At 44.7% G+C, this 143,431-nt stretch overlaps 2 protein-coding genes and 1 pseudogene across 5 annotated transcripts; 1 reads left to right on the top strand and 2 right to left on the bottom strand.

The window, feature by feature from the left end:
* The first annotated feature begins 26,142 nt into the window (after positions 1 to 26,142).
* Positions 26,143 to 129,563, top strand: Copg2 (COPI coat complex subunit gamma 2). Of its 3 annotated transcripts, none has more exons than XM_060373855.1 (25): positions 26,154 to 26,283; positions 26,696 to 26,878; positions 27,342 to 27,394; positions 27,986 to 28,066; positions 30,830 to 30,901; positions 37,009 to 37,088; positions 55,393 to 55,468; positions 56,304 to 56,396; positions 57,599 to 57,685; positions 58,730 to 58,887; positions 71,817 to 71,950; positions 72,367 to 72,434; positions 73,708 to 73,896; positions 82,175 to 82,270; positions 82,808 to 83,051; positions 85,097 to 85,172; positions 86,053 to 86,156; positions 86,955 to 87,080; positions 87,670 to 87,732; positions 88,168 to 88,307; positions 88,889 to 89,060; positions 126,416 to 126,513; positions 127,067 to 127,205; positions 127,403 to 127,501; positions 127,903 to 129,563. In XM_060373855.1, the coding sequence occupies exons 2-25, from the start codon at positions 26,731 to 26,733 to the stop codon at positions 128,031 to 128,033; spliced, it is 2,727 nt and encodes a 908-aa protein (XP_060229838.1). In that variant the 5' UTR covers positions 26,154 to 26,283; positions 26,696 to 26,730; the 3' UTR covers positions 128,034 to 129,563. The 3 variants fall into 3 exon arrangements, with proteins under 3 accessions (XP_060229839.1, XP_060229838.1, XP_060229840.1); XM_060373857.1 differs by having other exon boundaries at positions 26,155 to 26,283; positions 26,696 to 26,873; XM_060373856.1 differs by lacking the exon at positions 26,696 to 26,878 and having other exon boundaries at positions 26,143 to 26,283.
* Positions 45,297 to 47,917, bottom strand: LOC132649762 (small ribosomal subunit protein uS15-like; annotated as a pseudogene).
* On the bottom strand, positions 129,296 to 139,466 carry Mest (mesoderm specific transcript). 2 transcript variants are annotated; one of them, XM_060373858.1, is made up of 12 exons: positions 139,295 to 139,466; positions 136,533 to 136,687; positions 135,116 to 135,195; positions 134,681 to 134,758; positions 134,446 to 134,582; positions 134,230 to 134,288; positions 133,408 to 133,448; positions 132,892 to 132,962; positions 132,670 to 132,771; positions 131,432 to 131,508; positions 130,587 to 130,650; positions 129,296 to 129,780 (listed from the first exon to the last, which is right to left on the bottom strand). In XM_060373858.1, the coding sequence occupies exons 2-12, from the start codon at positions 136,684 to 136,686 to the stop codon at positions 129,663 to 129,665; spliced, it is 981 nt and encodes a 326-aa protein (XP_060229841.1). In that variant the 5' UTR covers position 136,687; positions 139,295 to 139,466; the 3' UTR covers positions 129,296 to 129,662. The 2 variants fall into 2 exon arrangements, with proteins under 2 accessions (XP_060229841.1, XP_021496970.1); XM_021641295.2 differs by lacking the exon at positions 139,295 to 139,466 and adding an exon at positions 138,882 to 139,071.
* Positions 139,467 to 143,431: the final 3,965 nt, after the last annotated feature.

Genomic DNA, 143,431 nt, shown 5'->3' with positions numbered 1-143,431 from the left:
GTGTGTGTGTGTGTGTGTGTGTGTGTAGCTCTGGCTTCCTGGAACTTGCTTTGAAGACCAGGCTGGCCTTGAACTCACAGAGATCCACCAGTCCCTGCCTCCCTGAGTGCTGGGATTAAAGGTACACACCACCACCCCCTGGTGTGGATTCACTTTTTTAAATATTTTATTGTGTTGTGTTTTATTTGTTTGCTAGAGACTGATGCGCTAAGCAAGGGCCCTAGCACTGGAGCATGCCACAACCCCCAGGCTCACCTTTTAAACCATTGACCAATGACTCTACTTGTCCCAAACAGGCAAATGACCAAAACAGAAATCACCATTTACTCCCCACACTTGCTCATGCCCTATGACTCTTTAGTTTGCTGAATTGCATCCCCACTTCCCCATATTGGACAATAAAACCAAAATGTCTTACTACCTTGTGGCTACGCAGACTTAGAGATTCTACCATCCTGGTGCCTTTTCTTTCTCTCCACATCTATGTGACTTAGTGAAAATATCTATTTAGGCTGTTTTTTTGTGGTGGTTATTGTTATAGGTCATGGGAATGAGTTCTGATTAATTAGGACAAAGATGTTTACTTGGAAGAATATTGGCAAAGCTCAGAGAACTGGAAGGAAAGCTGAATGAGCAGGGAAAGCTGGACCCGCAGTCTTCATCAAACAGCAGTGTTTCAGCCATCTTTTATCTCCGTGTCCCTTTACCAAGCTTTCCGACCCCTGGCAAAGACACGAAGCCATTCAAGGCCAGGACCCAGGGGTAAAGGGCACACATCTGTGACTACGACACACATTTCACTTCGTATTGCTCAGTCCCTCCCCCATGCCACCACATCTTTCCTCCTCCTCCTCCTCCTCCTCCTCCTGCCATTTCCTAGACTTACCTTTCTCTGCTTCTTACTTTACATTCTCTGCTTCTTACTTTTAATGCTACCATTTTCACAGCCTACAGATATTTTCTATTTTGTTCAACTTATTTGTGTGCGTGTGTGCGTGCACGTGTGTGGTGCATGTATGTGTGTGTGTGTGTGTGTGTGTGTGTGTGTGTGTGTGTGTGCATATGTTTTGTTGTCTCTGCTGCTGTTGCTCTTTTGAGACAGGGTCACATGTAGCCATGGCTGGTGTTAAACTATGTAACCAGAGATGACCTTGCATTTCTGATCCTTCTGCCTCCACTTCCCAAGTTTTTGGATCAAAGGGGAAGACTATATCTGCCTTAGTGTTTAATGTATCTTCTCCTTAAGATCTATTGATAACTCTTCAGTGTTCAGAATAATCAAAAGCTTCCCAGCAGCGACTCCCTCCACTCTACAATTTAGATTCTGTCTCATCTCTTGCTTCCTTTCCCCTTTTTTTTTTTTTTTTTTTTTTACAATTTATTCACTTTATATCCCGGCTGTGGCCCCCTCCCTCTTCTCCTCCCAGTCCAACCCTCCCTTCCCCTTTCTCCCATCCCTCTTCCCTAATCCACTGAAGAGGTAGTCCTCCTCCCACACTATGTGACCCTAGTCTATCAGGTCTTATCAGGTCTGCCTAGATCCTCTTCCTCTGTGGGCTGGCAAGGTCACCCAGCCAGAGGGAGGTGATCAAAAGCAGGCAACCGAGTTCATATAATGACAACCTCTCCTCCCCTTACTAGGGAACCCACATGGAGACTGAGCTGCCGTGGGCTACATCTGAGTAGGGGGTCTAGGTCATCTCCATGCATGGTCCTTGGTTGGTGCATCAGTCGCTGCAGGAGACCAATGGACCTAGATTTTTTTGGTGTTGTTGTCTCCTTGTGGAGCTCCTGTCCCCTCCAGGTACTATCCCCTCCCCCTCTTCTTCCATAAGACTCCTTGTGCTCTGCTCAAAGTTTGGCGTTGGTGGTAGGGTGGTGAGCATAGCTGCCTTCCTTTCCCCTGATCTTAAACTGCAGACATTCCAGTTATTTCAGTGCTGCTGAACAAGCCACCCTTTGCTTCCATCTTGTTTTTAGTTGTGCTGTTCCCTCTTTTCCAAAACCCTCCCCATTCCTTTTTAATTCAGTTTCAGTGTTAGTTCTAAGTCTCTAGCAGGCTCTTCTTCTTTTGTAAAATTATTAAGTTATTTATTTACTTTACACCCAGATCACAGCTTCTGCTTCCTCCTCTCCTCCCAGTCCCTCCTTCTCCCTTCCTCTGTTCTCTCCCTTCTCTCTGTCCTCAGAAAAGGGGAGGCTTCCCACAAATATCAACCAGCCTTGGCATTGCAAGTAGCAGTAAGATCAGATGCATCTTCTTTTATTGAGGCCAGACAAGGCAGCCGAGTAGAGAAAAGGGACCCAAAGTCAGGCAACAGAGTCGGAGGCAGCTCTGCTCTCACTTTAGTTGTCTCACGAATGACACGTATGTGCAGAGGGCTGAGGTTCATCCCACGCATGCTCCCTGGTTGGCAGTTCAGTCTCTGTGGTCCCAGGGTGGTGGATTGTGTTGATTAGGTGTTCTTGTGATGTACTTGACCCCTCAGGCTTCTTCAACCCTTCCTCCCCCTTTTCCACAGGATTCCCCAAGCTCCACTTAATGTTTGGCTGTGGGTCTCTGCCTCAGTTTCCATCAGTTGTCAGGTAAAACCTCTCTGAAAACAGATATGCTAGGCATCTGTCTTCAAGTACAGCAGAATGTCATTAACAGTGTCAGGGGTGGGCTCCCTCTCATGCCGTGGGCCTCAAGCTGCATCAGTCGTTGGCTGGCCATTCCTTCAAATTCTGCTCCATCTTTTACCCCTGCACATCTTCTAGGAAAGACAAATTGAGGATCTAAAGTTTTGTGGCTGGTTGGTGTCCCAGCCTCCATATGCCCCACCGCTGGAAGTCTTAGCTAGGGTCACCCTCCTGGAGTTTCCATTGTCCTGGTTTCTCCATGTCCCCCATCGCTGGAAGTCTTAGCTAGGGTCACCCCCCTGGAGTTTCCACTGTCCTGGTTTCTAACCTGTCCCCCAATCACTGGAAGTCTTAGCTAGGGTCACCCCCCTGGAGTTTCCATTGTCCCAGCGACGCCCCTCTCCATCCAGTTGTCTCTCCCAGGACTCTTCCTCTGTCCTCCCCCACCGCATCTCTGTTACCATCCCCACTCACTGCTCCACCCAGTCTCCTCCCTTCACCCACCTCCAATGTCCACTCTATTTTCCTTTCTCTGTGAGAGTCCAGCACCCTTTCCCCTGCCCCGCCCCGGCCCTCCTTGCTACTTACCATCTTTGGGACTGTGGTTTGTAGCGTGGTTATTCTGTACTTCATGACTAATAGACACTTATAAGTGATTACATACCTTGCTCAGAATGATCTTTTCTAGATCGACCTATCTGCCTGCAAATGTCCTGATGTCATTGTCTTTAATAGCTGAGTAACACTCCATTGAGTAAATTTACCACATTTTCTTTATCCATTCTTTGGCTATGTTTCCAGTTTCTGGCAATTATGAATCAATCTGCTATGAACATAGTTGAGCAAGTGTCCTTGTTGTATGGTGGAGCATCTTTTAGGTATGTGCCCTGGAGTGATATAGCTGGGTCTTGAGGTAAATCTATTCCCAATTTTCTGAGAAACTGCCAAACTGATTTCCAAAGTGGTTGTACAAGTTTGCACTTGCTCCAAATCCTGTCACTTGCGGTTTTTTTGTTTTGTTTTGTTTGGTTTGGTTTTTGTTTTTAAATCTTAGTCATTCTGACAGATGTAAGATGGAATCTCAGAGTTGTTTTGATTTGCATTTTCTCTGATGACTAAGGATGTTGAACATTTCTTTAAGAGTTTCTCAGCCACTCGAGATTCCTCTGTACCCCATTTCTTAAATTGGGTTGTTTGGTTTATTGATGTCTAGTTTCTTGAGTTCTTCATATATTTTGGATGTACGGTTAGTGACAATCTTTCCCAGTCGTAGGCTTCTGTTTTGCTCTTGACGGTATCCTTTGCCTGAGAGATGTTTTTCAATTTTGTGAGGTCCTATTTATTAATTGTTGATTTAGTTCCAAAGCTGTCAGTATTCTGTTCAGGAAGTTGTTTCCTGTGCCAATGTGTTCAAAGCTCTTCCCTACTTTTTATTCTATTAGGTTTTGTGTATCTGGTTTTATGTTGAGGTCTTTGATCCACTTGAACTTTAGTTTCCTGCAAGGTGATAAGTATGGATCTATTTGCATTCTTCTACATGCAGCTATCCAGTTAGACCAGCACCATCTGTTGAAGATACTGTCTTTTTTCTATAGTTTTGCCTTCTTTGATAAAAATCAAGTGTCCATAGGTGTGTGGGTTCTTCAATTCAATTCCATTGATCCACTTGTCTGTGTTTATGTCAGTACCATGCAGTTTTTATTATTATTGCTCTGTTGTACAACTTGAAATCAGGGATGGTAATACCTCCAGAAGTTCTTTTATTGTACAGGATTATTTTAGCTATCCTGTTTTTTTTTATTTTTCCTTATGAAGTTGAGTATTGTTCTTCCAAGGTCTGTAAAGAATTATGCTGGAATTTTGTTGCAAATTGCATTGAATCTGTAGATTGCTTTTGGTAAGATGCCCATTTTTATTATGTTAATACTTCCAATCCATGAGCATGGGAGATCTTTTCATCTTCGGATATCTTTTTCAATTTCTTTCTTCAGAGATTTGAAGTTCTTTTCATATAGATCTTTTACTTGCTTGGTTAGCATTAGACTAAGATATTTTATATTATTTGTGGCTGTTGTGAAGGGTGTTATTTCCTGAATTTCTTTATCAGCCTGTTTATCATTTGTATATAGGGAGAACTGCTGATTTTAAATAAAAGTTAATTTTTTTATCCAACCACTTTGCTGAAGGTGTTTATCAGCTATAGGAGTGCCCTGGGAGACTTTTTGGGGTCACTTACGTATACTATCATATTATCTGAGAATAGTGATACTTTGACCTATTCCTTTCCAATCTGTGTTGCTATTAACTTAATGGTAAGGTCTAATAATGTTTATTATTAGCCTATAATTATCACAGTGGTATATCTAACCTGCTCTCACAATCACTGAAAGACACAGACACCTGATAGATTTTAGAAGAGCCTTATTTCATCTGGGTCAGGGCAGAGATTAACCTCTAAACTACCGTCACCTCCCTGCTCCATCCCAGGCCGCCTCCCATCCACAGTTCCGTAAATACTTCTTATTCTTTATCTGGGCTGCTTCCTCCATCCATGCCGGCCATGGTGGCCTCTCCGCCTCCTTTCTGTCCCTCTTTCTGTTTCTCTCTCCTGTGATCCTTCTGTCCCCAAAGCTCTCGAACCTTAGCCTACCTCTTCTGCCCTGCCCAAGTGTAGGCCTTTTAATCAGACAATTAGGGATAATTGAAGACCATTCCTTCTCACCACAAAGGTACAGGAGTTTAACATTAATAACAATGCCCTTGGCTGGGTGGTAACCAAATCTCAAGGCATTGAAATCAGCATTTGAAAACACAGTTGAACCTTCCTCCAATAAATTTATATATTTTTTTAATTTCCTTTAGCTGTCTTCTTGCTCTAGCTAAAACTTCAAGTACTAAGCTGGAGAGATGGCTCAGAGGTTAAGAACACCGGCTGTTCTTCCTAGAAGTACTGAGTTCAATTCCCGGCAGTGGCTCTGAGCCATCGATAAGGAGATCTGGTGCCCTCTTCTGGCCTGCAGACACGTGTGCAGGCAGTATAGCATAGTATATAATACGGTATGTGGGATAGTATAGTAAATCTAAAACATTTTAAAAAGTTTTATTGGAAAAAAGTCAAGTACTATATTGGATAGATACATTTCTTCAGCCCTCTTCCAGTCTGGATTGAATGTTCTTCCTCGTTGTTCCCCTGGCATCTTGAACTTGTCTCTAATGTGGGCCTCACATTTTGTTGTACTTTTCTTTCTAAATTAACTGCTCTCTTCAAGGTCGAGAAACACATTATGTTTGGTTTCAGTGACCTAGGATGGTGACTCATGCATTATCACATATTTTAAAATAAACTGAATCTGAGTGCCTACCATTCAAAACACTGAGTGGCTGAAAATATGTTATAAAAATCACATTTCCCTTTTTTAGGCGCTGACTGCCTTGGAGGGAAACAAGACCAGTATGTAAGCAAAATACAAATAGAACTATAAGATACTTAATGTGCACCAAAAGAATGCCTGAAGGCCTTGACCGGGAAACCAATCTGAGTGTTAGCGTACAGAAAGAAGAATCAAATGGACAGTGTTTGAAGATGGGGTGGGAATGAGGGCGAAGTGCTTCCTGAGTGTACAGCACGCTTGCAGTGTGGAAAGGCGGGTGAAGATGTGGCTCTGGAAGAGGTGGGGAGATGCTGAGCAGGCCAGGGGGAGGGAGAGTGGCAGCTTAGACACATGGAGGCTGGCCGTACAGATTGTTCTTTCTAACGTGCATCTTTGTCCTTCACATTCTGTCTTTAGAACAGAGTTGCTCAGGATTCTAGATTTGCTAATTCATCACAAATTCCCCATTACCTTTAGAATCCTAAAGGGAATCATTTCGTTTAACATGTGAAATTTCCATGTTAAGGAAGTATAACTTCCTTCCTTAAAGGTATTGTAAGCTGGGTTAGTTTCCATTCTCCCTCTTCTTTTCACCTCCTTTCTCTTCTTCCTTTGTCATGGTCTTTCTACATTGCTAGGATGAGCAGCTAGGACAAACATGGATGACCAGGCTATGTACATCTTTCTATCCTGAATGCAGTTTTTGTGTTTGTGTGACTCTTCCCCTCCATCCCAGGAAGCACACAAATAGCACAAGACTAGCAACAGCTTCACATTGACAGTAAATTTTATTTCAGTGTCACTATGTGCTTAAAACTGCACAGACAAATCTAGAAAAGCCAAACACGAGAAAAGACTAAAGATTAAAACGCTAGCCCACTTCCCCAGAGGTTTACCAGTCTTACCGAAGCCTTTAACTTTCAAGTCCCGTACCGGCTGCCTCCCTTTAATTTTTACTACTCAGAACAACCACCACTAACCTTCCAGTTTGGGAGTGTCACCCACCATCTTACAAGACTCTCATTACGCCCCACAGCCTTGACAAAACCTCCTTCCCTCGCCTCACCAGCCTCTCCTTTCTCTGAATGACATGTTCACTCGGCTTGTAGCTCATATTTCTCATGGTGTGTGTTAGGAAGTATAGCAGGAACTGGAGAAACAGCTCAGCGAGTAAGAGCAGTTGCTGCTCTTGCAGCACCTGAATTTTGTTCCCAGCTCTCATGTCAGGCGGCTCACAACCACCGTTACCTCTAGTTCCAGGGGGATCTGACACCTCTGGCCTCTGCGGGCACCTGTATGCACACACACAAATCCCTCATACATAATTAAAGGTAGTGCCACGGACCGGCCCAGTCGGGCTCCCGTCGTCCGCAGGAGAACAAGGCTTTAGACAGGAAGACACGGTTTCGGCGAAGAATTGACAGACAGAGACACCTTGATGGTTTTGACTCTGCTGCAACTTTACTGAAATCAAGCTAGTATTTTTATACAAAAGGCACCTTAAAATTGGCATACTTCCCAGAACATTCAGACTTTTTACCAAGAATACAAAGTTTACATTTTAACTCAAAATGCAGTCAAACATAAAGCAGTACCCACAAGTAATCTTGGCCTAAAAACTTTTTGATCAGAGCAAACAAAGGAAAAGAAACCTCAAATATAGTTTTATTATTGCTAACCAGTGAAGAGAAAAGTCAGGAGCTAAGTCAGATGCCTGCCAAAGTCCCTCTCTATATCAAAATCTAACTACACCTTTGTTAACCCTCCTCCCATATGTTCTGCCCAAGATTTATGATCTTCCTTAGGAACAAGGCACTGAAGGGAGGGGGAAACTCCCGCCAGCTGCACCTCTCATGCTATTATTTCTTAAGAAGGAGCCTATTATTATTTCACTATTCTTAATGCCTATTAATACTAAATCTAATTCATTACTTTTTTTAAACTTATTTTTATTAAAGCCTTTAACAATCTACTAATAATAAATTTCTTTATAAAGTTAGTTGTGCTGTTTCAGGTGTCACAGAGAAAGATCAAAGAATTCATTATTCCAGCCCCAGAGCCACAACTGAAGAAGCGTAGAAATCTCAGAACACGTCTCTTTTCCAAGTGGGATGAGTTTGGTAGGGACCTTCCAGGGGGCATATTTCCAGGGAAATCATATCCCCCGCCCTGTAGCTTATGCTATTATGGCGACACTGGCGTGGGTGTAGCAGGTAGAATGAGTCTTTTTTTTTTTTTTTTAGTATAGCAGCTCCAACACACACACACACACACACACACACACACACACACACACACCACATACTTTTCCCAGCTTCTCAGGCCGTAGCTGTGGATAAGGATGGTTGTAAGCTGGAAGAAAAGGTAAACTGGAAGTTCCTCAGACTTTGTTGTACACATGATTTCATTCTGTGTAGGTTGAATCTACACGGAATGTAGAATCTCGCCACCGTCACCAGATTAGAATGTCACCGTTAAATCATTCGGCTAATGATTTAACTTTACAGATGAAATTGAGACTTCTAGGAGATGAAGTTGTTAATATATCAGCATGTATTTTCCCTTTTTTGTTTCAGATTTAATAATGATTTCCTTCTTTCCTCATTGGCTAAATAAATTTGCTTTCTCACAGGGAGGGTCATCATGCTTTGAACAGCTCCCCGTCATGATATCACCCATTAACTTGTTTTTGTTTTTCACGCAGGATCAAGATTGGATGTGGGTACACAGCTGTGCAAAGGAAAGAATATTTTGTTGATGTGAAGCTTGCAGAACACGAGTCACTTATAGACATGGACTTTAGGCCTCAATGAATACTTGTTGCAAGTTGTTGGTCAAGTTCTCAGTGAAGAGCTATGGGTCCAAAGAAATTTGCCTTGTATGTAATCTTCTTTGCTCAATTAAGCTACAAACACCAATTTCCAATATTTTGTCCCTCGCAGCACTCTGGGTGTTATGAATCACAGAGCAGACCTTTATGAACTATGTTTCAGTTGACTGACTGCAGAAAAACAAAACAAAATATAATTGGATCTGTATTTTGTGTAGCAACAAAAAGAATTTTGCCTTAAAGAAAGTGCCAGGCACCCAAGACTGATACTGCTGAGGTGTGGAAGAGTTTGTGTCATTGTTCAAGGCCTAAAACTGACTTTGGGGAAAAGTCTGAGATCCTGTGCTGTTTTATAAACACCAAAACCCATTTTTTTTAAAGTGTTGCAATAAAAATGATGCAACGGTATTGGTATGTACTCACAGTAAGAGAACACATCAAAAAAGGCACGTACTTTAATATATGTAGACAAAATGAACTTATTTGAATGTATACAGTAGGCCTGGGGATCTTTTAAAGCACTTTGGTCTGAGCTTGGAGGACTAGGGATTAGGTCAGGGGTAGAGGCCTTGTCTGGCCAGTGCGAGTGTCCAGGTTCAGGCACCAGTGTGGGAAAAGAGAGTACAAGATACTTTATAATCACTGATTGCAACTTTCTTCCTCCTTTCCCTGAAGAGAAGGGGTACCTGGTGGAAGACAGAAGAGAACAATAGTTCATTGAACTGTTCACCTGTGATGACTAATTTTACTTTCCCTAGTTCTAAGAAAAGAGACTTTTGGATATGGTTAGAAAATGATTTGACCATTGATCTAAGCAAAGCCAATAGGAATCAGAAATTAGTTGTGAAGTTCCCTAGGTATGTTTTTTTCACGACTGACTAATTGGCCACCTCTGGCAAAGTCAGGGCCATTTCAATATGTGACTGTGGACGTGCAGAAAGATGGGACTCTTAAGCCAGTAATGCAAACAGATCTCTCACCCCTTTTCAGGTTTCAAGACATCAAGTTACCAAAGATTTCGAAAAATGTCACTATTAAATTTGATAAAAAATTAGGTCCTGATGGTGAGGAGGTAAGAAAAACCAGTTGTATCTGTTCCTACGTCATCTTTTCTTGGGATTGCTTAGACTATCATACAAGTGATTCTACAAATTCCTATATAAAAGCAAAGAGGAGCAAACACTTATATACAGAGTAAGATTAATTTATTTCATTTAACAGAGAAGAGCCAGAGATGCTGAGGGGGCAAGAATGGCATCTCAGCACAAATCAGGGCACGAAACCCAAGACCAATGACTTCCCTCAGGAAGGAGGAAGTCCTAACCTACACAGCAACACTATTTTTTTATGTCATTTTTTCCCCAAGACAGGATTTTTCTGTGTAGTCCTGGCTGTCCTGGAACTTACTTTGTAGGCCAGACTGGCCTCCAGCTCAGAGAGATCCCGCCTGCCTCTGCTTCCTGGGTGCTGAGATTAAAGGGGTACACCAGCCCTGCCCAGTGTATGCCACTTTTTAATTGATTTTTTCAAGTTAGTATACAAATGTTTCATTTCAGTTGTTTGTTTGTTTGTTGTTTTGTAGTTCTAGAGACTAAACCCAGGGCCTCATGCATACCAGTCAGTCACTGCCTCTGAGTTTCTCCAGAACCCTCGTCTCAGCTGGGTTTTATTGCTGCTGTGAAATGCCATGACCAAAAAGCAAGTTGGGGAGGAAAGGGTTTACTCAGCTTACACTTGAGATCACAGTTCATCGTTGGAGGAATCAGGACAGAAACTCAAGCAGGCTGGAACCGGAGGCAGGAGCTGCTGCAGTGAACTTGGAGGGGTGCAGCTTACTGGCTCGCTCCCCATGGCTTGCTCAGCCGGCTTTCTTCTAGAACCCAGGACCAGCAGCCGGGGATGGCTCCACTCAGCACTGATCACCAACTGAGAAAATGCCGAGAGCTGCGTCTCGTGGGGACGTCTCCTCAGTGAGGCTCCTTCCCTGATGACTAGCTTGCGTCAAGTTGGCATACAAAACCGGCCAGCACAGCTCTGTTCTTGCTTTTTAATAGTCTCACCAAGTTGCCCAGTACAACCTTGAACTAAAGGTCCTTCTGCTTCTGCCTCTGGAGCAGCCGAAACCACAAGCCCATCCCACTAAGTCTGGCACTGAATATGTCATGGGAATGTGACAGTATAGTTTATTACGATCTGTTCCCCTCCTGCCACTGTTTCTCCGTGTTCTCTCTCCTGCTCTTGCTGACCAATTCCCTCTTTTGTGTTCATTCCGCCCACATTCGATTATCTACTGTCTTGTTAGTTTTAACTGTCACTTGACACTGTCTAGCGTCCTCTGAGAAGGTAGTCTCAATTGAGGAGTCACCCACATCCAGTTGGCCCGTGGGCATGTGTGTAGGGTTAATCTTGATCGTTAATTGATGCAGAAAGGCCTAGTCCACTGTAGGCAGCACCATTCCCAGAGTAAGAAGTCTGCAGTTGGCCCGTGGGCATGTGTGTAGGGTTAATCTTGATCGTTAATTGATGCAGAAAGGCCTAGTCCACTGTAGGCAGCACCGTTCCCAGAGTAAGAAGTCTGGGCTAGAAAGCCCAACAGTTCCCTCCTGGCTTCCTGCTGCAGGTTCCTGCCCTGCCTCCCTCAGTGACCACCTGTGACCTGGAAGTATGAGCCAAACAAATCTTTTCCTTCCCTAAGTTGCTTATGATCAGTGTGTTTTTATCACAGCAACAGAAAGGAAACTAGAACATCTACCATCTTGAGCTCTCTTTCTCCCTTTGATGGTTTCTTTTCTACTTTAATCCCCAACACACACACACACACACACACACACACACAAAACACATACTCACACACATATGCACACCCTTAAATCTAGTTTCTGTATATGAAAGAAAACAAGTGCATTTATCTTTCTGAGAATGGCTTGTTTTACTTAACATAATGGGCCCATCCAGTTTTCTGAAATTGCCATAATTTGATTGTTCTTTAAAGCTAACTAAAATCCACGGTGTATGTGAACCGTGTTTACCCATTCATCTGTTGGACATCCTGGCTGGTTTCTGCCCCAGTGTGATTGTGAATGGTCCAGCACTGATATGCACTGATTTCAGAGAGGTGCAGCCATGGCAGCCCTAATTTTAATTCTGGAGAAACCTTCCCACGGACTTCCATGGTGGTTGCAGTAGTCCACACTCCCACCGGCCCTGCAAAAGGGTCTCAAGGCCACTGCTCACAGCAAAACTCCACTGGAGATGTCGGCTGGTTGCTTCCCAAGATTATCTTATTCAAGTGAATATTTGAAGCCAACTTTTATTTCACAGCAACAATGTAAGTCAACATAACAAAATGAGAAATATATTCCAATGTTTGGGTTTAGTCAGTGCTGGAGGCAAATTTGTAACAAAGATGCAATTCCTCAGAAAAGCCCAGAAGTTACAATGTTTTCCTTAGAGACATCCCAAAAGTTAATTTTTTAAAACTTTAAGGAAAAAAAAAGCCTTCAAACCTTTCCCCCAAACAGTTTTTTTAAGTTTCTATTATTAGTGTGTGTGTGTGTGTGTATGTATATATGTTATATATGTGTGTTTCATACAATATACTTTCTTGTGAATCAGGTTTTTTCATAACCTTCATTTTGAACAAATAGAAATTAGATTTCCAAGATTAAAAACAAAATTATTAGCTCTTTGGATTTGTGGAATATTTCTTCTCACCTTTCCTAACAGAAGTGGCTAAGCCACTTTTCTCCATCTAACCCCAAAGCCACAGCCCTTGGCATTTTTCTCCTGAAGTATAGTGCATTCTTCCCCCCTGTGGCTCTACCCCATTCTTCTGTCTCCTCCCTCTCTACCTGCTTCTGGCCTTACTCACTCTCCAGGGCATGCCTCCTTTCCCAGAACCCTACCTTACTATGCCACTCTTTGGAGGCATGGTATCTTCAGAACTGATGATTCAAACTCGGGGTTATGCTCGGCTCCCTTTATTCTGCTTTCTGAGTATGCTGAGAATGTAATTCATCGTCTCTGTTCTTGCGTTCATCTTTAGAGAGCGTAAGCACATGGGGAGAAGCTCTTTCTTACAGACCTAGTAGCAGCACTGTCACCAATACAATGGTGTTAACTACTAGACACAGGGACACCAAACTTTAACTATTTTTCAGCATCTTTAGACGAATTTTATTTTGCAGAGATATTTAGAAATGCAAAATGTTCTCTCTTCTCTCTTGTTCTGTGACTGCCAGTTCCCAGCTCAGTTAGCAGACTCGTCCCTGGAATCCACCTTTCTCAGGTTGTGGCTCTTTTGTTTGCCTTTTTCCTTAAAGGTTAGTCTCCATGTTGCTGTCACCTGATCTTACTCCTGTAAAGGGAAAAGGAGGAGGAAGGGTGATTCCACCTGTCTACTGCCCTTCTGCTTCATGTGGCATCGTGTGTGTGTGTGTGTGTGTGTGTGCGAGTGTGTATGTGTGTGTTAGTGTGTATATGTGTATGTGAGTGTATGTGTGTGTGTGTGAGTGTGTGTGTGTGTGCGCGTGAGTGTGTGAGTGTATGTGTGTGTATGTGTGTGTGTGTTAGTGTGTATATGTGTATGTGAGTGTGTGTGTGTGTGTGTGAGTGTGTGTGTATGTGTATGTGAGTGTGTGTGTGTGTGTATGTGAGTGTGTATATGTGTATGTGAGTGTATGTGTGTGTATGTGAGTGTGTGTGTGTGTTAGTGTGTATATGTGTATGTGAGTGTATGTGTGTGTATGTGAGTGTGTGTGTGTATGTGAGTGTATGTGTGTGTATGTGAGTGTGTGTGTGTATGTGAGTGTATGTGTGTGTATGTGAGTGTGTGTGTGTGTATGTGAGTGTGTGTGTGTATGTGAGTGTATGTGTGTGTATGTGAGTGTGTGTGTGTATGTGAGTGTGTGTGTGTTAGTGTGTATATGTGTATGTGAGTGTATGTGTGTGTGAGTGTGTGTGTGTGTATGTGAGTGTATGTGTGTGTATGTGAGTGTGTGTGTGTGTATGTGAGTGTATGTGTGTGTATGTGAGTGTGTGTATGTGAGTGTATGTGTGTGTATGTGAGTGTGTATATGTGTATGTGAGTGTATGTGTGTGTATGTGAGTGTGTATATGTGTATGTGAGTGTGTGTGTGTGTGAGTGTGTGTGTGTGTATGTGAGTGTGTGTGTGTGTATGTGAGTGTGTGTGTGTATGTGAGTGTGTGTGTGTATGTGAGTGTGTGTATGTGAGTGTGTGTGAGTGTATGTGAGTGTGTGTGTGTGTATGTGAGTGTGTGTGTGTATGTGAGTGTGTGTGTGTATGTGAGTGTGTGTGTGTGTATGTGAGTGTGTGTGTGTGTATGTGAGTGTGTATATGTGTATGTGTGTGTGTGTATGTATGTGAGTGTGTGTGTGTGTATGTGAGTGTGTATATGTGTATGTGAGTGTGTGTGAGTGTATGTGAGTGTATGTGTGTGTGTGTGAGTGTGTGTGAGTGTATGTGAGTGTGTGTGAGTGTATGTGAGTGTGTGTGTGTGTATATGAGTGTGTGTGTGTATGTGAGTGTATGTGTGTGTATGTGTGTGTATGTGAGTGTGTATATGTGTATGTGTGTGTGTGTGTGTATGTGAGTGTGTGTGTGTATGTGAGTGTGTATATGTGTATGTGAGTGTGTGTGAGTGTATGTGAGTGTGTGTGTGTATGTGAGTGTGTGTGAGTGTATGTGAGTGTGTGTGTGTGTATGTGAGTGTGTGTGTGTGTATGTGAGTGTGTGTGTGTATGTGAGTGTGTGTGTGTGTATGTGAGTGTGTGTGTGTGTATGTGAGTGTATGTGTGTGTGTGTGAGTGTGTGTGTGTGTGAGTGTGTGTGTGTGTGCGTGAGTGTGTGAGTGTGTGTGTGTGTTAGTGTGTATATGTGTATGTGAGTGTATGTGTGTGTATGTGAGTGTGTATATGTGTATGTGTGTGAGTGTGTGTGTGTGTGTGTGTGCGTGAGTGTGTGAGTGTACGTGTGGGTGTCTATGGGGGTTGAGGGCACATGTTCATGTGTATATGGAGACAAGGAGTCATCCTCAGGTTTTGTTCCTTGGGAATTATACGGCTTGTCTTTTCAGAGAGTCTCTCACTGGTGTCTGGCTTCACTGACTAGAGTGAGCTGACTAGCTGAGGAGCACCAGGGCTCTACCTGTATTTGCTCCCAGAGCTGGGACTATAATCATGTTCCATGATGAATGGCTTTTTATGAGGTTTCTGTGGATCTCTTGCTCCGTGGCAAGTTTTTCTGGACTGAGCTACCTTCCTAGCCCTCTTACATGGGATTCCTCTTACATGGGATTCCTCTTACATGGGATTCCTCTTACATGGGATTCCTCTTACATGGGATTCCTCTTACATGGGATTCCACATTCCTACCATCTACAATTCTCCTCCTATTTCAGAATGTTGCTCTCCTGCCTGTAGGCCTTGTTCCAGAAACCCCAGGATACAAGACAGGCAGAATAGGTTCTCCTCACTTAGTGCCCAGAAAAGACCCTTTTTGTAAAAGAGATGATGTCATATGTTAGGTAGGTGTGGGTGGTAGCTCAGTGATACAGCACGAAGGACCTGAGGTCAGTCCTCAGGCCAGGCTTGGGAATGTGGCTCAGTCGGTAGACTGCTTGCCTGACATGTACAGAGCCCTAGGCTACATCCCCAGTATTGGATAAACCAGGCATTATGGCACATGCTGGAATCCTAGTTAGAGATCAGAGGTTAGCTTGGATTACATGAGATCCAGTTAAATTTTTTTTTCAAATGGCAGTGTGGGCCCATAAGTCTAGTAATTTGAAGGGAAGGCGCAGAAGCAGGAGGATCCCTGGGTCAGTAAACTCTGGGTTCAGGGAGAGACACTGTCTCAAGAAATAAGGAAAAGAGAAAGGCATCTAATGTTGGCCTCTGTGTGACACACACACACACACACACACACACACACACACACAGACACAGAGACAGAGATAGGACCACTAAATCTGTTTCTTTTCTTCAGATATATGATACAACTGGGCCATCAAAATTTGTCCTAAAGAACCTCAAGTACTACTCAGTCCATCCAAATATGGTAGGTGGGAAGCACCCCCCAAAGACCTTGACAGGTAAACTTCAGCAATGGTCCAGAGCCCCAACTGCAGAACAGCCCCGGATGGGGAATGGAACAGCTTGGGGATACAATGCTGGGATCTGGTTGTGCAGTAGGAGAGACCTGGGACCCATTTCATTTTAGTCTCCAGCAAGAAACATAATCAGGGAAAATATATGTAACCCGTGCTGCTTCTCTCCCCCGCCCTCCAGTCTTCCTGTTCAGAGGGAATCAAGCTCCGAGGTGACCGTCCCTTTCCCACCCACACCTGCAGTGACTCACTGTGCTTCGTGACTTTCTTTCCCGTTTCACCCCCTCTAGAGCTTGTTGGTAATGCCTGTGCCTACAGAGAGTTGATGGAAACAAGAGAAAAGCTGAGCTTCACTGTGGGCCTGGGGTTTCCCTTCTGCCTCAGGCTGAGCCATGTGCAACTGTTGTCTGTGCCACTAGGCTGGATGCTAGCTTTCTCCTGCTCGACTCAGCTTCCCTCCCCTCCCCTCCCCCCCTCCCCTCCCCTCTCCTTTCCTGTCCTCCTCTCCTTTCCTCCCCTCCCCTCTCCTCTCTTCTCCTGTTCTCTCCTCCCCTCCCTTCCCCTCTCCTCCCTGTCTTCTTCTTTTCTCTTCTCTTCTCCTGTTTTACTTCCTTTTCTTTTCTTTTCTTTTCTTTTCTTTTCTTTTCTTTTCTTTTCTTTCCTTCCTTCCTTCCTTCCTTTTGACAGACTTTAAGTATCTTGGTCTGTTTCCATGGAAACTCCCCAGCTGGATTCCCCAGGCCCCTAGTTTATTTGCAGCTTAAGGGAAGGCCATGACAGAGAGCTTCCAAATGTTTCAAATGGACAAATTCCACGGCAGGTTTGTTCAGGCCCTGCTCAGCCTCTCAGCCTACCCTGTAGAGGGAAAAGAAATTAGGCCAACTGATTCCTTAGTGTTCCTTTGACTTAATCTCTTTGTCTGGAAATGTTTCTCTCTACTCAGGCCAAATACTATGAGCCTTTGAAGCCCAGTAAACTGCAGAGATCCCTGGCTCAAAGGAATGCAATCAACAGCTTCATGGTCCAAGTGACAGAATATGACCAAAATCTGACCTTACTGCTCATGACCAACAACCCACCTCCCTGCTCCGTCAGCCAGCAGGAAAAGGAAGGGGCTCCGAAATACTTTCCCCCGGAGTTTCAGTTCAAGGTAAGGGCACCCAAGAAAGTCCCCTGGCAGCCTTTGTACGGACAGTGGGAGGCAGGGCTCAGAGCAAGCACAGAGAGATGGGAACCAGGGTACTCCCACCTCCTCCTCGGGCCCAGCTACATGCGCCACGAAACCAGAACGCTGTGGTTGGAAGTCAGCATGGGCTACCTAGCAAGACTCTGCTGTCTCAAAATACTACTACTAATTGCTGAACAGCTCCAGGAAGCTAAAAACTAGAACAAGACTCTAAAGACACTTTATAGATCATAGGACAAATTCTATCTTGAAAAATCTTGGAATCTAATAAATCAAAAAGAATATAGATTAAAATAATTCCATTGTACCAGAATATGTGAATAAGACAAGTATTGAAAAAATATAGAAATTACATAGATTAGAGAAGGCTCTCACTGTTGGGGAGAAAGGAACAATCACAGAGGTGACTCACTGCAGAAGAATTAGAGAATGTTCCAATCTGAGGGAGGTGGGAAGGCTGGGGGACCTAAGAAGCCGGCAGCTTCTATGGAGATGTAAAAGAGAAAGCCGCAGGAGGTAAAAGGAGGTAATCAAATTTGTATTTCAGAAAGAGCATTTGCAGATTGAAGGAAGGTGCATTAGTTGTAGAACAGACAAAAGATTAGCTACAATGTTACTTTAATAGTCGAGATGAGCAATGCTGAAAATTTGTGCTAAATTCAAAACAGCAGAGGAAGTGAAGAAAATTGATTTAAGAGATATTTGAAAGTCAGGAGCTGGGAAAGATATTGACAGCCTGGAGAGTAGACCCAATCTAACAGGAAGAAATGAAGTGAAAGTACAGTCAAAAGAGTCTGAGATTAGAGTCTGGGAATGGAATAGTCCAAAGACACGGTCTTATACAAACTGTGACTTGGGAGTTAGGACTTTTTAGGCCTTTCCACCAGCCCCGGGAGAATGCCTGGGAAACTTTGTTTTGTAAACTATGATCCCATCTCTACTCCTAGTACAGACCAGGAGTGGATATCAGATCCAGTGAAGTAAAATTCCTAGGCTGGTAACTGATGGGTAGTGCAGACTGACACCTCTGCAAACCCAAACAAACAAAAGCAAACCGCCCAGCCCACCAACCACCAAATCCCTGAGGAAATCACGGATTTTTGCTTCTAAGCTCCTGAATTAGAATATGAAAAGATTAAGGAAATGGGAATGAAAATTGAAAGGCGACACAGAGTGATGCCATGCAAGAGTTAAGCGCTGGGGTAGAAGGGTGGTGCGAGGCCGGAAGTGCAGTTGGTTGAAGTTACCGGGAAGGGAGGAGTGGGGGAAGCCAGAGGAAGAGGGCAGAAGGGACTCATTTAACCCTGTGTGATGATCAAGACAAGATGGTAACTCTCCACTAGTGCCACCTCGGATTCCAAATAATTTTCAGTTCCTGCTTATCTTACTTGCTTGTAAATCTTAACAAAAAAGAGAAGAAAAGGAAAAAAGGGCTTTATTTTTGTGAGGAGGGGGAGTGGCATGTGGAGGTCAGAGGACAGGCTGCCAGGGTCGGGTCGGTTCTCTCCTGCCACCATTTAGGATTGGGCTGAAATCATCGAGCTTTGGCAGTAGCCTTCACCACTGAGCATCTCATCATCCCTTGTTTTATTTGTTTTGTTCTGAGGTCCAGTCCTGCTAAGGTTTTCTGCGGTTTTTAATGCTAGGGTCATTAGCTGTATCTTAGTTTTTCTTTCTTTTTCTTTTTTTGGTTGTGTTGTTTCATTAAGTCACCTATTAAATAAATTGCACAAAGTCCAGTGTCTTCAGACTAGAGCAACTTAAAGAAAAGGAGTTCAGAATAGATAATTGAGTGGCGACACCAGGTATTTTAAAAAGATTTTAAAATTATGAAAGCTCAATATGTCAATTGATAGCATGGTTGCATGGTCATTGGTTAAACAAACATTTCTGCTTTGTGCAATCAGACCCTCTGCAGGCTAAGAGACTAAAGGTATATTGGTGACTGAAGTCTTCGGTAATTATCTTGCTGTCTATGCAGAGCACAGGCAAAGAAGCAACCACAGCATGAGGTGACAGGTACTGGGAAAAATCAGGAAAAAGAATGGAATGAGAGAGCTTTTCGATCGTTTGCTTCTGGGAGGTTCTCAGCAGAGCTTATGCCTAGTCGATAGATATTTTAAGGAGTCCAGGGGCGGTATCATGCTCCCAGCACACTGGTCTCACGTAATCTCACATTAGGAAAACAGCATTCATAACTTTCTCTAGTGAGATAAACTGGGAGAATAAGGCAACTCAAACTGAGTCAGGTGACAAACAGTTCAAAATACTGGCTTATCTTGGGAGGAATAGAACCTTAAAAGGAACATGGTGGATTTCTTAAAAAATTTTTGAGCCTGCTTTGCAAGAGGCACTGGGTTCATTCTGCTTGAACTATTTTGGAAAAAGTTACAAGAAGATGAATACTTGGTTGATTGAAAATGAAGCTTGCTGTTAGCAGCAGTGTCCTGATTAGTGTGTGTTGCAAGCAGAACAGACATTCGTGCATTAGAAAGTGTGGAAGTCAGAAGACAAGCTTGGGGAGTTAGTTCTGGGGTTGGAACTCAGGTTTCCAGGCCTCGACAGCAAGTGCTGTTACCTGCTGAGCTTGCTCACCAGCCTCTCATGTTAGTTTTGCTTTGTCTTTTAGGTATAGGGCAACTGGATCACCTAACAGGGAAATGATGAATGGAATGTGAGTGACAGATGGACAGTCTGACTGGATGACTTTTAAGAGTCTGAATGCTTTTGATTATGTAACCTTTAGTAATGGCAAAATTATTACCTCATAAGACCTTTCATTCTATGGCTTTTCCACAGCAGAAAAAAAGAATGTAGTAGTAGATAAGGCAGCTATCTCCAAGGAAGGGAGGTAACGTTCCACGGTCTGTTTCCCAGCTCACTCCTCAACATTTGGTCTCCCCAGCAATTCAGTGACTGGGTCTGCTGGAAGTGTGCTACATCAGAGACACAGACAGGCACATCTGCATCTTTACCCAGTGTCAGAATTCACTGAATAACAATAAACTCACAAGCGGCTTTGCTTTTCTTGGTTGGCTGCAATTTGCCAAGCAGCCCTGATTTCCCTTGATAGCTGGCTGCTGGTAAACACAGATCGTTTTATTATAATCTTAACTACTAATAAAAACTCTCCATTTTGCACACATTACATGTCACAAAGTGAATGAATCTGTCCATCCATCTCCAGACAGGAAGGCCTCAGAAGGGCTAGAGAAGGATTATAGAGGCCACAGATTTAAGAACATTAAGGAGCTCTCACTGGAGGCAGAGACAGAGAGCCAGATTCAGAAGTGCATCACACAGGTTGTTAGATACATTAGCAATCTGTTTGGAGGAGGATCCGGCTGCAAAGCTGCTGGGAAGCACAGAGCTGGCAGCAGCACTGTAGGGTCCAGCTGGCCTGTGGAGACATGGAGATGAGGTGCGGCATGGGGTCTGGATGGGTGGATGGGCGGATCGGCAGAAAATCAAGTAAGCCTTGCCAAGTGCTGGAGACAAAGCTGAGCTGAAGTCACAGGGGCCATTGAGAGTTTCCAGCCTGTCAGTCCCGTGGCGCACACACTGGTCATGTGGCCAGCTGTGGGCTTGCTGCATCACAATGACAGGCATCTCCCTCTTTATGGCGTTCAGGAGTGCTGTACCCTTCACTGGCTTGGAGTGTCCAGGAAGGTCTCTGGTTTTCCTGATACAGTCTTACCTTTCAGTGTTAGTTGTAAGTCATTTGTCAGTCTGCCTCAGGGTTGGTGCTGAGCAGAAGATGGTTTCTATCTGCGATACAAAATAAGTCCATAACCCTCCATAAACCCTAACCCCACACCCAGAGGAACTTCTCAGACATTCATTTTCAGGGACCATATCTAAGGAGTTCAGCCAGTTACTCAGGAAACTGATCAAGGTTTGGGAAAGTTATCGGAAGACAAAATGGGTATTTTCTCACTCCTCTCACTGTGGTTTCTGAGTTCCTACTTTCCCTCTGGGTGTTAGCATTTACCATTCCATTGTGATTTAGTCTAGGAACTCAGTTCCATTTTTAAACTTCTAGGGACTCAGCTTCCTTCATTTTTTATTCTTTTTCTCCTCAGGAAAGACTTCGCAAACCCACCAAGAACTTCCGCTTTTCCACGGTGCCTCAGAAAACCATGTTAAGACCAGAGCTGAAACCAGTCTTCCCTATGAAAGGCACAGGTGGTCCTACACCCAAAAAACAGCAATGGTTTAGGTGAAGTGCTAGCCCTCACTGTGCCTGTTTTTATCCTACCTTTCCCTTGTGCATATTGCTATATAACTTAGCAAGCAGAAATGGAAGCCCAGGGAGATTTAGGATAAGGTCCACTGGAAGAGGATGGGATGGAGAAGCTTCCCCGTGTAGTTCTGGTTGTAAAGAAGATGCCAGAACACATAACGTTCCTCGTGTTCCAGGACGTAAGTGTTGTCTTCAGCAACAGGGCCTTACCATCAGCAGGTAGTGGAGACAGCAGGACCAAGTCGCATATGAGCTCCCAGAGACTGTGGCAGTTTCTATAAGATCTGCCCAGGTCAGATAGAAGGTCCCAGCACTGACAGGGACGCTGGGTTCTCAACCAAGAAACTCTTTGCAATTGACACATGCTGATAGCAGCTGGCAACGAGAAAATTAGTTTTCTCCAGTGGAGTCTCACCAGGTATATTAACCACATTTCAGACTGGGCTGCATGCCCGGGAGCACTTGGCCAATACAACAAAGCAAACTCAGTGACATTTTGGGGGAATTTTAATTTAATTTTTTTGCTTTTTTTTTTTTTTTTTTTTTTTTTTGTCTTTTGCTTCTTTGTTTTGATTCTCTCTCTGCTTTTGTTTGTTTGGTTCATTTTGGTTTTTGAGATAGGGTTTCTCTGTGTAGCTCTGGCTATTCTGGAATTTGCTCTGTAGACCAGGCTGGCCTCAAACTCAGAGATCTGCCTCCTGAGTGCCTAGCCTGATTTTCTTTCTTTCTTTCTTTCTTTCTTTCTTTCTTTCTTTCTTTCTTTCTTTCTTTCTTCCTTTCTTTCTTTCTTTTTTTTTTTTTTTTTTGAGAAAGGGCCAGAGAGAAAGTTGGATGAGTAGAATTGGGGAAGGGGAAATCATTACTGATAGCATCACTTCTATGCTATTAAAAGAAACAGCAATGCAAAACTAAAGTTTTCCACCGACAATAATTTCAATAACAAAGGAAAATGTATTCAAAGGTCTGTGTTTTGAGGACACAGAAAAATAAGTTAAGGACTAGAGAGACATGCTGTGAGGGGACAAAGAAAAGGAAGGTGTTTGGAGGCTGCACACACTTGAGGCCCTTCGTTTGATCCCTGGCATCCGCGTTAAAAAGCCAAGGAGTGTGCTGCCAGCCTGTTGTGCCAGCACTGGGAGGCGGAGACAGGATGACGCCTGGAGCTTCCTGGCCAGACAGTCTAGCAAACTCCAGATTCAGCGTGAGACCCTGTCTCAAAAAACAAGATGGGGAATGACTGAGAAGACACCAGCATGGGTTTCTGGCCTCCACACTTGCATGCACACATGGGCACCTGCATGAGGAAATACATGCACACATGTGAGCAGTTTACAAACATAGAAAGGTTTCATTTGTAACTATTCGTAGGCGGAGGTTTTATCTAATACTGAGAAGACAGGAGACCCTGGAACTGGCGGCCAGGTTTGTCGTGTGCTAAGCTTTGAAAGTCCTCCCCTCCATTTTTTTTTTTTTAAACCAGCAACATGAACTTTCTGTGATTGTTCATTCTTTTTCCTTGGGATCTCTGAGAATGTAGCTGACTTCAGTGACTGGTGTCATTAACCCACAGCCCTAGACCAACCAAGCATACTTTTCTTGGTTAAGGTTTTCCACCGACAAAGACTTCAAGACTGAAGGGAAGTATTCCGAAATCCAGGCTTTGAGAAAACAGAAAAAGCTGTATCCTAAGCTCATCTTTGCTCCAACCTGCCAGAGAGAGGCAAGGAAAAGCGGTAAGGTCCCCTCTTCCTGCAGTGCAGTTTTCTGGACTGTAAAGTGGGCTAGCGGGAAATATACACGGGGCTCTATTAGAGAGTTGTCTGAGTTGGCATCTTTTGTGATGAGTCTAAACACTACTTTCCCTAGTAGGAGCAAAGTTAAGATGCTATTTCAATACTCAAATTGTAAGAAGGTTCAAGAAGCTATAGGATTTCTTGTACTTTATCATCTACCACTGTCAAAGCTTTTGCCATGATGATGTATTTTCAAATATTAAAAAAACCCTCTCAAACTAAATAATACTATAATTGATGACAACATGAGTTTGATATTTAGGTACATATAGATTGAAATGTTTATCTGTGCACAACCTAAAGCCACCCAGATGTACGCATTTTATACTTTTTGGAAAATTGCTTTAAGGGGCTAAAGGTTAAGTGTGTACATCTCAAGCTGAATGTGGAGGCTCCTGTTTTTAACCCCAGCACTCGAGAGGCAGAGGCAGGCAGAGCCCATTAGTTTGAAGCCAACCTGATTTACACAGTAGTTTCAGGACAGCCAGACTACATAGTAAGAGCCTGTCTTGAAACAACACCAACAAAGAGTTATGTGTGTCTCAGAGGCCCCTAGGTCTCTTTGAGGTAAGGGCGAGAGGATGCTTGGACAGGATGTACCAAAAAAGACATAGAAGGCTCATGCATTGTCTCTCCTTTAGTAACATTCATGAGGCGCCTCTATTAGACTCTTAACCGACATCCAAGGCAAAGCCAGTGCAGACCAGAAGAGCCTGGTAAATTCTATAAATACGGGCTTCGGTTTTCCCACTATGTAGCTGGGACTCACTAAAGGGTTTCAGAGTGTTAAATACACAACTGTATATAGACACACAATTGATGTGCCTTCAGACCTCACCAGCCATAGCTTTAGGATAACGCAGTCATTTTCTAGATGTAGCTATATTGAAGCACCTTCTCACTGGCCCCGCTAAACTTCCTGGTTCCACCTTCACCAGTTTGCCAGCCCTCCATCCTGACCCTACCTACCTTTCTCCTTGACTCCCTATACACTTAAAGCCAGTCTGTTCTAAGGAAAAACCAACCAACCAACCAGATAACTGGATCAGTGTAGAAAAGAGCTGAAGAGGCGGTTGTGCAGCCTCATGCCACCCTCGGCTCCTCTGCTCTTTTACAGGCATCCCTCACGTCCCTCAGTAAACTGCAAAGTTTCATGACCCTGTCCTACCTAATTTCTAATGACTATGGCCCAAGGGAGTAAAGGAAACACCAAAGCCATTTTATTTTCAGCCCCAGAATATACAAGAGGAAACATCTATTTCTTTCATGAGAAATTCTGCCTGATGGGTATGGGTTGAACTTTATAAGCCAGATGAGATAGCTATAACCATTAGCATAGCATTTACAATTTTAAATTATATTCTTCATTTCATGTTATGTATGAGTGCTCTGCCTCTATGCATGTCCATGAACCACTTACGTGCTTGGTGCCCACAGAGAGCAGAAGAGAGGGCATCAGATGACCTCGAACTAGATTCACTGATAGTTGCGAACTACCGTGTGGGTGCTAGGAATTGAACCCAAGTCCTCTCCCAGAACCATAAGTTGTCTTAAGCACTGAGCCATCTCTCCAGCCCTTAGCATAGTGCTTTTAATTAGGATGGAGTAAAATATTAAGTGAAATTGTTAAGGGTTAGGGGCATTGTTGGCTTAAAATCTGTACATAGTGGGACAATTTTTCTTTTGTTTTGGTCTGTTGAGACAAGGTTTCTCTGTGTAGCCCTGGCTATCCCAAAACTCACTCTGTAGACCAGGACTGGCCTTGAACTCAGAGATCTGCCTGCCTCTGCCTCCTGAGTCCTGGGATTAGGGGCCTGTGCTACCAAGTCTACCTTGAAAGTTTTCTTTAGGATATGTAGTCTAATCTAGGTAACACTTTCTCGAATTTAGCTGGAGCCCTGTCCTTAGCAAGATGAGCTAGACAAACTATCAAGTACAGTGTATTAGTCTGCAGTTGTAGCGAGATTTACGGTGACCGCAGTTTCCCTCTCCAAATGAGTATGAGCGGGTTACTTTTGTACGGAAAACTGACAGTTTTGGTGCATTTCATCAACAATGACCAATCTGCCAGGGCAGGTCACTAGTGGCTGTGTTTCCAGGCTCACATCTCTGTCTCCCAAATGATGCCCACGATCGGTGTGTCTGTGAGAGAGAGACAGACTGACTGGTAAAAATTATGAAGATTGGTTAGGGGGTTGCCCAAGAGGCAAGCCACACCCTGAACGGAGGACTGTAGTTAAGGTCTCAAAACAGGCAACGCCCTAAGAACAGGTGAAGCTGGAATGTCCAGAAAAGTGACGCCATCGATGCCAAAGGTACAAAAAAAGCGCGTTACTCTAACTCTGAGGCGAGGACAAAAATACAAGAAAACATTTGAGGCACGTGAATGTGAGTGTGTCCCTTCAATTACTTTAGTGTTAAGTCAACATGGCTGCAGACGAGGTCACGTGAAAAGAGTGAGAAGCAATCTTAAGAGGTCCGGAATGGCAGTCCCATTCTTGGTAGGCGTTAGAGCGGCTTCCAGAGATCCACACTGAGTGTGCGCTGTGTTTTGTCGTAGTTTCCGATAAGTCACAGGAGGAGACATCAACTTCTCCAGCGCTCTGGGAACCACTGACATTTTCGAAGCTGCTGGAGCAGAATCCCACCAGAGCTGTGCCAGGAGAGAGCGTCTTCCGCTATGGAAGGGCCCCACAGTGGATCGTCAAAAACGCCACTGTCACAAAGTAAAGACAAATCTTCCGAGTCCCTCCTCTCCGAGAACTGAGCGGGACTGGAGCAGTCACCGACCAAATAAAGTTCCACGCTAGCCGCCTCGAAGTCGTGCTGCAGAGGCTGGAAGGCGGGGCAGGGCCCGGCCCCGCCCCCGTGCGGCAGTGGGCGGAGCAGAGGGCGCTCCCGCATCGCTAGAGGGCGAGGCCGGGCGAGGGGGGCGGGCCCTGGCCCCGAGTGACGGCCCGTCGGCCCAATCGGCGTGAGGGCGCGGGGCCGGCCTTCCTGCAGCGTCTTCCGCTCGCCGGCTGCGGCGCCTGGGACGGTTGCGGTGGGTCTGGGCGCTGGGAAGCCGTCCAAGATGATTAAAAAATTCGACAAGAAGGACGAGGAGTCTGGTACGCGCGGCGCTCCGGACGCCCACCCTCAGGCGCAGGGGTCCCCCTTCCCTCGCTCGCAGCCACCTGCTCCCGGGGCGGCCCCCGCGGCGGGGTCTCCCCGAAGCCCCTCCCCCGGCGCCGGGGCCTCCCCTCAGGCCGCGTGCTCGGGGCCGGCCGTCGCCCGGAGCGCTCGGCGGCTCCGCCCCGGCGCGTCCCCGCCCCCCGCGTCCGCCCCCCGGCCGAGCCCCTCAGAGCCAGCCCTGCGTGGGGCCCCGTCGGGGGGCGAGGAGGTGCGCGCGCATGTGTCCGTAGTCGGGTTGCTGGTGGGTTTAGGCCCCAGGGCGAGCACCCCCGTTGTGGGGGCTGGGGTCGACCGGGCCAGGGTTGCGTGTGCGTGGACTCTGAAGGGCCTTGATTCTCCTGTTCCCAGGGGTTAAGACTGCCCGGTGGGACACAGCTCATTGAATGCGCAGGCATCCAGAAGTGACTTGCGTGTTGATACCTGTCTGTGGTGCAGTGCAAGTGGGGAAGATGCCAAGCCTCTTCAAAAAAAAAAATAAAAATCTTCAGCTCTTCAGTGGTAGCTGCTCTCACAAGTGTGGTGGAAGGTTGGGTTAGTGGACCTTCATGGCCTCATCCTGCATGGCCTCTTTACATTTGTGATTCTCTGCGAAACTGTTCCTTTCTGCTTCAGTAAATGTGTGAAACACATGAAACAGGGCTTGCTTCTAGGGAAATCCATGGTGTCCTGTCATCTCATTACTCTTGGTGGTGGTGGGAGCGACACATTTGTTAACATCCATGGGCTGGGGGAGGGGAAGCAGGGAATGAAGGCTCATTTTGGACAGGGTTCCTATATCCAGAGAAGTCCAAGGTCTCTCCGTATGCCGCTGACAGAATTTGTACCAGAATCAGAATTACTTCATCCAACTTATTTGCATATTAGTAATGGTTGTCCTTGTGACTTCCAGGGGATCATTGTGTTTAGGTGAGACTCCCCAAGCATGCAATATCCTTCTGGAGGACAGTCTTTGTAGGACAGCTACTGAAGACCTTCTCTTTCTCTCGTACTATAGGTAGTGGTTCCAATCCTTTCCAGCATTTGGAGAAGAGTGCTGTCTTGCAGGAGGTATGGCTTGGATACATACAGTGCCTTGTCAATTCAGTTTGAGAAAGATGGGCAAAGAGCCTCGGTGATACTAAAGTCAGCATACCCGAAAAAAGAATGGAGAGTGCAGATCAGCCTGACAGTCTGCAAGTCATTCTTTCCCACAGTTGGTAAAGCTAGAAAGAGATTCAGTTTTTATTTATATATTAAAAGTAAAAAAGGAGTGTAGCCAAGTGCAGAGAGGAGAGGAGAGTCTGGAGCTATAGAAATGTGTGGGCATACAGACTGTCTTATGCCAGGGAGTTTTATGAACTATCAGAAGAGGTGGGTTGGGGCTGTTGGAAGGACTTAAGCTCATAGACAGTAAGCTCTCATAGTGTTCACATGGAGACAGATTCCAGGAAAGTCTCAAGTTGAAGTCATCAACCTAGGATAGACAGGAAAGCATACCACATCCAGGAATTTGTTGTACACCATAATAGCTGAGAGCATGGACAACTGACGTTATTTGATAGCGTAGTAACGTGTTGTTAATGTTATAAAAGATGATTTGCTGTCCTCTGTGATAGAAAATACATCATCTATCGCATACTGTTTTGCATATTTCTGTAGGCACGCCTATTCAATGAAACTCCCATCAATCCAAGAAGATGCTTGCATATATTGACAAAGATTCTTTACTTACTCAACCAGGTAAACTTCTGATTTCCTTAGATTTGTGTGTTAGGATAGAAATATGTAGCCTACAGCAAAGTACTTACTGAAAAGTAGGCTTGTTTAAGAAAGGGAAGCATGTAAAAGCCGCAGTGTTTGCTTAGATCGATAATGTGTAAAAGCCCTTTAATACAAGGACTATAACTTCTTAAATCCATGAGATGTTAAACCAGCTAACCATGTACATTCCAATAGATGTACTGATTTGAATTCAACAAATCCTACTTAGAACATACTAATCGCATGTGTTTAGTTTTCTGAGGACTGACTTGTTTATGTGTACGAGTGTTTTACCTGTATGCGTGTGTGTGCCTGGTGTTCATGGAGGTCAGCAGAGGGCATCAGGTTTCCCGAGACGATAGTGACAGAGGGCTGTGAGCTACCTTGTGGGTGCTGGGAATCAAATCTGGGGCCTCTGTAAGAGTACCGAGTGCTCGTAGGTGCTGTGCCAATGCCTCAGATCCATCTACATGTACTTTAGATCCCTTGCAAATAGAACGTCAGACAGATTGCAAGTATTTTGTTTGCTTATTTATTTGGCACAACAGTGATATGTTGAAAATTTTGTCTTATGTTTAAGTTTTATATTAGTATCATTATACTAATAATGTCATATGTTTCTGGAGAAGTAATCTAACCATTATGTGCCTCACTGCGATGCTGTAAATGAGGATTATATACCAATTTTTTAAGCATTATATTTAAATGAAAATAGTGGCCATAAATCATTATAGTGCTAAGCACATAGAAATGCTTGCTTTTTGTAACTCAGCAAATTTTATCTCCTACCTGCTGTGTTTTATGTACTATTCCAGGCACTGGAGTTACAGAAGACAAAGCTAAAAAAAAAACCTATTTTAAATTCTGTGTTCTATTCTTGATACTAATTTTTTTATTTTGCCTCAAACTGTAAATACCATCTCAAAAACATTTAGAATCTTAGAAAATAGGATTTTATTTTGTAGACAATATATATCTCTATAGGTATTTATATACCTACCTATATATACATTACATACCTAAGTTATTTATATATAATGTTAATCTGTTACACTTAGCAGCTTAAACGCTAAGTAAACCTTTTTTTTTTTTCTTTTTACATTTACTTACTAACTTTGTGTGTGCTTGCATCAAGTGCATATAGAGGTCAGTTCTCTGTTTTTATCATGTAGGACCTGGGGATTGAACTCAAGTTGTCAAGCTTGGTGACAAGTGTCATAATCCACTCAACTATCTCATCAGTCCTTAAGGGTTTATATATATATATATATATATATATATATATATATATATATATATATATATCTCATGTTGTTTTATAACTCAAGACCTAATCTAGAGTTTTAACGAAATCTTGTTTGCAAATCAAGACAAGAAACAATCATGTCATTTTTAAAAAAGACATGTCTGTTCCTGAACAGCATAACTTGTGGTAGCATTAGAATGTTTAAGCCAAAATCAGTTTGACATAACTATTTATAGCATATGTTGTATTGTGTCAAAAGTGGCTAATTCCATTGTGTCAGCAGAATTTGGAGTAGTCAGAGTTGATTCAAAGCAGTCAAAGTCAGAGTTGGCCAATACCTCTTTCTTGGAGCAACTCATGTTGAGACAATTTTCTTGATAAGGAGATTGTCAAGTACAGCATAAACTTGGCCATGTGAAAAGGTTGCATTATGAGAAGGGGGTGGGGGTGGGTGGGACCACTTCAAAATTTCTACTAGAATTGACAGAGCCACATACTCTGAATTGTAAGTCAAAAGTTATAACAAGATTTTTCCAATATGAAGAATCTCACAGGCTTCTGGGTCTTTGGTAGGTTTCACAATAAGAACGTTCTCTTGCTGATAAGCAAGTTGGACGCTGATTTAAATAGTTAAAAACTCTTGCTATACTTTCTCCCTCATCCTAAACTTGAGACCTTTTGTAATCAAAATTCTTATACCCATGGCAAATAGATGTAAGACGTCCTGTATTTTCTGTAAAATCTGAACTCCGAAAGGAAATTGAGCCCATACGCTCTATAGGATTGCTTGAAGGAAAGAAGTGAGCGTAAGGATGGTAGCATTTGAGGGCATGTGTGGGCAGAAGCGCTGTTCCAGCATGTCCTGCCCGATGGGCAGCTTCGGCGTGCCTGGGAGCGCACAGAGTGAACAGTGCTGTGCCCCCAGGGCTCGCTGAAGGGGCTGATTTGACAAGGTCGTTGAAGAAGCCGGAATCACATCAAAGGTCCTTCTGCTTATGATTGAACCCGGCTTTGCCGTCTATCCTAGGATTCCTCACAAGCAGCCCTTTCCTGTTTTGTATCTGTGATGCCTGTCCTGTTCGGGGCATGTGATTGTGGAATCGTGCAAGGTGTGTGAGCTCTGCTTTTAGGTTTTGTGACTTTGTCATGAAGTGCTGATTAGAAATTCTACTTAAAAAAATTCTACTTGCTATCACATTTTGTCTCCTAACAGCTTAAAGGAAATATGAGCCATGTCTGTTAAAAATGTAGACTGAAATTCCAGAACTTCTAAGTGTGGTATGCCATTGTGAATTATTTCAAATAAAAGTTTCTAAATGGCTCTGAGAGGTTTTTATCCCCTGAAGGTTTCTAAATTGAAGGTAGAAAAGATGCCGAGAGGAAGAATGTTTATAAAGAGACTTCCTCCTAATGCAAATGATTTTTTTGAGAAATAAAGAGAAAATCCTTAATATCTGTATTTTTTAGTTTTAAAAGTTGTTTTAAATTTTACATAGGGTGAACACTTTGGAACTGTGGAAGCCACAGAAGCCTTCTTCGCAATGACTCGCTTGTTTCAGTCGAATGATGTAAGTTTTCACTCTTCTAAGATGAAAATATGGGTTTTTCCCAGGGAACTTAGATTGTTCCAAACTAAAGAGGGTTGCTTGAAATGTTTAAAATTACTTTAAGACCATTTACTTTTCTCAAACTTAAAAATGCTTTTTAAGTACTATGTGACTGTGGATAAATTAAAGCGTATAGCATAAAGCTGTTCTTGAGGTCACTGGGGAAAAGGCCTACATCTGTTGGTTCCTAGTCATGTTTTTAGTGGGCTTGTTTGCTGTCCTTGGGGTTGGCAGTTGGCACTTGCAGTGGGGACACAGCAAGCCTGCCATTGCCTCTGTCGCTGCCTCTCATCACCCTAGGTCACTTCACACTTAGAGTGTATCTTTCTGTTTTCTCAGTGTGGGACATTTCTTCTCAGCCCAGGTTTAAATCAGAAACACACAGCAGGCTGTATTCTGTGATACATATTTCTTAACTTTCTGTTAGCATATATTGGTGAAATTGTTTTCATACATACTGTATATCAGCACAGGCTACATTTTGTGTCCGAGTCCCAGGACTCTGGGATTTGAGTCTGTCCATATGTCTAGATAATGAAGGATTTTAGGAGTAGTTCTTCAGGAAGATCAACAGACTCCTATAAGACAGTTACATTAAGGGACACCTTCCCATATGCTCAGTCAGAGGGAGAGCAGTCCCTCGGATGAAAGATTACTTGTATTGACAAAAGATGCTTGGCAGAATTTGGATTTCAGGTACCGTGATTAGAATTTGCCCATCTGTCCCTGCCTCAGTTTTCAGATTCTCTCCGTGCCAGTCAAGTCCTCCAGGGGTATGGCTTGAATTTGTTTTGTAATTAAACTTTCTGCAGGATATGCTCCCCCAGTTTTGTGGCCACATGGCCATGGCAAAAGCTTTCTGGTTTAACAGCAGTTAGATCTCTGGTTCCTCCCCAGGCTTTCAGCTATCCTGTTAAACTCATCATTTTCTTTTAAGAAAAGATTTCCATGTGTATGTGTGTGATGTACAAGCATGCCTTGATGCCTTTGTGGAGTCCAGAGGACAATTTGTAGGACTCAGTTCTCTCCTGGTGAAGGTCCTGGTGATTGGATTCAGACCTTTACCTGCTGAACCATTTTCTTGGCCTCCTAAACAAGTTATTTCCAACATCTTAAGTTTTAACAACTTAATTTTTGTTAAAATGTACTTTGGCAACAACTGCCTATTTACCTAAAGCTCTATCTTCTATAGGTTTTTGCAAGTGACTATTTAAATAACTGCTGATTGATTCTTCAGTCCACACAGAGAAGCAGTTTCAAGTTCCTAGCTTTCAGGACATGCTTCCCTTCAGCCACTTCCTACACCAACAATTCAGGGTTCAAACAGAGTCAGAGCCACTCTGAGTATTGTGGGCTTAGGTGTTTTCCTTCAGGAGTTAGACTAGAAAAGGTGGAATTTTAAGGTGTTAGAGTAGGGCTCAGAGACTTGCTACTGAAAGTCAGGTAAGGCTGTCTGTGGAACTGATTTTGCCACCAGTACCTGGTGTTAGGCCAGTTGGGGTTAGCAAATGGGCTATAAGTGATGATAGAATGAGCAGGGTTGTTGGAGTCAGGGGTGGTGGCTGTCACTGATAGAGGCCGTGACAGTGAAAATGAGTCACCGTTGTCATGCATGATGGCAGGCAATGTAGCACAAGGGAGGTGGACAGATCAAAAGGCAGTGAGGAGAAGCGTCCTCATCTGGAGCCATGAGAAAGAAAAGTTGCTGTTTAGAAAGCTGCAGGGCAGTCCTTAGAGAAAAAAACATTTCAATTAGAGAGAAGGCTAGGGGCATTTAGGGAAGAGTTTGAAGATGCAAGGGCATTTTTCTGATGAAGAGCAGAGAACGTGGCTGTGTGGTGTGTGTGTGTATGTATGTGTACACACGTATGTGCATGCTTGAGTTTGTGGAAGGATGAAAATAGGATTGTTCATAATCTTTTTTAAATAATGTCTGTTGAATTTATAATGATATCCATCATTTTGATATCGGTTAATTACATATTCTCATATTACTTAGAGTTTTGTTTAGAGGTTTATACCTTATCAGTATCTTCATGGATTTTTGATTCATGGACTTTTTTTTATTAATTTTTCTCTTCAAAAATAATTTGGGGAAAACAATGAGCAAGGCTGCTGTTCAGTTGGTCGAGTGCTTGACTCGCATGGTAAAGCCTGCACTCCAGCTCCTGTGCCTCTGAAACCAGGCCTGGTGGTGTGCCTCCGTAATCACCTGGGGGGAGAAGCAGGAGTAGAACTTAGGGCCAGTTTTTGCTACCTAGTGAGTTCAAATCTAGCCTGTGCCACGGTGTGAGACACATTGAGTGATGGCAGCAAGGAAAGAGGAAAAAGGAAGACAGCAGAGTTAGTGACATTGCATGGGCTAAAGCCAGACAAGTAATTGTGAAGGAACAAGAGCATACAGACTGTGTTCTTTAGCTATGTTCCTAACTATACTGCTGCAGCGTTAGAAATCAGTGGTGAAATAAGTGGAAAGGGGGTAGGAAAAGAAAAAAGGAGTGATTCTGTGTAATTACTCCTGGTTTTGATGTGAAGAGCCACTTGGCTGCTTTGTTCCAGCTGTGTAGAGGCCTGGGTTTACCTAGCTGCCATAAGCTCTAGAGAACCAAACAAAGCATATGGCATACCAGCTTCCATGTGTCCCATTGCAGGACTGTGGTCCGAAGAAGGGACGGAGCAAGGTGACCCTGGGGCCTCATGCTAGCTTCCCAGAGGCACATGACAGGCTTACGGAAGGTCGGGCAGAGCTGGGAAGGCTGGGAAAGTTTGACGTTTTTAGAGAGATACCAGAGAGAAAGGAGAAAAGTGGGGTGAAAATCAGTGTACTTGATGACAGTGATAGAAATGGTCTAAAATAGAGCTGGGGGAAAAAGAAAGGCAACAGAATGAAGAACACCAGTGACCTATGGGATAATATTTTCAGTCATTTTGGCAGTTACCATAAATTGCTTCATGAACTTATCAAAATCTAATCATTTTTATCTTTTCCCTGCTTCTGGGAAATTTAACAATCCTAGACACTCTTACCATATATATGAATGTGTAAATATAGATATGTTTTATATATGTGTGTATATTTCTAAATGTATTTTTATATATTTATAATTTTTTAGGTTTTTTTTTTCATTCAAATTTGTCCTTACTACTTTTTTTTCCTTCCTGTTTTTTATTCCTTGATAAATGTCTGAATTACCATCTGGAATAGTTTTACTTGCACTTACAGAATATACTTTTTCGAATGTATTCTTTATATGCTCTTTCTCATCCAGTGAGATCCCGAGTTTATACTTCATGGGTATTAGTGTTTGTTTTCACTGCCAGGACCCCTGACCTGTGAATTTCTCTGTGTTTTGACCATGGCTACATAGTAAAATTTGGGGTCAACCTTTTTGTGTGATTATTGGCCATTTTTTTTTTTTAAGAACTGTGTTTTCAAATCTTTTGCCTTAGCATAAATTGGACTTGGCTGGGCTTAAAAATTAAACAAGGACATAAAGTTGAGTAGGTAGGGAAGGCGGGGCTGGGGAGCTGGGAAGTGACTGTACTGTCAGAAAGTCTCAGAGAACTAATTGTAAAAAAACAATTGAAAAAATTGTATTGTGTTTTTGTTATTGAGTTATAGTAGTTCAGATAATCTGGATGTAAGCCCTATTATATAAAATTTCTCTTCTGTGAAATATTATTTTAAAAAAATAAATGTTTGATTCATTTTCTGTTTAACGTTTTTGTCTTTAATTTACGAAGTGTGTTTTGCTGGTTAAAAATACATCTTTGCTGATACTCTGTAGTGTTAGTTTTTTTAAAGTGTTGCCATTTTATGGGGCATGAGATAGTGTCAATCTAATTTCCATATTGCCTTATGACTACTAACTTGAACAGCCTTTTTTTCTACTTTGGCTAATTTTTGCATACCCAGTGTTTTCTGTATAGAAGGGAATTTTTTATTTCTGGTTTCCATTTTCTTATTGTAGCTTTGTATTTGTGTGGCATTGATCTGTTGTATGCTTGCCTCCCTGCCTTCCTTCTTTCCCCTCCCCTCCCCTCCTTCCCTCTCTTTCCCTCTCTCCATTTCTTCCTTGTGTTAAATCATACTGAGAACCTTCATTTTCTTTTTCTCTTTTCTTATTCGGCTCAGTGGTGTCGAGCAGATTCGCTATAGCTTAGGTTCTGGAACTGAGTCTGATTGTGTGAGTTTCTGTACTTAGAAGACACTGATGGTACTTATTTGGAAGGAAGCTGGACAGACTAAAGGAGCCTGAGGTCTATAAGTAACCCAGAGATGCAGCTGAGGAGATCTGGACTGGAACATATATTATTGCTTCCATTTCACTTTGGATCCTGGTGTTCATCTGGAAATTTTGATAATTTAAAATGGAAGCTGATTTTGTAGTCATTTTAGGAGAAACATTGTTATTCATCAAGTGAAAGGGTGTTTTAGGGTTTTATTGCTTTGAGAGACACCAAGACCGTGGCAAATCTCAAAGGAAAACTGTTAAGCTGGCTTACAGTTCAGAGGTTTAGTCTATTATCATCATGGTAAGAAGCATGGCAGCAGGTAGGTGTGATGCCAGAGAAGGAGCTGAGAGTCCTGCATCTGGGTCAGCACGTAGCAGGAAGGAGACACACTTCCTCCAACAAGGCCACACCCAGTAGTGCCACTCTCTGTGAGGCCTTTGGAGCCAGTTACAGTCAGTCTACCATAAAGGGAAAACAGAATTAAACACATCTCTGCAGACACATTTGTTAAGAATCTTAGAAATACGGTTTTGAGAGAAGTCGTTATCAGTTTAAAAAATTATATCTCTGTAGAAGAGTGATTGAATTTTTAAGGCTTTGCTTTTATGGTTTCTCAGGTTTGAGTGTGTCAAGTATTTGTGTTTAAGAAATAGCATTTTGTAGTTCCATTTGCCTGCAAATTTTGATTTCCTTGTTTTTAATTGCTGAGTAGTATTCCTTTGTATAATTACACCACAGTTTCTGCATCCATTTCTCGGTTGAGGGACATCTGGGTTATTTCCAGATTCTGGCTATTAGAAATAAAGCTGCTATGAACATCGTTGAGCAAATGTCCTTGTTGTATGGTTGAGCATCTTTCGATAACCCAGAAGCAGAAAGATACACATGGTATATCCTCACTTATAGGTGGATATTAGCCATATCATATAGGATAAATGTCATAAGAGCTATAGTCCTAGAGAAGCTTAACGACAGGAGGACCCTAGGGAAGATGCTTAATTCTCTTTCAGAGGGGCAAATGGCCTGGATATCGAAAGTGGGAGAAGACAGGAGACAGGACAGGAGCGGGAATCTTAAGGAAGAAGGGGGAGATAGAAATACCTGGAGGGGACAGGAGCTCCACAAGGAGACCAACAGAGCCAAACAACCTGAACCCAGGGGTGCCTACAGAGACTGATGAATCAACCAAGGACCATGCATGGAGAGGACTTAGACCTCCTGCTCAGATGTAGCCCATGGGCAGCTCAGTTTCTATGGGAGCTCCCTAGTAAGGGTAGCAGGGGCTGTCACAGACATGAACTTCGTTGCCTGCTGTTTGATCACCTCCCCCTGGTGGGGTGGTCTTACTAGGCCATAATAGATTAGGATCAGATAGTAGGGCAGGAGGACCTCCCCTATCAGTGGACTAGGGAAGGGACATAGAAGGGGAAGAGGGAGGATAGGCCCTGGAGGAGATGAGGGAGGGGGCTATAGCTGGGATACAAAGTGAATAAATTAATAATAATAATAATTTTTTAAAAAGAAATAGTATTTTGAGTATTTTTTCCCATAGAATTTTAAAGGATTTTGGAGGTAGATATTTTGAACATCCCCCTTATTTATTCCTAATGTTTATTTGCGTGAATAGACAACTTGTAGGGTTTCATTCTCTGTTCTCACCATTTGGGTCCCAGGTATTAAACTCAGGGCATCAAACTTGGTGGAAAGCACCTTCACCCATGGAGCATCTTGATGGCCCAAGAGTCTCTCTTAATATGCTTGCTAGTCTTACTTAAAGTGATTTGAAAGGTTCTTTACAAATAAACTGAAACTGTCTGTACATACATTTTCAGCAAACACTGAGGAGAATGTGCTATCTCACCATCAAGGAAATGGCCACCATCTCTGAGGATGTGATCATTGTGACAAGCAGGTACGTGAGTCGTCAGTCTAGGACGACAGACTTCCCACTATGGACTGCTTGCTAGTCTCTTCCTAGTGCCTGCCAGGAAGAATCTAGGAGAATAGTATATCTTAAATTGTTCTTTTCCAAAACACAGTTGTCGTGTCTAGTACTTGCACTTTCTTGATCTGGTGTTTCTTTTTGACTGCCAATAAAAATTTGCAAGAGTGTTAAGTTTCAAATCATTCTTCCCGAAAATATAGTTGTCATCTTATGCAAGCCATCTCTACCTGCCGAAAACATTACAGACGAGGAAGGTTGTGGATTGTTTCTTAAGAGGTTACAAAAATATGGCTCAAGTCGTTAAGAGCACATGCTGCAATGACAGAGAACCTGGGTTCAGTTCCCAGCACTCATGTTGCGGTTCACAGCCATCTGTAACTCTAGTTATCAGGCCTCCAACACCCTGCTGTGCCCCTGTGGACACCAGACACACATGACACACATCATAGCTGCAAAAAGCCACTCATATGCATAAAGTAAAACCACTTCCTCCTCCTCCTCCTCTTCCTCTTCACCTTTTTTCTCTTCCTCTTCTTTCTCTTCCTCTTCTTCCTCCTCCTCCTCTTCTCCTTTCTGGTTTTTCAAGACAAGGTTTCTCTGTGTAGCCTTGGCTGTTCTGGAACTTGCTTTGTAGACCAGGCTGACCTTGAACTCACAGAGATATGCCTGCCTCTGCCTCCGGAGTGCTGGGATTACAGGCGTGTGCCACCGCACCAGGCATAAAAACATTTTAAAGTTCATAAAAATGAATATAAGCAAAACTGAAAAGTAACTGCTTAATGAAATAAGGTATTGGTACTTACAATAAATAATTTCAGAAGGTTGTCATTTTGTATATAAAACTTTTATCCTTCAAAAAAATGCTGAGGGGTAGTTCACAAAATAACCACTCTAAAGATCTAAATATCTTTAGATAGTTATTGTCACTAATAAGAAAAATGAGTAAATTAAAGATGTAAGAATAAAGTATAATATATTTACTCACCAGATCATCGAAGAAGCAAAGGGCAGCGTTAAGTTCCTACAAGAGAGCCTAGTGTTCTGGCGCACAGAGGCAGGGTTATCAGTTGACTCTGTTTTCCTAGAAAGTACTTAAGCAGCCTTCATCCTCAGCAATACCACATTCTGCGTTATTTATCTGCTGTGTGTCTCATTGTTAAAATTACTTAATTAGGCATCTAATAGTCACACTAGGAAACCTTTCAAGTTTGGGGGGATTATTTTTGAAAAATCTGCAATGATATGAAAAATCCTTTTGTAAATATAATGCTAAGTGGAAGTTGGATTCAGTCTGTATATTCTGTGTAGTCTGACTTTAAAAACTTTTATATGTATGTATGTAAGACTATGGTGGTAAATACAGTAGTATGTACAGTAATTACATAGTAGTTTATCTTTGGCTGCTTGGAATTGTGTTTAATATTTATTAAATGTTTGGTAGTTTCTAAATATCTTAGAATGATCTATATAATTTATAGTAAAATATATTATTATATTATGTTACTTTAAATATAGTTGCCTTTTAAGAGATTAATTATAATTTGTTTAACTGAATATAGTTTTTATATAACAATACATTTTGGAGGAAGTTATTTATGTTTAGTTATGTTTAGTACAGTTTCAATTAAAGCTTTCAATTGGAAATATCAGAAAAGCAGATGGAAATAAGATGAAAATTTATTTCTCCTCATGTAACTATAATTCTGGAGGCATAGACTTTGACTGCAACCATTTGATGGTAGCAGGACTGGTATCACTTGGATTCTTTTGGATGTACTCCATCCTTGTGAGATAGATGCTTGAATTCCTGGCAGTGTCTCTGTTCAAGCAGGAGAGCTACTGGGAAGGGGCCAAGGGGTGCCAGCACCATCTGTGTCTTTAATCAGGAGTGTAGTAGCATTTCCCGAGGCAGTTTTTAGATTTCATTTGGCACGTCTGTGTTATATGACTATCCTTAGAAGGCCAGGAAAGTGAATATTTAGCTTGTATAGTCCAAGTACTAGGGGCAGGCAAGGGAAAAGGGATTGAAAATTAGGGTTGAATTAGTCAGCTAGTGTCTGCCACAGACAAGAAACAGAAATACTTCTGTTATATTTTTTGATTCACTAAGAACTCAAACAATTAAAGCTAAAGTAGTGGTGTTTATTTCTTTCAGTGCTTAATACTGAGCCTTGTTAGATATAATTAGGGTTTACATCTAGCGCTCTTAAGTGAATAGTAGGTATGGTAGGCTGAATTATTGTCCCATGGCGATGCCCGTGTCCAAATTCCAAGGATCTATGAATAGGTTGTATTCTGTGGCAAAGGGTAGTTAAAGCTGATGAGAGTATTCTGGTTTATTTGTGTGATCCTTTGAAAGGTTAAACATTCTTAATGAAAGTAGAGGGCTAGAGAGATGACTCAGCAGTAAAGAGTGCTTGTTACAAAACCAGTGTTGGAAACCAACATTGGACAGCTTACAACCACCTGTAACTCTAACTCTGAGGGATCCAGCACCCTCTTCTGGCCTCCTCATACCATCCAGTCACACACACACATATGCACACCCACAAATAAAAAATAATAAAAACATAACTCTATAAAAATGCAGAAGAAGCGTGTCACTAAAGAAATGCGATGCAAGCACATCAGAGATGTGCTACAGACTTGAAAATAAAGGAAGAGGCCATGAGCCACAGAGCACAGGTGACCTCTGAAGGCAGGACTAAGAGGAAACGGGTTCATCCTATCTTCACTTTCTGTTGCTGGAATAACGCCTGAGGCAAGGTTCTTTAAACAGTGGAGGTTTGTTTAGTTCATGTGTGGCCGAAAGTGCAAGTTGGTGTCTTTGCTTCTTCTGTTGCTATGATAAAGTACCCTGACAGAAGCAGCTTAAGAAAGAAAGGGTTATTTGGCTCATGGTTTCACACAGTTAAAGTCTGTCTTGGTGGGAAGTCTGACTGCAGACAGGGAAGGCTTGTTTGCAGGAGCAGGGGGAGGGGGGGCTGGCTGACTACATGTTACCTACATTCAGGAAGCTGAGAGTAAATAGGAGGTGGACTGGCTTGTAGGGCCGCAAGGGCTGCTGCCCCGAGTGGCCCATTTGCTTTGGTGAGGCCTCACCTCCTAAAAGCTCTTTAACTTTTCTCAGACAGCACCATTGGCTTGAGGACCAAGTATTCAAACACAGGACCCTGTGGAAGAGTTTCTTATTCAACACAGTTTCTTACTCACAACAGTTGAGTAGCTTCATCTCTTTGGCCTCTGCTGAGGGCTCCATGGATTATAATATAATTAAATATTATAATGACGGAAATGTATATAAAGAGATCAGGTGGTAAGGCCAGAAATCAGAGTAAGCAGGGAGTCATTGTTTCTGTTTTTTAATAACAATTAGTTCTCACAGGAATAACCATGTCCTCAGAGAATTTGTAATAATCACTTCCGGGGGCAGTGTCTCCAGTGACATATACTCTTACTAGGTCCCACCTGTTACAGCTTCCCCCGTGCTAGGAACGAAGCTTCCAGCACATGGCCCTTTCCAGGACATCCTCAATCCCAGCAGCTCCTATAACTCTCATATGTCTTGATCTTAGCCCAGTGAGGCCTCTCTTGGACACCAGCTCATTAACTGTAAACTGTATCATAAAACGACCATTTCTCTAACCCTCTAACCTTATGATACTTTGTTATAGCAACAGTAGAGTAGAAAATATGATTTTGTACCTGGATGTGGGGTGCTGCTATAACAGAAAATCCAAAAGTAGTTTTGGAACTTTGAAGATACGTTAGGAAAACCCTGAACCAGTTGTTCTCAACCTGTGGGTTGTGACTCCTTTGTGCGGAGGTCACCTAAGACCACTGGAAAACACAGATATTTACATTACAATTCATAACAGTACCAAAGTTATAAAGCAGCAATGAAAATAGTTTTATGGTTTGTGGTCACCACAATATGAGGAACTGATTAAAGGGTCACAGCATTAGGAAGGTTGAGAAGCACTGCCCCAGACTGTTGGTGGAAATGTGCAAGACTCAGAAATTAAAGCAGCAGGATAGAAAGAATTCACCTTAAAGAACATCGAAAGTCACCATGAATAGACTGTTGGTGAAACGTAGGTGTTAGAGATGCTGATCGTGAGGACTCGGCAGAAAATGAAGATGCTGGAAAATGTAGGAGAGGAAATGTTTTTGTTAGAGTGGAGGAAGCTTAGCAAAATGATATTCTGTGATTATGTGAGAAGTGTGGCTTATAGTAAATGAACTTAGGTTTTAACTGATGGGGTTTCCAAGCAGTGTTGGAGATGCATTCTGATTTTTTTTCTGCCTCTCTGGCCTGAGCACAGCTTTGAAGAAGAGGGGCCAGTGAAGGACCTGTAAACTAAGGGCACAGGGAAAAATTCTTTCTTCTTTTGTAGCTTTTTCATGAGGCCAGCCCCGGTGATAGCACAATTGTACTGTGGTGTATAGTTAGTATCATAGACACATAAAACTCTGAGAAAAGCCTGTTCCTGGAAAGAGGGCCCCTGGTGCATGACAAGTAGGCAGAATTCACTTATTACTACATTATTATTGATGTTATCATTAGCAGTTTTGTTTAATCTTCCTTATCTAGAGAATGAGCCCAGTTTATAAAATTGGTCATCAGCATGGGAACTAAAGTTGAATAGCCTCATGTTTCTGGTTAAGAGAGCTGTTAAAAAAAGAAGTCTTTGATAGTATGGCAGAAATGATGTTCATAGAGATCTGAAAGTTCTGTAATATCTAGAAAGATCTGAGGGTTTCATCAAGGCAGCACAGATGTGAAAAGGCATGACACAGGTTTTGAAATGTGAATTAACTTTGAAAGCAACGTGAATAGGACAGGTAGGAACTGAGTCAATTCATTTCTCACTAAAACGTCAACATTCCCAAACCTTTTACTAGAACTCAGAGTCTCATGACATGTTTAAAATGTCCAGTATAAAAAAAAGTGATCTCCAGATTCAGTATACTTCCCAATCAAAACACCAATAGCATGCTTCATGGAACTAGAAAACAACAATCTTTAAATTCATGTAGATATACAAAGGATCTTTAGTGGCTGTGGTGCTTTAAATAAGAATGGCCCCCATAGGTGCATATATTTGAATGCTTAGTTACTAGTGAGTGGTACTTTTTGAAAGGATTAGAAGGATTAGGAGGTGTGGCCTTTTGGGGGAGGTGTGTCATTAGGGATGGGCTTTGAGGTTTCAAAAGCTCCTGCCAGGTCTAGAGTCTCTCTTAGCCTGTTGCTGAGGACGTAGCTCTTAGCTGCTATTCCAGTGTCTGCCTGTGTGCCACCATGTTTCCTGCCGTGATGATAGTGGACTAAACCTCAGAAACTGTAAGGACACCACCAGTTAAAGGCTTTTCATTGATAAGAGTTGTTTGGGTCATGGTATCACACCAATAGAACAGAGACTAAGACAGTAGTCAGAGCATACTGAGAAAAAAGAACAACACTGGAGCTAGCTACAGTAGTTTGATTTCAAAATCTATTTTAGTGTAGCAGTAGTAAAGAGCCGTTACCTGCACGAACATAGACAAACAGAAGACCCAGAGACAAGCCCACATATCTGTGTCTAAGTGGTTCTTGAAAAAGATGCTGAAGGCTTGTTTTGGGATAGCCTCTTTGACGACTATTGCTAGGAAAATTAAACTTAGTTTATATAAAAATAGATAAAAGACTTTAATATGAGTGCCTAAACTTTGAAACTTCTAGAAGAAAGCATTGGTACGGGCAGTGATTTTCCAAATCATTTTCCAAATTATATGGGTACTCTAGTAACCCAGAAAACAAAAGCAAGAATTGAGAAGCAGGATTATGTCAAATTCAATAAGCTTCTTCACAGCACGGAAATAATAGAATGAAGAGACAGTCTACAGAGTGTAGGTAACTACCTGTCAATTAATGTCTAGAATATATTGAGATCAGAAAACACTACATAAAAATCAAATCCGACCAAAGAAGGGCAAATGATAAGAAAAGACATTTCTCAAAAGAAGTACAAGTGGCCAATAAATATGTGAAAGACAGCTCAGTAACTTCAGGCATCAGGACAGTGAAACGCCAAAGTGCATGGAGTCCCAGTCCTAATCCAGGCAGGATGGCCATTATCAACGGTGCGGGTGCTGAGGAGGGGCCCTTACTGCTGGTGAAGCATGCTCAGTAGGCCGCCAGGGAGGACGGGGTGGACCCTCCGAGAGCGGAGGCTGATCTCCGTAGGAGCCTGCTGTGCCAGGGCTTCCTAAGTGTCTTCTACTTCAAACCGCTTTTGCCCATATAGTCACAACGTATGACTGAGATATAAAAATAGGAGTAATAACGAAAGAAAGCTTTACTGATAATGTAAAGAAATACGTTGTAAAGCAATTTTGGTATGCATATTATTTTACCATTTGTTAAAAGCAAGCAAATTTTCATACTATTGATATTCTTTTATGTAAAGAATTAAATTTTAAACAGGACAGGAGCCTACCATAGAGGGCCTCTGAAAGACTCTATCCAGCAGGGTATTAAAGCAGATGCTGAGACTTACAGCCAAACTTTGGGCAGAATGCAGGGAATCTTATGGAAGAAGGGGGAGATAGGAAGATCTGGAAAGAACAGGAGCTCCACAAGGAGATCAACAGAACCAAAAACTCTGGGCCCAGGGCTCTTTTCTTAGACTGATACTCCAGCCAAGGATCATTCATGGAGATAACCCCTGCACAGATGTAGCTCATGGCAGCTCATTCTCCAAGTGGGTACCCTAGTAAGAGGACCAGGGACTGTCTCTGACATGAACTCAATGGCCTGAGTGGGGAGCAGCCTTACCAGGCCACAGAGGAAGACAATGCAGCCAGTCCTGATGAAACCTGATAAGCTGGGGTTAGAGGGAAGGGGAGGAGGACCTCCCTTATCAGTGGACTAGAGGAGGGGTATAGGGGGAGAAGAAGGAGCGACAGAGGGTAGGATTGGGAGGGGACAAAGGAAGGGGCTACAGCTGGGATAAAAAAAATGAATAAATTGTGATTAAAAGATAGCATGTGGGGAAAAAAAAGAATTAAATTTTAGCTGAATGTTCGAAACCATAGGATGTAGAGCATCTTCAATGATTTTTAGAGCTGGTTAATATTTTTATTTATAGCTGTCAGCTCCAAGAGTGCTGATCTGCACGAATGTGTAGTACAAAGTGGTTGAAGTGTGTTTGAAGCCATTTTGGATATTCTAATTTCAATTTGAAATTTAAGTAACTATTTTATGAAATTCAAGTGAGCATTTCAATCAGTTTTTAAAATGAAACATTCTAATTTAATACAACCCAAAGATACAATAATTTAATACTGATATGCTACATAATTATGGTAGGAAAATATAAAAAAGTTTGCTTTTCCAAAAATTACATTTTTATAAAGGTAGAAATTTTGTTTGCACAGGAGATGCACTGCAATTCATAGCCTGCAGTCCTCTCAAATCTGAGCCAGTGTGCTTGAGGGTGCTCTGGTGAATGGGCCATGTAAGGGTGCATTATTTTGTGCTCAGAAACAAGGCTTTGATGAAGTCACATCATGCATCGTGCAACTGCCGGAAACACCAAGGCTTGGTCTTGGTCTACACACATGCAAACACACATTCCTTTATAACGCTAGAGAGGCAATTACTGAGGCAATTCACTTATAGTATATTAGCATATAAATACCGAGTTCTCCTCTTCAGTCTGGGTACAGTGGTGCTGACCGCCTGGGTCTACACAAAGGGCTGGGATGTTGGAAGAACTAAAAACAGCGAAATAGAAAACAAGCCAAGGGGCTTGACATAGGTCTGTCTAGTATGATGAAAACTGTTTTTGGTTTGTTGTCATAGTGCACTGCATGACATTGCCGCCAATTTTACGACGAAACAGTATGGAAGTCGACTTGAGTGGGAGCTGTCATGGTTGTCATAATCTGTTTTGCGAGGAGCAGGAAGCCCTATGGAGGGGTGAGCTGCCTACTGAGGGGTGTTAAGTCAGAGACGGTTTCCAGTGAGGTTGGGAAATGCTCCTCTTGGCTAGTGTTTCTCAACCTTGAGGGTCATGATTCCTTTGGTGGTGATATGTCAGATATCCTGCACATCAGGTATTTACGTTGTGATTCATAACAGCAGCAAAATCACAGTTTTGAAGCAGCAGTGAAATAATTTTATGGTGGGGGTCAGTACGCGTGAGGAACTGTATCAAAGGGTTTCAGCGTCAGGGAGGGTGCGTACTGCTTGAGGAAGCAGTACGTGGTGGCACGGAGACCTGCTTCAGTGTCAGTGAGGTAATATGGAGAAGGAAGGCTTCAGGAAGTATTACTTAGGTCACCTAGGAGACTAACGCTGTTGGAAAGAAGCTTCCCAGTGCTGCCTCTTTTTCTTCAGGCTTTTTGGCCATGTGAGACCGCCTTGATAGTGCCATCTTTAAAGCCAGCCCCTCACCACACACGAAATCTGTCAGCACCTGGGCTTGACCTTGCATCCTCCAGAACTGAGTACACGTGCTTCTGTGAATTACACATTAACTCAGGCTGAAGTATTTCTTCATCTCAGCAGAGGTAGACTGAGGCAGAGGTTTCAGGTTAGAGACCGTTGTTAGCTAAGGGGTGAAACAGCAGAAACACTGAACTAATTGGCTTTTAGGTCCTGTTGGGAGTGACTGTCCCCAGCACAGAACCCACACACGTCTCTTTTATAGACCCCTGAATGAGAAGCCGGCAGCCAGGGACACCCCACCCTGCCACGTCTGTGAAGCCTGGAGCAGGGAGTGAGCTGTCTAGTGTATCAGGGGCAAAGAGGGCTGCTGGGCCGCTTTGGAGTCAGCGTAGTAGTAAAAGGAAAGTGAGACTCTGCTCATAGCAGTCAGAGAGCTGACCTTGATTCTGGACAGCGCGGCAAGTGGCATTGTGTTTCAGATTTGTGTTACTCACTTGAGTACATTTTGGTGCTTTCGTGCTTATGACAGTTGTGATTTGGGACTAGTCCAACCAGGATCATCCGAAAAAGGGCTAACATCCTGTGGAATATAGGTTTGAGCCACATCCTGGGGAGACAATAAGATTGGATAAAGCACACACTAAGGGTTAACAGGGAATAGAATAAATAGCATAGGAAAGAGATGATGGACATCAGTCATGGCCTTAGAACGAGATATAGAAGCAAGGATTACGTGCTGTGTTCCGTTCACTTCCCTGTGTCCAAGCTTTGATTCAGATAGTAGGGGCTTCCCATTGAGGCTTCAGTAGTAGATTAGACTTAATAGAGATATACAAATTGAAAGGTGTATATGCATCCTGAGTTAGATGCCTCTTCTGAACTACTTGGCATAGTTTCAGGCTTCTGTGGTTTTCAGTGTGGTATAGTGGTCAGTTTTGTGCAGAGTCAGCTCATTTAGTTTATGTTGCTTAGTTGCTGGCCTGTATTATGTGCTTTGTTTTCCATCCAGTGAGATTACATACGTGAAACTCCTGTCTGTATGCCCAGAAATGTGGGAGAGTTGCTTAAAGCTAATGTTTAGCCAGGACTAAGAGGAGTGGCTCCGGGATGTATTTCCAAGGCTCCTTAGAAGGTTGCTTTGTTAGTCAATCTTTAATGTCTGTGATACCATACCTGGTGAAAAGAATGGAGGCCAGACTTACTTTGGTTCACTGTTTCTGAGGCCTCAGGCCATGGTCACTTGGCTGTCTTGCTTCTGGTCTCAAACCATCATTCTGGGGAGCAGGTCGAGCAGGAGGACCCTTTGCGGCGAACAGGAGCCAGAAAGCAGAGAGAAGGCTTGGGACACAATATGCCCCTCAAAGCACACCCCCAGTGAACCACTGCTTCCAGCGAGGCTCGGCCTCCTAAGGTTTCACCCGCCTTTCAATGATAACATCATCTTACGCATCCATCAGGGGGTCACAAAAGCCCCTTCTCTAGCCAGCAAGTCTTTAACACATGAGCCTTTGAGGTCACACTGGACACCCAACCCCTGTCGCTCATCAGATGACTAGTGGCAAAGTGGAGAAGCGCTCTTTACTGACTCTGCCCACTAACCTGCTGTCCCCTGCGCTGCACAGTTCTTTGAGCACATCCCCACATATGCCTTCCGAAGCAGCCCTGTTCTACACACAGACTTGGGAGCCTGTGAGCCATGGCTAAAAGCGCTACTTAATCTTTTAAAATAAAATTGTATTTTAGTATAGTCACTCCCATTTTAATGTATTGTGTATGACTGCTTTCATGATATGAAAGACTCAAGCAGTGTTGAAGAGAGATATAGGCTACAGAATTCTAAAATATTTACTAACTGATCCTTTTTTTTTTTTATTAAAAGTGATTTTATTGCTGGTGTATACAGGAGAATTTCTGCCACTAGAGCAGAGGCTGTGATGACTTGTATTTCTGATTGGGTGGGAGGACCCACTTAGTGAATAGTAACGAGCCAGCTGGTGAATTCTGGTCTCCAGCAGAATCAAGTGGAATTTGGCATCTTTGTCCTTTCTGTTTCTCTCAAGATGCTTTTGGACAGCAACGGCTTTCTTAATCAAATGATGGAGATCCTCAGGGAGGTCAGGGCAAGGCCTTTGGACTTAAGGATTCTCAAGGTTTTACTGCCAGTCACAAAACGGACCTGTGCCACGCCATGGGAGTCCCTCAGGGTCACACCTATCTGGGAGAGAGTCAGGCCTTTCTTGGCTAGTTTGTAAATCTGTTTCTTCATGTTATCAGATGTCAACTTCAGCCACGTGGGGACTCTACTGTGGTAGGGCAGCACCAACTGGGACAGGCCCTTCCTGGGAGCGTGCATGCGACCCATGATGGCGGAGGTCTACTAACTGATCCTTTTTAGGGAAAAAAAAAAAAAAAAAAAGCCAAGCTTCTTTTGTAGTGCTGCTGGAGCAAGTTACCACAAACCTGCTAACTTACCTTTTCCAGATGAGGCTGGGGGATGCTTAGTGGGCAGAGAGTTTGTGGTGAATCACAAGGACCTGAGTTTGAATCCCCAGAGCCCCAGTGATACAGAGATGAGCGCCTGTAACCCCAGTGCCGCCCTGTAGTGAGATGGAAGCAGAGAGGGGCCACTCTCTGCAAGTGAAGCAGTTAAAGGGCAGGGTGCTTCCAGGTGAAGGCAGGGACGAGCATCTCAGCTTCTCTGACTTCCACATGCTTGCTGTGGCATGCATGTGCCCACAGCTATGCTCATGAATGTGTGCATACACATCAAATACACATACATACATACATACATACATACATACATACATACAGCACATACTGACACACTCAAACTGCTTTGAAAAGCAGTTTCCCTGGGCTGGAGTCAAAATGGTGGCCAGGGCTACGTCTTTGTGGGCACTGAAGGAAGTCTGTTCACCTTCCGCAGCTTCTGGAGGCTGCTTGCCTCGTGCTTCATTGTCATCTTCTGCCTCTGCCACCAGTTTCCTCTTTTACTCTTGATAAGTATATTATGATTGTACTTAGGACCCCCCATCTTAAATTCCGTTATATAACCACATCTACAAAGGACTTTGCCACGTAAAATACACTTATAGGTTCTAGAGAATAGTACCTGAATGTCTTTATATAATCACATCTACAAAGGACTTTGCCACATAAAATACACTTAGAGGTTCTGGAGAATAGTACCTGAATGTCTTTATATAACCACATCTGCAAAGGACTTTGCCACATAAAATACACTTAGAGGTTCTAGAGAATAGTACCTGAATGTCTTTGGGACCTTACACTTAGCTGCTCAGTCTTCCCTCCAGGTCTTCTAAGTTCACGTCTGCCCCACATGTAAAATACATTCTCCCTCTTATAATATCCCTCAAAGACTGAAACCCATGGTGTCAGCTGTGGCTCAGAAGTTGTAGGTGTCAGTATTTAAATTGTCAGAATGTAGTATGGGCAAGTTTCTGGACATGACTCCTCCTGGTGAAGAACAATGTGCTTTCTGGTTTCATAGGTCCACAGATCTCACCTTATATGCTCCCCAGATACAGTTGTGGAGTGGCAGAGAATCACTCTTAACACTCATTCTCAGTCTCAAAGGGAGAAACATTGAAAAAAAAAAAGGAATTAATAGCGCTGAACAGCTGGGCATGGTGGCTCATGCCTGTAATCCCAGCACTTGGGACGCAGAGGCTGGCAGATCTCTGTGAGTTTGAGGCCAGCCTGGTCTACAAGGCGAATCCAGGACAGCCAGGGCCATTACACAACACAGAGAACCGTGTCTCGAAAAATGAAACAAAACAAAAAATAGTGCTAAACAATTTTGAAATCCAACCATATAAATTTTATTTAAGCTTAAGTCTTAGAAATAATATCCACCTTCCCACCCCCAATGTGTGTATTCTGCTTGCATGTTTTTGCATTACTGTAGTAGAACTGAGTAGCTGTGAGGAAGTCTTAGCAGCCTGCAAAGCCTAAAATAGTCTTTAGATTATCTCTATGGGATATACACTTGTTGGCAGCGCAAGTGTTGGTCTTTTGCTCATCAACACATCCAGATCTCTAGACTAGTACTTGCTATATATAGTGTATTATATATTATAATATGTAATAAAGTATATGCTATAGTAAAATATAAATTAATGTATACATTATATATATTTATGTATAATAAAGACTAATGTAGAAAAGGAAAGATTAATAGGAGTGAGGGGGCACATCTTTGATATTGCTGAGACAAAAACAGTTTATAGTTAAATAAAACATTCAATGATAAAATAGAAGAAAAGTTTCTTGACTTATAAAGAAAAACATTTACAACTTAAAATAGCAGAGTGCATTCAAAGAAAAATTGTACCAGAGTGACCAGTGCTAAAAGTGCGTTTTGGACAGATTATATCTATTTGTTTCTGTATCTGTTGAGAAAAGACAAAGAGTGCTAGTCCCTTAAACTAGGTGTGTTGGTGCATGCCTGCAACCCCTGCTCTAGGTAAGCTGAAAGGAGAACTGGAAATTCCAAGTTAGCCTGGGCAACATAGCAAGTTCCAAGCCAGTCTGTGCTACATAGTCAATGCAGGAGGGGGAGAGGGTTTGCCATACACACAGGGACAGACACAGATGACGAGAAGTACACAGACTCTAGAGACTGACCAAGTCTGGTTTTAGCCATTCATGACAGTTTTTTTTTTAATGTACATTGATGTTCTGCCTGCTTGTATATCTGTATGAGGGTGTCAGTTCTTCTGGAGCTGGAATTACAGACAGTTGTGAGCTGCCATGTGGGTGCTGGGAATTGAACCCAGGTCCTTTGGAAGAACAGCCAGTGCTCTTAACCGCTGAGTAATATCTCCAGCCCCCTCATTCGTGATAAGTTTTAGGTGTCAGAGGAGAATGGGGGTCTGCAAAGCTATAAGGAAAACAATGAGAGCCAAGAATAGTTTCCAAATTGTTGTTTTTCAAATGCAGAGACAATAATCAGACTTTCAGACATGAAAGATCTTAGGGATCATAACATTAATGAGCTTTTCTTACAATTAAAAATTCAAATTACAGTAACCTTAAAGTTAAGAGTGAATTCTATTTTAAGTTGTAGAAAATGAATTAGTAGTGAATGTTGAGTTTATAAAAGTAAGGCTAAACCACTCTAGAAATTTTGTTAAAAAGTGAATATAAATATATATAGTTATAGATTTCATAATAATATAAAAATATACAAAGATTGAGAGATGGGCAAGTGGACAAGAGATGTTACATGCACATTAATTTTCTTAGGTTTCATAAGTTAAATTTTTATGCAAAATATTATGGCAGACGCACAAAGAGCTAAAGTTAAAATATAAATCTTCCACATTTCAGAAAGAAAGCACAACACTTAGAGTGTAGAAACTCTAGCCCGGGTTGGTGAGGTAGCAGTAGCTGCACACAAGCCTGCTAGAATTACTGAAGTAAAGTTTAACACTCAGTCACCTCCCTTGTATTGTGAATGTTCAGTAACTGCATAGAACCTAGGATACTGTATTCAGTGATGTAGAACATTCACATCATTGCAAAAGTCTTTTGGAGGGCATTGTCTTCTAAGGAACAAAGAAAGTATTTAAAAGAAAGTTGCTACACAAAATGATCGGATACAGTTAACCCTAAATGTAGTCTGTTAAAAGATACAGGTTAGCATAACAGGCCTGGTATGTGGTACACACCTCCATTCTTAGCTTGGGAAGTGTGGGCAGGAGAACTGCAGATTCAGGGGCAGCCTAGGCAGTATGGAAACACCCCAGCAGCAGGAGCGGCAAACAGAAAACAAAACCCCAGCAAACTCTGTTAGGTGTTTGTGAGCCAGGAAAAATACAAAGTAAAAGCTGAAGGTAGAGGCACAGGCAAGACACCTCCGAGCTCGGGCTGTTAATATTAGGAGACTGCTTTCTGTTTTAAAAAAACTTCAGATGAGACGGAAGATGTACTTTTTGATCATGAAAATTAAGGACAGAATGGTAGTGAATTATTTAATCAGTTAATAGATGATCCAAGTAAGCCAAAAGCACAATGAATGCAAATAGAAGCAGATATTATCAGTCTCATTTTTCAAAGAAGATAAAAGCACATACAGGTTTTGGACAGTACATTTTATTAAGATTACTATTTATAAAAGTTGCACCTTTGTAATAGAAACATCAGCTTTACGTGGTGTTCCTCAGGGCAGGCCTCACTGAGATTAGGGACTTGCTGCCGGCCAGTAAGGTTGCCTGCTGCTGTTCCCTGTGTGAGGTCACTGTGCCGCTCAGAGCGAGGGTCTGGGGTGCGAGAAGAAGTCGTTCTTCTAGGCTTTGGACTTCACCACTAAACCCTCCAGAGGTACCATTGACGTTCTGAGTGACGTGCAGCGATGACACTGAGACAGTGGGAGCCGGTGAAGCACGGTGCTCCACGTGCCGAGCCCCCCCCCCGGGCTGGTCATCCGCTGCTGTTGGACGACAGCAGCGACCCTAACCCAGAGGTACTTGATGTCACAGAGGGGCTCTGCGCTCCACTGCCCACAGGGTGTTGGAAGTGTTGCCAGCATTTGTCTGCAAAGTGGTTAACGCACCTTGGTGCCTCAGGGCCACACGCTATCATCAGCGGACACAAGCGGGCCCTGGCTTTGCGTGTGGAGACTGACTGCACCTTCCCACTTGCTGAGAAGGTCAGGGCCTTCTTGGCTGATCCATCTGCATTTGTGGCTGCTGCCCCCATGGCCGAAGTCAGCATTGCTGCTCCTTCTGGGCTGTGGCCCCAGGTTGAGTAAGGAAGTATTGGAGGAATCAGATGAGGATATGGGATTTGGTGGCTTTGACTAATCACCTCCCAAAGCAACCAATTCAGCCAGCTTGCTTTGAAAAACATGGAAATAAAGGCTTACTTATCTTAAAAAAAAAAAAAAAAAAAAAATTCCACATGCATTTAGATCCTGAAAACCTTTAATGTCAAAAAATAAAAACATAGTGGAAAATATATTTTCTCATTACAGTGCAATCAGACTGCAAATTTATTTAGAAAACAAAAGAACAATGAATGATTAAAGCTGTGCTCACAAATTTTCCTAATCATTAGCCTCTAAGTTACGTAGTAAACGTGTGGTTGACGGTTGTCTGTAGGTAATGACAGTATCTAGTTTACAGATGCTCCTGAGAGTCCAGGGAACCCGGCGTGTGTCCTGCAGCCTCAGAGAGACAGGATCTAGAAAGACTGTTGACACCCAGAACTTGCCCAGCAGCTGTTGTCTGATCCTCTAGCAAGCGCGGCAGCCATGCTGGGCACAGCAGCAGCTTTCCACCTGGGCCCTGCCCACCAGTGCCTTCAGGTCTGTGTGGTTCTGCCTGTGCTCCAGCTGCAGTCTGGGAACCTTGACTCAGAAGTGGACAGCAGTGACAGGCTTCTACCGTGTGTTCACTTCAGTGAGAAAAATAACGAAGCCCCATGAACTAGATGTTCTACTTAGAAAATTAGAAAAAAAAAAATACAAATAAGCAGAAGGAAGAAATTAATAATGATAAAGCAGAAACTATAAAACTTAACAGAAAACAGAAAACTTAACACAAGCCAAAGAGCTATTTTTTTAAAGGCTGAAAATAAGCTTAATTCAGAAAAAGAAATAATGCACAAAATTAGAACAAAAGAGAAAGAAGAAATATGAAAGAAGTAGAAAATTTATTGTGGGAATATTTTATAAACTTTAAAGCAAGTAAGTTTGGAAAATGTTTGAATGTGAATTAACAATTGTGAATTCACAATTGAATGTGTGAATTAAAAAACTAGTCTAGAAGAGACAGAAAACTCTAACAGACACTAACTGTAGAAATTAATTCTACTTAAAAGGGCTTTTGTTTGTTTGAAGTGGGGTCTCACTGTGTGGTCCTGGCTCCCTAGTCTGGAACTCACTTGAAATCAGGCTGGCCTTGAACGCAGATCTGCTTGCCTCTGCCTCCCAAGTACTAGGATTAAAAGCATTTGCTGCTACCTCCAGTTTTACTTAAAACTTGTATAAAAGTCATATGAAGCCACGTAGGTGGTATATGTCTCCAGTCCTGGCACTTGAGAGGTTGAGAATGGAAGACTGTGAATTTGGAGTTAGCCTGCACTATACAACGAGATTATAATAGATTATGATAGTTCGTATCTGCAGAACAGCATTTCTTTCTTTCTTTGTTTTTGTTTTTGTTTTTCAAGACAGGGTTTCTTAGTGTAGCTTTGCCTGTCACTTTGTAGAGCAGGCTGGCATCACAAAGATCCGTCTGCCTCTGCCTCCCGAGTGCTGGATTACACGTGTGTGCCTCCACATCCGACTTAGCATCTTAAATTTTTAAATCAGTTCGTCACAATAAGGAAGTTTCGTGTCCGTCTTTAAATTTCTCTGTGTGTACATGCGTGGGCACATATGTGATAGCATAGGTATGGAGGCCACCTTTCTGAAGTCAGTTGTCTTGTTCTACCATGGGGATTTCAGGAATTGAATTCAGGTCATCCCTCACCAGTTCCTTAACGCACAGAATCCCTTTATGTACTGTCTCGGGTTAGTATTTAAAGGCAAGAGCCACAGGATGATATATCCCAAAGGTACTTGTCAAAATTCAATGCCTGTTCTTTTCTAAACATGCTGAGAAACAGAGGTGAAGGATACAGTGTGTCGTAGACTTCAGGCTGGGGTTGGAGCTCAGTGGCAAAGTGAGTTCAGGATCCCGAGTCTGATCCCCAACATGGTAGCTTTGCAGTTACTCTAATGGGAAGCATTAAACAGGATCAAATGCCCAGTATTACTATTCTTTTAGATTATGAAGTAGTTACTTGGTAACAAGAAATAGAATATTGTTTTGAAAAGAAAGTAGTGAGGATCTAGAGTGATTCTTGTTATATTATTAAATAAAACAGGAAAGGTTAAAATCCAGGGTGAGCATTTTAATTAATTTTGTTGTATTTAGTGGGAAAAACAAAAAACAAAACCAAAAACCCTTCCTTACTACAAAACTCAGTTATCTCCAGTTAAGTGTCATTGAAAGCTTGGTAGGTGAGGAGAGACGAGTGCTAAAACTTATGATTATCTTTCTAATATTTAGAAACTTTTGTTAAATTAATCACTTTTATAATTTAGAAAGAATAAACAGTAAACTCTCCGTTTCGAATGCTTTTTGCTTCTGCTGTCATAACAGAATGAGTCAGTTGTGCCCATTTTAGAATCTAGGAGAGGAGCTGAGAAAGGTAGAGGGGCAGGGAGTTGATTGTATTTGGGAGTGATGTAGATGCCTAGAGGACTTGAGGAGGATGAAAGGCCAAGTACCCTCCTTTAAAGCACGCTGTGGACCATACAGCTCTGTTCACGCGCATCTGCCTAGCTCTAAAGCTCGGCAGAAAGAAGTTGTTGATGATTGTCAGCTTAGGAACCTGTGGCTGAGAGGGAGATAAGAGGGAATGAGTGAGCTTATCATTTGTTAGTTTCACATAAAAAGTTTTTCTAGTCTGATGGCTTTTCAGGAATTGGATTTCAGCCTAGGGTTTTTTGTTTTGTTTTGTTTTTTAACATTGTCATCATCATCATCATGATTATTGTTTATTATCTGTATTTAAAACTGTAGTTTTTCATTTGTTGTTGTGGTTTACTTTTTAACTTTTTCATCCTATTGGAATGTGTCTTCCATGAAGCAAAAACTTGGTTATGTTCAGCGTTGTCTTTATAGAGTTGAGCATTCTGTTTCTATCTAGGGCTTAACACTTAACAGAATTCACCACAAGTATTTTTTGACTTGGTTAGAAGTGGACTCTAGGAAGAGAACATTTTAACTAAAGTCTTGTTAACCAATTTGCCTTTTAAAGTCTGACGAAGGACATGACTGGAAAGGAGGATGTGTACCGAGGCCCCGCCATCAGAGCTCTCTGTAGAATCACAGATGTAAGTTCTCCTTGCTTCAGGGAGCTGGTGAAGGCCAGCCTGACTGTAGTGTGCCTAGGTCTGTCTGTGTGTGCTGCAGTCTTCTCAAGGTTTATGGTTCTTTTTGAGACAGGATCTTTAACGTGCTGCATAGCCCAGGCTATCCTTGAATTCATCTGCAGCCTCCCGAGTGCTAGAATTAAAGACTTGTGTCACCATGCTTGGCTTATGTTTTATAATTTGGTCCAGGTCAGTTGGAAATTTTATAAAACTTAACTTATTTTGCTACCCTGTTAAAGTTTTAATATAAAAGTCGGCAAATTCTTGTTGATCTGAATATTGGTCTCAGTATGTTTACTCATTTTTATCTGCCACTACCCTTTAAGGGCAAAAAGCTTTCTCCATGTTAAAGTTTAAAGGATGCTTACTTCCAGAAGCTTCTTTGCTGAGGGCTTGCTGTAGTAGGCTATTATGCATTTAATTTCCTGTGTATCTTAATAAGAGATTAATTTGCTGTGTAGGATTGTTCAAGATGTATAACATGGGCTTTTCATTTAGAAAGATCTAAGCATATTCAAGATTTCAAAAGGAGCCTCCACCCTCATATAGGAATTCTATAGGAATTTCTTTTCTTTCTTTTTGACAGAATCTAACGAAGTTTCTCAGACTAGCCTTGAACTAATGTGTGTGTGTGTGTGTGTGTGTGTGTGTAGCTTGTACCAGATTGTTTAAAATCTGCTTATTGGAAAATGAATATTTATATAGAATGCCTACATGGCCAGTGTTTGTACATTATTTTGTGGGTAGTAATTTTGCACTAGTGGTTTTAACAACCTCTTCTCTTTAATGTTAATAGGGAACAATGTTGCAAGCTATTGAAAGATACATGAAACAGGCCATTGTGGATAAAGTCTCCAGTGTGTCCAGCTCCGCACTGGTATCCTCCTTAGTAAGTGAGCAGCAGCTTCTTGTTTTGATGCATGGTCTAGTGTATCAGCTTATCACTGTTCTCTCAGAAGAGAAATAGTTAAAAATACGTGCGCCCTGTTACCTTTATACCACTGTGATGTATGTGGAAGAATGCTCAGCAGTTGTAATGGGCAATAAAAATGTGAGCTTTTTATTGTTAGAAGCTTTGGGATCTGAAAGTTGTGCACCAGATGGAGGTAGAAAGTAGGATAGGAGTGATGGACAGGGAAGGAGCAGGGGCTGGTTTTCAAGTTCTTCCTCTGGGCCCCACGTGGTCACCTCTCGCCTCTTTGTCCTCAGCTTCCCTTGGGTCCCAGGATCTAGCTGTGTCCTGGGAAGTCTCCCTTACTACTTCTGAATTCCCTTTTAAGAAGTGACCCTTTGCTTCAGGAATAGCTTTCCTTTCACCTTTCATCAAAACAGAAATGTACTCATTAAAACCTTATTATACATTGTATCTGATTGAAATCAAGAAATTGGGACTAGAGGTAAGTGCTTGCCAGTAAGCATGAGGACACAGTCAGTCTCAGAACGCACGTAAGAAGACATGCGTGGTGGCACATGTAAGCCAGCTCTGGGGAGGAGGAGATAGGCAGATCCTGGGAGCTCACCTCCTAGTCAGGCTGGACAGTTGTCAGGCCCCAGATCCCAGGGAGAGATACTGCTTCAGGAAACAAGTTTTCCCTCTAGCTTCTGCACACATGTTTACACACCCCCAGATCCCCCTTCCTCATGAGCAAACACGCCTGCTTACACATGCACGCAAACCCTTTGAGCAGTGAAATCACAAGACGCCTGGCTAGAATGTCATGGATCAGGGTTAGTTGAAGGGATGTGCTGTACGCTTCTTTGCTCAGGGAAGTTTTCTTACCGAGGGTCTCCTGGAAGCGAAGCTTATATAACATTACTTAGGTGCCGTTCTGCTCGGTGCTCGTTTTGCTGCTTTCTTTTGCTTGCTTCTCCCAGTACACAAGTGTGTAGGTGTCTGTCACTTTGCAAAGAGATGTTAAAGAAAAAAATGCAGTTTATAGTTGCCTTAGGAATAGAGACAACATAGACTTAAAAATCAACAATATTTTCAGTGTTTGGGAATATCTTTTTGTAATTTTTGCAAGAAGTTTAGCTTATGTTTCTAATGTCTAGTAATCATGCAGTATGTTTTCCCCCTGTTTTTACATGTAGCACATGATGAAGATAAGCTATGACGTGGTTAAACGGTGGATAAACGAAGCCCAGGAAGCCGCATCGAGCGACAACATCATGGTGCAGGTACTCTGAATCTTGGCATCTTGTCGTCCAGCAATAAAGGCAAAGTTCTTGACATGTTAATCTACTTATTAGTGCATATTATTAAGCAGATATCTTACTAATTTTGATTAGTCCCATTGTCTTTTCAAGTGTTTGGTAGAAGATAAATAACTTCCAGTAGGAATATTCGGGAAAAATTCTCTTTTCAGTAGTAGATAGAAATGTTTATTCCAAAGGAATTCACAATGCATTTCAGTTATTTTATTGAAAAAATAATTTATGTAAAAGGAAACTCTGTTTCTTAGGTCTATATAATAAATATTGTAAAAATAATAAAGCCATTTTACTATATAAAACATTGAAGAAAATTTTCAGAAAGCTCTTATATTTATTAGGCTATTATCAAAAGTAATATGATTAAAAGTTTAACTGGCAGTATTATCTGAAATATCTATATGTGTTTGAAAAAGCATTAATGTTCACAGCTTCTTATATTAGCATATTTAGTAATGTAAAAAACAGTCATTTTCCTCTTGAGGGATGTCTGTTTGTCCAGTTCTGATCACTGTTCATACAAAGTATTGTGGAGATTTATTCTTTGCTAAGGTAGTGTCAGATTTAAAGCCAGTTGGCGAGGCCTTGAGCTACGTGCAGTGGCCTGTACTTGTAGTTCCAGCCCTCAGGAGGCTGAGGCAGGAGGACCACTTGAGCTTGTGAGTTTGAGACAAGCCAGGGAAACACAGCAAAACCCTGTCTGTTAACAAGCAAGTAAGCTAGATCCGAGGGCACGGTCCGTTGCTGAACCCACTAGATCTATGTTTGGGTTGTATGCAACCCTTTCTTGCGTGTCCAGTCTGAATTTACAACTTCCGGAGTGAATTATAAATTAGACTCTGTGTGTATGTGTGTGTGGTCCCAATGTTTAGTTTCATATAAAAAGATAGTGTATTTTGTCTTTTACACTTGTGTATCTTTTTTTTGAAAAATCTTTTATTTAGTTCTCTGCAGTTGTCTTTCCTGTCAGTGTTTTGTCTAAGCTCATTTCACTCTTTTTCTTGTTCTTAGTACCATGCTTTGGGAGTGCTTTATCACCTCAGGAAGAATGATCGGCTTGCTGTCTCCAAGATGTTAAATAAGTTTACCAAGTCTGGTCTCAAGTCACAGTTTGCATATTGTCTGCTGATTCGGATTGCTAGCCGCTTACTGAAAGAAAGCGAGGATGGGTGAGTACCCTAAACTGAGTTGATTTGACTTACAACTTAATGTTTCTTAAAATGTATTTTCTTTATGAATGTCTTTAGGGAAACACTGACTTTATAGATAAGTTTGATGTTTGCCAAATTAAAAAGAAATTAAAGGTTGCGTATGGTGGCACAGGCCTTTAATCCCAGCACTCAGGAGGCTGAGGCAGGTGGATCTCTGAGTTCAAGGCCAGCCTGGTCTACAGAGTGAGTCCAGGACATCCAGACCTATACAGGCAAACTCTATCCCAAACAAACAAAAATAAAGAAAAAAATGAGGATTCTAAGTAACATGGTATTTTTTTAACATTAATGTATTTTCATACATATAGTGATTACTAATAATATACCTACAGATTGATACTGGACAAAAAGTTGTGAAGGTTACGAGTTACGCAGATGATTGACTGTGATAACCAGGAGGGAAATTAGGAATCACTGTGGAAATACTGAATTGAACGATTTGTCCAAGGCCATTGTGTGAGTGTGGGCTACATGTGGACTTGGCAGGAGGAGTACAGGGATCTTTAGTGTGTAAGAAGCATGGAGCAAAGAGGAAGCATGCTCATTCCAAACGGTGCCGGCTTTCCCTTTACAGTGTGTCGGCGGGATCCCTCCAGGCTGGCCTCTCCTGCCTCAGCCTCCTGGGGGCCGGGATTCCAGATCTGCATTGCCACGTGGCCAGTTACGGTGTAACTTTAGATGTCTCCTTTGATCTGGAAAGCCAGAGAGTTAACACCAAGATCTCTAGACTAGTTGAGTTCCAAAGCACTGCCAAGAAGGGCAGCCTAATCTGGTTTTCAAGTCAGTTATGAATATCAGTGCTTAAACCAAAACAGAGCTGAGCCCTAGGGTAGCTACTGGTTTCTCATAACAGAAAGAACTTGCTATAAGCAGTGCCTGGCAGACAACTGAAAGGACAAAGAGGCCAGAGGAGTGTGCCTTCCAAGAAGAGAAAGGGTGGTAGAAGTGGCCCACGTGTTGGCGTTCGTCAGCAGTGGGTTAGTAACAGTCTCACCGCGTGGTGGTGTGCACATTCTAATTATGGTAGTTGTACTTTTTCACGTCAGTGCTTTTTGGTAGTTGAGACTGACATTACAGCTTTTATAACTCTTGGAACTAGGTCTAGTAATCAGACAGTTTCACATCACAGATGGAGTAGTTATGCTTTTTGATGTCATATGGCTAGGATTTGGCCCTGGGGCTGACTGGCTCTTGTGAATTAAACAACTTAACATCTCTAGAACTTAGTTTCTTTAACTGTGCTGTGACTTATCTGTCAGGGCTATTGTAATGATTTAAGTTATGTAAATTGACAGTAAAGTGGATGATTAATAAAGAAAAAAATATTAGCCTTGACCATAGCTCATGTAGTTTACATACTTAAACTTTGTAACCACCTAAACCTCAAGCTGATATTTTATGTGGAGAGAGGGAGGAATCAAAGAAAGAAAAGAAAGAAAGAAAGAGAAAGAAATCTGGCTCTATTCTGTGTGCCCTGAAAACTTGAGCGTGGCTGAATTCAGAAATAACAAAGTTGTTTGACAGAGGAAATTTTAGAGTAAGTGTCAGGTACAGGCTTACTGCTTTTAGTCAGATCTGCAGTGAGAGAAAGGAGAGATGCTTGAGAAATGTGTGTTAGCCTGCCATCCCTGGTCCTTCCCCACTGTGTCTGTCTGTCACCACTGCTCTTGTGTTCTCTGTTGACATCATACTTAGCCTGCTTTATCTTTCCAGCATGGACTCAGTACTGGTGACTTTCTAGGGAGATCAGACCTTCAGGGTGGAACTGAGACAGTGAAACATCCAGTGCCATGAACTGAGCAGCTACTTGGCTCTCTGCTTTTTCAGTGTACACATGGTCACTGTTGGGCTGTCTGCCTCCTGTCACCCATTTCATAATATGTATGTTATAATGTCTATAAGTATATGTTATAATATGTAGTATATAAGAATATATTATTTTATGTATTTATATATTTTAATAAAAATATATAATACTATATATATTACATAGGTTCTGTTTCTCTAGAGAACCATGCCTAATATAGGTAGATTGTTTTCAGTGTGTGCTATCGTGTGTTGAAATTCAGTTCTCGTAAGACATACAAAAAGATTGGAGCAGGATATAGTAGCTTATGTGTATAAATCTAGTACTGGAGAGGGGCTGAGGCAGGAGGATTGCTACTAGTTTAAGGCCAACCTTGGCTTCATAATGATTTTCAAGTTAGTCTGGCCTACAAAGTAAGACACTGTCTCAAATAATACATACATACATACACATACACACATACACACATAAAATAATAGAAATAAAAACTTAGGTCAGGTAATAGTGGCATATACCTTTAATCCCAGCACTGAGACAGGAAAGGCAGGCAGACCTCTTTGCATTCCAGACCAGCTTGGTCTACAGAGTGAGTCCAGGACAGCCAAGGCTACACAGAGAAACCGTGTCTCAAAAAATGAAATAAAAACAGAAGAAAAGTGAAAACTTGGAAGCTTCATTGATGTCTGGAGATGGAGCCTTAGAGAAGTGGTTAGGGTTAGCAGAAATCATCAGGTGGAGCCCCGTGGGAGACAGAGGGAGCCCTGACACTTGTGGAGGTACCTCTGACCTTGCTGTGCCTTAGGACTCTCACCCAGTGTACAGCGAGGCCTCCCTTAAAACAGTGTCTCTATAATCTATTGTAATTAAGCCACGAAATCACCAGGGCTTCTAGTTAAAGGATTAATATTCAAAATCAGTTTCCTTCTTATTCAGGCAACCAGTAAATGAGAATATTAAAAAGATACCATAATTCATATTTTTATTGAAACAGAGTCTATAGGAATAAATTTGCCAACAATTGTATGCATTGGTATACAGAAAATTATAAAATACTATTTAATATGTTGTTTGAAAAATCAAAGTATATATTACATTTTATACTGAAATATTCAATATTATAACAATGTCACCTCTTTTTAAATTGACCTGTGGATTCCATGAGTCTGTAGCAAAACCCTCAGTCAGCTTATAAATACCAAACAGAAATAAATGCATGTATTGTGTGAAAAGACATGTATATGAAAGCTTAATCTTAAGATGGAGCAGTCCAAATGTCCATCTGTGCTAGGATCCAAAAAATAAATTATGGTGTGTTCATCCAAATACCATACGCTAGAAATGAACAATCTCGCTTTTGAATGCAGCTACATGGGTAAATCCGGCTGAGAGATCATGCATAAAAGAATACATTCTGGGCCAGGAGTGTGCTTTGTTGGTAGAGCACTGCAAGAGCAAGGTTCAGCACACAACACTGCAAACAGCAGCAGAGAAAGAAAGGCTTCATTCGTGTTGGCTTGGGTGGAGAGAGGTCGAAACGGGGTCTCTCTGTGTCTCCCAGCCTGGCCTGGAATTCACACTGGTCTCCTGCCTCTTGAGGCTGGATGCTGTTATGCTTGGCTCACTGGTACTCATTTCAGACTTCGTACGTACAGCTAATGTTCCAAGTTAAGACAGAACCAGAAGTTTGACTCAGTGACAGAGCCCTTACCTAGCGTGTATGAAGCCCTGGGTTTAAGTTTAGTGCCATCAGAAAAAAGAAAAGTGATTATATTTGAGGTAGTGCTTGTGAGGTGCCTGAAGGTGCTCTGGAGTTCTTGAAATATTTATTTTTCTTATCATGTCAAGCTTATAATAATTCCCTTAAATCACATAATGCTCAGGGAGGCAGAAGCAGGCGGCCGGTGGATCTCTGTGAGTTCAAGGCCAGCCTGGTCTACAAAGTGAGTCCAGGACAGCCAAGGCTACACAGAGAAACCCTGTCTTCAAAAAAGCAAAAATAAACAAACAAATAAAAAAAGCACATAATATGTTATCAATATTACATTACATTAGACAATAAACATTTTCTCAAATAATTTCTCTGGCTTTTTCTTTTTTTTTTTTCCCTTATTTTCTTTCTGTCTTTTTTTTTTTTTTTTTTGAGATGGGCTCACATGTTATCCCAGATTGTTTCTGAGCTCACTGTGCACCCAAAGCTGGCTGTGAACTGCTGATCAGTTGCGTCTTCCTCTCAAAGAGTCAGTCGTGTTCTGTCACGCTCAGCTAGCTGCTGGGTGTCTGGGCTCGCTCTTACAGCTGCAGTCAGGATAGTGGTTTGGACCGCAGTCATCTTGGAGGCTGGAAATCTGACTTCTGGAGTATCTCACTGGTGTGCTTTGGGCAGAGACCTCAGTTTCATGTCGTGTGTGCCTGTCCATAGTGTTGCTTGAGTGTCTTCGCACCGTTGACTTTCTCCAGACAGGAGAGAAACGTGCATGATCTTTCTCTGATCATGGAGAGCATTCCAGAGTTTCTGTCGGGTGTAAAGGCCGCCATGTTTAAAGGAACAGGTAGAAGGATGCAAGGATCATTGTGGACTTGTGTCACCTTTGGCTGCTGTGTTAGTTGTGGGCTGCCATAACAAAATACTTGAAACTGAAGGCATATGTGGCATGTTCACTGCTGTGCAGCCACAGGAGCTAACCCACAATCTTCCTGAACTTCCCCTGTCTCTCCTTCCATCTTGCCTTCCAGGGTTACTGTGGTGTGCCTGGCTTCATATGTGTTGTAGGGTTCGTGTTCGGGTCCCTGCCCTTACATGGCAAGCTCCTTACCTGCGAGTAGTCTCCCATCCCAGAAGGCAGTATTTCTGAGTAAAATTGTTTTAGTGTGAGATGTGTGTGTATGTGTGTTCTCAATGGTTAGTGCATGGCATGACGGTAGAGGCCAGAAGTTTACGTCGGATGCCTTCCATGGCTGGTTTCTGCTTACTCACTAAGTCTCTCACTAACCCCAGAGCTTTCCCATTCACCTAGTCTAGTTAACCTCCCAGGGCATTTCCTGTCTCAGTGTCCCGAGCACCTGGGGCACAGGCCAGTTGATAGGCCCATAGAACTTTTTATGTGGGTCCTGGGGATCCAGACTTCGGTCTTCATGTGTGAGAACAAGCACTTCACCCGCTCACCATCTCCTTAGCATCTAACCCATTAAAAAACCATTTAAACTATAATAATAAACTCTGCAGGGGACCCCATACAATAAGTTGTGGTTAGAATGTGCCATTAGAAATGAAAGTATGCTGGTTTTGTTTGGGGAGGAAATTATAATTAAACTTTGACCAAAAAAACAATATTGGTTAGTAATTTTCTTTTGCCACAGAGCACAAGAAGCTGAGTAGATGATTAATGACAGTTCATTTGGTTCATTGTGTGGGAAGTGGCATGCCCAGGAGCATGGTACCCGCATCTGTCAGAGGTGTTTTTGCCACATTACAGAAAGGCAGAGGTACTCTCTTAGGAGCCGGTTTGAAAAAGGAGAGGAAAAGGTAACAAAATGTTCTCCCTTTTGTCAATCTCTGTGGTAACTCATCTCTGTGTCAACAAACAGCCTTTTAGTGGCAAAGTCTGTATGGCCAGACTAAGTCTTCAGAGTCTCACCTCTTAGCAGTTTTATATTGGAGCCTAAATTATAGCAGTAATTAAGAGCAGAAACTGGAAAAAAAAATTCTTGGGCATGTTAAAAGTAGGAAGGATACTTAAATGTGCCGCGTGTACCCAGGAGATGTAGAATACATTGGATGGACATGTCCATGGATTAGGTAGCTCCTGCTGTTGGGAAACGTGACCTCAGACTTACCACTTAAAACAGGTCTTTACTTCAGTTACCATGCGCAGTGACCTGGTGCCAGCTTAGGTGTGTGGTTCTGGTATGGGGGACCCTGTGAGTCATGTTGGCCAGGCCTGTGGCACCAGAGTCCACTTCATATTGTCTTATATTTTCTTCCTGGCTATACATGTTCTGCTTTCCCACCTCTGAGAGCTTTTTAATGGCTCTCATTAAAAATAGCATTTAGCATGACCGCTACCTTCTCCCATCAGGTGTGTAGCGAACCTAACTTGGAACTGTGTGTTTGTAATCTAATCTCAGAAAAGTGCTGTCCTTTCTCCCATATCCTCCTGATTGCAGTGAACAATCCTGGCAATAATATTCGAGGAAGCTACACAGGGTTTGGATATTCAGCAGTGTGTATTTGGTGAGCCCATCTCTGTGGGCTGTCTAGTACACAAAATACATCATTTATCGTAGTAAACCTAAGTCTGTTACCTGTTGAAAGTGGCTCAGATTGAAAAACAGTAAGAATATAGTTGATCTGTATGTCACTGTTGACAAAATTGACCTCACATTTAGAATGCCTTATCCAGTATTCTTTTATTCTTTTAAATTAAGAAAGATAAGGTACATACAAAAATGAAAACACTTAGCTATATGTATATTATGTGTATAGAACTGAGTGATTGCACACCTTAGGAAATAGTTTATTATTTCAAGTGCCCCAACATGCTTTATGCATATCATTTGGTTGTATCTCTTGATCTTCAGAAGAACAACTAATTTGACGTTTATAGCACTCATTTATTTGCTTTTCTTTTTCTTTTTTACTCTTTCCATATCCATTCCTAAACACTTAAGTTCTTTCATCTTGTTCTAACATCTGTTGATAGACTCATGTTGTATTTTATGCATTATTTTTTTCCAATTAGAATTTTATTGTAAGAATCACAGTTGGAGCCAGACATGGTAGCACGTGCCTGTAATCCCACCACTTGGGGAGGCAGGTGGATCTCTGTGAGTTCCAGACCAGCCTGTTCTACAAAGGGAGTCCAAGATAGCCAAGGCTACACAGAGAAACCCTGTCTCAAAAATGGAAAGAAAAAAAAATTACACTTGGTTTTGTCTGTCTCTATTTATTTATTTATTTATTCATTCATTTATTTATTTATTTTAATTTTTGTTTTTCGAGACAGAGTTTCTCTGTGTAGTCCTGGCTGTCCTGGACTCACTCTGTAGACCAGGCTGGCCTTGAACTCACAGAGATCTCTCTGCCTCCGCCTCCTGAGTGCTGGGATTTACAGGCATGCGGCATCCTGCCTGGCCGTCCACAATTTATGATAGTTTGAGTTTTTTTGTTTAACTTCATGGCGGTGCCACAGCAGTCCGCATGGGGGGAAGCTTTTTCCAGGCCTTCAGTGGGTGCTTTATGATGAGGAAAGCCTCAACAGGGAGCCACAGCCCCCAGTGCGTGGGGGGAGGGGGGAGCCATACTCCATGCGTGATGTGCTGCTAAGCAGATAGGTAGAAAGCATTTTTTAGTGAAATTGTTCTTATTTGTAACGGGTTTATTAGAACATGCCACACTGTAAGTTAAGGAGCATCTTTAAGATCAAGAAATTTATTATGAGATGTTGGATTTGGCTCAGTTCTAGAGTTGGGAAGGCAAGAGCATGCTGCTGGCATTTTGGTCAACATCTGGAAAGCCTTCTTGCTGCCTCCCATGGTGAGAAAGAGCAAAGATGTTACTTGAGGTATCTTAGAGCATTACTCATACTGTTATATGGCCCTGCTCCCATGATGACATCTAACCCTAAACTACCACTCTAAGTAGTATTAACATATGGACTTGGGAATTAGGTTTTCAATACATGAACTTTTGAGGAAGACATTCAGACCATAGCAGTTATAACCTTGTTTTCATGTTTAAACATACATTTCCATACAGTATGTAGAAGTTTTATGTTGTAAGATCATTGTCATATATGCCTCTGCACTTTACAGATAACACCAGACTTTGTTTTTCCAAAATGGTTTTATCAACACACATTCTATGTAGAAGGGAGATTTCCTGATGCCAAGTGCTGGGATTAAGCTATGCACCACCACTGTCCAGCTATAGGAATTCTTAAATATGTAGTAATAGTTCTGCATTGTTTATAAGTATCACAGATACTTTTTCCCATACTTTAGATTGGATATTTCTTTTCTGATGTCTTTGATAAGCAGAAAAAAACTACTTAAATGTAAGACAACAAGTTTATCAGTCTTTTATTGAAAGAATACTATTTTGTTGTCTTGCTTGAACCTCAAGTTCACAAATATATTTTTTTGTGTTATTTCAAACATTATAGTTTTAATTTTTATGTTTTGGGTTGGTATTCTACCTGAATTTGTTTTCTAGATATGATAGAAAATAGCAACTTAATTTTTTCCCTCACCTGAAGGCTTGTAGACTTAGTATCATTTGCTGAAATGAGTCTATTTATTGTTGTATAATATCAACTTTATAGTAAACTAGATTTCTGTACAAGTTTTGGTCTATTTTGGGGCTCCTTTCACCCATTGCTGGCAATTGGAGTACCTGAGCCACCACCATACTAATTTTTAATGGTATTACAATAATGTAGGTATATGCTAGAGGCAGATCTTGTTCTTCTGCATGAGAGTTTCTTGAGGTCTTGTTTTTTATCCTTATTTCTGTCTGTTCCTATGTAATCTGTACAAAGGTTACTTATCTTTCCCTTCAGTGAGTGTTTTTATTCTTAGGAGACCTGCATCAAGGCCATTGTAACAATCAGGAGTTCTAACCTGGTTTGTTAATCAGCTTTTCATCACTGAGACAAATACCTGAAAACAAAAGAAGAAAGATTGACCTTGGCTTGTGTGGCTCCGTGGTGTCTGGGCCCGTGTGTGAGAAGCTAGGATTGAGGTAGAGCACGTGTGCTGGGGAAACTGGCTCAGTGCATGGTGATCGGAGCCGGACAAGAGTCACCTTTAAAGGCATACCCGACTGGCACTGCCTCCGGTGAGGCCCTCTGTCCATGTCGTCCACTCACTGTGAACTCAGAGGAGAGCTCACTGATTACAGCTAGTCCCCTCCCAGTGTCCAGAGACAAAGCATCGGCCTCCGCATGCTCCTTGTTTGGGGTTACTTTACTTCCCAATCGCAGTACCTGTGCATTCTTATCCCAAATATTTTAACCACTGGGATGTTGGAGCTGTTGTCCCCAGACAGTCATGATAAATCTCAGTGGCTGGTTGTGCTAAATTAATTTTTCACCTCTGATCCTTTGATTCACTTCCAGAAAGCCATGGCAGAAATCCAACTTGATGCTCAGTTTGCTGTAACATTTAAAAAATGCAAACCAAGAACAAATGGCTAAGTAGGACTCATAAACCCTACAGGTTTAACATGAATTGAAAGAAACTCTTAGAGACTGAGGTAAGATTAGGTGCTCTGTCCCCTTCGTTGCCCATTGTTGTAGGTCAGTGTACAGATGAGAGAGGAGGGTAAAGGAGAGAGAAGAAAGGACTCTCTTGCAAGCCCAGAACTTGAGAGGCTGGCCAATTTGGGCTACATAGCAAGACCGTGTCTCAAAAAAAAAAAAAAACCCACAAATGTATTCAAACAATTTTACAGCTTTTCAGTAAGTAAAGGTAATAGGTTTTACTATTACAAAGATTTTGCAATGGACATTTTAAAAAAAAGCTTCACCTCACCATTAATTAGAAACATATACATCAAAATAAAATACCGTTTTTCAGTTATCATCAGAATGGCAATATCCTTAGTACTTTACAGAATCAAATGTCAGCTAGAATGTGAATATTCTCATACAGCATTGCTGGGAGTATAAAACAGAACAGATACTGTGGAGGGTCATTTGCATGCCTACTAAAAAATGAACACATGCACCTTGCTTGCCTGTAATCCAGCATTCTCTTTAAGAATTCCACAGAGGAACAGCTGTACATATGACTATGGAAACAAGATGTCAGTTCCTTTGTTATTTATGTCTGAACTTTCAGAGGCAATTTGAATATGCAGACAGTAGAAGATCGTATAGAAAATTTAGTTGTGTCCTAAAACATTTACTCAGGAATGAATTGTATCCATGTGCCTCTAACTTGTAAAAGTACTGCTTCATGGGGAAAAGCATGGCAAAGTGAATGTGAAGCTTAACCTCGGTCCTGTAAGAGAAAACAACCCCCTGAATATAGTCCTGTGCATATGTGTATGTGTGAAGACTATATGTGGGTATACGTGTGTGGGGGCACATGTGCACATATGTATATAGGCACATGGAAGCCACAGGATAACTTCATACAGATTCAGACATCTTGATGTTTCTGAGACAGGGTCTTTCCCTGGCTTGGAGCTTACAAAGTAGTCCTCAGTGCTGGACTGTTAGAAGTATGAGATGAGATAAACCCTTTCCTCACCAGGTTGCTTTTGGTCAGGGTTTTATCACAGCAAGAGAAAGCAAACCAGGCCAGTATCCAGCATGATGTTGGAAACTGTTTTAGGGCTGTGGATGTAAGGCTTTCTGCTAGTTTCCTGAATGATATTTTGAATGTAGAATGTATGAAGGATAATATTAAACTGTAGGAATTGTGTTTAATGGGTGTGATGGCTTATGCCTATTATGCCAAAACTCAGGCAGAAGAAGCAAAAGGAGTGCAAGTTTGAGGCCAGCCTTAGCTACACAGTGAGATCTCATCTTAAAAGCTACCTCTCCCAAAAGAAATTAAAAAAAGAATTTCGTAGTAGGAGAGAGAATGTGGTTAAGAACTAGTATAAATTCTACAGTTGATTGATAGAAATTATTCCCGGTTGGTTGACGGGTACTACTTAGGAATAAGGAAGAAAGATCTATATAAAAGATCTATAAAAGAACACTGTGAACACTCAAAAGAACATAATGTAGGTTTACCAACTCGGCAGAGTGTCAAGATAGCAAAGCATTTTGTTTTGGCCTAATAAGATGGCCTAGTGGGTAAAAGCACTTGGCACGCCTAGAACCCACAATGGAGAGAGAGAGCCAACTCTAAACACTGTTGTCTGATCTCCACACATGTGCACTATACACATACGCTAAGTAATAACGAATAAATAACTTTTTAAAAGTTTGTTTCATTAGCTCTTGATAACCTCAGTAAATGGATATTAATATTTTGTTTAGAACAATTAGGCTTCCTAGCATTGTTGTAAAGATGTTAGTATTTTAAATTTTGATCCACTAATGTAATGTGTTTGTGTTTTGTGTAGGGCTCCATTCTGTAGTCCAGGTGTGCCTGGAACTCAGGGCACTTCTGCTGCCCCTGCCTTTCAAGTGTCGGGGGCCGCAGGGGTGAGCCAGCCATGCCCAGCTCAGTAGAGGGATAGCCTAACAGTCTGATTGATGGTAACTTACACGTGAGAACTTGACTCACCGTAAGCATGCAGTTGTGTAATCTAGTAACAAGCGTCTACAGCTCCACAACCATCAGCACAGCTGTCTTTAGAATGTGTCCATCACCTTGTAAAGTTGCTTCCTCTCATCTGTCCTCAGTCCCTGCGGCCTTTCCCCTGTGTAGAACTTCCAGTAAACGGCGTCACAGCCATGCTGTTTTCACTTGGCCTACTGGTTAGTGGGTTGGTTTATTGTAGTATGTATCTTTACTCCTTTTTTATTGCTGAATGGTACTGTATGGCGTGAGGAGGGCAGGTTTTGCTTATCAATTGATGGTCATTTGGGTTGCTCACAAATAATGATACTATTGATAGCCACGTACAAATCTTTGTGTGAACATACATTTTCTGTTTTCTTGGAAAATTTTCTGTAAATGGAATACCTGGACTGCTTGCTATGTCTTAATTTTTGAAGAAGCTGAAGATGGTTTTATAAAGTTCCATACTATTTCACAACCCTGTGAAGACCCGAGTGTTCTGTGTCTTCATCAATCCGTGATGCTGTCTGCTGGCTTCTTCACTTTTCAGGTTGTTCTCACCATGTATCGCGGTCTGTCTCTGCCCCCTGAGTGCTGGAACCCGCGGTGAACTCTGTCTGCTGACTCTCTCACCCTGCGCTTGGCTCCTGCTTTCCCAATTGCTAGGACTTTCTTTTCAGCGGCTTATTTGCCTCAGTGCTTTCTTCCTTTCTGTTATTGTTATTGAGAAGTCATTCAGATCTTTTGCCCATCTTTTAATAAAGCAGAGTTGTAGCATTTGGGAGACTTCCTAACCCATTCTGGATTTGTTTATAGATGACTCAGATAGTGAAGCCTGACCGTTTCATAAGAAATCTACAGACTAGTGTGTTTCTTGGTGTACCCCAAGATGTTAACAAATACTTTTACCTGGTGTGCTGCTTTTCGTTTGTTTCCTGGTTTTTACATTTTGATGACGTTTGTTTTATCACCTTTCTCCCTGAGAGACGGTGCTTTGGGTGCTGTGTACTTTGGATGCCTAGCTAGTGTAGGATCATAGTGATTTCCTCAGTGTGTTCTGCTGGGGATGTGGTATTACCCTTTAAATTGTCTCCTCTTTGTAGAGTCAGCTGACCGTGTGGTGATCATGTGTGACATTTAACCATTGTGCGTCTCACCTGCTGTGTTATATACAAACATGGTCTGTCATGAAATCCACTCTCTGATTTCACTGAGAGCTGGATAAATCTAAGTCAGCTTACTACAGACACATACACACTCACTCATAGCAAGTACGAAATAAATACACATCATACAACACAGCAATATAATAGCCATAATAAAACACATTATTCAATACAATATATTACATGTTATAGAAGACATAATCATGATAAAACAGAATTGGTTATTAGAAAAGATCAAATGTTATATACTACGTTAATACATGCTAACTATTAACAACAACATTAAAAAAACAACTGGAGTTAGAGGGCAGAGCCTCAACTGGATAAAGTAGATCTTTAAAGATCTACAACTGTCATCATGCTTAATGGTTTTCCTGACAATATCTGCAGTCTGACAAGGAAGCCTTCTTTCATATTTCTGCCCACTGCTGTACTAAGGGCCTGAGCTAGTGAAAAAAATAAAAAAAGCCTTGGTTAAAATTTGAAGTTCTGAAAAGACAGTTCTGACAATTTTTCATTGCTCTTTGAAGGAGTGACTTTTCAGTGGTTGTTCATCCAGGGTTCCAGATGTATAGCTCCGTCTTTCTAATCATTTCTATCCTAGCACCTGTAACCATTGTGCATGTGACCTGCTATTTTATATGTAAACGTGGTCTGTCTCCATTTATTGGCAGTCATGAAAGTCCACTCTTTGATTTCATTGAGAGCTGCTTGCGAAATAAACATGAAATGGTTATTTATGAAGCTGCTTCTGCCATTATTCATCTTCCTAACTGTACTGCCAGAGAGCTGGCACCTGCCGTCTCAGGTTAGTTGTATTTGATAGCTGTCCTTTGTTTATGTTCTCACATTTTTTTAAATCAGTGGGTTTGCAGAGTGGGCATTAAGAGTGCCATTTAGGGCCGAGATTGCTCAGTAGTTAAAGATGCTTGCTAATGATTTTGGTTTTCTTTAATGTTTAGCACCTTTTCTCTTATTTAAATTCAAATATTAATTGGAATATTAATTTTTAGAGGAGAAACGGCAAACCTTGTTTTTAAAGGAAGTTTTTATAGCTGAACAAAAAGTGCTTTATTTTCTATTTTTATGAGTCTGTTGTTTCCATGGAGTTCTGATGCTGTGATCTAATTTCCTGACAGAATGAACATGATTTATTACACACTGTAATTTTCACCTATATGGTAGGCAGTGTCCACACTGATTTTTCTGTTTTCCTTTTTCCAGTTCTTCAACTTTTTTGTAGCTCTCCTAAACCAGCCTTGAGATATGCAGCTGTGAGGACCTTGAACAAAGTAGGTATCCCTCTGATAACTATGGACATGTATGTTTAATTCAGAACCATTAAATTCAAAGCATTTGGGTTTCTCTTTGAAGCTTAGATTGTATGATCTATGGGCTTCACATCTGTAGTCCCTCATTTGTGCTTACAGCCTTAGTTGTAGCTGTTCATACTGTTAGTCCTTGGAAGACTATAAGTCATTTCTGACCTCTGAGTCCTTCATGTGCAGGTATCACACCGCTCAATATGGAGGCCATCCACAAGTGCCCATTTAAGTTAATTAAGATTAAATAAGGAATTCAGTTTCTTAGTCACTCCAGCCATACTACCTGTGCTTATGGCTACTTGTGGTTCACAAAGATCATACAAAACAGTACAGTGATTGAGCAGTTTTATCAGTTCCTGATCTCTGATCTTGAAAGTTTTGTGTCTTAGAATTAATGTGTTTGTGAATTTTAGAGAGGTTATATAATGTGATGCTGTCTCTTATATATTATCTCTTGCTGGTCAGAAGCAGCACTAGCCATTAAAATACACAAGGATGTTTGCACAAAACATGTGGCTCTTTGCTATCTTGGGTAATTGAAGGCTTTTTCAGTAGTCTAGGCCAACTATTCTTGTTGAATGAGTTTTACTGACAATGATTTGCAGAGTATTTTCACAGTTTTCATATCAAACATTCTTGCCATTGTGAGATAGACGGAGAGATGGAACAGCATCAGTCTAGAATGACGCATATTTTAGCAACAGTGGGGAATCCAGTTGAGCAAGTGTTTGTTGACCTGAAGAATTGTTTTTAAAATGGCAGAATGTCTTTGTTGACCAACATTTATCATAATAGATCTTTATCTTAAAATTTCTGACATTAAGTAGAATAGACACGAACATATAACTATAAAGAGATGACAAGAGACTGATACTGTTATTAAGGTTAGATGGGAATGGTTTAAAAAGGAGAGTACTATGATATGTCAATTATTCATTTATCAAATGAAACCTTGTTACTTAAAAAACAAATTTTGGCAGGGAGGAGTTGAGACAGGGTATCATGTAGTCCAGGGCTGGGAATTTGCTAAGTAGCCATAGATGGCATTAAACTCTTGAATCTTCTGCATTCAGCTCTCAAGTACTCTAGGTATCTACCGCACCTGACCTAAAATGGTTGCTTTTGACCCATACTGTTCCTTTTGGATTGTCACTTAGCTTATTTAAAGTTTAGGCTCTAGCCTTTCTTAACAACAATATGATGTTTTGTTTTGTTTTGGTTTCTTGCTGCCTTCTGCAAGGTGGCAATGAAGCACCCCTCTGCTGTTACTGCCTGCAACCTGGACTTAGAAAACTTGATCACAGACTCCAACAGAAGCATCGCCACCCTGGCCATTACCACCCTGCTCAAAACAGGGAGCGAGAGCAGCGTGGACAGGCTCATGAAGCAGATATCTTCTTTTGTGTCTGAGATCTCAGATGAGTTCAAGGTAAGAGTTTAAACAGCATTTTCTTCCTCTTTGGCTTCCTTTAACAGTCTTCTGAGAACGTCTTCATTTTGAGGAAGTTTGTGCTACTCTTCTTTTCCTTCCTAGTTATTGCTGTATCCTATGTAAATAACTTTTATCGCTCACCAAGTTATAAAGGTTGAGTTTTATTCTAAATGTTTTATGACTTTAGCTTTTACATTTTGGTTTGTGACCAGTTAAATTAATGTTTGTATGATAAAATTCAATGCTTTTTTTCAATACTTACACCCAGTTATTATAGCATAATTAGTTGAAAAGACTTTATTTCCCTATTGGAGTGCTTTGGTGTCTTTATTTTAAAATCAAATAATCAGATAATTAGTTACTACTAGTGTGCAAAACTATTTTTCTTTTAATTTCTCTGTAGTCATTGGGTATCATATGATCTTGCTGAATTCCCTACATTATTTGGAATTATCCGTCTACATAAAAATATCCTGTATAACTGAAGAGGTTTCCTTATTTTGAATCCAAAGACCTTTTCAACCTTTTATTTTTCCTTATTAAAACAGCTAGCACTTGTAATAAAGTGCTGAGTAGAGCCAGTGACAGTATGCTAGAAGTGACCACAGAGTAGTGAGTCTTAGTGTAAGAAAGAGGAAGAAGACTGTTGTCATTCACGCTCAGCCAGGTCGTACACTGAAACACTGCTCTCTGCTTAGTGCATTCTAGACTGAAAAATATAAGCGAAATCAGACATATAAAAGCTTATTATAAAACTACTTTGCAGCTGTTTGTAAAAATAGACTGGGATAGTAGGGAATGTACTGCGAAGAAGTCGGCAGACCGTGTAAAGACCATAAAATAAATATTTTAAAGCCCTCGTAGCTTTCAACCCCACAAAAATAGCATAGAAGTATGGGATGGTGATGTGTTCCTATAACCCTCGTGCCTGGAAGACTGGGACAGAAGCATCATGAGTTTTGGCCAGCCTGAACTCCATACGAGTTCCAGGACACCCTGGGTGAATAGCAAGACCCATACCCAAAAACAGTCAAGTAAGCAGAGTGCAGCTGAGAGTGAGTGACAGTTCTCCGGGTTCAGTTCTAGAAAACTAACAAGCAGAGTACATGACAGGCTGGAGAGATGGCTCAGTGGTTAAGAGCACTGTCTGCTCTTCCAAAGGATCTGGGTTCAGTGCCCAGTAACCACATGGTAGCTGATAACTGTCTTTATACCAACTCCAGGGGATCTGACACCTTCACACTAATGCACATAAAATAAAAACTAAATAAATTATTTTTAAAAAGTTAAAGTACAATAAAAACTTGATGTCTAGGATATGGCTCATTGGAAATATTTATTTATACTTGTATACAACTACTTCCAGAATTAAAAAAAAAATCCAATGTCTAATAAGAGTAGTATGGGACTATGTGTATGTGTTTAATGTTTGTTTTGTTTTGTTTTGTTTTGTTTTCTGTTACTTCGGGTTCCCAAGAGTAGTGATTATAAGTGCTACCGTGTCTGACTGAAAAGACCACAAAAAGGGGTCTTTGTGGAGCTGTGAGATCATGAACATTACTATAAACATACCGGGCAAATTGAAGGTTATGTACAAAAGGGTAGCAGTCATGTAAATACCAAAGATTAAGCAAAACTTAACATAGACACATTCTTTAGGGGTACATTGAGTAAACTGAGGAAAAATAAGGAGATGGTAAAGATATTTGGAAAAGAATCAGGTCAGGGAAGGCTCCAAAGGAAATGATCAGGCAGGAAAGGGGGGGTACATAAAAGAATTTCAGATGTGCCAGGCTGTGGTGGCACACACCTTTAATCCCAGCACTGGGGAGGCAGAGGCAGGTGGATCTCTGTGGGTTGGAGACCAGCCTGGTCTATGAGAGAGTTCCAGGACAGCCAAGGCTACGTAGAAACCCTTTTGTCTCAAAATAAACAAGTACCAAAGAATTTCAGATTAGAGCAGTCTTTGAAACAGGCTATGAAGTAAGTGTATAAACACTGATTTTGTAATACCTTGTTAAATATGTATTTTAACAGCAGTCTAAAACATGCCAGAAGAAAGCTAGAAAAAAGTGATATTTTGAGTTGTTAAGCTGGATTCTTCAATTGGCAGGATCTCTTGCTGTTATTAATTTTGCTGGCTTTTTAACCTTGTAAAACAAATCTTCATTAAGTTGCTTAAAGCTCAGTGTACTTTTAAATATCAGTTTTTTAGGTCTTGGTTTTCTGTGACTGCTTGGAGTTTTACAATAAAAGGGGATTGGTCTCAGCTTAGTATAAATTTTTTATTCTTTTCATTGGCTAGATATTAAGGGTAGATCTTTACTGTATTTCTTAAAAACGTTTTCCCATTCTTTAGTGCCTTCTAAAGGAAACTTCTATATACATATACGTGGCTTGAGGCAAGGAAAGAAGACATGAAACAGATACTGTTGAGTAGCTTGATGAATCAAGGATGCATCCTAAAGTCTGATTATATAAAATGCCATATCACCAAACACTTAGCGATGTAGATTTTTACTGCTGTTTCAGGGTAAAAGCCCTGCCCTGGGAGTCCCAGCAGTCTAGACTCAGCCACCTGCCCTAGGATGCCAGCTAAAGAGGGGATGAAGCAGAGAAAGCAGAGAATGGAGATTGAGTCAGTCTGACTACATGGGGCTGGTTATTGTCTCAGTCTGGTTCTACAGAATGAGTCAGGGAAGCTTGAAGTTAAGCTAAGCCAGTTCTCGTGACTGTTCTGCTGAGAATGATTTCATAATGGAGTGATCTGTCTTTGAGGTTCTTCTGTTTCTTGAATCCAAGTTGACTCCAGGTTTAGGACATGACTGGAGACCTTTAAGATTCTTTTTGGAGGTGTGGAATGGGAACTTAGAGAGTTGTCAATGAGATCATGCCTCAGTTACTGTTACCTTTGTATCTTCAGCCTCAAAGGGGATAGGAATGGCTGGGCATCACACGTTTTTATGCTCTTACTGAGTGGATTAACATGACTGTGCAAGAGGTGACTGACCCAAAGTTAAAAGGGACAGATATAAAATAAGGCAGAAGCCAGGCTTTTATGATTCTTTTTTAGTTACCTTGTAGGCCCAAGTCAATGATTTTGAGCAAAAACAGCTTCAAACTCTAAGTGCCTGTTAGAAATCTATGTAACTGTAATCATATATGAGATCTGTTGTCCTCTTAGATAAATTAATAAAAATTACTGCTACCAATGTTGGTCGTTGTGTTTTGTTACCGGGTGGGGACTGATTGAGGTTAAAAGATGACTAACCTAAGATCACACCGCATTAGCAGTGCAGTCGAGACCCAAGACTCTGTTAAAGTCTGCTTGTTTGTCTGTTTATTCATTTACCTATTTGTGTGTATGCTTTGTTTGTTGGTTGGTTGGGTTTTTTTTTGTTGTTGTTGTTTTGTTTTATTGAGTTAAGCCATGGCTTACCTGGAACCCAGTTTGTAGACCAGAATGGCCTCAAGTTCAGAGATTCCCCCTGCCTCTGCCTCCCTAGTGCTGGTATTAGAGGCGTGTGCCATTGCACGTGGCTTGTATTGTCTAATTTTAAGTGCAGTTTTCCAGCTTATCATTCTGTGTTTTCATCTGCCACCAAACATTTAATGTTTGTATCATTTTAATAGATCTGTTTAAAGTCTTTGTTTTCTTCTTTACTTATTGACTTTTTCTGATATCTGTGATATTAGAGACCGTTGAAATGATAAAATGTTATTAAAACATCAACTAGAGTTGAGTTCATCAACTAGATAATCATATAGAGAAAAAGTAAATCCTAACCCCTTTACTCAGACAATAAACAGAAATGAGTTCTGTCTGGATTGAAGATTTGATTGTATAAAGCAAAAGAATAAGTAGTTTAAAGGAAAACACATGGCATCTTCCTGACCCAAAGTAAAACAGACATGCAGGTATGTGCGTGCTCTCGCACACTCCACCAGGCTCACTCCAAGTGTGGCAGGTCGGTCACTACCTCAGCTCTGCTCCTACAAAGTGATTCAGAGAAGTCCATCTTGCTTGACTAGGCAAGCCAGTTCCCTTGACAGGATTGCTCCTGCCTGGGAGTGATTTCTTGATGGAGTGATGGTGTGTGCACGTGTGTGTGTTTCTGTTGGCATGCACATGTATACTTGAAAATACATTTGACAAACTAGAACTAGCAATTGACCCTGACCTTCCATCCCTGAATCCCAGCCTCACCCCTACTCAGCACAAGGCAGTCACTGCAGATACCACCCAACAGTCGTGCAAAGGAAGTATTGACACCGAAGAATGTAACCCTGTAGGCAGAAGTCATAGTCACACTGTCGATGTGAGAGTATAGGAAACTTCAGAGCAGCAGGTACATTAAGCTCTTTTATTTGGGGAGAATTTGAAAGTGAAATAATTAATTGGGATGTTAGGCCCCACCCCCACCCCCAGTCTTGACACTAACCTTTCGTTAAATTTTATTTCCCCTTTCCTTCTTTTTGGCCATTGGGTGTTTATTGGTTTATATTAGCAAATGCATACATATATACACATGCCATATACTGTGCACAGAATAATTTCACACTAGTATCTTCTCTGCCTTCTCACTTCCTGCTAATGTTCTTCCTTTTCCTAACTCTTCTCCCTTCTACTTTCATATCATGCATGTGTGTGTGGTGGTGGTAGGGGGGGGTGTCCCAGTGAGTTCATGAGCACCTTACCAGTGGCTGTCTACACCACTGAAGAAAATCCCTTCCCTGTCAGCCATTAATTGTGATAAATCTTCAGAGAGGGGTAGAGCCCCATGAGCCTTTCCCTCTTTCTTTCTTTCTTTCTTTCTTTCTTTCTTTCTTTCTTTCTTTCTTTCTTTCTTTCTTTCTTTCTTTCTTTCCTTCCTTCCTTCCTTCTTTCTTTCTTTCTTTCTCTCTCTTTTCTTTCTTTTTCTTTCCTTTCTTTCCTTTCTTTCTTTCTCTTTCTTTTGTCTTTCTTCTGTCTTTCTTTCGTCTTTCTGTCTTTCTTTTTTCTTTTCTTTTCTTTTCTTTTTTTTTTTTTTTTTTTCCAAGACAGGGTTTCTCTGTGTAGCCTTGGCTGTCCTGGACTTTCTCTGTAGACCAGGCTGGCCTTGAACTCACAGAGATCCACCTGCCTATGCCTCCTGAGTACTGGATTACAGGTGTGCGCCACCACCTCTCTCCTTTCATGACAAGGTATTGTTGGGCCCAGTCTTGTGTCGATGACACCCTCTGTGAGTTCAAGAGTGCAACAGCCCTATCAAGCCTGGAAGGCAGCATTCCACACCACCCATTCCACACCACTGTCCATTCCACTGTTCTGGACAGTCTTTCTTCCCCTTCTGCCACAGTGTGCCTTGCTGAAGGGTGTGTGTGGGGGAGCTTTACGTGGCTGTGTGTTCCCAGCACCCTGACCAGTTACAGCTTGTCTGTAGTCACTGCTCATCACTACGTAAAGAAGCTTCTCTGACGACAGCTGACAGCAGCACTATATAGGGACATTAGCATAGTCTTAGAATGCAGATCCAGAAAACTGTTCATTATCCCCCTTGCAGACCTGCCACTATTGTGCCATCATGTCATCTTGACTGGCCAGTTGGTACTGCCTTTCCTTCATCTTTACACATATTTCACTCCCTTGCCTGATTCACATGAATTGGTAAATCAAAAAGGGACATGCAGACGGTGCCCTGAGAAGTAGTTTCAGATCAGCTTTGAATTAAAACAGACCAAGTTGCCGTCTAAGAGAACATCCTTGCTCAGCCCATGGATTTCCTGCACATCTCTTACTGTAATCCGGTATCTAGTAAAAACCTTTTGTATTCCCTGTGCCCCAGAAGATAAAAATTTAAGATGAAAGGGATTACTTTGTTTTCTTTAGGGCAGTCTTAAATAAATTTGTTTTGCTTTACAAAAGCAAACATTTAATCTGACAAAACTACCATAAATAAAACATGTACCTAAAAGTTGCTTTTATTAAAAAAAAAAAAAAGCGTTGACTCTTCACTTGGTTCCACAAGTTAACTGAAAGCAGCGTGAAAGCTTGGCATCCCTAGCGTGCTTTCACCAGTAGAAACTTACCTTCAAATCTTAGGAAGCAACCAAGGGCATTAGCAGGAACATAGTATTTTGGAAGTTTCTTGGATTCTCCCCAGCTTGATGAAAATGAAGCAGACCAAAATTTGCATATGTTAAGTGGAAATACAAATACGGTCATTTTGGAAAATGGACAGTATTTACTAAAGCTGAAGAATTCATGCCTTGTGTGTGACCAGGCAGTTTTACTTCCAAGTGTATTCCCAACAGAAATGCATGTACAAGGTTCATTTTAAATGTCAGATCAAGCAGCTAATTTGGGGGAAATCTGTTTGGTTAAAAAAACCCTCTAAATGCATAGGTTTGGTTCTAAGATCTGTTAGATGTGTCATCCTGGCTGACTCAGTTTCCTTGACTATGCCAAGGAGATGGTAATGACTGCAGTCCTGTAGAGTTGCTGTGAGGTATAAATGAAATAATGAAAAGGCAAGAGTATGCTGCTGCTGATTTCTGTGTGTATAATATGAGAACTGTAATTATTCATGCAGAGTGTTTAAATATTGTCTACATTTTTCAATTCTTTTATTTTAGTGTAATTGCCATAAGCCTTCTATAATACAAATAGATTAATTTGTTTCAGCTTGCTTTAAGTGTTAGTGTTGTACCTTAACTTTTAATTATTTTATTTTTGATACATAGAACACTACACTGTCCAAAGAAGTATTCATATATCCAGAAAAGCACCACTTCCTCTGCTATCTCCCATGCCTCCTTATGAAACTTTATTTGCTTACATGTTTTTATTCTTCAGTATAGCTTTTATAAATATAAGAGATACATGCATGTTTGTTTTATTGTATATCAAAGATAGTGTGCTCTTTTTGTACAGTGCTTCTCCTTTTTTTAACCTAAAAATAACCAGAAGTCATTCCAAGTGTTTTGAGGGAGCCCTGCCCCCGCACTTTTCTTTGCAGCTGCAGACCGCAGTTGCGTGGAGCACAGCTTGCTGACCCAGACTTTTGTTTGGGTAGTGCGCAGATAGCACTTAGGAACAGTGCTGCTAATGGATACTGTAGGCATGTGGTTTTCAAAACATTAGGTCTGTGTCCGCAAAGCATATTTGTTCTGAAAGCTAAATATAACACATACATCCTTCACAGACCATGCTAAATGCTGCCAGCAGTGTGTAAGAGTACTAGTTTCCAATAATCTCACCAGTAGTGTGTGTTTTGAGCTATTGTAGCTTGCCAACATTTTGGATGAGAAACAGTGTTTCAGTGTGTAGGTTTAATTTGAATTCTGTTATTATGAGGGAAATTAAATCTCTTTTTCTAAATCCCTGTGTGCACGTGTATGTGCAGCTATGGGCCCACACATGCTAGAGCACATGTGAGGCCAGAGGACAACCCTGAGAGCCAGCCCTTTCCTTGTGCCTTGCTCTTGGATCCTGCCGTCACCAGGCTGGCTTGTCCACCAGCTCCCCAGGGTTCTCCTGCTTCCCCTCCCCCAGTGGAGCAGCAGCAGGCTTACAGAGGCTCACTTCTGTACCAGGCCTGGTCCTCACATGCTGGGCAAGCACTTTACCCAGCCTGATGGTCTTCTATGTTCCTGACGGCCACTTAATACTTCTTTGTGAAGTGTCTCGACTTTTTCTACTACAATTTTATAGCATTTTTTTGTCTTTTATTTCTTCAATTTTTTAAACACTTCTTGTATATTAAGGATACAAACATATGAAGCATGTTACTACTAATTTTTTTCCTACTTTTCCATTTATCTCCTACGTTAGAATAGATTTTGTAATGCTCACATTTTTTGGTTTTATTGTTGTAGAATATTTGTCAATATTTTTGTCTGTTCCATTTGAGTGTAGTCATTGTTAAAATCCTTACACTTCACAGTGTGAAGTGCTCACTTCAGATACACGCACATGTTTCACGCAGGCCCCATGTGCCATGTTCTCCATTTCTGTATATACCGTTTGCCTGTCGATCTGTACGCCGCTGTCAGTTTCCAGTGAGCATTGTTAGCAACTGCTAACTTCCCGTTAAAGCTGTTGTAGTTTTGTCCTAGCTATGCTTGGGTACTGTTGTCCTTATCAAAATAAAGCTTCCTGGCTTCCTAAAATCTTTATTGCCAGTTTTGTTGGAATCATAGTCAATGTATAAATCGCCATAGAGGAGAACAGGCTGTGTTACTGATGGAAAGCTATAATGTCCCCCCTCTGACCGCTGTGCCCGCTCTTCCACAGGTGGTGGTCGTCCAGGCCATCAGTGCCCTGTGTCAGAAGCACCCTCGGAAGCACGGCGTCATGGTGGCCTTTCTTTCCAACATGCTCCGAGACGATGTATGTAGCACACTGCTCTTCAACATAGGCAGCTGTTCCCTTAAATTACCTTGATGACTGTTAAATATGACAAAATGTTCTGTTGCTGTTTTTAACCTCGTTTTTTTATGATTTGTATTTTTTTTATTCTTTGCAAACTTCACACAGACATTCAATGTATCTTAATCATGTTCACCCCTCACCTCCCCCTGCACTTGCTCCAACTCAACTCGGGACCTCCCATTAGTATTTCAAGCATATTTCTTTATCATGTGTTAAATATATTTCTGTATGTCACTCAAACACTATTGTGTAATTTCAATTGCTGTATTATTATGGCTATTTATCTTCCCACCTGAAATGAGAAAAACTTTGTTATTGTCATATTTAAATAAAGGAAGTTAGTTGAAAATTTAATATTACAAGCATGGATCTTGAAATACAAGTGTTTCTTTTAAAAAAAAAAAAGTCCTCAAAATGGGAGTGGCAGTGGTAATAGTTGGTTGGTGGTGAAAAAGAAAAAGTCCTTAGAACAAGTTTTATCTCTTCTTTTGTCAGGGAGGTTTTGAATACAAAAAGGCCATTGTGGACTGCATAATCAGCATTGTGGAAGAGAACCCTGAGAGCAAAGAAGCTGGTCTAGCCCACCTCTGTGAATTCATTGAGGACTGCGAACACACCGTTCTGGCTACTAAGATTCTCCACTTACTGGGCAAAGAGGGCCCAAGAACACCTGTGCCCTCCAAGTATATCCGATTCATTTTTAATAGGGTAGTCCTTGAGAATGAGGCTGTGCGAGCCGGTGAGTCTTTAGAACATAACTAGCGATGTCATTGCTTGTCTTTAGGAATAGGTAATTCCTCGGGAGGGCAGTGATGAGGCTGTAGGGTCTCCGATGGTGTGAACTGATCTTGGAGGGCACTTTGGGTCTAGACATACAAGCCCTTTCTTCCTTTGTGTTCCAACTTCCATGCAGGTTGTTGCCTTCAATTGCAGCCCTTGCTTTTCGGGGTAACAGGAACACTATAGTGGTGCCTCTGTTTTTCATTAAACCAATAAATAAGGATGTCTAGGATTTAGGTGTAGTTGTGTCCGTATACATTTCAGTGGTTCCTTCTAGTCTGTTACACTAGCATAGGTAAACACGCCTGCAGTCCTACCATTAACTCCTGACTGTATCCTGTCCTTACACTTTATCCAGAGAAACTCAAAGAAGACCTCACTAGTTGCCTTCATGTGCTCTCAGCTCAATAAAATTTAGCCCTCTCCTTTAAATGTTTTCTCATTACTTTTTACAATATATAAGTTATATTAAAATGTATAAGTTTTTATATATAAGTTAGCTGGCAAATCAGACTGCTTAATACTTTTATCTCAGTTCACACTCTTCTAAGTTTTTTTTGTTTTTTTGTTTGGTTTTTTGTGGGTTTTTTTGAGGGTTTTTTTTTTTTTTTTTGGCATGACTTTCCTGAATAGGAATGTCCAGCCCCGAGCCCCAGATGTAATGTGAAATTCAAACTAGTCCAAACTGAAATCTCTGTTTGAGCCTACAGTGAGAAGACAGAGACTTGGGCACGGCCTGAGCTCTGCAGCAGTCCTGTCACTTTGCCTGCTTACTGGCTTCCTCATCCTCTTGTCCTGTCACCGGGTGCAGGGTTAGGCTTCCATTGATTTTCATCCCTAGCTGATCTTGTTTCTAGCTTCTCAGATTTGTTTGTTTGTTTGTTGGTTGGTGGAATGTGAAGAATGGTCATTAGCGTAACAGAAATGACTGGGCAGCTAAGAGTGCTTGCCAAGGACCTGAGTCCGATTGCAAGCGTCCATGTCAGGTGGCGCACAAGTACTTGTAGCTCCAGCTCCCAGGGGTTGTCGTACTTCTGGCCTCCCCCAGCACATGCACGTGTGTCCATACCTACACACACGCATACCCACTTGTCCATAATTAAAAATGATAAAAATAAATCCTAAAAAACAAACCACAAGTTACCCTGTGCCTGTGTGGGACGATGTGCCCTGAAATTGAAACCCTGAGGCTGAGCTGCCTGTGGTTTTAGTCTCTGAGGCTCTCACTTCCATTCTAACAGGGGTCCAGCGCTCAGCCTTCCTCCTTCAAGTCTAAAAATAGGCTTTCTTCTCCAGACACAGGGCATCTGTATTTGTTTTTCTTTCTAATACTCTTGTGCTGCCTTTTTCCTCTGGATAAACTAACTAGTCTAAAAAATTAGGTGCGGTAGCAACTCAGTGTCTTGCCTTACCTAAGCCCTCTCACGGTACTTACCTAGCTTCCTGGATATAGTTCGCTGCAGATTTACTAGGCAAGCCAGCCTCTGTACTTGCCTGTCTTTCTTCCTGCACTCACGCCTTAAGTGAAAGACCATGTCTTTTATTTTCTACTCCTCAGCTTTTGCCACCCTTTCAGGACAGATTTAGGTGAGCATTGAATCTTCGTTGAGTGAAAGGAGTTTTAATAATGATTGTTTGAAATCTGGACTGAATCATGTGAGAGGGTGTGTAAGATGCTGTCCTGGGGTAGAAACAGCTCTCACAGTATGTACATGCTTCTTTCTCCTCACTGGATGAGTCACAAGTGTATTTATGCTTAAGAAAGACCAAAGAACTGTCAATAGAACAAGAGACTCTTCCCACTGAATACCAGCCGCTTCTCTAATTTGCTTTTAGTTCTGGTGTTTTTGTTTTTTAATACAAGGTCTTACTTTGTTGCCCAGAATGGTCTCAAACTTTGATTAATCATCCCCTTGGCCTCATCAGTGTGCTTGTTTTTGAATGCCTATTGCTCAGCTCTGAGAAGCCAGGATTTAAGGTGCTTTATCTTGTGTTTCACAATAGCTGCTGTGAGTGCTTTGGCTAAATTTGGAGCTCAGAATGAGAGCCTTCTCCCAAGCATCCTTGTACTCTTACAAAGGTATGTAAATGAGTGAATGTTGGCTTTTGAAAAATAAGGATTCCTTATTGCTAGGTAGTGAGAAACCTCTTTGTACTACTCACATACACTGAAGATCTAAGAGTAGAGCTGATAGAACCAGTCAAGGGAAAATGGAGTTTTTTTTTTCTCTTTCTGGTAATTATAAATGTGCAAAATACATGTGAAATTTGAGTTTTAGATTCTAAAGAATCTTTAGAATCTTTAGATTCTAAAGAATCTTTTAAATGATTTTGAGAGAGTAGGGTAAACCTCCTGTACCTCAGTTTGTACAGTAGGCACTGACTTCAAAGAGATATTAAATGATTCCTATGAAGAATTGAAGAGGTATCCTTTTATGATCTTCATACCTCCTTATTTGGTAAGAAGTAAGCTTTTATAGCAAATATTTTATAGTTGCAAAATTTATTTATAATTAAAGCAATTAAGTCATAAACCAGAGACTTACTAGTTTAAATGAAACAGACTGCCATTTAAACAAGAGCAGTGCTTGGATTCTGAGTGATAGTTTCTTTTTTATCCTTAGGAAGTGGAACATACCCATCTCTCAGTTGTAGAGAAGTTACGTCTTTGCTGGGCTCATGTAGTTACAGGTTCAAGGGTAGCCTCGAAATCATTATGTCATGTTACTGCCTTCTTCCTAATGACTTCAGTGCCTCTTAATATAGTGATTCTGGTTTACAATGGCAGCATTTCTTTAGAAATTCGTAACAGTTCCAGAAGTGTGGAAATTTTAGGAGCACATGCTAGGATATAAAAGTAATTTCAGTAATTACCTCAACTGAGCTCTTGAGGTACAGTGGTAAAACTGTTGGGAATCTCTGGTATACAGAAACATGCCTCGCCATTTCTTTCTGAACAGGTGCATGATGGATACAGATGACGAGGTACGGGACCGAGCGACCTTCTACCTGAATGTGCTGCAGCAGAGACAGATGGCCCTGAATGCTGCCTACATCTTCAATGGTCAGTGAGAGCCGGGATTATGGGCACATCCCGCTTCTGTTTTCCAAGTGATCAGACCTCCTGTATAATGATTCACGTATTAGCTGACTCCTTTAGGTAGCTGCATGGTTTTAATCTTTGTATGCAATTCCGTTTCTAGGGAAACCCATATTTACAAAGGTATGTTCTGATTTAGTAATAGCAGTCTTGTGAAATAATATATAAGAATATCTTTTTAAATATGAAAGGGTCTGAAGAATATCGCTTATCCCTGGTTCTTCCTAGGCGCTCTCTTATGTGGCTCTCCCCATTTTAGTTTTCTTTTGCTTTTCTTGTTTCCGTATAGTGAAGACCTTTTCTATTCTGAGAGATACTTGCATTTTGTTGACATTTTTATGCTCTGCTCTCATGTTTTCTTGAAAGAAATAGAACAGCTTATATGTCTATAAGGAAGTTGTATACAGTAATCTGTAGTTTTATTAATTAGGCTAGAGCAGCGGTTCTCAACCTTCCTAATGCTGTGACCCTTTAATACACTTCGTCATGTTGTGGTGACCCCCCCCAACCATGAAATTATTTTTGTTGCTGCTTCATGATTGTACTTTTGTTACTGACATGAACTGTAATGTCAATATCTGTTTTCTGATTGTCTTAGGCGGCCCTGTGAAAGAGTCCTTGGACCCTCAGTGGGGTTGCTACCCACAGGTTGAGAACCCCTGGGCTACAGTCTTTTGTTATGTGTTTTCTCTTTCGTTAGAAAGCTAAACTGTTACAAATCATTGAGAAGAGATTGTGATGCTGAGATTTCCCTGTCTGTAGGTCTGACAGTCTCTATACCAGGGATGGAAAAGGCCTTACACCAGTATACACTGGAGCCTTCAGAAAAACCCTTTGATATGAAGTCAGTTCCTCTTGCTATGGCTCCTGTCTTTGAACAGAAATCAGGTAACAAAACTATTTTAGTTTTTCTGTGTGTAAACTTGTAAATATTAGGTTATCTAATATTTCTAACCTAGAAAATAAAATTAGAAAAAGCTTTTTAAAATACCTTAGTTTCTTTCTCTCTTTTTCTTTCATTAAAAAAAAAAAATCTGGTTTGTTTTTTTTTTTTTTTTTTTTTTTTTTTTGAGACAAGGCCTCTCTACATAGTCCTGACCTAGAACTCGCAGACCACAAACTCACAGAGATCCTTTGCTTTTGACTTCAGGGTGTTGGGATTAAAGGTGTAGGTGTCTACACCTGCGCATTTTCTCTTAATAGCCCTCCCTTAGAGGTCTTTTAGTGCTAAGATAGATGGCATTTTTTAAGTTTAGGATTTTAATTTTAAGTCTCTTGGGTTTTACCCAAAAGCAAAAATAAGTAAAATGTCTCAAAATGATAAGGTTTTTAAAAATTATTTAATGCAAATGTCATAATACTTGAAGCTCTTTGCCACTGTGTATCTGCTAAAGTTATTGCTTCCATCTCTTTCTGTGTACAAGGTTAGCCCTAAATGGAAAGAAACTTACTTGGCTGCTTATGTCTGTCTTTGTAGACATCACACTTGTGAATCCTAAGCCGGAGAAGCTGGCTCCTTCCAGGCAAGATATTTTCCAAGGTATATTTTTATGAGTATAGTAATCTTTAGTTCCTAGGCATGATAAATTAGTAACATGCACTGCTTTGATTAAGTATCCGTTCAGTCACTTTTTCTGTGTCATAGGTTATAGTGGCTGGAACTACTTGGTGTCCATGGCCTTTACAGTTGTTTATTTACTGCCTGGGAATGTTATTCCTGTGCATATTTTGTTGGTTAAGAGGGAAAGATATTAGTAATTTAGTCTCTTTGTCCCCCACCCCCAATACAGGAATCTAGGAGGTCAACTTGGTAGCTTAAAGGATTATTTCACAGAAGCTTAGAGACACTTGGGTTGAGTGTTGAGTAAAGCCCTAGAAGGAAGCCATCTTTCTACTGCGTGCTAACTAAAGCATTTTAATAAAGCCTCTTTCTGTCTTATTCATATTGTACTTTTTTTCTCTTTGTGCTAAGCAGAACAGCTAGCTGCCATTCCTGAGTTTGTGAACCTGGGGCCCTTGTTCAAGTCTTCCGAGCCCATCCAGCTCACAGAGGCAGAGACGGAGTACTTCGTGCGCTGCACCAAGCACATGTTCACCGAGCACATCGTGTTCCAGGTGAGACTGGGAACCTTGGCTCTTCTTGGGCCTTCAGTGGGAGCTACTCTGCTTGGAGCCAGAGTCCTTCCCTTTAGTTGTGATTCTATTTCCTTCCATAGAGGGTTCATTTAGCAACAGTTTGAGTTTTCTTTTCAGAGGTAGAGAGGTTTCTTCTGCTGAGGAACTATTTTTGATGACTAAAATCTAAAAGGATATGAAATTGGAATGTCTCAAGAAATAGACATCTAGCATAACTATTTTAAAAGTTAGCATTTCAACAAGGCAAGCTAAGTGGGTTGTTCAGAGACGGGTTTGATAGTTGTCCGATTATAGCACCTTGCTGTAGAGACGGTCTCAGGGAGAGGAGCACCGATGGCTCCACACAGCTTTTGAGATAAGCCTGTGCGTGTTTCAGGGACAGTCTGCGAGGGGGTGGGAGCACACTCTTGACAGGTGTGAGGCCGGGGTTCAGTCCCTAATACCAAGGGTTACTGTTGAGTGTAGTGGGTTCCAGAGCTGAACTATAGAACATTAGTGAGCAGAAAGGACTTGGTAGAAAACATTTCTTGTATACAGCTTTTCTGTCACTGACTTTTCAGTTTGACTGTACCAACACTCTGAACGACCAGCTGCTGGAGAAAGTCACAGTACACATGGAGCCATCCGATTCCTATGAAGTGCTGTGCTGCATCCCAGCCCCCAGCCTTGCCTACAACCAACCAGGAATCTGCTACACACTTGCTCGCTTGCCAGATGAGGACCCTACAGCAGGTATTGACTTAGAAGGGAGAAGATACTTGGTGCATCTCTAAACTGCATCACCTCTTGAGCTCTTAGAACGTCTAGACAGGTTTTTAATTTTCAAGAATATGGTTTATTCCAGAACTTAATGTTGGGGGTGTGTTCATAAAATTGGTTACTATTGTAGAAATGTTACTTTCAAAACTAAATCTATGAGAAAAACTTGCTGATGCTAATATTAAAACAGAAACGGAATGATACAGTGATAGCCCACAAAAATAATTCAAGCTTACTGTTGAAACAAAGTTACCATGAGTGAATACCAGATAGGTCTTATAAGAATCATGATGTTTCCTTCCAAGGTTCCTGGGGAAAGTTGGTTATTTAGCAGTTGGTTGGCATTTTAATACATCACTTTTAAGCATCTTGTAGCATAAGGCTGTGGTTTGCAGTGTTTCAGCTTAATGAGTCAACCATTTTGTGTCCAGATTTGAGAAAGGCTTTATCATTTACTTGACCTATGTTAATTCTTGGTGTGAAGATGGCATAAGGAGTATAAAAGAGAGCCAACTGCGAGTGCCAGTGATTTCATTTGTAATTTGAGGATTTAGGATAGTCTTGACAGTGTATCTTTTATAAATGATGAAATCTATCACACTTGAATTCTTTTTTTCTTTTTTTATGTGCATTGTTGTTTTGCCAATATGTATGTCTATGTGAGGGTTTCAGATCACCTCAAACTAGGGTTACAGACAGTTGTGAGCTGCCATGTGGGTGCTGGAAGTTGAACCTGGGCCCTCTGGGAGAGCAGCCAGTGCTCTTAACCACTGAGCCATCTCTCCAGCCCTCACACTTGAATTCTTTACTCCACTCAGTTTTCCCATACACACTGCAGAACTTAACAGTGTTTACCAACTTTCACAGAAATAAGCACACATACCACATTAATATTTAAAGATTTTACTACTGGTAAGTACAGGAAATACAGAAGTTAACAGTAATAACAAGTATCAGGGGAATTACAGAGTTACAATAAATCATAAAAGTACTAGTCAATGTTACCCCTGGCCATCGTTCCGCCACATTTGGGGCTTAGTCTGACTTAGTTTACAGCCCCTCCCCTAACTTGCCTCTTTGCTCATTCATGGGAGCCCTTGACCAGTCTAACTATGTTGGGTGCTGGATTAGGCTACTCAGACTCTGGCACGAGGTAGATTCATGTGGGCACCATTGCTAATTCTGAATCCCAGGTTGTCCCCCGCGACCGGAGTGGAGCTGTTGTGCAGCTGTCTGGGTCTGTATCCCTGGGTGGGAAGGCACTTCCTAGCTGGACTCTGACGCTTCCCCTTGAGCTTTAGGCCCTCCATCTTTAAACTCAGTGACTGTCGTTAATCCTTTGTGAAGTTTCTCGCATTCTATTTCCTTAGAGTTTTGCTTTGTTCTCCTAGTCTGGTTTTCTCTCTAGGTACATATATCTGAAGAATGTCAAGTAGGCAGTAATTACAACTTTCTGTTCCCTCAAGGAAAGCTAGTTTTTTTTTTTTTTTGGCCACTGTTCCAAACTTGAAGCAAGGTCCAGCCTTGATGTCTGTCTTTAGCCATCATCTAGGGAGACTATGCATTTTGTCTGTTTTTTTTCCATTAGCTGTCTTTCCTGGCTTCACAATTTCTCCACAGTCACTGTACTTCTCACTGAATTTATAGTTTGTTTTGTTTTTAAAGTATCCCATTACTTTACCACTTAATTACAAAGGGAAGTGAAATGAACCCATTGAAAACTCCGGCCTTTCCCAGTTGAGATTACTAGCTCCTCACGCTCTCCATGTGCACTCTGACTCAGATAACGCAGGGTGCCCACACCCCAGGAGAGGGGATTAAAAGAATAAGTACAGATTTACAATACCAAGATACACAAAACAACACTATTGAGATTACAGTGGTTACATACAGGAAAACAGCAGTTACATTAGACACTTCCACCAAGATAGCAAAAGAGATGTCACCTCAGCCGCTTCACTGAGGAGGTGACTTCTTTTTGAAACAGATCATACATGCTTTTAGCCCAGAGGTTTCAACTTTTGGTCTGCTGGCTACGGACTGACTATTTGGGTTTTGTTTATGAAAATTTGGCAATTAGAAAATCAGAGTTTCCTGATTGGTGGCAGAATGTGGTTATAAACTCTAATCTCATTTCAATACTTATGTGTTTGACCTACCATATGCTTGATTACTCCTTTCTATTCTTTAGTTTCATTAGAAATTCATGGATTTTAATCCATAGCCAATCTCAACTGTACTTTGCAATGAACGAAGTGAAATACCAGGATACAGGTGGTAATGGACTTTTCTCACCCTCCCCCTTCTTTCTATTTCTAACATTAAAACTTCTTTCCTTTGCAGATACTCTAAAAATTACCAGTCACTTAAAAATCTATTACTTTTAATATGTATCTTATCTCAGAAAAATATCTGTGGTCACAGGGGAAAAAACAATTCTTGGTTATGATTTTCTTCAACTGGAAAGTAATATAGATTTAAGAAAGGAATACAGGTTTAATAGATAAAATCTGAGTTCCGGCCCTGCCACGTAATGACTCTGTGAACTGGACAAATTCTTTTATTTTTGTAAGTCTGGTCTGGCACCAGATGTAGTAATTAACAGATAATAATTTTAATTCTGGAATTGCTTGATTTCTTTCTTTTAGCATCTTTAAAATTAGTTCTTCTGCAGTCCACGAGATACATGCCCTCCAATATTGTCAAGAATATTGTTCCGTAAATTACGCCTTTCTTTGCTCAATCTGTAAACACCCTTGGCTATCACAGGATACTGTTTCTGACCATTGTTGGTCAAGCCATTTACAAGCTTATCTCTGTACGGCCATTTACTCTCCTTAATCACCGAGTAACGTCTGAGGACCTTGTGGGCAGGCCACTGCCCTGTTGTTGCTGAGTCCCTGGTGTCTACAGTCCCTCTCTTCCTTTGTTCCTTACTCAGTACAGATCTTTCGTGAGCAACACTACCCATCTGACCATTCAGGGTGTCCTCAGTAACTCTCAGGCGATAGCAAACGGACACTAGTCACACCAGCCACCTTCACCATCATGCCTTTTCACCCAGCTGTGTGAATTTAGTTGTGGGCCATGTTAAATATAGGTCATCCTGCGGCCAGCTCTTCTCTCAGCTGTCATCGTCCTGGCCCCATCCCCACCCCCTTTTAGTTTTGGTCTTTTTTTTTTTTCCTAAGACAGTGTCTCCCTCTGTGTCTGAGGCTGGACTTGAACTTGTGATTTTCCTGCCACTAAACTTTTCCGATGTTCTAGTTACAGTTGATGGTGCCACTCCTTTCCTACGGTTCAGTATCCTCCTGTTCTCTGAGTTAGTGAGCTTGTTTCCTCAATAGGTAAAGGCTGTGCTACCTCACTCACCTCTGACAAAGACAACTCCTTTGTGTGGCCTTGAAAGTCTGCCTTTCGTTCATTGCTTAACTTGGAGATCTGTGAACACCACCCACTTTGGAAACCCTGCATTCTGCCTTCTGCTTTCCTGCCTTGGCGCTATTCTCAAGGATGAAGCACAATTTCAGTTGGTTCTATCCTCTCCTGGCCCTTTCATTGCTCATCGGCTATGTGACCAATGTAATTTACAATGTCTGTTACCATCCTATGGCTACCTCCTTCCTCCTCAACAACACTTTGCCTTGAAAGCTTCCAGTGAACACATGGACTCAGGTATCGTTCCAGGCCCACCCTGTCTTCTCACTTCCTGATGTGCACTCACTGGTCCCACCATTGCCAGCCTCTGAGTCGGTGCCAAGGGCTACTAAGTCCAGATGTTGTCTTTTTTCGCCTGTCTACAACCAGCCTAGTTTCTTAGGTCTACTGTTGTAGGAAAAATGTTTTTTGAAGCACTATCTGACCCGAGCTGTCTTTCTATGGTTTTCAATGATACAGTGCTCCCACTTACTTACTGGGCACTGGTTCTCTTTCTCCCTTACCTCCCATAATTGGCACTGCTGAGGTGAATACCTCACCTTCTCTTCTCTAAGTCCCAAGTGTGCCCTTGGTATGCTGCCTCCCCTCTTATACCTTTCTTTGCACAAGCTATAAACATCTACAAATCTGCCTCTCTGTCCCCACTGCTCTCGCAGCTGCTGGCTCCTGGCACTGCTTGGGCTGGTTCATCTAACTCAGTAGACCAACTCCTCTCTCACGCTCTCCCACCTGCTACAAATTCCTCACTTCCCCACAACTGTCTGGGTCCAGCTAACCCTTTCTCCTGCTCCACTTCACTGCCCAGAGTGGAGTCGTACTCCCAACACCCAAAGCTGCTTTCAGATGCCCTCTGTGGTGCTCTGCTATAGTCCACAGACCTGTGAGTCAGCACCCCAGCTTGACCTGTTTCATACCCACTGCTTCACCACATTTGGTCCTCTTTGCCTCAGACTGAGGGTGCTCCAAATCTGCACCCTCTACCCAGACATAAGGGTTCCTTCTAGGACTCCGCGTCCACGGCTCCTTGTAACCCGTTTTGCTTCCTTTCACGTCCTCTCACTCATACCCAGATGGTGCTCTCAGGAACCTGTGCTTCTCAGTGTGACCCTCTTTGTGTCCACACGGTCTGTCCCATCTCCAGAGGCCCTGACTCCTACCCTGTCCTGCTGCTGCAAGGCTGACAGCTCTCTTCCTGAGCACTCCAGTCCCTGACTCTTGCTCCTTCTCTAGCTTCAGCACCCTCTCCACCCATGAGTACTGCTGGTCCTATTCTCAGTTGTCCTGTTCCCAGTGGATGAGGAGACCCACATAGCCGTCACCGCTGAGTATCAACCACCTCTTTCAGCCACTCAGCCTCTCTTGTCCTCAGCAGGAACCACAGTTGGCACAGCACTCCCTGCCCCCGACACTGCTCTCACTCCAGTCTGACACTCAGGACTCTGATGCCTCCATCTGCCTGGACTCACAGGCTCCATGTGCTCACCCTCCCTTCTCTGTAGCCATCTCCACCCCCACCCCCCACCAATGATTCTCACCCGGGGGTGCATGGCCCCCAGGAGCCTATCAGAACCATCCGTGTTCTGATAGACTACCTGGGGGCCGTGCCCACCCCCCCCCTCGGGTGGGACCCCCCCACCCCCCACCCCCCGGTTAAGAATCACTGCTGTGGGTGCTCCTGTCCCCCTTGGCCTTTATTCTCCCATCCCATGCCCTTAGATTTCTGGTGGAGATAGCCTCTCTCAAGCATGTCAGTGCTTCCCCTTCTTGTACAGACAGGAAACCACTTGGAACCACTTCCTCCCCTTCCTGGTTTACTCCTTCATATACAACATGCTCCAACCTGTCTTATGGGAGCGTTCTTTTGGAGGCTCCCACACTGACCTCATCAATAAAGCTGTCAGGTGGCTGTCAATACATTTGATTCAGGAGATTGCTGTTGTCCATTTTTCTCAGTTGTACCTCCCACTTGTGGTATCTGGCTGAAGTGCTTATTTGATCCTTAAGTCTTTCCTTTCCTACAAAGTAGTCCTTTACCCCTTCCCTTCTGTCCTTTCTTCAGCTACTCCCCACCCCACTCCCCCGCCCTGACCCACCCCGGGCAGTTTCAGTGTTCTCCCAAGCTTGTAGTCATCAGTGTAAACACAGGACCTCCAAAAACTAGGCTTACATCTCCACCCCAGTACCCACTGCTCCCAAACTGCCCTTCCATCCAATCCAGTGAGCTACGGCAACCCTGGCCCAAACCCTCTCCCGGTCACCACCCTCACCGTCCTCTCTTCCCTGCCAGATCCACAGTAAAGTGGCCAGTTCTAAGGATTAAGGTCACACTTCTCCCTGCTGGTTGCTTTCCATCCCTGTTTGGTTTGGTTTGGTTTTTCTTCCCCAGGTATGACTTGCAAGTAGACCAGAGCACTCCTAAGGGCTCTTCTGCCTCTGGGACCTCCCACTTTCTTATCTAGCTGTGTCCCTCTTCCCTGCTCCCTGCTCTATGCCCTGTCTCTCTGGTGTCTCCTCTCCTGTCTCCTATATCTGACTCTTACTTAGGGCTTCCTTGTAGGTATATACTTTTCTGCTTCTAATCTACTTTTTTCCTCACCAAGGGAAAAACAGGGGTTTTTTGTTTTTTTTTTGTTGTTGTTGTTTTGTTTTGTTTTGTTTTTGCCTCTTGTGTACATAGTTTCTATCACCTTGTCAGATACGCTTCCCAGTGGGCTCTTGGGTCTGTCACACTGCTCAAGCCCTTGCCTCTTCCCACAGTCTACCTGCTTTTCTCTCATCATTGCTGTCCCCCCATCCTTCCCTCTGCCATTTCTGCCTGTTGTGTCCACTGGCATCCTGATTTCCTCTTTCTGTTCCCCCAAAACTCCAAAGTCTACCCAGTACTCTTCAGACTTTCTTTCTACTTGCATGCCACCAATAGGAAATGCTCCTCCCTATTACCACAGACTCCACCCACTCGTAACATGCATACCTCCCAGTTCTTGATTCCTTGCTTGCCCTTCCAGCATCATAACACTTGTTTTCAATATTTAAGATTTCCAGCCTCCTCTTCCCACCTGTTTTTGTTTAGTTCAAACCTTCCCCTGCCCCCAAAGAAGCTGGGCCTAGGCACACTAACCTCCCCCAGGGCGTTGTTCTCTCTGGCAAAAGGAATTAGCCTTTTGATCACCATCTTGTAATTTAATTCTCATGCCTTGCTGGGCTTGCCCACCTATCCACATCCTTTTGCCATTTCCACTGGCCAATATCTGCCAGGTACTATCGCTCCCTCTTCTCAGGTACTTTTCCACAGCTGACGTACAAGTTCAGTGGTCACTATGAAATGCCTGTTCCGTATTGGTTCCCAGTTGTACCTCTGCCATTTGCAAGTATTTTGTTCCTGACATGATGGCCCCAGTCAGTAGTAGTCCTTTTTCAAGGCTCTGAGGTCGCCTGTCAGTCCTGTCTAGGCAGGTCCTGATTTTCCCTCTTTAATTTACATCACTTTGGGCATTTGCTTCTTCTCTGCATTGCCTGTCATGTCTGACCTTGATGCACCCATCCTGTCTACTTGACTTTTCTACTAAAATTTGAATGTCCTCCATTTGGAAACTGCATTCTCCTTCCCGCTTTACAAGATGGTACCACTCTGCCCTGTCATCTGCCGGTGATTCTTTCAGTTGCAGTCCTCACCCTTCTCTCTGGTCTTCCAATCAGCTGATATGATTGATGCCACTTTTCCATAGCAGCCAACTCTAGTGACTGAGTGTCTAGTTAATCCTTGCATGTCCTTCATCTTCTGTTTCCTCCTCCTCCTCCTCCTCCTCGTCCTCGTCCTCCTCCTCCTCCTCGTCCTCCTCCTCCTCCTCCTCCTCCTCTTTTCAGAGACTGTCTACTTCCTTGAGGTTTCCAGGCACATAGATGTCTCTGCCAGCTAGCATCCAACTATTAACTGACAAGTCTGCCCTAGCTAGGGTCCACTCCTCACCTCCTGCTGCTCGCATCTGTCTGCTCTCGTCAGTGCCAGGCTGTGTCTCCCAGTGTACACTACTAAGCTCATCAGCTGTCCCGATTCACCCCTACAAGGCTCTGAGCTTCTTGACTGTGTCATTTCGGGCAGTTGTCAACGCTCTCAGCACTGCTCCCCTCATCTTTCCTAGTGTTGCCTTTGTTGAATTCTACTGACCTAGTAGGATGTTTCTGAGGGACCGCTCCCTCTAACCTCACCACCATTAGCTTCTTTCATCCTTGCTTCTTCATGCCATGCTCTTTCTCTTCCACAGCTTCATACATGAAGGGAAATGTTTCTAATTCTTGATGCTCACTCCCTCCCTTTGCCTTTTGCCTTATTTTCTTGTTTCCTATATCCCATATGCTCACAACAGCCTTCTCCTCTCAGTTGCTAGGGCTTCACTGTGTGTTCCGTCTGTCTCTCTTCTTTTGCTGAGCCATGGTCACATACAGCCTAGGCTTTGAACTCACTGTGTACCCAGGGAAGACCTTGACCTCCAGGTTGCCTGCCTTTCCCTCATGATATACTGCCAACCTTAATCTGCTTTTCAAATCTCGGGCTTCTTGCATGCTAGACAGTCCTCTGCCAACTAAGGTACACTGCCAGGCTCTCTCCTTTTTCTTCTTGCCCAGCACATCAAATCACACTCTTCCATCACATTCTCCATGGGATTTGTCACCTCATTCCCCACCCTTATATTTCCAAGACCCAGCTAATCACTTCCCCTATGATTGCTGTGTGGTGTCCATTTCCATTAAAGTACTGGTATCCCTTCAGTAGTTATCATTTCTGAATTCTCCCGGGATACACCTTCTTCTTTACCTTTACCCCATGCAACTGTTCTACCACTTTTTGACATCTTTGCTTCAGACTGTCCCAGATATACATCCCCTTTCCCATGTGCTCAGCTTTATCATCCGTGTGGCCCAAGACTGTGAAGTCTTACTTTATGGAAGCCTTCCAAGAATACTTGTGTGCACTTTCTGACATCCTTCTAAAAATGTACTCAGAAGATGTCTCGACTTTCCTACTGTGTTCCTGTCCATGTAAGCTTTTGTCTACCAGCTCTCTTTACTCCTGCCCCACAGAGCCCAACCCCTCCAAACACAAAAGTGCCCATCCTTTCCCAGACTGACATTTCTCTTCCTGGACACTCCAGTCCCTGGTGACAGCGACTTCTGCCCTCCCCCTCTTCTTTCCTCCGAACTCATCTCCTTCCTTGAGCTCTGCCTCCCCCATGGACAATGGGCCTCACCCCACCATTATCTCTATGAATTGTCCACCTCTTTCAGCCTCTCTGCCCACCTTGTCCTCAGCAGGAACCACAGTTGGCACCGCACTCCCTGCCCCCGACAGGAAGCCCTCACACTGCTCTCACTCCAGTCTGACACTCAGGACTCTGATGCCTCCATCTGCCTGGACTCACAGGCTCCATGTGCTCACCCTCCCTTCTCTGTAGCCATCTCCATCCCCCCACACACACACACCAGTGATTCTCACCCGGGGGTGCATGGCCCCCAGGAGCCTATCAGAACCATCCGTGTTCTGATAGACTACCTGGGGGCCATGCCCACCCCCCCTCGGGTGGAACCCCCCCACCCCCCCACCCCCCAGTTAAGAATCACTGCTGTGGATGCCCTCCTAGTCTCTGACCTTCACTCTTCAATTCCATGCCTCGGACCTTCTAATGGTGACTACTTGAAACCTTCACTCAAGCATCTTAGCACTTCCTCAAATGCTCCCTTCTTGGAGCCACTTTTTCACTTATTTACTCCTTCACAGATAACATGCCACTGCCTTCTGTTTTTCTACACACTGTCTCCTCACCCTTCCCTTCTGTCCTTTCTTCAGCTACTCCCCACCCCACTCCCCCACCCTGACCCACCCCAGGCAGTTTCAGTGTTCTCCCAAGCTTGTAGTCATCAGTGTAAACACAGGACCTCCAAAAACTAGGCTTACATCTCCACCCCAGTACCCACTGCTCCCAAACTGCCCTTCCATCCAATCCAGTGAGCTACGGCAACCCTGGCCCAAACCCTCTCCCGGTCACCACCCTCACCATCCTCTCTTCCCTGCCAGATCCACAGTAAAGTGGCCAGTTCTAAGGTTTAAGGTCACACTTCTCCCTGCTAGTTGCTTTCCATCCCTGTTTGGTTTGGTTTGGTTTTTCTTCCCCAGGTATGACTTGCAAGTAGACCAGAGCACTCCTAAGGGCTCTTCTGCCTCTGGGACCTCCCACTTTCTTATCTAGCTGTGTCCCTCTTCCCTGCTCCCTTGGGTATCATCACATTCCTTCCTCCCTTGCTTGCTTTTTCTTTTCCTTCTGGTTAGTGGAAGATACTCTGCTTTTCTCTATGGCCCAAACTTCTCAAATACCTAGAACCTGCTCCATGATCTCTCTCATGATCCTTGTCTCTAGGACCTACTTCCTTCCTGTACAGCTTCTATACCCAGATTTTTATTGCTGTCCTGCTGCAGCTGTTCAAATCACTGGTATGCACCTTTTGTTGATTCTGCCTGCTTCGCATCTCCAACTGCCATTCTTTCAGCTCACCTATGCCAACCATTCTCTTATTTCCTCTTCTTTCAAGCAGCAAGTCAGAATAGTAAACTAGTCCTACCACTCCTGATCCTCATTTTCTCACCTCCATTGCAAACCTCATGAAGAGAAAGTAGCCCTGCTCATTTCAGTCACAGCACTGGAGCCCTGGATGGCCCCTTTTCCTTGCTGCCACTAGGAAATACAATATTCATTATACTTGTATTTATATTTGGAGACCTTCTCTTTATGTAAGTACCACCCTAAATCCTCTGCTTTATTTCCTTACCTTTGACCCTCTTACTCAGACCACGGTAGCCTAAGCCCATCCTGTCCCCAGCCCCTGGCCTCGAAGGCCAGGCTCATTCCACTGCTTATGGACGAGTGACCTAACTTCACTCTGAACCTGTGAGATTACCAGGATGCAGGAAGGTCCGTCCTACCCTGGGCAGTTAGAAGGTCCTTCTGACCTTGAGTGGTTAGAAGGTCCTTCCTGCCTGGTAGTTGGAACTTCCTTCCTACCGGTAGTTGGAATGTCCTTGCTACCTTGAGCGGTAGAAGGCCCTTCCTACCTAGTAGGTGGAACTTCCTTCCTACCCTGGGCTTCACCAAGACTCCCGCACAGGCTCTGTTGTACAGCACACCTCTGTCCTTTCAGCCAGCCTTGAACAGTGGAAGCACAGGTTTCAGAGGTCAACTGCGAAGTGGCTGTTCCGCATTGGTACCCAGCTGCGCCTCCACCATTTGCACACATCCTAAATATCCATGCTCTGACTGGACTCTCTCAGAGTCCAGTCCCACATTTCTGAGGTAGCCGAACAGTTGTCTGTGCAGGAAGGAGTCTATACGGTGCACCTCACCTGGTCTCCTCTAATTAACTCAAGCCACTCTTGTCCCTTTGCTGCAAACGCCACACAGTTCCATCCTACAAACTCCCCGGGCTTTTGCTCATCTTTTCTGTCCTAATAAAACCTGACATTAATACCATCAATCCAGCAAACCTATCCGCTGAGATCTGCGAAGGATCTCAGTTGGGAAACTCCGGCTGCTTTATTGTTTTCCATAGTGGCCCCTCATCCTGACTGAATTCACCACAAACTCATGAGATTCTCTGCTGTAATGACTCCTTCTTTTTCTTCATACCGGCTGCCACAGACAGTTCAGAACCATATGCTACCTTCCAATAGCAGGCCAAGGTCTCTCTTTTCTTCCAGGCGGGTATTAAACATTCTACCTTTTCCCAGCCTGTGCAGATTTCTCCTTTCTCTGTCACCAACACTGTGACTACACTGTAACCTCTGAACTAACTTGCCTTGCTGCCTTCCAACAGTGCATAAACTCATCAGTCTTCCCCTTTCTACCCCCTTCCCATCATCTTCACCTGTTCCTGGCAATACTATCAGCCTCTCTACCAAACAAGCTGCACTGAGTCCATGTCATTTGAACCTTCTCCTGCCAGTCAGCTTCCTTGATCTGCCACATTAAAGCAAGTCATTTACTGGTTTGAAACATTTCTATTCAACTGATCAACTCACTGTGGCCTACACTAACCCAGTGTCCCACAGCCTACTATAGATGTCTCTTTCCCGGCTGTATCTTACCAGACCATGCTTTCTTCATCACGGGGCTGGCTGACCTACATTCTTCATTCTCCATCTTCTCCTTTTCTCTTCACTCTGCTTGTACCATTCTTGATGTGTTGCCTCCCCTGAGCCTCTCTGTCCCCACTGCTCTCGCAGCTGCTGGCTCCTGGCACTGCTTGGGCTGGTTCATCTAACTCAGTAGACCAACTCCTCTCTCACGCTCTCCCACCTGCTACAAATTCCTCACTTCCCCACAACTGTCTGGGTCCAGCTAACCCTTTCTCCTGCTCCACTTCACTGCCCAGAGTGGAGTCGTACTCCCAACACCCAAAGCTGCTTTCAGATGCCCTCTGTGGTGCTCTGCTATAGTCCACAGACCTGTGAGTCAGCACCCCAGCTTGACCTGTTTCATACCCACTGCTTCACCACATTTGGTCCTCTTTGCCTCAGACTGAGGGTGCTCCAAATCTGCACCCTCTACCCAGACATAAGGGTTCCTTCTAGGACTCCGCGTCCACGGCTCCTTGTAACCCGTTTTGCTTCCTTTCACGTCCTCTCACTCATACCCAGATGGTGCTCTCAGGAACCTGTGCTTCTCAGTGTGACCCTCTTTGTGTCCACACGGTCTGTCCCATCTCCAGAGGCCCTGACTCCTACCCTGTCCTGCTGCTGCAAGGCTGACAGCTCTCTTCCTGAGCACTCCAGTCCCTGACTCTTGCTCCTTCTCTAGCTTCAGCACCCTCTCCACCCATGAGCACTGCTGGTCCTATTCTCAGTTGTCCTGTTCCCAGTGGATGAGGAGACCCACATAGCCGTCACCGCTGAGTATCAACCACCTCTTTCAGCCTCTCAGCCTCTCTTGTCCTCAGCAGGAACCACAGTTGGCACAGCACTCCCTGCCCCCGACAGGAAGCCCTCACACTGCTCTCACTCCAGTCTCATACTCAGGACTCTGATGCCTCCATCTGCCTGGACTCACAGGCTCCATGTGCTCACCCTCCCTTCTCTGTAGCCATCTCCACCCCCACCCCCCACCAATGATTCTCACCCGGGGGTGCATGGCCCCCAGGAGCCTATCAGAACCATCCGTGTTCTGATAGACTACCTGGGGGCTGTGCCCACCCCCCCCCCCTCGGGTGGAACCCCCCCACCCCCCACCCCCCGGTTAAGAATCACTGCTGTGGGTGCTCCTGTCCCCCTTGGCCTTTATTCTCCCATCCCATGCCCTTAGATTTCTGGTGGAGATAGCCTCTCTCAAGCATGTCAGTGCTTCCCCTTCTTGTACAGACAGGAAACCACTTGGAACCACTTCTTCCCCTTCCTGGTTTACTCCTTCATATACAACATGCTCCAACCTGTCTTATGGGAGCGTTCTTTTGGAGGCTCCCACACTGACCTCATCAATAAAGCTGTCAGGTGGCTGTCAATACATTTGATTCAGGAGATTGCTGTTGTCCATTTTTCTCAGTTGTACCTCCCACTTGTGGTATCTGGCTGAAGTGCTTATTTGATCCTTAAGTCTTTCCTTTCCTACAAAGTAGTCCTTTACCCCTTCCCTTCTGTCCTTTCTTCAGCTACTCCCCACCCCACTCCCCCGCCCTGACCCACCCCGGGCAGTTTCAGTGTTCTCCCAAGCTTGTAGTCATCAGTGTAAACACAGGACCTCCAAAAACTAGGCTTACATCTCCACCCCAGTACCCACTGCTCCCAAACTGCCCTTCCATCCAATCCAGTGAGCTACGGCAACCCTGGCCCAAACCCTCTCCCCGTCAACACCCTCACCGTCCTCTCTTCCCTGCCAGATCCACAGTAAAGTGGCCAGTTCTAAGGATTAAGGTCACACTTCTCCCTGCTGGTTGCTTTCCATCCCTGTTTGGTTTGGTTTGGTTTTTCTTCCCCAGGTATGACTTGCAAGTAGACCAGAGCACTCCTAAGGGCTCTTCTGCCTCTGGGACCTCCCACTTTCTTATCTAGCTGTGTCCCTCTTCCCTGCTCCCTGCTCTATGCCCTGTCTCTCTGGTGTCTCCTCTCCTGTCTCCTATATCTGACTCTTACTTAGGGCTTCCTTGTAGGTATATACTTTTCTGCTTCTAATCTACTTTTTTCCTCACCAAGGGAAAAACAGGGGTTTTTTGTTTTTTTTTTTGTTGTTGTTGTTTTGTTTTGTTTTGTTTTTGCCTCTTGTGTACATAGTTTCTATCACCTTGTCAGATACGCTTCCCAGTGGGCTCTTGGGTCTGTCACACTGCTCAAGCCCTTGCCTCTTCCCACAGTCTACCTGCTTTTCTCTCATCATTGCTGTCCCCCCATCCTTCCCTCTGCCATTTCTGCCTGTTGTGTCCACTGGCATCCTGATTTCCTCTTTCTGTTCCCCCAAAACTCCAAAGTCTACCCAGTACTCTTCAGACTTTCTTTCTACTTGCATGCCACCAATAGGAAATGCTCCTCCCTATTACCACAGACTCCACCCACTCGTAACATGCATACCTCCCAGTTCTTGATTCCTTGCTTGCCCTTCCAGCATCATAACACTTGTTTTCAATATTTAAGATTTCCAGCCTCCTCTTCCCACCTGTTTTTGTTTAGTTCAAACCTTCCCCTGCCCCCAAAGAAGCTGGGCCTAGGCACACTAACCTCCCCCAGGGCGTTGTTCTCTCTGGCAAAAGGAATTAGCCTTTTGATCACCATCTTGTAATTTAATTCTCATGCCTTGCTGGGCTTGCCCACCTATCCACATCCTTTTGCCATTTCCACTGGCCAATATCTGCCAGGTACTATCGCTCCCTCTTCTCAGGTACTTTTCCACAGCTGACGTACAAGTTCAGTGGTCACTATGAAATGCCTGTTCCGTATTGGTTCCCAGTTGTACCTCTGCCATTTGCAAGTATTTTGTTCCTGACATGATGGCCCCAGTCAGTAGTAGTCCTTTTTCAAGGCTCTGAGGTCGCCTGTCAGTCCTGTCTAGGCAGGTCCTGATTTTCCCTCTTTAATTTACATCACTTTGGGCATTTGCTTCTTCTCTGCATTGCCTGTCATGTCTGACCTTGATGCACCCATCCTGTCTACTTGACTTTTCTACTAAAATTTGAATGTCCTCCATTTGGAAACTGCATTCTCCTTCCCGCTTTACAAGATGGTACCACTCTGCCCTGTCATCTGCCGGTGATTCTTTCAGTTGCAGTCCTCACCCTTCTCTCTGGTCTTCCAATCAGCTGATGTGATTGATGCCACTTTTCCATAGCAGCCAACTCTAGTGACTGAGTGTCTAGTTAATCCTTGCATGTCCTTCATCTTCTGTTTCCTCCTCCTCCTCCTCCTCCTCCTCCTCCTCCTCCTCGTCCTCCTCCTCCTCCTCCTCCTCCTCCTCCTCCTCCTCCTCCTCCTCTTTTCAGAGACTGTCTACTTCCTTGAGGTTTCCAGGCACATAGATGTCTCTGCCAGCTAGCATCCAACTATTAACTGACAAGTCTGCCCTAGCTAGGGTCCACTCCTCACCTCCTGCTGCTCGCATCTGTCTGCTCTCGTCAGTGCCAGGCTGTGTCTCCCAGTGTACACTACTAAGCTCATCAGCTGTCCCGATTCACCCCTACAAGGCTCTGAGCTTCTTGACTGTGTCATTTCGGGCAGTTGTCAACGCTCTCAGCACTGCTCCCCTCATCTTTCCTAGTGTTGCCTTTGTTGAATTCTACTGACCTAGTAGGATGTTTCTGAGGGACCGCTCCCTCTAACCTCACCACCATTAGCTTCTTTCATCCTTGCTTCTTCATGCCATGCTCTTTCTCTTCCACAGCTTCATACATGAAGGGAAATGTTTCTAATTCTTGATGCTCACTCCCTCCCTTTGCCTTTTGCCTTATTTTCTTGTTTCCTATATCCCATATGCTCACAACAGCCTTCTCCTCTCAGTTGCTAGGGCTTCACTGTGTGTTCCGTCTGTCTCTCTTCTTTTGCTGAGCCATGGTCACATACAGCCTAGGCTTTGAACTCACTGTGTACCCAGGGAAGACCTTGACCTCCAGGTTGCCTGCCTTTCCCTCATGATATACTGCCAACCTTAATCTGCTTTTCAAATCTCGGGCTTCTTGCATGCTAGACAGTCCTCTGCCAACTAAGGTACACTGCCAGGCTCTCTCCTTTTTCTTCTTGCCCAGCACATCAAATCACACTCTTCCATCACATTCTCCATGGGATTTGTCACCTCATTCCCCACCCTTATATTTCCAAGACCCAGCTAATCACTTCCCCTATGATTGCTGTGTGGTGTCCATTTCCATTAAAGTACTGGTATCCCTTCAGTAGTTATCATTTCTGAATTCTCCCGGGATACACCTTCTTCTTTACCTTTACCCCATGCAACTGTTCTACCGCTTTTTGACATCTTTGCTTCAGACTGTCCCAGATATACATCCCCTTTCCCATGTGCTCAGCTTTATCATCCGTGTGGCCCAAGACTGTGAAGTCTTACTTTATGGAAGCCTTCCAAGAATACTTGTGTGCACTTTCTGACATCCTTCTAAAAATGTACTCAGAAGATGTCTCGACTTTCCTACTGTGTTCCTGTCCATGTAAGCTTTTGTCTACCAGCTCTCTTTACTCCTGCCCCACAGAGCCCAACCCCTCCAAACACAAAAGTGCCCATCCTTTCCCAGACTGACATTTCTCTTCCTGGACACTCCAGTCCCTGGTGACAGCGACTTCTGCCCTCCCCCTCTTCTTTCCTCCGAACTCATCTCCTTCCTTGAGCTCTGCCTCCCCCATGGACAATGGGCCTCACCCCACCATTATCTCTATGAATTGTCCACCTCTTTCAGCCTCTCTGCCCACCTTGTCCTCAGCAGGAACCACAGTTGGCACCGCACTCCCTGCCCCCGACAGGAAGCCCTCACACTGCTCTCACTCCAGTCTGACACTCAGGACTCTGATGCCTCCATCTGCCTGGACTCACAGGCTCCATGTGCTCACCCTCCCTTCTCTGTAGCCATCTCCATCCCCCCCCACACACACACCAGTGATTCTCACCCGGGGGTGCATGGCCCCCAGGAGCCTATCAGAACCATCCGTGTTCTGATAGACTACCTGGGGGCCGTGCCCACCCCCCCCCTCGGGTGGAACCCCCCCACCCCCCACCCCCCGGTTAAGAATCACTGCTGTGGATGCCCTCCTAGTCTCTGACCTTCACTCTTCAATTCCATGCCTCGGACCTTCTAATGGTGACTACCTGAAACCTTCACTCAAGCATCTTAGCACTTCCTCAAATGATCCCTTCTTGGAGCCACTTTTTCACTTATTTACTCCTTCACAGATAACATGCCACTGCCTTCTGTTTTTCTACACACTGTCTCCTCACCCTTCCCTTCTGTCCTTTCTTCAGCTACTCCCCACCCCTCTCCCCCGCCCTGACCCACCCCGGGCAGTTTCAGTGTTCTCCCAAGCTTGTAGTCATCAGTGTAAACACAGGACCTCCAAAAACTAGGCTTACATCTCCACCCCAGTACCCACTGCTCCCAAACTGCCCTTCCATCCAATCCAGTGAGCTACGGCAACCCTGGCCCAAACCCTCTCCCGGTCACCACCCTCACCATCTTCTCTTCCCTGCCAGATCCACAGTAAAGTGGCCAGTTCTAAGGTTTAAGGTCACACTTCTCCCTGCTGGTTGCTTTCCATCCCTGTTTGGTTTGGTTTGGTTTGGTTTTTCTTCCCCAGGTATGACTTGCAAGTAGACCAGAGCACTCCTAAGGGCTCTTCTGCCTCTGGGACCTCCCACTTTCTTATCTAGCTGTGTCCTTCTTCCCTGCTCCCTGCTCTATGCCCTGTCTCTCTGGTGTCTCCTCTCCTGTCTCCTATATCTGACTCTTACTTAGGGCTTCCTTGTAGGTATATACTTTTCTGCTTCTAATCTACTTTTTTCCTCACCAAGGGAAAAACAGGGGTTTTTTGTTTTTTTGTTGTTGTTGTTGTTTTGTTTTGTTTTGTTTTTGCCTCTTGTGTACATAGTTTCTATCACCTTGTCAGATACGCTTCCCAGTGGGCTCTTGGGTCTGTCACACTGCTCAAGCCCTTGCCTCTTCCCACAGTCTACCTGCTTTTCTCTCATCATTGCTGTCCCCCCATCCTTCCCTCTGCCATTTCTGCCTGTTGTGTCCACTGGCATCCTGATTTCCTCTTTCTGTTCCCCCAAAACTCCAAAGTCTACCCAGTACTCTTCAGACTTTCTTTCTACTTGCATGCCACCAATAGGAAATGCTCCTCCCTATTACCACAGACTCCACCCACTCGTAACATGCATACCTCCCAGTTCTTGATTCCTTGCTTGCCCTTCCAGCATCATAACACTTGTTTTCAATATTTAAGATTTCCAGCCTCCTCTTCCCACCTGTTTTTGTTTAGTTCAAACCTCCCCCTGCCCCCAAAGAAGCTGGGCCTAGGCACACTAACCTCCCCCAGGGCGTTGTTCTCTCTGGCAAAAGGAATTAGCCTTTTGATCACCATCTTGTAATTTAATTCTCATGCCTTGCTGGGCTTGCCCACCTATCCACATCCTTTTGCCATTTCCACTGGCCAATATCTGCCAGGTACTATCGCTCCCTCTTCTCAGGTACTTTTCCACAGCTGACGTACAAGTTCAGTGGTCACTATGAAATGCCTGTTCCGTATTGGTTCCCAGTTGTACCTCTGCCATTTGCAAGTATTTTGTTCCTGACATGATGGCCCCAGTCAGTAGTAGTCCTTTTTCAAGGCTCTGAGGTCGCCTGTCAGTCCTGTCTAGGCAGGTCCTGATTTTCCCTCTTTAATTTACATCACTTTGGGCATTTGCTTCTTCTCTGCATTGCCTGTCATGTCTGACCTTGATGCACCCATCCTGTCTACTTGACTTTTCTACTAAAATTTGAATGTCCTCCATTTGGAAACTGCATTCTCCTTCCCGCTTTACAAGATGGTACCACTCTGCCCTGTCATCTGCCGGTGATTCTTTCAGTTGCAGTCCTCACCCTTCTCTCTGGTCTTCCAATCAGCTGATGTGATTGATGCCACTTTTCCATAGCAGCCAACTCTAGTGACTGAGTGTCTAGTTAATCCTTGCATGTCCTTCATCTTCTGTTTCCTCCTCCTCCTCCTCCTCCTCCTCCTCCTCCTCCTCCTCGTCCTCCTCCTCCTCCTCCTCCTCCTCCTCTTTTCAGAGACTGTCTACTTCCTTGAGGTTTCCAGGCACATAGATGTCTCTGCCAGCTAGCATCCAACTATTAACTGACAAGTCTGCCCTAGCTAGGGTCCACTCCTCACCTCCTGCTGCTCGCATCTGTCTGCTCTCGTCAGTGCCAGGCTGTGTCTCCCAGTGTACACTACTAAGCTCATCAGCTGTCCCGATTCACCCCTACAAGGCTCTGAGCTTCTTGACTGTGTCATTTCGGGCAGTTGTCAACGCTCTCAGCACTGCTCCCCTCATCTTTCCTAGTGTTGCCTTTGTTGAATTCTACTGACCTAGTAGGATGTTTCTGAGGGACCGCTCCCTCTAACCTCACCACCATTAGCTTCTTTCATCCTTGCTTCTTCATGCCATGCTCTTTCTCTTCCACAGCTTCATACATGAAGGGAAATGTTTCTAATTCTTGATGCTCACTCCCTCCCTTTGCCTTTTGCCTTATTTTCTTGTTTCCTATATCCCATATGCTCACAACAGCCTTCTCCTCTCAGTTGCTAGGGCTTCACTGTGTGTTCCGTCTGTCTCTCTTCTTTTGCTGAGCCATGGTCACATACAGCCTAGGCTTTGAACTCACTGTGTACCCAGGGAAGACCTTGACCTCCAGGTTGCCTGCCTTTCCCTCATGATATACTGCCAACCTTAATCTGCTTTTCAAATCTCGGGCTTCTTGCATGCTAGACAGTCCTCTGCCAACTAAGGTACACTGCCAGGCTCTCTCCTTTTTCTTCTTGCCCAGCACATCAAATCACACTCTTCCATCACATTCTCCATGGGATTTGTCACCTCATTCCCCACCCTTATATTTCCAAGACCCAGCTAATCACTTCCCCTATGATTGCTGTGTGGTGTCCATTTCCATTAAAGTACTGGTATCCCTTCAGTAGTTATCATTTCTGAATTCTCCCGGGATACACCTTCTTCTTTACCTTTACCCCATGCAACTGTTCTACCACTTTTTGACATCTTTGCTTCAGACTGTCCCAGATATACATCCCCTTTCCCATGTGCTCAGCTTTATCATCCGTGTGGCCCAAGACTGTGAAGTCTTACTTTATGGAAGCCTTCCAAGAATACTTGTGTGCACTTTCTGACATCCTTCTAAAAATGTACTCAGAAGATGTCTCGACTTTCCTACTGTGTTCCTGTCCATGTAAGCTTTTGTCTACCAGCTCTCTTTACTCCTGCCCCACAGAGCCCAACCCCTCCAAACACAAAAGTGCCCATCCTTTCCCAGACTGACATTTCTCTTCCTGGACACTCCAGTCCCTGGTGACAGCGACTTCTGCCCTCCCCCTCTTCTTTCCTCCGAACTCATCTCCTTCCTTGAGCTCTGCCTCCCCCATGGACAATGGGCCTCACCCCACCATTATCTCTATGAATTGTCCACCTCTTTCAGCCTCTCTGCCCACCTTGTCCTCAGCAGGAACCACAGTTGGCACCGCACTCCCTGCCCCCGACAGGAAGCCCTCACACTGCTCTCACTCCAGTCTGACACTCAGGACTCTGATGCCTCCATCTGCCTGGACTCACAGGCTCCATGTGCTCACCCTCCCTTCTCTGTAGCCATCTCCATCCCCCCACCCCTACCAGTGATTCTCACCCGGGGGTGCATGGCCCCCAGGAGCCTATCAGAACCATCCGCTACTGCGGGGTTGTTGTTAATGTCTGTGAGCAGGTCACTGCTCCCCTCTGATGTTCTGATAGACTACCTGGGGGCCGTGCCCACCCCCCCCTCGGGTGGAACCCCCCACCCCCCACCCCCCGGTTAAGAATCACTGCTGTGGGTGCCCCTGTCCTCCTTGGCCTTTATTCTCCCATCCCATGCCCCTAGCTCTCTGGTGCAGATAGCCTCACTTAAGCATGTCAATGCTTCCCCTTCTGTATAGACCTACATTCTCTTCTTCCAACCCTCCTGCCTTTCTGTTTACTTCTTCACAGTGGTACAAGTGCCATTCTCCAGTCAGTCTGAGTCAGCTGTCTTTTTTTCAAACAGATTTTTCCGCATGCTATTCACCCCTACCAAATATGACTATCCAGCATTCTGATCCCATAATGTCCAATCCCATTATTCTGTTTGCTTATTATTATTTCTCCTCTTCTTTTTCAGTCACATACAGTGAGCCCTAAAGAACTGTTTTGTACTTTGTCTATCCTTACTACCTACAAAGCATCCCTTGACCTTCATCTTTCCTTTTCTGCCCACCTGAAACAACTCTTTCTCCTTTGGGTAGATCCCATCTTTCCTAGCAGGTCCATTTATTCATCTGAACACTAGACATGGAATTGTTTTCCAGCTCAAAACAGTAGAATTATTTTCTCAGTACCTGGCACTTGGCTCGTGTCCCCCACCCACTCCCATCCCAGTCCACCCACTCCCATCCCCACCCCACCCCACCCTACCCCACTACTCCCAACCCTGCCCTCCCCACCAACCCAAGTAAGCCCCATCCCTTACCCCTCCCCACCCACCCACCCACCCTTCCCCGCCGGATCCGTAGTAAAGAGCCTGGCCTAAATGTTGCTCCTGCAAGAACACTCAAAACAGTAAGTTAGCCATTTCACCTTCCCTATTGCTGACTACCTTTTCTGCTTTTCCTCCCCCATGCTGAGGCTTGCAAAGTGTCCTGCGCACTCTGAGTGCCATCCTTCTGATCCTGGGACCTCCCATGTCTTCTTCCCTGAAGGTGTCCAGCTTGTTTCCTTCCGCTTTGCTTTGTGGTGTCCATCCTTCCTGGGTATGTCTGTATCCTGTCTCCACTGTATCATCCTCCTATAGTAGTATCTTTTCTTGCTACATTTCTTCTCTTTCCTTCCTGGCTGAGGTAAACCTTCCTGCTTCACTGCTGTGACACTTATTTTGTAGTTCAGCTACCAAGTATCACCTCTTTTTTTCTGTAGTATATGGTCTTGTCTTGGATGCACTTGCTTGTTCATATTCTTTCCATCCCTGTGTTCTTTTCTACAGCCATTCACTCTCTCTGGCCTGGATAGTCAGTTGGTCCTACTTTATACCTAACCTAAGGCTGCCTTTTTTTATTTTTTCACCCTCTCACATCAGACTTATTCCTCTTCTTTCCTTTCTTTCCATCAAAAAGAAGTACAGAACATTACAACCAAACCTGCCCTTCCTGTTCTTTCCCTCACTAACTTGCCCTGTCCGCAAAAGGAGTCCCTAAACTGAACACAGCCTTGTCAGTTGCACTTGCCTCTGAACGGTTAAAGATTATCTAGATCACCCAGCTCCTTCTGTGTCTAGCCTGTACCTCCCTGCGCTTCTTAAAGCCTTCTTCCACAAACACCAGTTTCCATTCTGGCCTTCCCTCCTGTCAGAAAAGCCTTCCAATTGAACCTCTACTTTGCACTGCTCAGCAGCCTCCCTGTTTATGATCTGCATTAAATCTACAAACCCTGCAGAGTTTAGAAGCCCTCTGCCCAGCTTCACTGCAGTTCCTGTTCCCTGCACAGGCTCTGTTGTACAGCACACCTCTGTCCTTTCAGCCAGCCTTGAACAGTGGAAGCACAGGTTTCAGAGGTCAACTGCGAAGTGGCTGTTCCGCATTGGTACCCAGCTGCGCCTCCACCATTTGCACACATCCTAAATATCCATGCTCTGACTGGACTCTCTCAGAGTCCAGTCCCACATTTCTGAGGTAGCCGAACAGTTGTCTGTGCAGGAAGGAGTCTATACGGTGCACCTCACCTGGTCTCCTCTAATTAACTCAAGCCACTCTTGTCCCTTTGCTGCAAACGCCACACAGTTCCATCCTACAAACTCCCCGGGCTTTTGCTTTTTTCACTCCTCCGAATTCTGACATTGATACCCCCAGTCCTATAAATCTATCCCCTGAGATATGCCAGTGTTCCCACCTAGGAACCTCTGCAGTCTGCTTTTCTATTTTTCATTGTTGCCTCTTGACCTTTGCTGAATCTACCATAAATTCATAAAGTTCTCTTCTGAAATGCTTCCTCTTCTGTTTTGCCATCAATTGACTCATACTTGCTCCTTTCCCATGCCATCCAGCATGTCTCTCTACCCTTGAATGTGACCCTTGCACAGTTGTCTCCTGTGTTTTCTCAAGTTGTGCTTTCTAGACACCTTCCAGCTCTTTCCATATCCAATTCTATTTCCCTTGCCAGCTCCCAGTCAATTCATGGAGCCAGGAGTTCTTCCCTCCATGTCTATTGGGTTTAACTTTTCCTTAATTGTTACAATTATTGCCAACCTCTGTTTACAACCAGCTCTACTGTCCCAGACCATCTTAGCGATGCTATGCTATTTTGGTAGTAGTCTTCTCTGCTTAACATGTCCCCTGAAAACATTTCTTACTCAACAAGTCCTTTGTTGACTCAGTGGTCCTCAACTTTTCTAGGTCATGGCTTCCTATACTACCTCATTCTCTTTAGACTTTCTTTTGCCACTGCTTCATCCTTCCTGGATTCTCTATCCATGTCAAAATCTTTTCTCTCAAGTGATTTCAAATTCTCTTTGCCCAGATGGAGGATAGAGTCCTGGATTCTCAGGGTTCACTCCTCTTTGTCCTTGCATTGTTGGTATACTGCAATCTCAGCAGCCCCTCAGGCTTCCTGCTGCTTTCATCCTTCTGGCCTCCATAAAGTTAAACTTCTCATCTTCTCTCCTCTCATTGCTGAGAACCAAGTTTCCACACTGGTTCTTTCAGATTCTTCTGAAAGTGCCCTCAAATAACGACTTTGAGCTCTGCCACCCAATTCCCACCCCGAATGCTTTTTGTCTTCTGCTGTCTCTCTTGCCCCATACATGCCTATTCCATCTGCCTTCAGAGACTCCCACCCTCGCTCTGCCTTGCTGCTGGGCTTACAGCTCTCTTCCTTGGCACTCCAGTCCCTGAATCCCCATCCTGCTGCAGCAAGCACCTCCTTCCATGAGCTCCCCTGTACTGCTGTCTCCATTCTCCTCTGCTCCTGTCTCCTCGTGGACAACCAGCCATATACCAGTACCCACCTTTCTTAACTCGGGAACCACAGTTGGCACCGCACTCCCTGCCCCCGACAGGAAGCCCTCACACTGCTCTCACTCCAGTCTGACACTCAGGACTCTGATGCCTCCATCTGCCTGGACTCACAGGCTCCATGTGCTCACCCTCCCTTCTCTGTAGCCATCTCCATCCCCCCCCCCCACCAGTGATTCTCACCCGGGGGTGCATGGCCCCCAGGAGCCTATCAGAACCATCCGTGTTCTGATAGACTACCTGAGGGCCGTGCCCACCCCCCCCTCGGGTGGAACCCCCCCACCCCCCACCCCCGGTTAAGAATCACTGCTGTGGGTGCCCCTGTCCCCCTTGGCCTTTATTCTCCCATCCCATGCCCTTAGCTTTCTGGTGGAGATAGCCTCACTCAAGCATGTCAGTGCTTCCCCTGTGTCATACACACTCAACACTCAATAGTTGGAAACACCTCCTTTCCCTCTCAGTTTACTCTTTCACACACAATGTGCCCTGAGCCTGGTTTGTATATCTTTAAACAAACATCATCCCCTCCATCCTCCTAATTCCCACCCTTCCCACTTCTGATTCTTCCCTCTTCACAACATCACAGAGTCTGGGCAGAGCACTGGTGCTCTCTGTCCTGATGCTGCAGGCCAGCACACTGCCACTGCTGCCCTTCCCACCCCCTCTCCATGTCTCAGTAGACTTACTTAATTGCCAGCCTGTCTTTATCAGCTCTGTACTCAAGGTGGAAGCTTCTATGGGCTGAGCTCATTGCCTGAATCCCAGGTTGTATCTCCTCAACCTACCTCTTTCATTTTCCCCACTACTGTCAGCCCCCACCCCCTTCCAACCTAGCTAATCTTGAAATAAGCCTCCCCCTAGCCAGCCTTCCCCACCAGCTACCCACTGCTAAGTAGTCTGGAACAGAACCTGGCCAAAAGCTGCAGTATTCAAGCACTTCAACACCTTAAGAGCACATTTTCCTCTTTCCCTTTTCCATGAACAGCCTTGAAGGCTGGCCAAGTCCTCCAAGTGCCTTCTTGAACGCTAGCCTGTTGCTGCCTAGCCTGTCTCCTTCTACCCTACTCTTGCTCTCCATCTTCTCTGGGTGCCTTTGTGTCGTTTGTCTTCTGTAAGTGACGGCCTTATTGTCCTGTAGCCACATTATATTTGCCATCTTTCTCTTTCCTCCCTGTTCCTCCTGGGCCACCTGCATTACAGAATTCATACTCCCATTTCTCTGAGGTCTGTACTTCTCTCAGCTAGCTAGTGGCAGCCACTTCCTCCCCTCCCCTGCTCTGTTCTCCACAGCAGTCTTTTCTTCATATACCCACTCTCAGCCTCTTTCTGTCCTCTCCCTATTCCCTTCTCTTCTGCGGTCAGTGGCTGCTGCTCATTTGGCTAGCCCATCAATGCTGGCTTCAGGCAACACTCAGCTCACCTTTGCTTCATCATTGCAGTGATTTGGGTTTGCTGGAGGAGGGGTGTTTCTCTTTCCATGATAGTCCCCGGGTTCCTCAAAAGTCTACATACTGCTTCCTATCAAGCTCATTCCTCTGTTGTTTCTCGTGCACAGGGTACTTTCCCAAAGAGCAGAATCAATGTTGGGGCAGCTGCCTTCCCACCATCCATCCTGTAGTCAGGTCACTCTTGTCTGCTTTTCTCCTTTGGGCCCACTACATTATAAGACTACACTCACTCAGTAATGAAGTTCTGTTCACACACGTACCAGTCTTCCTCTCTTGACCTTTGACGAAAATGAAACAACAAAAACCCAGCCCCTGAATTTCTGTGCCTCAAAACCCTAGCGCCTTGCTGTACCCTACAAAACTACTCTCCCTACTTCCTTTACTTTCTCAAACTAGAGCTGCAAACCTAATGGGATTAGATCCTCTGCATCAAGGCTCCACTAATCTCTCTTCCCCACACAGTCTCTCTGATGCAAGCATACCCCTCTGCCTTCAGCCAGCCTTGAACAGTAGAAGAACAGACTTGGTCGCTGCGAAGTGGCTGTTCCGCATTTGTACCCAGCTGTGCCTCCACCATTTGCACACATCCTGTATCTACCCACATGCTCGTTTCTTGCCACTCACGCCCATTCCCATCTCCCTGAGGTTGCCTTCCAGTGCTGTCTATTCAGGAACTATCATAAAGTGCATGTCACTTGGTTTCTTCTAATCAATCCAAGTCGTTTTGACCCCTTTACTTTGCTTTTTCTTAAGAGCCCCATTCTGCAAACACTTGGGAGTTGGTTTCTTCTCTCTTCTCCTAAGGCTTGACACTGATACTCCCAATCCTACCAGCTTGTCCCCTGAGATCTCCCAGTGCTCCGATTTGGGGAGCTTTGCACTATGACTTCCCCTTTTTATAGTGGCCTGTTTGCTTTTGCCAAAACCACCAGACAAGATCGTTCCATTTTCTCCTGAACTGACCCCTCTTTTCTTTTCCTGTCAACTCCTCTGATGCACCGAGACTCCTACCTGCTGCTTTCCATGGCAGCCTAACTGTATCCTCTCTCTGCCCTAAACATACATTTACATTTTCCAGGGTGTTCCCCTGTGCTTCCCTCTACTGCTGTTTTCCAGAGACACTCCACTTCCCATCAGCATCCAGCCTTACTTCTTCTGTCACCTTCTAGTCAGTCTATGGACTTGGGGATCCTGCCCTCGCTATCTGCTCAGTTGTTGACCTGTCCTCACTGTTGTCCGTAGCCAGCAGTACTGAGTCCGTCTCCTGTCCAAACTCACCTCTGATGTTTATGTTACGGTCAATTACTTACCTGGGGTCTTTCCCTAAGCCTTTCCTCACTCATGCACATCAGTGATAAAGTACTGTGACCACTTCTTCGTGGCCCATTTCTCTTCTGCCATGCTCTTTGTTTTCCCTGGGTTTCCTTTGGACTTCGCCTGCACTAAGACCAAGTTTCTGTATGTTCCCTATTCATTCCCACCCCCAATGGTCCATGGCATTTCTCCCTAGATTAAGTGCCCTCCTAAGTCTAACCTACCTCTTTCTTTCCCGCCGGGCTCTTCCGTTTTATTCTCTCTTGTTCTTGCCAAATGGAGCGTCTTACCTATCATGATCTCCCTTGAGTTGAAAACATCTTCTGGACCCTGAGTAGCCATTTCTTCTGCTTTTCTCTCCAGTACAATAAACTACTATGTTCCCACTTCTGTGTTCTGAGCTACTGTCTATGAATGCTCTAGCAGACCTTTTCCTGACTCTATCCTTGGTACCCAGGGTTTCATTCATTGCATTCTCTATGCTAGAGTCATGTATACCACTATATTCCCACATCTAGGCACTCAAGAGTTTGCCTCCTCCTGTCCTGAACTATGGGATCCTCCAAGCATCCTGCATCTGTAGTACTAGGTGACATATCACATTGCTTTCAGATTCTTCTAAAACATATGAAAGCAGAAATGGGTCTTTCATTCTCTACTGTGTTCCTATCTGTGCATGCTTTTGTCTTCTGCCCCTATTCTTGTTGAAACAGAGAATACCCATTTCTACACAGGAGTACCCACCTTCACTCTGATCTGATGGTGGGCTGATAGTTGTTTTCCTGGGCACTCTAGTCCCTGACTCCTTTTCCTTTAACATTCGCCTCCTTCCCTGAGTTCCTTTATCTGCCTCCCATAGAAACCAGCCACACTATCTCCCATCACCTCTATGTATCAACCACCTCTTTCAGCCTCACTGCTCACCTCAGTCCTCAGCAGGAACCACAGTTGGCACCGCACTCCCTGCCCCCGACAGGAAGCCCTCACACTGCTCTCACTCCAGTCTGACACTCAGGACTCTGATGCCTCCATCTGTCTGGACTCACAGGCTCCATGTGCTCACCCTCCCTTCTCTGTAGCCATCTCCATCCCCCACCCCCACCAGTGATTCTCACCCGGGGGTGCATGGCCCCCAGGAGCCTATCAGAACCATCCGCTACTGCGGGGTTGTTGTTAATGTCTGTGAGCAGGTCACTGCTCCCCTCTGATGTTCTGATAGACTACCTGGGGGCCGTGCCCACCCCCCCCCTCGGGTGGAACCCCCCACCCCCCACCCCCCGGTTAAGAATCACTGCTGTGGGTGCCCCTGTCCCCCTTGGCCTTTATTCTCCCATCCCACGCCCTTAGCTTTCTGGTGCAGATAGCCTCACTTAAGCATGTCAATGCTTCCCCTTCTGTATAGACCTACATTCTCTTCTTCCAACCCTCCTGCCTTTCTGTTTACTCCTTCACACAGGACATACTGCAGCCCCCCATCTTCATGAGAATTGTTCTCTTGAAGGTCCTACCCCCTGCCCCTTATCCTCTTGCACCCTTACATCAGTATCTTTGATTCTAGACCTTTCTCTCTTTCCCTTAAGCCTTCCCAACTCTTCCTCTGCATAGACACAGGAGCCCCTGTAGAGCCGACTGCTGTTTCAGGCAATCTTTTGTTTCCTGTAAAAATAGCCCCTTGCTTTTGCCCTCCTTCCTACTTTACTTAAAGCTTTTAGTTTCTTCTCTTTGTAGGATCAGTAGACTCCTTCAACCTGTATTACTCATTCTTATCACTCAAAATAGAATCTTCCACAAGCTCAGTTCTAGACATTTATGATCTCTAGGCCTGCGTCCTCAATCCACCCCCACCTCCAGCATTACTCCTCCCACCCTGCCTCCCCGGCCAGCCCGGTCTGCCTCCACACTGTGCCTACCCCAAACCCACCTTAGAACTACCCACCCACCCTTTCCTACTAGATCCCGAGAACCTGGCCAAAACTTACACCCTTGGCAGTGGTGTCCACATTTCTCCCTGGCATTTAGTCTCTTCCCTTTCCTGTTCTCTCCCTCATCCCCGTTTGTCTCCCCCACCCCATTTTGTGTATGTGCACTTGCCTTCACTGTAACCTTGGGACCACCTCCTTCTCCTTGGTCCAGCCTCTTTCTCCTTAGTCCGTGCCGCTTCTACTCTGCTCTCTGTCCAACCTAGTGCTAATCCTCATCTGTCTTCCATAGCTGGCCTCTTTTCCTTTTCCTTATCACGTATTCCCACATATATCCTTACTGGCTTCTTCTCTTTCTTAGCCAAGAGGAGGCTCCCTGCCTCAGATCTAGACCAAAGTCCTCCAGTCTACTTCTTTGTATTCATTCCTTGTTTCTTCACAGGAACCAACTCACTTCTTCTCTAACTTGCTCTCACTGCTCAGCCACTTTTCCTCCTCTCCTTATCCCCCTCTCTCTTCAGGAACCTCTCCATTGATTCTCACTTCTTCTTTCTCTCAGCTGCTTTTGCCTACTTCTGCCTACTAATAGTTCATCCTATGAAACAAGTTCCCATGAAACGTTCTTTTTCTCCTTTCTTCCCTTCATTTCCATTCCCCATAAAAGAATCCCCATTGATCATAGGAGATCCAATTTTACTTGTTTCTCCTTTCAGCATACGTATACTACCTTCACACTGATTTTCAGATTTTAGGACCTCTTCCTATGTGAGTACTACTTCCCATCCTTTTCTCTGAACTCTCTTGCTCTTTGGACCCAGAATAGATGCTCACATACGGCTCAAACCCTTTACTCCTGGAGCCTGGTTTTCTCTTGCTCTGCCTTTTGTTTACCTTCTTTACCCCCAATACTATACCCACAAAGCCCAGCATTCTGGTGTCAACTTTGAAGCCCACCTTGCCTTCTATGTCAGCCAATACAGACTTCTAGCCACCCTGCAAAGGGTTTCCCCTTTACAGGATCTAGCTAATCCTACAAAATATCTTCTCAGCATTGATCAGGAGATGCTTCTCCAACATTGACAAGCTTCTCTTTACCCACATTCTGGAGTTGGTGTGCATGGGTCCATCCCCATGTTGCTGAGATGACCTGCCAGTCCTATCTGTGCAAACACTGTTCCATTCTGGATGAAACACAGATCACTGGGACCCTTCATGTCCTATTCTTAGGTCTGCCACTTTGCAGATGCCTGAGTTTGGGGTGTTTGTCTCTGCTGTGTGCCTATGGTTTGACACTGATGCTAAATTGTCTCCTGAGACCTACAAATCTCCATATGGAAACTTTGGATTCTACCTGTCCTTTTCCTAACCACCTTATGTTCAAGACTGACCTATATAAATTCATAATTTACCCTTATGTGCCTTCTAAGCATTGTCTTTCCAATCACCTCCTTTACCTAACAAATGCTCCATCCTACTGCCTTTTTATGGCAGCCAAGTTCTAATCGCTTTCTTTCTATAGGATATAAATTAACCCTTATCTCATCATCCCCTGCAGTCTCTTCCCCTGTATTTTGCCTGAACTCTGCCACCTTCCAGTGACTAGACCTCTTCCCCTTCTTGCCTGCTCCCTCCCTTAAGTTCTCACCGCTGCCATGTCACCAGGCTCTTTGTCTCCAGTGTGCTGTCTGGAGTCCACTCCTGGCCTGGTCTCAGCTTAGTCATCCGACCTGCTTAGGTTACTGCACAACACAGATGTTTTCTCCCTTCGGAGCGTCCCCTCTCCAAGCTGTTAGCATCTCGCCATGTCTGCCACTGTCCTGGTGGTCCTCGAGTTTTCTAGGTGCCTCCCTATCCCTGCCTCCTCCTCTGGCTGGTCTACCCATGTTCTTCCTCCGAAGCTTGGCTCCTCTGCCTCACTTTTGTCTCCCTCTGTTCTTTGGTGTGCAGTGGTGCCTTTTCCTGAGCTCTCGGTACTCTCTGCTCTTAGCTGTTTTCTCCTTCTACTACTTTTCCTCATTTTGACCCAGTGGTCCAGCTCTTCTCCTACATTGTCACATTTTTCCCAAAAGCCTCACCTCCTCCCCCCTTCTGCAGGGCCTAGCTGACCCTTACTCTTGCTGTGCTTCCTTCAGTGTCTGGAACTCTTTGAGATGCCCTCTGTGATGCCTGGTGTCTGCAGACCTAACCCTGCACCAGCCTGACCTGTTCCACACCCACTGCATCACCACATTTGGTTCTCTGCATCGGACTGGTTACTGCAAGTCCACACCCTCCTTCCCGCAGTCCCAGTGGCCCCAGCTTAGGAGTTCCTTCTAGAACTCCATATCCATGGCTCCTGTACCCTGTTTTACATTCTCTCACACTCTTAGAGTCACACTCTGATTAAGCTCTTGGGGAACATGGACCCCAGGGGTCCTGTCACAGTGTGATTTGGTATTGTGCTCCATATAGTCCACCCTACCCTGACATAGCAGCCCCTACCCTTACCCCAACTTACCCAGACACTGACAGCTTTCTTCCTGGGCACTTCAGATCCTAACAACTCTTCCTGCTGCTGCTGAGCCTCTCTGCCCCCTTGTCACCACTCAACTCTCCCTTGCCCTCCATTCCCTGCTTCCTCATGGATAACAAGCCTCAACTTTCATCATTACTGAATATTACCCATCTGGGCCTCACTGCCCACCTCAGTCCTCAGCAGGAACCACAGTTGGTACCGCACTTCCTGCCCCCGACAGGAAGCCCTCACACTGCTCTCACTCCAGTCTGACACTCAGGACTCTGATGCCTCCATCTGTCTGGACTCACAGGCTCCATGTGCTCACCCTCCCTTCTCTGTAGCCATCTCCATCCCCCACCCCCACCAGTGATTCTCACCCGGGGGTGCATGGCCCCCAGGAGCCTATCAGAACCATCCGCTACTGCGGGGTTGTTGTTAATGTCTGTGAGCAGGTCACTGCTCCCCTCTGATGTTCTGATAGACTACCTGGGGGCCGTGCCCACCCCCCCCCCTCGGGTGGAACCCCCCACCCCCCACCCCCCGGTTAAGAATCACTGCTGTGGGTGCCCCTGTCCCCCTTGGCCTTTATTCTCCCATCCCATGCCCTTAGCTTTCTGGTGCAGATAGCCTCACTCAAGCATGTCAGTGCTTCCCCTTCTGTATAGACCCTGAACCCTCCCAACTCCTTCCTTTCCCTTTTCACACTTTCACACACAACATAATCCAACCAGTCTGCACTGTATAATTAATATTTTCTCTCATTTATACTTTTTCTCTTTTTTTCTAATTATTCTTTTAAAGGACCAACATCCGTTTTCCCTTGTATATTTAAATTTACCTCCTTTTGCACACACCATGGTCTAGTGTGCAATTTTATGCTTCATACTCAACATTGTACTTTTCCCAACTCTGAAAGAAACCTGGACATCTCATCCAAGCCACTTTTCCACATTTCCTTCATCTCTTCCCCTAAGCCCTCCATAGCATGTTTCTACCTTTTACTTCCATTCCTCACTTTACCACTCAATACTTGAGCTCTTTTAAGTGCTTAATAAGATCTAGGTTGTAAACGGACCTTTCCATGAGCTTGTAAAAAGGTGCTCTCCCTCCTGACACTTTCCATAGCAGTTTATGAGTTTGATTTTCACAAAGCATTCTCCATTCTGTCTTCAAAGTAACATACTATACCACAGGTCTCTAGATCCACATGAGGAGAGCTCCCACTACCGCTCCTGCTCTCCACCCCGAAGGGCACATTCCTGTACAACACACTAATCTGGTCACGTTCAGCTCTCCCCTTTGTTTCTCTCTCTTCTTCTCTCCGTTACCTCTTCAGGAGGTTTTCATCTCACTGGTTTTCTTGGGGCTCACTGTAGTCCTCCGTGTACCTCCTTAGGCTTACCATTCTGTAAGTGTTTTCTCTGATCCCACCTCCTCCCATCACTGCTTTCTAATGCTTTTCCCATGCCACTGAGCATGCTTTCTAGGCCTGGATGTGCTCTGTCTCACTTGTGCTCTTTGGGGGCCTTTCCACAGCTCAGTTTGGTTTCTCTGCTTATTTCTCAAGTTCTCCTTTGTTTGAAATAAAACTTAAAAATACTATGTAGTATCCCTTTCCTTTTGCCATTTCTGTCTTTAGAGCTGACCACAGATGGTCTTCCCGCTGGCTGCTTTCCCAGCTCACCCTTTGCCCTCAGGTCTCTTTGGCCTCTCTTTTGTCCTCTAGTCCTTTTCTTGGTTATAATCAGCCTCAAACTCAGAAATTCACATGCCCCTGCCTCCTGAATGCTAGGATTGAAGGTGTGCGTCAGTGCCGCTGGCAGCGCGTACACACACACACACTCCTAGCTTTTCTATCAACTGACCTTGCTCTGTATATACTTTCCTGAACATTACCCCTCCTGTGTCCTGTTTTTAGTTACCACTTGATCTTCTTTTTCTTAAGATCTGCCTACAACACCTTCTTCCTGACCCACGTGCTTTGTAAATACCAGCAACCATTCCCCCTAGGTACCCACCCAGTGCTTTGTGTAGTAAATACACTGCATTCTGAGTTTAAAAAGCCTTCATCCAGATCCAATTTTTTTTTTGTGGGGGGGGTTTAAAAAAAAAAGCACATTTTCACAACTATCATTAAAATGCTCATGAAAACATTTAAGAATGTTTTAAACATAAACCATGTTTAAGGACAGTTGTCTGTTTTAAATGCAATTTTTGGTAGGAGACGTGTATGTGGTACAAAATGAGCTCATACTATGGATATAGTTCCATATACTATGGAACAGTAATGTTTTTAACACATAAATAACAAGTTGTTATACCTTACACATTAAATTCATACAATATAAATAAATATTTTGGAAATGTTTACTTACCAACTGATGAGTTTCTTATCTCGCTCACATTTTAGAGAAGATGGACAGGAATAGTTCACAGCATTTGTAAGGTCCTTGATCATAGAAAGTGAGCCTACTGATGAAGTACTATGGCCATAACAAAACTGTGTTCCCCTCCAGCAGCCATGTATGCAAGGGAATCCCATTACCATCTGAGAGTAACTCACTGGGTTAAGCACATGGCGGGTGTATGGCATGTGCATGTGTGTGTCTAAGGACTCTACATGCTAACTGCTTTTCAACTGTGTGCTGTAGAGCTAGTGATACTTGCACGCCTCATTCTAGCCCGTCACATGACACTGTACCTTAGTTCTAAAACAACCTGAACTCGTGCATTTTATCTCCACTCAAGTACCCCCATGTATGTTTTCCCGACTGCTCTCACTTCTCTTTCATTCCTTAACAACACCCCAGCCAGTCCAACCTCATACATGGTTTTTTCCCTCCCATATCTTAAAATATTCTGCATGCCTCACGTGACCTGCTGAGCCTCCTGAATTTTTGGATTCAGCAGGTCTGTGACCAGCGGAGACTAGACCTGCCACACGTTTAGGAAATGCCGTCCTTGTTTTTCCTCCATCAAGCCCGTTTAGGTCTTCCCTCCTTCAAGCCCTCTGGTTACAAACATCACACCCAGGCATAAGGAGCAGGTTTGCTCCGCTCTCCTTCCTGTTCTCTTCTCCAAGCACTCACCACTGCAATCTGGGAGTTTAGTTCTAGAAATCTCTGTGGCTTAGTGGTCCCTCCCATTACCATGCCCTCAGAATCATTCTCTAGGCCACAGCTCCTCCAGGACTTTCATCTCTCCTTCTGTTGTCTTTAGGGCCTTCTCATTCCAGCCAGTCACTGCCTTTGTTTTCGTCTGTCATTTTCCCGTTCCTTCCTCCTCACTCTCTTTTCCTAGAACAGTGTCAACCCCATGTAGATACCGCCTGTTTGTCCAGATGAACTGCCTTCTCTTGAACAACACTTCTCTCCACTGCCTCTCCCTCCTCAGCAGCCACTCCAGTGCAGCCCTCTACACAGCACAATTTCCACTCCTCTGTCTTAATTACATGTGTGTTCATCCCCGTCCTTGAAAATAAAAATGAAGTTTTCCTTTTGAGTTGGTTCCCACTATAACCTTCAGCCATTTGCGCCCATACCAGCCATCCATTCTATTCAGACTACTCAATCCCTGGGTGTCATTTTATCAGGTTCATCCTAGTCCATCTCTCCCTAGTCCTTTGAATTAAAATTCCCACCCCACCCCCAGCTTAATGCCCTTCTTCTCTTCCCACTGCAAGTGCTGTATTTTAATGTCTAGTTTAAAGATCCAGTATCTAGCCCGAGACCTACTTTCTTTCAGCTCAGAGGACGCATTCTGGGAAAACCATTACCGATCTGCATGTCACTGTCCTTCAGCTAATGCTCCCAGCCTCTCTCCTCAGTCGTGATGTTTAGTGCAGATGTGTGCCATAGCCTTCTTACTAACGCTTCCCAGCAATCAAGTGCTCCTGTCTTCCCTGTGGGCTCTGCCATTCTTTTTCCTGTAGACACTGACAACTGTGTTAGCTACAGAACTGCTTTTACCCCCAAAGCTATCTTTATATCATTATGGATTTAGCAGTCTTTTCTCTCATCTTGCTTCCCTGACACTTTTTAGTATCAGACTTTCAGAGGGTCTTTGCTGTTGGCCAAGGCTCAGATCCGTCCAATTTACATACTCCTTGACCCAGTCAGTCTGTTGGTCATTAGTTGCTTCAGATGCCACTGGAGGGATTACCAGATCATACTCCTTCATTAGTGTTTCTTAACCACATTTTCTCTCCATCTTTGGTTGCAATCTAGCTAACACATTTCTCTACTACAAAATCAACTGTGGGTTTTTTTGGGTTGTTTTTTTGTTGTTGTTTTTTTTGTTTTGTTTTGTTTTCAGCATTCCTCATTCTGGCCCTCTACAATTCCCTTCCCTACCCAGCCTTTGCACTCACTCTGTCCTTCCATCCCAAATGCTACTTACTTCTCCTGTCTTCAGAGTCCAACCTCTGTCTCCTCTGGGATCCTTTCATGCAAGGCCCCCTAGGGCTCCCACCGTTCTCTGTCAGCCAGACTCCACAGAGCACATCAGCAGTTGTAATGGCACACCATGCAACAATCTGCAGGGTCTTAGCTATCTGCCATCCTGTACACTTCTCCCCACCACGTCCAACATGGACACAGGGTTCTTCGGACTATCTCCCTCATAATCTCCATGCATTCTCCATCTAGTAGCAGTCACCTGTTCTCAGGACAAGCTACCTGATGTGGTGCCCAAGAATACAGTTGTAGCTTTCATTTCATGTCTGTCGTTCATTAGTGCTGGCTAATGTTGGTGTACAGTTGCCCCTCCCCCAACATGCAGAACAGCCTTAGTCTCAGCACCCATTCTGTGTGCAGCATTCGCCGACACCCAGACTGTCTGCGAGGTGTTCATCATCGCCTAACCCCCCTTCCTCCTTCATTTCCTGTGTATTGTACTGCCTCTGCCCACTCTTGACCCCTGTGGATCACGGCAGGTGGCCTGTTCCCTTTAACCCTCTCTAACTGTCGCTCTCAGCGCACCTTCTTCAGCTATCTAGGAATCTCTTCATTTTTGCCATAGCCTTCCCTCAGTGGTTTAACCTCTGCAGTTTCCATTCTGACAGGCCCAACTGCACATCCCTCTCCCTAATTAGCTTCTAGCATTCATCTTTTCCCCCCCAATTCTGAAATCTTTTTACACTAACCTCCTCAGCAGCTGGATCTCATTTTTAGCAATTCTGTACAAAAGCCTCTTTTAACAGAGGTGTGCAGGTTTTTTTGTTGTTGTTGTTGTGTTTTTTTTTTTTGTTTTTTTTTTTTTTGTTGGCTTGTCTTTTTGGATTTTGCCTCTCCTGTTTCATGAAGCTGTAATCTTTGACAGTGAAGTGATGCCCCTGCCATCTCTGTCTCTCAATGTCTGTTTTTCCTCTAGCCATACTGATGCTACCACCACTGGCTTTTATTGTGGCCCTTGGCAGCTTCCTTTCAAGTCTTCACTGTATCAACCGAATCATTTAATGAAAAATGTGCCACACAAAGGTTCCACTTACTCTCCCTCAGTCCATCTGTGTCACATCTTTAGTATCTGTAAATGCTGTTTCCTATTTTCTACATAAAAGCCACTCAGTCTGCCCCAGTCTGTGATTTCGTCATTTGCCATTCATTGTCTTACTGTAATTAACCCCATGCTCCTAATCCTGCAACTTCACACAGCACTCTATTAAAATTTATACTAAAGAACTATGACATTGAACTGTAGTGTTATCAATACCAATTATATGAGGGAGGAAGGGAGGGGTGGATGGAGGGATGGATGGATGGATGGATGGAATGATTTAAGACTGAACAAGTACCTCTTGTTGCCAACACCACCATGTTTTGAGTTTCCTTCCTCATCCTGCTTATACCTCTAATAGCTTTCTAAAGCTCCGATTTCTAGTCAGTCATCTGAAACATAGTGCCTATTTGTTTTTCCATTTTGACAGCAAAACCTCATTTTCACCTACTCACTGCAGGTTAAAAGTTGACTTCTGGTGTTCTGTGAATCAACTCAGGCCACAACCTAAAGCCAGCATCGACACCATGTGCTTGGTCAGTGTTAATCTGGCAATCCATGCAACCTGTTGTCAGCAGCTGTTGTATACTAGAGCAGTGAATGGTTCTCCTTTGACCAGCATGACAAAAAGTCCCCCCAAAATATCTCCCCCTGCTTTCTTCACATCAACACAAGAACCTGCTCAGGCCATCTCTTCCGTGTACTGTTTCAGTCCACGGTACAAAAGTGTCTTCAAGTCATGCTCTGTGAAACTGACTTTTTGACCAGCTTGCAAATGCTTCAACAGGTACTACCTTAGAGCAGAACATGCTAGCCCATGTTAAAACCTGCAACTGTGGAGCGCAGGTGGTGTTTCCTCCATGGTGGTGACGTGTTTGCTCTGCCACTCGTGAAAATTTGTCTGCCATTCCCTCCAGTTGCAGGCACCTTCAGCTGTACCATGAAGTTCACAGTCCGGGATTGTGACCCTAACACTGGAGTTCCAGATGAAGATGGATATGATGATGAGTATGTGGTGAGTCTTCCCTGCGTAGACCCTGACACCTCTGCAACATTCAATGACTTGTCAAAAGAAAGAGCTGACAACGACAAAACTCATGGAACCAAGACTAACCTTCTCTTGCAATGGCACTGTGATGCCAGAATTTAAATGGATCACTTTATAACTAAAGCAAAGAAATTCACTGCCCTACCTGCCTTAATGGGAATAATTAGGAGATAATTGCATCATTTTTAATGTGATTGAGTTTACTTATAAAGTAGGTTTTGGTTTTGCTTCAAGAACTTTTTGTTTGGTTGGCTCTAGTGTTCTCAAGCCCTGTACTGAAACGCTTCGCCAGAAGGTCACATTTTAGAAGGTGCTGTATGGCCTCAAGTCAGAGGTCTACGTGTGGACTACTGTGGCCCTCAGGGCCACTGGCACTCAGCCTACACTTGGCTTGTGCTCCTCTGTACTAGAACATACAGAGGCAGGAAAGCAGCTCCCCTCAGGCCCTTTGCATGGTCTTCTGTTCTTGTTGTCGACTCAGAGGACTGTTATTTACTGACCCTTGCTTATTGCCCACTAGCTGGAAGACCTTGAAGTGACTGTATCTGACCATATTCAGAAGGTACTAAAACCTAACTTTGCTGCTGCCTGGGAAGAAGTGGGAGATGCCTTTGAGAAAGAAGAGACCTTTGCCCTGAGCTCTACAAAAACCCTTGAAGGTAAGAAGAGTTTTGCTGCCAGTGAGCTGCCTGGCACCAGTCTAACCTAGGAGGCACACATGCAGTTCCAGAAGAACTCCTTTCACAGAGTTATGTTTAAGTCATCCACTCAAAACTAGGCACCTGACCTGCAGCTCCCAGCACACACTCGTGCTTAACTTTCTTGATCCTTGTTACGTCAACTTCCTCCTCAACAGAGGCTGTCAACAACATCATCACCTTTCTGGGCATGCAGCCATGTGAGCGATCAGATAAAGTTCCCGAGAACAAGAATTCCCACTCCCTCTACCTGGCAGGTAAGACTTCACCAGCTCTCCCCTACAATCCGTAGCAGGATTTAAACAGAGGGATGCAGATAAGCACTCCCTGCCCTGCGGTTGTCGGCCATCTTGCTATGTAACAATCTGAAACCCCATCAAAGGAGTCACTGATCTTGCCGGGTCTCCTTAAGTTTCTCTAACAGATGCCAGTGCCACCCCCACTACCTGACAGCACCAAATCAGAGCTACTGAGTACCGTCCGTGTACCTGGTTTTAACACTTAAAAACTAGGGTGTTTGTAGGACTCATTTCCGGTAAATTTCTATAAAAACTAAACTAAAACAATAGAAAGGAGGTTCAGGCAAAACATGGTAAGTCCCATGAATAAGAGCTTATCTAAAGTTCTTGATCTCCTTTTCCTAACTTTTCCCTCTCAGGCGTATACAGAGGTGGCTGTGACTTATTGGTGCGGTCCAGGCTGGCCTTAGCAGATGGAGTGACCATGCAGGTGACTGTGAGAAGCAGAGAGAGAACACCTGTGGATGTTATCTTGGCTTCTGTGGGATAAGTTCTTGCTGGAAAAGATGATGTGCTGTGCCCTCCCTACCGGTGCCTTTCAGGCTAGTGGCATGAACTTCCCAGAATCATACTTAAAGATTAATAGTGGCTTTGAAGAAGCAAACCCAATGCTCAGCCCTGCGCCAGCAGATCAAGCGAATGTTTGTCTTTGTGCCTGGACTTCACTGTCTCACTTGTCAGCTTCCAGTGATCTTGAAAGTCAGGTACTACTTACACTATTCTACAGCTGCTTAGCTTCATTATATGCTTCTAGTTAATGTGTGAAAACTCTTGGCAATGTTGGAAAATTTTATCGAAGAAGGGTGGAGGGGGAGGGGAGGCCAGAATCCATTTTTGTCACAGTTTGTTTTTATTAATAGAAAATAAACACTCATTCATTCCAGTTTCAAAGTTGCTATACTTGAAATTTCTAATTTAAAAAAGGAATTTAAAATAATTACACTGCTTTAACTAAGACAGTTAAAACTGTGGCTTAAAAAAGTATTCAGCACCATTTGCTCTTAGGTCTTTCATTTGTTCTTAAAAGCGTCTGGGAACTTGCCTGTCTCTTAAGTACAGGATTTGCCAAGTTAATGAAAAAGCCTTCCTGAACAGCCAATGGGATGCTAAGCAGCCATCAGGGCATCAGTGGGCATTCGGCTGTGGCAGTGGTCCCCTCCCCTCCACCTCTGCTGTGGAGGGGCCTTCGCACTGAGATGCGAGGAGGCAGGCTGTTATTTACTATTCAGCTTGGACTTTCTAGACAGAAACAGTACATCTCTGGCAGATGCAATTGCTTCTTAATACCTTGTGGTTTTAGGAAGTTTTGTAGGTAATTTCAATCTGTTTACTCACAAATTCGGTGTGTAATGAGATTCTCTACTCTAGCAGGTAAGGGCAGCTGTTTTAATACGCTTGTAAGATATATACCTGAGTATGCAGGTCAGTCTTAGGAGCACACTCAGAACACTGTTGATGCCAATGTCTGTTTTGGTTCGATAGGCTATATTTTGGGGGTGGGGGGATCAGTGCTGGGGAATGAACCCAAGGGCTTTAGCATGCTAGGCAGGCACACGACCTGGCTACATCCCCAGACCCCAAAGCCGATGTCTGTTTTAACAAAAAATGTTAGAAGCAGCTGATGAAAGTGAATGTAAAGGTGTGACAAGATATCCCTTCTCACACGCTGTGTTTACAGATTGCACAGGGAGGCAGTGAGCTCCTCCTCCTCCCTCTATTCCAGGGTTCCAATTTTAAGTCCACAGAAGCTGGGTTTTTGTTGTTTTTTGTTTCTTTTTTTTTTAGTATTTTACACAAAAGAGAATGCCTAATGCTGTCTTTTCTGCATAAATGAAGTGTTATTAGTCAAAATGTCCTAATAACACAGGACAACAGCAGATCTCTCCACCTGGTCACAGGAACGAGAGGATATCTTGTCACCCTTAGAGAATGAGCGCTGGACCAGCATGTTACCCTCAGAGTTTCTGCCGCCTGTTTTCTCTCGTCATCAATGTGAATAAAATGGACTTTTCTGAAAGAATAGTATTTGATTGCCAGGACCTCTTTTGGGCATTTCTAAGTGGAATACACACAGATACGAGAGTGGGGGAGGTAATACAGGGAAGCTACTCTTTCCAGCTCAGAAGGAGTTGATGAAGCCCATATATGCATTCAAGAAGCCCATGGGATCCTCTAGCTGTGGGTAGTGGCTAATGTGGTCATCCAGAATCGACACTGTGGACCGCGGCAGCGTTTTCCTAGTGGAAGAGAACAGCATGGAGGTGAACTTAGGCGGGAGGATGAGAGGGTGCAAGCGTGGGAAGCCCCGCAAATGCCCCTACAGACATGATACGCTGGATGGAGCCAACAGAGAGCGTACTGTCTCCTGCCGCAGGCAGACACACTTGCCAGTTCCACTTACACGGGTTTCAACTGTTCAGAACCCAACAGACAACATCTTGCAAATACAACACTTCTGTAACAGCCCTCAAAACATGACTCTCAGCTCCTTAGAGCATCAACAGGTGGCTCAGCCAGCAGCTCACTGCCCAAGCCAAAGTCAGCAAAGAGCCTTCCTTGAAACTGTGTAAAATTAGAAGCTATTTTTCCCATATTTTCTCCATAGGGTATGTGAAGGTATGGGACGTTCTTATATGACAGCCAAGATTTCATATTCTAGTACCTTCGAAGTAAGTACCCTGAAGGAGTCCCCACCAGCGAAAAGGCACTGGTCACATGAGCTATCCATAACTGCTCACTGAAGTCTGCTCAGCTGTCAGTGAAATGGCTCAGACTAACACATTTCTTAAGGTGTCTGGTTCCCAGGAAGGGTGTTTTTCCCCTTTCCTCTATGCTTAGGAATATGGTAACAGCCATGACGATGAGAACGGAATATATGACCAGAGAAAGTATAATGACGTATCTTGATCTTTCCACTCAGTGAGAGGATTCTCTACCTCTAAGTGGCCTGTTTTGTTTCCAGTGAGGTCAGAGGCCATAGCCAGTGCCAACAACCCCTTTCAAGATGAAATACTAAGAAAACAAAAGACCTGTGAGGACTCACCTGTACAGCTCCAAAAACTCTGGGTAGGGGTTTATAGGATCCAATGGCCCATAGATAAAATGAACTAGGAAAGAGAAGAGGAAGGAATTTCTAACAGCTCACATCTGTGTTCCTATTGCTATCCTAAAACTAACCTCCCTCCATTTATTAAAAACCCAAGTAACTAAAAATGTTATGATGTCACGATAGAAAAGCTCACTTCTTGCTGGGTGAGCCTAAAGAACGTATGGAACAAGCCAGTCTCCTACAGAGAATGGCTGGTCCCTTCTTGTTCTTCTGTGCCCTGAACCAAGAAATAAGCTCGCTCTCAAGATCTGCTTTCTAGAAATGGAGACAGAATCACAAGTTTTTATTATAACTGACCTCTGACATTTGTTGACCACTAACTGTCGTGTGGGAGGGACCACACTTTTTCTTTTAAATGCTGAAGAGGAGAAGACAGAGCACAAGTATCTACAGCCTCCATTAATGATCCTACTAGCTTCCTGTCCCAACAGTTTGATCTACAGTTTGCCACACAGCTGCCTCTGGAGCAGTGCCTCTGCCTTACACTGCTCACTGTGGTAAGCCAGGTGTTGAGGATAGGGGTGCCCATGAACAAAGGATGGCCAGTTAAACGTTCTAGGTAAAAAGTCTTGTGTTTTGGGGTTTCGTTTTTATGTGTGGAAATGAAGGCAAAAAGTATGTCCTAAATATTATGTTGCAGATACTTGTGCTAAGAGTAGCTTTTACTTTATGTATGATTCAGATTTGCTCTACCTGGCAAGCCTGCATGGAGACTTTATGAGTTGTAAGTATGTTAAGTCACTGTTCCCAATACCAGAAAACTGTCCGCAGATACTCACTGGGGATGGTCACAGAAGCAAGCGCTCCCACCCAGCGTCTTCTAAACTTCTTCCTTTGATTGATGTACTGTAAAAGACTGCAGCACAGGCGAGTCAGCAAGAGCCCAACAACAAGCATTTATTATCAGTGCAATCCCAGGGACGCATAAAGCAGCCTGAGCCCCCGCAGAGCCTACTCCATCCTTCTGTGTTCACGCAGACTCAACAGTGACTGTCTGCGTGAGCACTAAGGGCTCTTTGCATTCGTTATGCACGGAGTGAGATCTGCAGAGGGATCACAGTTGGTTTGGCACGTGCGTAATTTAAAACCTGGGTCTAAGAATCCAGTTTTGATTCCACTACTAACCAGCTCTGTGACTCTTGAGAAAATATGTTTTTTTAAACCTAAGTTCCTCATTTGAAACTAAAATCAAACTACATCATCTGAGTAGACGACAGCCACCTTTAAAAATGCCAGTGTATTCGTTTTTGGGATGAGGGCCTCATCACTGCTCTCCATCCAAGCAGAGGGAAGAGAACGCTTCCCACTGCATGGAAACTGCCAACAGCCACACTGCAGCCCAGGGCACTGATTCTGCTCCTGACTCCGGGCAGTCCTGGGGCAAAACAGGAGGTGTCTTTTAAAGAGGTGTCCTCGCTTTTTCAGTTTTACTCATGTTCAAATATCAAGGATCTTATGGATTAGGATGCAGAGGGAGACCACAGCAAAGCTAGCAGCTACAGCACTGGGAGTCACAGACCCGCTGGCAAAGGACCAGGCCTCACCTCAGGGAGCAATGCCTGTGTTACCATCCCCCAGTCTCTCCATGTTAAGAGCTACAGTCTCATCGACACCGAAGCCTTGCGGCTCCAACTGTTGCTACTTGAAAAACAGGCAAAAGGAAGACCTTTGCACTTGCGAGAAACATTAGTTCCTTTCAAAACTATGATGAAGATATTCTTAAGCACGTCAAATTATCCAGAAGTTTAGAGAAGGATATGCCAAAGTCAGTGAGTCATTTTCATGCAAATAAGCATTAAGGTTTGACGCCATTTCTCCACATTCTCTCTGCCAAATGCTTTTAGGAGCGAGGCTTACCCTATGCTTGATTTCTTTCTTGGAAAACACAGAGCAGGGCTGTTTTAGGTTTGTCTCACCAGCCTTCTTACAGGGAGTAAGCCAGCCAGCAGCAGAACAGCCTGTGCCTGCCCCTCCCTCCAGGAGAGGGTCCTGGGCCAGAGTAAGGCTCCTGTCTTACCTGTCGATAACCAGGTTTCCATCATTGTTGCGGATTCCGGCCCACATGTCCCACAGCTCACTCTCAGAGGGCCGGGTGTATGGTCCAAAGACGGGGGTGAGACTGAAAAGAGTGCAAAGGCAGGAAGGTAAGACCATGTTCTGGAAAACCTCCAAGCCCAGGCTTGCTTTGCTCCAGGGACATCAGAGCAACTGTTCAGTTCAGTCTTGGATGGCGACTTACCCTCGCGAGAACACGAAGAAGTTCATGAGCCTCGTGAGGATAGGCGACAGCACACCTCCATCTTTGAGGAGCTGCAGAGAAGAAGTAAGAGTAAAATTCAAGATCCAGAAGGGGTTGACAGCACCTCAACACAAAGTGTTTTACACCCGAAACTAAAACAGAACTTAGCCATTTCTTCTGAAAGAAAAAAAAAATGTATAATCCCGAAGAATCTCAACTGTATAATCCTAGAATCTCAACTTATTTAAACATCATTCTTACACAGCTCTTCACACATGTGTTTCTCTAAGTATTTGTTCATCTCTTATTTCTCAGAGATGCTTGGTTTTATGTAGGAGAGCCTCCTTTGTTTCACTGGGGAGAGAAATTAATTTGATTATATGGATTCGTAATAAAGAAGATTTCAATAGAGTGGCTCATGACCGCAGGCCCTTAAGAAGTCCCAGTGTTTGCGTTTTTGTTTTTCATGCCATAGATGTCTGAGATGCTGAGGTGCTGTGCAGTGAAGCTGCCAACCTTTTGGAGAAGGAGAGGGCGGTGGGTCTCAGGAAAGATGCCTGTGGAAAAACAGACTTGTTAGTCCTCTACCAGCACACAACCATGGCCTGAGACCGTCTCCCCTATCCAGTGCTACATTAGGGGTCTTAACTGCCAACTAGAAGCACGAGTAAGAACCGTGTACACAGACCTACAGGCGAGTGTAGCAAGCAGGGGGACTGGGCCAGCTACCACCAGATGCTGGTTAGCAAATCACCACGCGCTGGGATTACTTTCCTCATTTTAAAGGTACAAAAATGGAGGGGGTAATTTTTTTGTTTTTGTTTCCCCGGACAGGGTTTCTTTGTGTGGCCCTAACTATCCTAAACTCATTATGTAGACCAGGCTGGCCTTGAACTCAGAAGTCCACCAGCCTCTGCCTCCCAAGTGCTGGGATTAAAGGTGGGCACCGCCCCACCCAGCTCTTTAAAAACAGGTTATTTATTTTGCCTATGTGTACATGGGTGCTGAGACACCCGTGCAGAGGTCAGAGGACAACTTGCAGGAGTCCGTTTTCTCCTTCCAGTGTGGGTTCTGAAATTAAATTTGCATCCGCAGACTTGGCACCCTCACCCACTGAGCCATCCTGCCCCCCCCCAGCATCCTTTATTTTCTAAATGTCTGAAAACATGTATTCCATAAATGCCCGTCACCATGAAGACTATTCATGGCACAGCAGGGCGAACGACGCCCTGTGTGTGATGTGTCTAACACTGGTTACTATTCAGATGCTCGGGGTCATAAAAAGGTGGCTTTCCTGCGCTACACCCCACTTTCCACCTGCCCCCCCCAGGCAATTACCTCCGTTTGACAGGCAGAGACTCTTTATGGTCAGCCGGCCAGATCGATTCTGCTTGTACCTGGAGCAGGGCAAGAAGAAACACATGTAGCTGAGCAGCTGACACCCAGGCGGGGACTTCAGATAAGCCCTACAGCTTAAGACCCCAGAACAGTTCACTTTCTCTTCATCCTAAGCGACTCCACCTGTGCAGAGGACGGAAGTCTGGCCTCACTGACCTATACAGTAGCTCCTGGGCAACAATGTCCCCATAGTCGTGAGACAGCAGGTTGATTCTGCGGTTCTGGAGCCCCAGGTGCCGCAGGAGCGACTCTACGATGCTTGCCTGCTCAAATATGGAATACTGGTGTGGTCTCTGAGGAAAGGAGAGGAGACACAGCAGGGTCAGCAGAGGTAGCCTGAGCCTGCCTTCAGACCCACACCCATCACTGGCCCACCCCAGCGGCTGCTTACCGGCTTGTCACTAAAGCCAAAGCCTAAGAAATCCAGGGCGATCACTCGATGGAACCTCAGGGTTAGCCCCTCCCAGATCTGTAAGAAAGCAAGCGTAGTGTTCACTCTGCTCCCACACCCACTGCCCAGCCCACAGCAGCACACCGGACTCGTGCCTACATGCCAGCCTGGATAGAGCGAGGCCTGGGTGATCCTCTTGGACAGTGTGTGATTTCCTAGCATTTACTCTATCTAGAGTGAAACTCCAGCCTTTCACTTGGCAACGCTCCTTTCTGGACAATCAGTGTCTTGCTCCCTTCCCGTACATGAAAAGCAATTCTACATTTAATGAGATTTTATCAAGCAGTTCAAATCTGCAAGAGCCTTTGAGGGTTGACAGGAATTCTTGAGTTTGTATATAGCTTCAGACAGAGCAGCACCTGGGAACTTCATTACCTTGTACCAGTCGTAGCTGGATGTTGGAAAGCCATGTAGAAGCACAACTATCTCGGGGCTGCCAACCACACCCACAGAGTCTAAAAGGAGAAGGAGAAATCAGGCAAACTGCAATGCTGTGTTGCCGTTTAGAATGTAAGGTGACAGTACTTCAAGAGCTTCCTCCTAATCTGTGCTTTTAAAGCGCAATGGCACGCTTCACATGAAAACACTTGAAACAGTTTGCTCATTATCACTTAGTTTTTCAGTTGATATTATTATTAAAGTACAAATTATTTTTCAAATAAAAATCCAGTTAAAACATAATCACAACAAACTAAAACTTCTTTGTGCCTTATCAATATTTTATCACATCTAAGATCTGACAGTTCTTCCCAATGGATATAGGTCACCTGAGTTGACCAATTGGACAACCTGAGTTGTCCAATACCAGCAGAGGACATGCAACTCCATAAATCAAACTATTACAAAATTCTATCAGTTACAAAAATGGACTGATAATAACAGGAACTTTTTTCTGTATGTAACATTTTTTAAATATTCAAACAATAAAATACCTTGCCAAAAGTACTGGATTTAAATAGGACTGCCAGTGGCATAAAGTTTTGGTAATAACTTTTCAAAAAGTAATTAAAAGCAATTAAAAGCATCATGTACTGTATATAGCCAGAAGAATCTATGTAAATAATATGTAACGCTAAATTTTAAGTCTGGGAAAGAACCAGTAAGATAACATTTTTTTTTTAAAATCCATACTTACTTGACTGGATATAAGAAATGAGAGGAGGTCAGGAGCAATAATGAAAAACGGTTTATGAAAAACAAACATTTTTCGTTATTGCTCTTGACCCCCGCCCAAAAGAAATCTTTTCCAATCTGTTTATCAGTTTCTTCAGCTATAAAATGAGATTAATGGCACCTATCTCCAAATGCTGTTGGAAAGATTAAATGAAAAATGAAGATAATGAAGGTTAAAATAAACTGAATGTCTTGGGTATAGTAATTAAGTAGCAGTCATAATAATTCTCAGTAAAGCAATCTTACTAGGTTTAGATACATGTAACAAATCATAGAAAATAATCAAATGACTTTGGAAATGGGCGGGGTGAGGAACAAAGGTGTGGACAGGTCTCTGAGTATCATGTGTCCTGCCTGACACTAGGGGCGCTCAAAGAGAAAACAGCCTCGGCTACCAAGGGGGCTGGAAGACCCTCGGTCTGCTGAAACCTGAGCCCCTCCCCCGCCCCCAATGCAGAGCCCGGGTTCCCGGCTCTCGGAATGATCGAGAACCGGCGCGTGATTTCCCACGCCTTACACAAAGGGCCTCTCTCTCCCTCGTTACGGCGCAGCAGACCGAGGGGCACACGCTGGGGCCGAGTGACCAGGCCCTGGGGATCCTCCACAGTCCCGCTCTCACCTTGGTAGAAGATGCGCAGTCCCTTGTAGGTGAAGAACTTGCCAGAGGTCTTCCACGAGTGCAGGGCCGGGGAGAGCTGCGGCGGCGGGATGTGCAGGTAGGCGGCCAGCAGAGGCACGGCCAGCAACCCCACCTGGACCCACCACTCCCTCATCCTGCGGAGAAAGGGGACATCGTACACCTCCAAAACCCAAAATGGAGCCCGAGGTGCGAAACCTCGGCGCCGCGCGGTGGACGCCCCGACCCCACCCCACGGCCGTGGTCAGCACCTCCGCGCTTCGTGCCGCGCTTGCCCAGCATCCCTCGAGTGTGATCTAAGAGCATGTGCGCAACTGGTGCGGCTCCTGCTGACTGAGCCCGACACGTATGCTCGGCCGCGATACCCACTTGGCACCGCGGCCTGTATCTGGGCTAAGACACGGAGAGCGGCACCAGGCCGCCACGCTCCACAGGCCGGTAAGCAGCTTTGCCCTGACCCGCATGTCTAATCTCTCTCCACCTTCGCTCCCTTAGCGGCGTCCTGGACCCCGCCCCCCCCCCAGCACCCATCGGGGCTCATTCCGCCCCACAGGAGACACGAGTTAAAGCGGGATTAGCAGCTGTCCCCCACCTCTGACTCGCCAGGTCACCACGAAAAGCTCCTCTTAACAGCGGGAGAGTCTCCTGAGGGGAAGCTAGAGACGCCAACACCGCAGCTACCGGGAGCAGCAGCCACGGGAGCCCGCGACGCGTCCTTTGTCCACACTGCATGCGAGTTCAGGAGGTCAGCGCGTGTGTGCGTGCATGTGTGTGTGTGTCTGTATGCGTGTGCGTGTGTCTGGAGGGGGGGGTGCGTGTGTGCGTGTCTGTGTGCGCGTGTGTGCGTGTCTGTGTGTGTGTGTGCGTGGGGGGTATTGGGAGTGTTTGGGAGGGGTTGTGTGGGAGGAGGGTTGTGAAGGGGTTGTGGGGGGTGTTTGGGAGGGGTTGTGGGGGGTGTTTGGGAGGGGTTGTGTGGGAGGAGGGTTGTGGGGGTGTTTGGAGGTTTGTGGGGGGTGTTTGGAGGGTTGTGGGGGGTGTTTGGGAGGGGTTGTGTGGGAGGAGGGTTGTGGGGGTGTTTGGAGGTTTGTGGGAGGTGTTTGGAGGGTTGTGGGGGTGTTTGGGAGGGGTTGTGTGGGAGGAGGGTTGTGGGGGTGTTTGGAGGTTTGTGGGGGGTGTTTGGAGGGTTGTGGGGGGTGTTTGGAGGGTTGTGGGGGGTGTTTGGGAGGGGTTGTGTGGGAGGAGGGTTGTGGGGGGTGTTTGGGAGGGGTTGTGTGGGAGGAGGGCTGGGGGGAGGGGAGTTCTGTGTGCGGAGGGTTGGGGGGGGGGTTTGTGGGGGGTGGCTCTCATTACCCTGACGGGGCGGGTGAAGACACCCCTCGCGGACCCTCAGCTCTTACTCGAGTCGCCGCATGGGCAGCCACGATGGTGCGGTTCTGCCCTTCACGGCTGTGGAGGAGCGACTGGAAGCGCGCCAGGGCGGGCGTCTCTGTCCGCCCGCGGAGCCTCCCTGAGGAGCCCGGCCGGTACCTGAGCGTCCACGCAGCCTCCGGGCACGGAGGACCCGGCGTCCGCAGTGACTCAGCAGAACGCGGAGGGCCACACCCACGCCCGCTCCGCTCCGGGAGACCCCCCAGCCCTCGCGGTCTCCCGGCGTGCGGGGGCCAGGCAGAGCCGCGTTTGCAGGGAGAGGACGGCGCGTTTTCACCACTCAGATCCCGCTCTCCGCGGCTCGGAGGGCACCGCGGCACGCTCCCCGAACCCGCTCCGTGCCGCGCCGGCGCCCGCTGTACGTGACGTGAGACCACCGTCCCCACGACCGCCAGCCGGCCGCGGCTCGCGAGAGCTGCGCTTTGAACCCAACCAGAGCCACATTCCTCTTCACCTTCCACCGTCCGGCCGCGTGGCCGTAACCCGGTTCGCACCTCAAGCAACGCTCATTGCCGCGTCCACGCGGCGCGGCAAGGTGCAGCCGCGTCCACGCAGCAGCCACGTCTCTGCCGCGCCGCGACCTGCGAGCCCAGCGCGGCAAGGCGCACGCGTCCATGCAGCAGCCGCGTCCAGCGTCTTAGCCGCGCCTCCGCGGATCTCAGCTTCTCAGCTCGGAAGCCCCGGGCCGCACGCGGCATCCAGAGACCCCGTCAGCCCTCAACAATGGCCCGAATGCCGACCGCACCTTGCAGCACTAACCGCCACCGGCAGCCGCAGCGCAGCCCCGGACCAAAGGACACCGCGGACACCCGAGATCTCTACATCGCCACAACCCCGCTCCACACACCCACAGGGATGGCGCCCAGGCGGCCGCCACACCCCCTCGGCGGCCACGGCACCCACCTGCGCAGGCGATCCCGGCGCACCATGGCCGCATTGTCCCACGCGCCCCGCCGCAGGGTTGCGGTGCCCGGGGCGCGCCGAGGCGCCTGCAGCCGCGCAGGAGCGGAGGAGGCGGCGAGCGGCCACCGGGCGAGCCTGCTGCGCCCCGCGAGGCGCGAGGAGGGCTGCGGGAGCACCGGGATGCGCTGGCGCCGCGGCACGGACGCCGAGCGGCGCCGGCTTTTACAGCCGCGGAGCCCCGCCCCGCCCACCGCCCCGCCCCGTGCCGCAGCGCCCCGCCCCCGCTCCGCCGCAGCGCCCCGCCCTCCCCAGTGCCGCAGCGAAGGGGGGGGCCGGCCCGGCCCCGCCACCCCCTCCCCCCGCATCGCCGCTCCGAGCCCCTGTTCTGCGGGAGAAGCCCCCCGTTCGCTGACCTCGCGCCGCAGCACGCGTGGGTCCCAGCCCCGGAGGGCAGCTCGGAGCGCAGCCGGGGTGTGGTGGCCGCCAAGGTGGGCGCCGAGTCCCGCAGGGAGCACGCGGGGAGGGCGCGGGGAGGGCGCGGGTCAGCAGTGCGCGCAGCCCCTCCCCCACATAACTATGCAGGAGCACGCCAGCGGCTGGGGAGCGGGCCGTGCCCGCGGCCTCCACGGCTACGGACGCGCTCGTGGGGCCACAGGCCGGGCCGGGGGCGCCAGCGGGGCGCCAGGGGGCGAGGCTGGCACTCGCGCGCCACAGTCACGGCGCGAACGCCCTGGAGGCGCGGACAAAGGGAGATGTCAGTCCGTCACCCCGGGAAGCGGCTCCCACGCCGGCCGGGTGGGAAGGTGCGCGTGGGCGGGAGCGGCGGGAGCAGGAGCGCGGGTGGCCCGGCGGGGGCGCTGCGGCACCGCCAGCCGCAGCTCTGCGCACCCGCGCCGGGCCACCCGCTTCCGGCCACCCGGCGCCCGGAGGGTCAGGGGTTCGCGGCCACCCGCGCCCGGAGGCTCAGGCCGGTGCCGTGGGCCGGGGCGCTAGTGCAGGACCTCAGGACGGTGCTTGGGGTCGCGGAGCGAGCGAGGTACCGAGGCGGCCCTCTGTATCTTTTTGCATTTAGGACGCTTTCCTGGGCCTCCCCCCACCCCCAGCCTGAGACCCTCGCCACCTGCAGCCGCGCTCCCTTCGCCTTTTGTATCAGGGATCCCCCCACTGCTTGTCCTAACAAAGCGGCCCTACCAGACTCCGCATGAATGAGTTCAGGACTCCTAGGGGCGCAGGGGAGGAAGTAATTAAGGGAGGCAAGAAGGGCCTGTCGGAGTGATGAATAGACGTTTCCCAGAGACAAAGGACCTTCCCGCCCGAGGCGGCCTTCGCCGGGCTCCTTCCCCTCAGCGCGCCGGCCTCGCGCGCGGCCCGGGCCGGCAGTGTGGCCAGGTTGTCCGCAGAGACGCGCCGGTTTACACTCGCGGACAACCTGCCCTGGTCCTCAGCGTGGCGCGAGGCAGCGCTCTGCCTGGTGGACGGAGGCCGGGCCCGGGCATCCCCTGCTGGGGTGGCGGTGACAGGCGAGGCCGGGCAGCGCAGACACGCTGGGGGCGTGCAGGCTGGAGAAGGCCCCGGGGGCAGAGGCCCGAGACCTGGCCTCGCCCGCCCCTGCAGCGGCCTCCTCCGCGGCAGGGCGTCCCCCGCGCTCTACCCACCCCAGCACCTGAGAAAACAGGCCTCACAGCCGGCCTCCGGGCCTCGCCTCTCCCGCCGTGACGGGCCGGCAGCGTGCCCCTCGTCGCCTCCACATTCCCTTTCCCCTACGGGTTCCCATCTTAGCACCCAGGACTCGTGGAAACCAGCAGCGTCACGGCTCACACAGCGGCCTGCTGTGCCGCGGGGCCCGGGCTGCTGTGCCGCGGGGTCCGGCCTGCTGTACCGCGGGGTCCGGCCTGCTGTGCCGAAAGTCAGATTGCTGTGGTTCTTTTTCCAACCCCGCTCTGAGCACCCAACAGGACAAACGCGAGGCTGTTAGACAGCGGGATGGAGCCACGCTCTGAAGCCGTAGCTACAGATTTGAATGAACTGAAGTGCAGAGCGGAACAAACTCTTCCGAACAGTGAGGCCCTCAAAGAGAGGGCTTTACTCAGTCTGTGCGGAGCAGTTTGGGCTTTGATTCCTTTTTTAATCTGTGTGTCTGGAGTTGGCAGATAAACCTAATCTGTGCTGTTTTGCTCATCAGATCTCACTGAGCGCATTTTACTCGGCTCTACAGAACAGATATTAAGAAACATTCAGACACGCGGGGTAAGGCTGAGACGCTCTGCAAATCACGCGGCCCCGGACAAAGCCACCTAGGGCAGGGAGCTGAAGGTCCTCCGGCCGCGCCGCCTCCCCGGACCTGCAAGGTGAGACTCTCCACCTATCCCCGAGGGAGACTGAGCTAGCTTCCGCGCACAGACGGCGCCGGCTTGGAGCTGGCGGGCTTTCCTGCGCCCCACACAGCCCGGCTGTTTAGTCTAGAGAAAAGGGGCCTTGTGGAGCAAGTGAAAGGCGGAACTGTGTTCGCAGCCCTCAAATATTTGTGGAAGCGGCCTTGGACATTTTCTTCCACACGGCTCCAAGGAGCAGGAACCCTGCAGAAACAGAAATGCATTTAGCGCGAAGGATTTTCCAGCAGCCCGGCCCTGCTGGAGCGCGCTCGGCTCGCCGCTGTCACCGGGGAGGGACAAGCTGGCGGCAGGTGTGCCAGGCCCGGTGAGCAGCCTGTCACCGCGGTGGAGAGGAAAGCGCAGAGAGGTGCGGGCTTGGCCAAGCTCTCCTCCTGCGCACCCGCAGCCCGGGGCTGCAGGCAGGCTGCTCCTTGCTGAAGAGTATCAATAAACTCACTCACGCTCGCACTCGCGCACACACGCGCACACACACACACACACACACACGGCTGATGGCTTCTTCCCTTCCCTTTTCCCATTCTTTCTGGGGTAAAAGTTTTTGCGGCGGAGCACTCGGAGCGGAGACGGTAATAACTCAGCCAAACAATCGAAAAGGTGCCACAAAGGGACAGCGCAGCTGCTTCACTGCAGCCTTGCCGCTCGCCCTCGGGTGCCCGCTACACACACACACACACCAGCCGCCGAGCCCCTCCTCGGGTACAGGCCAGCTTAGCCACGGAAACAGCAACAGGCTTTCCGGCTTCTAATTAACTAACAGCAGCTTGTATTTTCACAGCTCTCCACCCTGCTCGCCGCGGGCCTCTGCGGCAGGCGTTCGGCACTTCCCGGTCGCTCTCCCCGACGCCCCATCTTCCCTCATCAGGCTTCGCCTCCAGCGAGGGAGAGCAGAACCGGGGGCGGGCGCCCAGAGAGCCTGGCCTCTCCAGCCTCAGGAGCAGGCACTGCCACCATGGTGAGGGCCCGCACCCACTGTCACACCGTTGCCCCGGGTGTCTCTCTCGGGCAGGCCGCAAAGGGGAGAGGCTCCCTCCCCGCCCCCAGCCTGGCTCCCTCTCCCCCGGCCGGCCCAGCGAGGGCTGCCGCCTTCTCCCCACCAGGCCCCAGCGCCGCCTGTCACAGGGCAAGAAACAGCAGGCTGCGCCTCTGACACTGGTCCAAGGCATCCGATAACAGGGAATAAAGTCTTCCAGGCCTCATCCGAGTACTTTCCCGTATTCAGTCAGTAAAAGTGAAGGCGAGGAAAGCGGTAGGAGGTAGTCATTAACGATGGCGCCATCTCGCTGAGGCCTTCTCACGACTCCCAGTCTACAGTTCCGACCCTAGTCCCTGACCCCCGTCTATGACCTCCGTTCACGGGGGAACTAACATTTCATATTCAACAAAGTCGAGGTTACACCTGTCGCTGTCTCTCAGGCTGCAACCTGCAAATCCCCGCTTCCCTGTTTCTTGTTCTGTTCGTCCACGACCAACAGAAACTGGGGGTCATGAAACAATGCCCGCACCTAGGCAGGGCCAGACCTGCCATTTCCCTTTTTCCTCCCAAGCCCTCCCATTGCAGCCACCTAGCTCATGTCCCCTTACCCGGCTAACTGCCCAGGCCTCCACCATCACGCCTTTCTAGCTCCTACCATACACCTGCCAAAGTGATTTTTCTACAATCAAAATCTGACAGCATCTCTTTCAGTCTTAAAATGTGTTACTAGTGTTAAAGCCAGCCTCTTTGGATTAGAATACGAAACACTTCATACAAAAATGCTTCAAGTCTGGCCCTTGCGTTTTCCTAGAATCTTCTCTCCTACCTCCTAGTTGTCCACTCGGGACAACTGACCAACCATTACTCATCAAAAATACCAGGCGGTTTCCTCCCTCCATGCCTTCACACAGGTCCGCTGCCTCAATAAAATGTACCCTTTCCCACTGATTTCTTCATCTGCAGTCAGCTTAGTTACTGTGGCTCTTACTTGCCGGCAGAAACATCGCCCTCCTTCAACGGTGGCTCTGTCCCTCTTGCACACGACATGCCACGTCCTCCTGTGGAGAGATTTGAAGATCTGTCTTGTCTCCCCTCCTACATACCTGAATTCCTTAAGGTCGGGGACCATGTCATAATGACAAGAATGAATAATAGCAAAACATCGTTGATCATTTTGTGCCAGA

This window comes from Meriones unguiculatus, chromosome 21, assembly GCF_030254825.1.
Source record: "Meriones unguiculatus strain TT.TT164.6M chromosome 21, Bangor_MerUng_6.1, whole genome shotgun sequence".
Lineage (NCBI taxonomy): Eukaryota > Metazoa > Chordata > Mammalia > Rodentia > Muridae > Meriones > Meriones unguiculatus.
The sequence above is the reverse complement of the archived record's forward strand: the minus strand, read 5'-3'. Positions and strand labels throughout refer to the sequence as shown.

Excerpts from the sequence above, each read along its gene's own strand:
- Copg2 (XM_060373855.1), top strand. The coding sequence starts at position 26,731 with ATGCGCAGGCATCCAGAAGTGACTTGCGTGTTGATACCTGTCTGTGGT. Across the intron at positions 85,173-86,052 it reads ATCCTTGTACTCTTACAAAG|GTGCATGATGGATACAGATG; the intron begins GTATGTAAATGA and ends CTTTCTGAACAG. Across the intron at positions 127,206-127,402 it reads CTCTACAAAAACCCTTGAAG|AGGCTGTCAACAACATCATC; the intron begins GTAAGAAGAGTT and ends CCTCCTCAACAG.
- Mest (XM_021641295.2), bottom strand. The coding sequence starts at position 138,907 with ATGGTGCGCCGGGATCGCCTGCGCAG. Across the intron at positions 135,196-136,532 it reads ACTGCGCATCTTCTACCAAG|ACTCTGTGGGTGTGGTTGGC; the intron begins GTGAGAGCGGGA and ends TTCTCCTTTTAG. Across the intron at positions 133,449-134,229 it reads TCTCTGCCTGTCAAACGGAG|GCATCTTTCCTGAGACCCAC; the intron begins GTAATTGCCTGG and ends GTTTTTCCACAG.